Source organism: Neomonachus schauinslandi, chromosome 8 (assembly GCF_002201575.2).
Source record: "Neomonachus schauinslandi chromosome 8, ASM220157v2, whole genome shotgun sequence".
Lineage (NCBI taxonomy): Eukaryota > Metazoa > Chordata > Mammalia > Carnivora > Phocidae > Neomonachus > Neomonachus schauinslandi.
Genome location: NC_058410.1, coordinates 106,094,483 through 106,207,600, shown reverse-complemented (window position 1 = coordinate 106,207,600; position 113,118 = coordinate 106,094,483). Strand labels below are relative to the sequence as shown.

The following is a 113,118-nucleotide window of genomic DNA, read 5'->3' as shown; positions in this document are numbered from 1 at the left end:
CCCCACAGCCGCCTCTACCCCCACCTCCCCCAACCCCCACCCCTGCTGCTGGGCTGTCCTGGGAAATATTCGCGGCACAGGCTCTGGGACCAGGGAGCTGGAAGCCCTTGTGCCCACTAGATGTCGTGATGCACACAGAAATGTCGGTTTGACCAGCCCGGCCTCCCTCCTCACCTGCCCCGGGGGAACTGAATTCACTACACACCCTTTGTCTTTATCTCGCTTTTATTCCCCTTCGGCCCCACCCACAGCCAACCTTTTGTATGCGTTCTTGTAAAACAAGTGTGTGGTTTTTTTTTTAAATTGGTGCTTAGTATGTCATGTATTTCTTACTTCATTCTCTCAGCACCAGGTTTTTAAAACCCATCCATGTTGCTAGTCCCTGGTGGGTACCATTTATTTCCCCGCTCTCGGGGTGCCGGGCATCTGGATTCCCTCCAACTCCTCCCCTCGACAATCCTGCCATGAGCGTCCTTGTACATGACCCTTTGGCCCTGCCTGAAGATTCAGGGAATGGAACTGCCAGGTCACAGGGTTGACCTGATTTGACGACCAGCCAGCTCTCAATTCAACTGATTCATGGATGCTTCATGGGAGAAGACTCCAAGCGTCTACCTCCAGGACTTCCAGGCTTGGAACTGCCCAACTCCCTGTGGGATATGATCCCAGTCCTTTTTCTGGGCATTCAACACACATTTTTCCACATGTGCAGAAATAAGTAATATTGTTGAGTGCTTTTATTTTATGTAAATGATGCGTGTGTGTATATCACTCTTCAACATGCTTTTCCCCACTCAACAATATGTCTTGGAGAGCTACATCTCTTTACGCCTATGTCCTCCTTTCTTGGAACCATTGTGTCTGGATGGGCTTTACTGATCAAACCTGCCCCTCCTGATGGCTGTTCAAATTGTTCCCAGGTTTCATTATTAAAAGCAGGGCCGAAAGGAACATACCTATGCACTGTGGCAGGAGGCCTGCACGGGGCAGGGACACCACCTCTTGTCGGTCACACTGCTCACAAATACACCTGATGGGAGTTCTCAATCTTGGGGCCACTGGAGGCCTCGGGGGCCTCGAACCCCTGAAATCATACCCCAATTTATCTATGTGTGCCTCTGGATGTATGGACTATTTTGCAGAGAGGGGTGGAGAGGGGCCATAACCCTCACGGGTTGTCTGGTTTTCAGAGGGCCTCATAAAAGCTAAGAAGCACCAACCTGTGTGAACTTTGTGTCTTTACAAAGTACCGTGTTATGTCAAAAGGGCAAGGTGGGCAGCATAAAGCCTCTTCCCTCCCGGCGGTTTAGCCAAGGATTCCATCTACAGCTGAGACGACCTTTGCAGCCAGACCTAGTGCAAATCCTGGCTCCACCCCTCACCCTGGGCACCTAATTAACCCGAGCCTCAGTTTCCACTTTACAAAATGAAGTCATCTCTGCCACATAGGATTGCTGTGAAAAGAATGAAGTCACCAGTGCCAAGCGGTAGGCGCTGCTCTGTGTCCCTGCCCTTGGCCTCCTTCCTTCCGGCCAAGATCCTTAGACAACCAGGACCCTCTCAAGGGCAGGGACGAAGGCTCACTCAGAGTCTGCCACCCCCTTGGGCTGGGAGCCTAAATCTGCTGTGGACAAATGAGAAACACCGTGAGCAGAGTCCCTGCCCCGCCTCTGCGGGCCACACCAGGGCGACACTACAGGACAGACCCTGCGCTGGGACCAAAGTAGTGTATAGGTGTGTGTGCACGCATGGGAGTGTGAGTGCGTGTGTATGAACGTGGATGTGTGTGTGTATTAGTGTGTCCACATGTGCAGGAGAGGCAGAGACCGAAGTGGGCAGCCAGGGTTTCCTGAGAGGCAGGAGCCCCGGCCCCTTCCCAGGAGGAGCTTCCAGGCTGAGGAAACAAATATGCAATCCCCCTGTGGGCTGGACAAGGCTCTTGTCCTTGAGGAACTCACAGGGGACAAAAGCAAGATTTCCGGGGCGCCTGGGTGGCTCAGTCGTTAAGCATCTGCCTTTGGCTCAGGTCATGATCACAGGGTCCTGTCATCAAGCCCCGCATCGGGCTCCCTGCTCCGCGGGAAGCCTGCTTCTCCCTCTCCCACTCCCCCTGCTTGTGTTCCCTCTCTCTCTGTGCCTCTCTCTGTCAAATAAATAAATAAAATTAAAAAAAAAAAAAAAAGCAAGATTTCCAGGTGGCAGCACTGTTCCCACCCCCTGGAGGCGGACTCGTAATTCCACAGGCACGGCCGCATGCGTGGCACCCAGGAACAGAAGAGTGTTCAAGACCCAGAGTGGAAGCGGGGGGTCAACTCTGTCCTGGGGCCACACACCCACTGGGAGAGAGGGGGCCCTGCAGACCCTGACCCAGGATGTCCACGGCCACCTTCTCTCCCCACCTCGCACGTGGCCACTGACCCCTGCTGGGCAGACGCCTCTAGGGCACAGACAGGAAACCACAGGGACCCAGCGCCCTAGTACACTGACAACCCATTCTCCATCCTCAGCCCTCTCCCTCCTTCTGGGCAGCTGATCCCCACCTTTCCCACCCCTCACCCCCACTCTCCGGTGGCAGCCTCCCCCTCCCAAGGCTTTCAGGAGGGAACCCTGCAAGGTCCTGCCCGCCCGCCCCTCTACACAAACTGACCTCCCCGAGCGTCCAGCCTGCCAGCAGGCTCAGGGCCCAGGTGCCCTTCGCTTCCTTCCTTCCGGCTCCCCTGCTCTCCCTTCTGTTGGGGCCTCCACCTCCAGCAGCAACCGCAGAGGCCGAGCACCCCAGCTCCACCAGTTCCTGGCCCTGGGACCCGAGACAGTTACTGTACCGCATCAGAACCTCAGTCCCCACATCTGCAGCGCGGGCCCAGCCCAGGAAGACTGACAGAACCCTTACCTCCTAAGGCTTTGGGAAGACAAGATAGTATCAGCACACCGAATGCTTGGGAGAGGGCTGGCAGGCGGAGGGGGCTCATGATCGAAATTGCCTGAAGCCCTAGGCAACACCCACCTGTCCCAAAGGCCACAAAGGCGCCATTCGGTGATCCCTTGCCCCATCACATCACCGTCCGGCCTAAGTCAGAGGGATGGACCCCCAAATCCACTCCTCCTGGGGCCTTAGCCCGCCTCCGCCGAGGGCCCCGGCTCTCCCTCAGGCAGCTCTGTTCTACTTTCCTCCCGGGGCAGGGGGGTCCCCTTCCTTGGGCCTGGGTGTCACCGGAGGGCCTTCAGGGTGAAACGTAGACCGTGCTAATGATGGGTCTTCTCGTGCTGATGATACGGACTCCCTAGCACTTACCAGGTAGCAAAAGTTCCAAAATAACAGAAGTAAAACCAGTGAATCACCCAAGTAGTAAGTAATAAAAGTTTATTGTGCACACACCAAAAAGCCGGTGTGCAAGGCAGCAGTCAGCACTTAAGCCAAAACATGGAATGAGGCTCAAGTATATTGTTTTAAAGCAGTTTATATGGTGAGGAAGCAGTGACTGTTTATTCTGCACAGTGATTGGTTATGATGTCAGAGTTTTCTTAAATGACAGGGAATTAGTCCGTGTTACCTCCTATCAACCTTGGGAAAACTTTCAGTTTTGCTTGTGATTTCCAGAGGCATAAGCAGGAAGTGACCCAGGTCAGGTCAGTCGTGCAAAATAAGCTAACTTAAGCTTGGCTCATATGACTAACCTGGTTTTGTCTGCTCAGGGAATTTTCAAGGCTGGCCTCCGTTTGCTGGTAATTTCTACATATGCTAGCATCTTCTTACCAAAGACCCCCTCCCAGCTAGGAGGAGAACCCACCCGTGTACAAACTGCTCGGATCTCTCCCAGCCTTTCAAAGCGTTCCTCATGCTGCCCTCTCTCGGTCCTCTCTTGTCAGACAAGCTTCTGGAAGAAGTCCTCCCCACTCCTCGTGACCATCGCGCGCCCTCACCCGTCCTCGACCCACTGCGGGCTGCCTGCGCCCTCACTCTCCGCCAGTGACAGCCAGGCAGTCACGCCACCCATCCCTCTGCAGACCTCGCTGCTAAGGGCCCCTGCCCCCTGGGACCGGGGAGACCACCCCCTCCTCACACCGCACCTCTCTCCGGCCCTTCTCCCTCCCTCCCATTTCTTCTTGATCTCCTGCCCAGCCAGCTCTTAAACACCAGAGCTCTCCAGGGCTGTGCCCTGGCTGCTGGCTCCTCTCCCCCTCCTCTCTCCCTGAGTGACCACATGCGTCCTGATGCCTCTGCAACCTTCCGCTCTGTTCTCTCCCCGACCTTGTGTTTAGTGTCCCCCAAACACTTGCAACTCAATAGCCAGAAAAGAGCTCCCTTCCTCCTCTCCTCTCCTCTCCCAGGGTTCCCCCAGCCCCCCAGGCTGCAGACCTCAGAAGGCACCCTCACCTCCTTCCACTTCCAAATGTTCATCGGATCCTGCCCATTCCACGTCTGGGGCAGTTCCACAGTTGGGTGGCCCAGCAGGTTTAAGACTCAAGGTTCAGGATCATGGATGTACTTTATTTCAGGAAAGTGGCTCAGAGGGCAGCCTGGAGCCCCACGCCCCCAGTCACAGGCAGTCAGACTGGCCTCCCGCAGGCCCCAGCTGTATCAGGGATGCTGCAGGCACCTTCCCCTCCCTGCCTTGGCCCAGGTCACCGCCAGTCACCCCCTGAGCTGGCCAGGCTCCCCCCTCTCCACAGGCACAGCCTGCAGCCTGCCCCATGCTCGGCTCCTCCCCTCCCCGCCCACTCTCCTTTACTGTCTCCCACCACACAGTTCCTCTGGAGGCAAAGCTCAGCCCTTGATAACCTATCCGCGTATAGCCCGGTTGTGCCTTCTTGAGTTTCTGGACCCCTGCCCTATCTCCCAACATGACTCCTCTATGCCAAACTGGCTCAAACTGCTAAATACCAATTTTCTCCCAAATACGTCCTAACTCCCATCCTTCATCCTTGCCTTGTCCTACCCTAGTGCTCTTACATCTCTTGAACTGAGTGATTTCCCTGCCGCCTGCCTGGCCCTCCCACCAGCCGTTAGAGGGTCCTCCGCTCAGCAGCCTGGTCCATCTTGACAACCGCAATCTGGGATGAAGAGCCTCGGAGTATTTAAAGCCAGGTGGTGAGAGGGTCGGGTGTAGCCCCGCCAGCCTCTAGGGCCCCCAAACTGTTGGCAGTTCGCAGTCCACCCCACTCAGTGTCACATCTCTGCCTTTGGTTGGGATGAAAGGCGCCTCCCACTTTACAATGTCACTGGACTGACTAATCTTCCAGCTTCCAGGAATCTCCTCGGGAAGTGTTTCTGGGTCTCCCAGGCTAATGGCTGCTGAGGCAGACACTTCCTGACACTTCCCGACACTTCCCATAGAATGAACCGACCCCATCACCTCCCAGGAGCTTCTCCAGGGCAGGGGCCATCGTTTGCCATCTGGGTTCACATGATCCATGTTTGTATCCAGTAGGGTCCTAGCAGGTCACTAGGTGGGCCACTCCATCAAAATCATTTGAAAAGGGTTTAACAAAGGCGTAGGCAGGGGCACCTGTTAAGCGTCAGTTAAGTCAGTTAAGTGTCTGCCTTCGGCTCAGGTCATGATCCTGGGGTCCTGGGATCCAGTCCCACATGGGGCTCCCTGCTCAGTGGGGAGCCTGCTTCTCCCTCTCCCTCTGCCCTGCTTGTGCTCTCTAATAAATAAAATCTTAAAAAAAAAAAAAAAAGGTGTAGGCAGCACAGTGGGCTCCACAGTGGCCCAGGGGCTTGGAAGGGGTGTGGCAGAGCTGTTCCGAGAGGGGCCTGAGGGATGCAGCCAGCCCTGCAGGGGCGGGGGACAGCAAAAAGTACCCCCGTACCCTCTCTTTCCTCCTGTCCTGTGAGCTCCTGCTGGAGCCTCCCCCTGGCCAAACCCAGCTGGAAGTCAGAGGGCCTGGGAGCCCCCGACGCAGTCCCTACAGGTCAGCCTCCGGGACAGAACCAGGCAGAAAGAGGCAAGAGGGACCCTGACAGGCAAATTAGGATGTCTGCGCCCAGGGCTCAATAAATGTCAGTGGATCAGAATTTAATCGATGAGCTGTCCGAGTGGGGCTCCACAGGATGACTACCCGTGTCTCCAGGAGAAGAGGCCGTTCCGAGCCGAACACGCACAAAGGCACAGTCGTGGGCTCAGCCGGCTTCCCTGGGCATAAAGGCAGCAGGAGAGTGCGAGGGGTGGGCCAGCCAAGTACGGGACTCCACACTGGCGGGACCCGGTGAGCAGAGCTGTTCAGCCGGCCTGTACAGGACCTCCTTGGCCTGGCTTTTCCAGGTGGGAATGGGTTAGGAGAGGCAGAGGCCGCCTTTCATGGGGGCGGCGAAAGACCCGCGCTCTTCGTTTGATGAATCACTCAGCAAACACTGAGAACCCACTTGGTACTGGGTGCTGAGAGCTGCGCAGTGAGCCAAGACCAGGCGCCGGCCCCAGGGGGCCCACAGTTGGCTGGGCACGGAGTGCAAGGGGAGGCCCACTTCCTCAGCTGGAGCTGAAGCTCAAGTTGCAGGGGACCGGAGACAGTGCTGATAAATAAGGCAGGGAGCAGGCCTCCAGCAAGAAGCGCTGCCCTTGGCCGGCTGGAAGGAACTGACCTCAGAGAAAACTGGAAGCAACTGTGGGTCTCCGCAGTGGCTATCCATCCAACTGATGCTTCCGGGAGACTTCACCAGCTGAGGGAGGGCACGTTACCAAGAAAGATCCCCAGCACAGGTCAGTGCGGCAGAAGGAACAGGAGCTGTGAGGTCAGACAGACCTGCCTTCGAATCCCGGCCCGTCATCGGCCTGGGTTTGCTCACTCACGTATCAGGCACAGGGGTCACACAGTGTCATAGCAAGGACTAGCTGGGACAGAATGTGTCAAGTGCCTGGCACAAAATCAGCCGTCAGACAGCAGGAGGAAAGCGATGTGATGTCTACACCGAGAGCCGGACTGTCACAGAACCCGGTAGCAGGCTGCAGCATGCTGGCGCCGTGCTGGGCCCCGGCCTGCAGCAAGAGTGCCACTCTACCCTAGGAAAATGGCAGCACCCTGTGGAAACTAAGAATGGGCAGGGAAAGCAGGGCAAACCCAAAGGGACACCACGGCTGTGAGATTTGTAAGTTAAGAAGGCTGCGAGTGCCACCCCTAAGACTGTCGTGGAGAATGGGGGCAGGGGCAGAAGCCAAACCTCAGAGGAGAGTGATTAGCCTCCATGACCGAACCGGTGAGTGATGGCTGAGCCCAACCTACAGCCTTGCCTGCAACCCCAGCGCACGGCTCTCATGCGGTCTGAGACCCTCCGTCCACGCTCTGCGAGCCCAGCGCCTAGTCCTCTGATGGCCTTGACTCTGCTGGTCTATTTCTCCACCCTTCTAAATCCCCCATTAGCTGCTGCCCTACCTTTAGGGCTCAAGCCAGGGTAAAATGGCAGGTAAACAGCGACCAATAGAGAGTTTCACGGATTTCGGTGTTAGAGGGTTTCACACCTCTAATTCAACACCATTATTTAGGGACCGATGGTTGACTGTGACTCCCGGATGTCCCCGGTCCCCTTACACACAACCAGTCTTATCCCAAGGTTTCCTAGCCTTGGCACTATCGGCACTTGGGGCCAGATGTTCTGTGTTGTGGAGGCTGTCCTGTACATCGTGGCATGTCTAGCACTGACCCTGGTCTCTACCTACTAGATGCCACCCCCAGTCGTGACAATCACCAACGCCTCCAGATATTGACAAATGTCCCCAGTTAAGCACCACTGCCTTATCCCTTGCACAACTTTCTTTTCTCCTAAACATGGTAAAGATTTAGAAACTCAACTTTAGTAAGAAGCGTGTTTATTTAGTACCTTTCCGGGTGGGGACGGTGGAGGAATCAAGATGGAGGAAGGTAGAAAAGCTTTGTCAACAAGAAGTAACCAACAGCCTTGGCACTTAATGCTGAAGCCAACTTATGGTGGCACATTGTCACTGTCACATGCGTCTCTTCCTCTTTCTTTTCCACCCTCTTTCTGTCCCCGAGCCTGAGGACTGCTGACTGCTTCCAAGGACATCATGTGAACCCGACGAACCTGCAGCAAGGGGTGAGTCGTTTACCTTCATCTCACTCCTTCCGTCCCCACAGCCTGAAGGGGATTGCTGTCCTCTGAACCCCTGTACAAACAACTGCCCCATAAGCCACCTTGTAACTCTCTTTTATATTGTTGCCTAAACATTTGAAGGGACTAAAATTTTCATATGAACGAAACCAAGTATAGGAGGGGGAAAAGTATTTTATTATTTGGAAAAGAAAGCAAGCAAGTTCCAGTAAAGGGCTCCTTTTTCATCCCGGCTAGTCCTGGCAAGAGATATCAAAAGTATGGCCAAAAGCCACATTCATCATGAGTTCTCTCCAAGAAAGCACATCTTGACACTTTGGACATGAATGTGAACTCTGGTTTCACAGGGTTACCAGTCTACACTCAGCATGGGCAGACGTCCTATGAGCAGGAAGCACTGGGCATCTGTCCTGTGTGGGTGAAGTCCACGGGTAAGGACCTGCACAGAGACATGCAACCCTGTCCAGCACCGGTCCTTGGAAATACTCTGAAAATGTCTTAATTTTGCACACTCCTATACTAAACATCTAAACACAGACTCCTAAATTAAGAATCCAAATTTTGGGGCACCTGGGTGGCTCCACTAGCTAAGCATCCAACTCTTGATTTCAGCTCAGGTCATGATCTCGGGGTCCTGGAATCGAGCCCCACATCAGGCTCCGCGCTCAGCGCCAAGTCTGCTTGAGATTCTCTCCCTCTGCCCCTTCTGTCCCACTTGCTCTCTCTCCCTCTCTCTAAATAAATAAAATCTTAAAGAAAAAAAAAAAAAAGAATCCAGACTTTAATCTTTGAGCTGTCAATATTTTTTGTGTACCTACTGAGCACCAGGGAGACAGCAGAGAACAGGACGGACACTCCCCAGCGCCTGGGGCCTGCCCAATTACAAAGTGGTGTGAAAAGGGCCATGCTAGGGGCATACAAAGCACAGCAGAGGCCCCACAGAGCATAAAAAGAACATTGGGCCCAACTCTACTGCATACTCACTCAGTTTTACTATCTATGAAATAAAGACCTCAACCTGACCTACCACCCAGAGTTGTCACCAAGGCGGGAGTCACAGAATTCAAGGCTGGGACACACCTTAGCAGCAGGCATGAGGTAAGACCACAAAGGTGAGAGCACTTTGCAAAGGGGAAGTGCTCCGAAGAGGCGGAGGTTTGCCAGTGGGGGTGTCCACGACTCAGGCAGACCCCCAGGAGGAAGCGCCCTGCTGCTCAGAGGAAGGAAGAGAAGGCAGCAAGGTGGTCTCTGAAGCCCTGGGACCCAGGAGGGGATGCAGGTCCAGAGGGGAGGCTTCAGCCCACAGCAGCACAAGCACCGTCCCTCCTCCCCAACCAGCCCCACCCGGCCAGCCCAGTCACAGAGGATTCTCCCAGCTCCTCACACCAATGCTGCTTTCTGCCCCGACAGCCTGGGGAGGTGTTACCCCTTCCAAAAGGGTTTTCAGAAAATTCAGATTTCTGAGCTCAGTGGTGAAAGAAGTGCTCAGTGATGCTGAAGTGCAGTGAAAAGAAGTGGGCTGGGAACCAGAAAATCTGAGTTCTCATCCTGAATTTGCTTCCCTCATCTGTGAAATTTGGGGAGCTCCTCAGCCCCCATGTCCACATGGTCATAGTGAAAGGTGCAAACCGTACCAGTTTTGTTTTGAAATAAACTCAAGCCACAGGTGGGTTACATCCGACATGCCCCGTGAGAAAGGTACCCTATGCTCCCAGCCGGATGTCACAGAAGGGAAAACTCAAAAGTACACACCAAACAAACAGTACTTAGGAAGCACAAAGTTCTCCTTTCCTTTAAACACTCACCACGAACCTAAATAGAAGTAATTTATTAATTCAACACTTACTGCATATCTACTATGTGCCGGATGTTAGAACAGAGCTAGAAACACTTCTGCCACGTTCCTGGAGGAAGGAAAGAATACAAACCAAGCCCAGGCCATGAGGACAGGGGAGAGGCAGTGAGAAAGGCCCAGCCAGAAGCTGGAGGGTGGGCAGCAGCGAGTGGACTAAACAGCTCCAGCTGCTGAACTGTCGGGTCCCCATCAGCCAGCCAGAGCCTCAGGCGCAGGGACCCAGGCTGGGCACCGACCAGTGGGAGCACGTTCCCAACACAGGTTTGATCATCAAAATTAAAAAAAAAAAAGAAAAAAAGGCAATAACTCCTTTTTATTTCTTTTATCCCTATCGTTATTTTGAAAACGTCAAACCTAAAATAAATTAAAAGAGGGGCGCCTGGGTGGCTCAGTCAGTTAAGCATCTGCCTTCGGCTCAGGTCATGATCTCGGGGTCCTGGGATCGAGCCCCCCATCGGGCTCTCTGCTCAGCTGGGAGTCTGCTTCTCCCTATCCCTCTCCGTCTGTGCTCTCTTACTCTCTCTCAAATAAATAAAATCTTTTAAAAAAAGAATAGTACAATTGCCATATACTCATTTAGATTCATCAACTGATCATTTTTTGCAGATATCAAGACACTTCACTAAGTACTTCGGCATCGGGCTTTTTAAAAACATAAACACGATCTTACAAATAAAGGGAGTAGTCAGACTAAAATTAACTTTTATATGGAATGAAAGGGAGAAAAAACATGTATACGTAGACTGCCTGTGCAAGAAGTTACCTACCAAAAAGCAACTTAATTAAGTACAAAGGGAAGCCTGTGGGACAGGATATCTGCGGCAAAGTCTGAGGACTGTGTAACTAATTCTCAATTGTTCGCAAATTTTGGGGACGAGACACAAAATCCACAAACCCTAAAACCTCCTTTCAAGCAGGGGTTTCATTCTCCTTCACCAGTAAATCTTTACCCAGAGCTGGCAGCAAACCAGAGCATTACTGTAGTTAAGAACGGGGCCAATGAGGTACAGGAAGGGCACTGGGTTAGCCTGTGGGTGTGGGCTGGCACAGGCCTGGAGCAGCATCCCTGTAAAGGGCCAGCAGGTGGGATAGGTCTCTGTCTCTCCTCTTCCTGTGCTGGTGCCGAGCCCTCCTGCCTTCGGAAGTTGCTACATATCTACAGGAAACCCAGAGCAGGAGTGGGAAGCAGAGAGGATGGCTCTGATCCCACACTGGATCATCAGTCCTGATTGACCAAGAGTTGCTTCTATTTGACAGGTAAACATTTGCCCTAAAATCAACTGCCAATCCTGATTGTTCAAGAGCTCTTGTGAAATTCCCAAAATGTTTAAGGTCACTTTCATTAAAAAAAAAAAAAAAAGCTTGTAGTCTGTCTTATGAGATAGCCTGTCATAATATCAAGCAAATGACAACAGGCATCGCTGTTCCTGAATCTGGCTGGAAACTGCCTTTAAAAAGTCATAAAGACGGGGGCGCCTGGGTGGCTCAGTTGTTAAAGGTCTGCCTTCGGCTCAGGTCATGATCCCAGGGTCCTGGGATCAAGCCCTGCATCGGGCTCCCTGCTCAGCGGGAAGCCTGCTTCTCCCTCTCCCACTCCCCCTGCTTGTGTTCCCTCTCTCTCTGTGTCTCTCTCTGTCAAATAAATAAATAAAATCTTTAAAAAAAAAAAAGTCATAAAGACAAAAAAAAATCATAAAGACATTGGCTTGATGCTGAAAACTGAGAAGCAAACTCATGACCACTGTGAACCCGGGAAGTCCAAATAATTTGGAACATGACTAACATTTGGGAAAACACTTGGGCAAGTGTCCAAAATGCTGAGGGGAACTGAACTGTGATCCATACCCATCCTCCAGGTGGGAGAGAATAAAACAGAGTCCCACAGCTTGTTGTTAAAGACTGGATTACAGAACCAGAGGAGAGAAGCACAGCTGCCAGGACAGATCTGAATTTCAGTTCATCATCTGATTTTAGCAGCATGCAATTTTCATCAAAACCAACAATTCTCAGCAGCTGAGAAAGAACGTGAGAGAGCACGAGAAGGGCCAAGGAAGGCAATGAGGGGACAAAGCAGGGAAGCTAGGGAGGCTGCGCCCAGGTGAGGCCAGAGCCCGTGGGCCCCAGAGGAGGCGCACCCTGGGGCTGAGGGAGGGGCTCCTCCGCTCCCCTCGGACCCAGAAGGCCAGCCTCAGGCGAATTCTGACTCCCGATGGACTGTCTCTCACTGCCCGCCCTCGCTAAAGGCAGGCTGGGCTCGGGTCTCAGAAGGGACCTGCCTGTCACCCAGGAAGAGGCCACCCTGCCACAGATACGTGGCTTCTGTTTTCCAGGAGTGCTGGTGGTGACAGGATGATCTCTGCACATTCTTTGGCCAGGTCCCCACCGGCAGCCAAGGGCACGCCCTTCAAAGTGGCTGGGGCAAGGGCTGCAGAGGCCCCCCCACTGGCTGGGTCCCCTAAGCACCCAGCCCCCGTGCAACTCCCCTGAGGCTCTGGCTTGCCCAACTAGGCAGCAGCACAGGCCCACTGCGCACCCAGGCCTCCCAGCCACAACCACGGATCTACAGTCCCTTGCAGCACATTTCTGCGGCGGAGCCGTAGCAGAGGGAGTAAAACTACGGGTAGAGCCGGACACCGCAGGAGACACCGCGGTGAAGCCTATGAACCAAGAGACACAAGGCTCTCCTCTGACCTGTCAGGGGCAGCTTAAGGGTGCAGAAGGGAAAACAACAAAAGCCAGCTTAGACCCATAGGGAAATATAATCTGTGATTATAAATATTTCATGAGCAAAGAAAGTGGTACTGGTTGAGACACTGGGGTGGGGAGGGCGGACAGCAAATTAGATCCCAGTTTGCAAAGTGACAGGGCAGCTGGAAAAGCAGCAAAGCTGAGGCTATTCTGGGCTGTGCGCTGGGAAGGCCTGCGTCACAAAGAGCAGGCTCTGGCCACTCGGCTTTGTGGAAACCACAGCCTTCCAGTGGTCAGCAGAGAACACCTTGGGAGGTGTGTTTAAGCCCACGGAAGACCAGAGGGGACAGTGAGGATAGTCATTTGAATGACCTGGGTAGGCTGTGGCAGAGCAGCAGGACCCCGCACACTCGTGACAGGATCCATACGCTGTCTGCTCACTAAGGGCACAGGAAGGACTGAGCCTGACCCTAGAAGGCAAGGGGCCCGCAATGCAAGGGGGCAGCTCAGGAAAGAGCAAAGGCCCAGCCCCTAAGCAGGTGGTGCCCGGCTGAGAATCACAACTCTGCCTTCCCTTCCAAGACAGGGGTCTCTTCTCCCTGAATCTTTGAGAAGCAGCCTGGAAAGCAGAGCAATGAGGAGCTTGCTGAGTACCAGTGGCTGCAGCTGGAGAGACACCCACCACTGACAAAGCAGGGCCCGGTCTGGGTGGGAGTCCTCCTCCTGGGCCACGGTCAGCCACGGCAGCAGAGCAGGCCGGCCACAGACTCCAGCAGCCCTTGCGGAGGGCCGGAAGGAAAGGGACGTTAGCTCCGAAAGCACCCAGGGTACCTTGAATCAAGCTTAGTCAGAGGAACCCTGGGGCAGGGGAAGCAGTGCCTGCCTCAACCAGGAGGACAGAAAACTACTAGTCCTCGCTTCCTTGCAGTCAGGACTTAGCAGGCAACAGGCTCTAGGATCACAGCTAGAGAATCAATTCAAGGTGGAGAGGACTCATCAACCCCAAAAGTAAGACCCCATAATGTTGTTAGAAGACCCCTCAGTTGTAAGTCCCAGGAACTGACTTCAAGACCAGCTTTACCACCTATTAGTTTTAAGACCCCATGAAATGACGTTACCTCAGAAACTCAGCGTCCTCATCTAAAACACGGACCCGTGCCTGCCAAACCTAAGGACTAGGAGGGACCCAAGAAGAGACAGATACATAAACACTTTCAAAACAGATACTAAGTGCCGCTCCAATTATGAGATCATTTACATCCAGCTACTTACTTGATACCTCCTGGATGTCTCAAAGGCACCCCCATCCAGAGGCCCCCAACTGCTCCCTCTCCCACCCAGACTGCTCCTAGGGCCCTGCCCCCTCGATGCTTGGTAGGACCAACCATCCAGGCGTGGAAGCCAGGAACCCAGGACCCATTCCTGGCCTTCCCAACGGCGAAATGTACCACCGAGCCCAGTGAACTGAGCCTCCTTGAGGTTTCTACTCCCTTCCTTCACCACCATCCCCACCCAACTTGTCATCATCTTCACAGGGTCTGCTGCAAAGCCTATGCTGGCCATTTTGGCCTCCCTTAGCCTCTGTCCACAGAGCAAATCTAAGCAAATCTCCTCTCCCAGCTCCCCTACCCCACATGCTGAATACTCCCAACAGTATGCTGATGCCCTCAGGACAAGGAAAGCTGCCTGGCGCTTACAAGGCCCTGCACAGCCTGGCCCTGCTTCTCTCCTGCCCTCACCCTACACCACGCTCCAGCCCACTCTCCCTGCTCCAGCCACACTGGCTTTTTCAAGTCCCTGGTGGGTATTCCATTCACCGCTGGCACAGGGTTTTTGCACGTGCTCTTCCCTCTGCCTGGAATATTTTTCCCTCCGCCTAACTAACGCCTATCCATTTATTTCCTTTCCCTCTTCCCCTTTCGAGTCCACACTCCTCCCCAGCCCCAGGTAACCAGTATGCTTCTATCACTTCTAATCATTCCTCGGAAAGCAGCTGATGCAACCCTTTCTCGGGGAAGCTGCCTCCAATCCCTCAGAAAAAAAGTCTACTCCCATTATCACAGGCACTTTCCCACTGGAGGATGTGTATCCGAGTACTTAGGTGATCTGTGTCGATTTTCCCTGGGAACACCGTAAGCTCCGTGAAGGCGAAGACCTCATCTACTTGCACTCTCCGTTGTTCTTCAGGACTGGTGCATGCAGAATAGTAACAGAAATTAGCTAATACCGCCTGAGCGCTTATTATTGCCAGGCACTTAGAGGTACTACGTCACTGAATTCTCCCATCATTCCTACCAAGTAGGTGCCATTATTATATCCCCATTTTACAGAGAAAGAAACTGAGGGACAGAGAAGTTAAAAAACTTGCCCAGGGGTGCCTGGGTGGCTCAGTCGTTAAGCTTCTGCCTTTGGCTCAGGTCATGATCCCAGGGTCCTGGGATCGAGCCCTGCATCGGGCTCCCTGCTCAGCAGGAAGCCTGCTTCTCCCTCTCCCACTCCCCCTGCTTGTATTCCCTCTCTCGCTGTGTCTCTCTCTGTCAAATAAATAAAAATTAAAAAAAATAAAAAATAAAATAAAAAACTTGCCCAAAGTCAGTAAGTAGTAAGTGGTGGAGTCAGGATTCAAACCCAGGCAGTCTGGCTACAGAGCCTGTGTTCTTAATCATTATGCTATTCTACCGCTGAGAGGCCACTGGAATATACAATGAGCGTGTGCAAAGGATATTCTGAATGAATAAATGAAAGGATTTATAAATGAGTTGATGAGATCTCATTAAAGGAACTCAGGGAGCCCCCAAATCTTCCCCCAGATCAACAAATCAGTGGACTCACCCGCACAGGCCCAAGATCAGGTCATCTGCAAAACAGAAAGGCTAATCCATTTCCCCAGCAGTCAAGGGAAGAAGCTTTCTACTGCTGAACACACAGGAGTGTTCTGGTCCCTCACAGAAGGTACCCCCACAGTAAAGAAAGGATCACTGCCTGGGTTCCATTGAAGCCTGAAGGCAATGTTCCACTAGATGGAACAAGTCCCTCTGCCCTTATTCATGCTAACCTGCAATCTTCATAACCATTTAATATCTCGAGCCCTCCAACACAGAAAGAGGATACTCTGAATGACAAAAAAAAATTAAAATAAAAAATAAAAAAGCTTGCCTGGTGAGAAAGTGACAGAGTCCAACTGTACATTACGAATTTGGTTTGTACCTCCATTTTCCAGAGCTTGATAATCCTGGATGAGCTCATAGGCTACCTCATGCCATCGGTGTGACCAGACAAGGCTAGGCCACCTTTTAACTGCTTCGGTGCCACTTACCTCATGACCACATCCCAAAAAGCTCAGGAGGAAACATACATGAAAAGGTTTATTTTTTCACAGGACACTGTTCCCCAGCCATGGGGCCCCAAGTTCCCTCCCATGAGTCCCACCGCAGCCAGCGGCCCGAGCCCTGATCACACAAAGTTCTGAGCAATGGCCAGGACCTTGGAAAATTCACCTTCCCTCTGGCGTAGGCTGGTGGGGATGGGTGTCTTAATTCGGGTCCCCACAGGGTTCCCATTGTCCTCAATGAGGACCACATTGTTGGAGTCAAACCTGGGGGTCATCCGGGGACCGGGCATGCGATGCCCCACAATGAGTGCCTTTTTCTTCTGTCCCTTGATGGCCAGCAGTATCCGGTCGCCCACCTTGCCCACCCCGTTCTTGTTATAGACGTGGATGCAACGAGGAGGGCGATGGTATGGGGTATTCCCCAGGGCACTGTTGTCCACCACACGGACCCGCGTCATCTTCTGAATTGCACTGAGGCTCCCGGTGGTGCTGGGGAAAGAAAAAAAGTCTGAGGTCTGTATCTCTCCTGGTCAGGGTGCAGAGGCCTCTGAGGACAAGGCCTGGGAGACATCACACGTTAGCAACAACGCACCGAACAGAGCAAAACCCAGGGCCCTGACAGAAAGTCAGGTGCTTGCGAAGACTTCTCTGTGCCCAAGACAGTTTCCTCACAGTCAAAAGCTTCTGCTGCTGGGTCAACATCTCGATTTGGAGGGGTTTTAAATAGAACCCAATTTTCTGTTACAACGAACTTCATGGCAGCCTAACTGAAAGCCTTTGGTATGCAAAAGAACTCTGAGAATTAAGGGACTATTTTATGGGCCAGGCCTCACCCACTGCCTAGCCTGTAAAACCTGCTCCCCCAGAATACACTGATTCCCAAACTTCCCGTCTATGTGTTGCTGGGAGCCAGACGATATGAGTGAGTAGGCTTGCTAAGGGAGTCCCCTGACATAAAAGAAGAAACCAGAAATAAGTCAAGGTAACGATCTTTTGTCTCAGTGCATTTTTCCCCACTAGAATGGAATTTTTTTTAAAGTGTACCTATTAAAGGCAGATAAGCTATTATTAAGCGTATGGTAACAGTGGGATTTCTATCTTCCCGATGCCAGCACCTTAAGTGCTACATTCTCCAGGGTAACCCTAGGCTCTCCCCTCGCATTCCACATGCCTACTCTGGGGCAATTTTATTGATTCCCTTTGCTTCCAACTAGTAAATTCCACCTCCAGCCTCACTTCCCTCCTGTATTCTAGCCATGCTCCCCACATGTCCCAATGATACCGCAGACTCACTAGGTCCCACACTGACCTCACCACCCCCCTCGCACACCTCCCCATGCTGCTGCAGTTCTTACTTAGACAACGGCTCCTCCAGCTCCCACACTGCAAGCCTCTCTCCATCAGCACCCCGGCTGCCAAGCCCTATTGACACTAGCCATGAAGCCCCTCTGTCCTCTCCCTCCACCCCCACCAACACTTCCTCAGTTTGGCAGCTTTCTCTCTTACACCAAGACTGTTACATTAGTGTCCGAACTGGTTCCGTGTGCCTCACGTTGCCAGCCAGGGGCTCTCTTTTAGAACATAAAGCTGAGAACACTCCCCGTAGAACTGTTCAGTGGTCCAGCACTGTCTACACTGTCGACAACCTGGCCCCCACTTACCTGCCGTCTGAGGGCCACAATCTCTTACCACTGAGCCCCCACCCCCCGGAGGCCCGGCCGGGGCCTGCTCCCACTTCCCTTCTGCGAAGGCTGCCTCTGCGCCCCCTTCCCCCTCCTCTGTTAGCAGCCCGTCTCAAGCCATCCAAAGCACCCTACAAACCCCTGTTATTATACTGGTCACATCTCCTCTGAGCTATTTGTTTCCAAGCTTGCTCCTGTGGCCAACTGTGAAGACTCTTTGAGGACAGGAAGTGATTCTTATTCATCTATGAGCAACCCCAGGCGCAGTGCTCAGTAAATGCCAGGGAGTGAGTGCACGAATGGGGCCAGGAGGCATGTCTGCCAACAATAACGCACCCCGTGCTCTGTGTCCCGGCTTGGCGTCTAAAAGGAGGGGAGGCTGTCACACTTCTACCACGCCTGAGTTTTGGTAATACACATGTAACATTTTAAAAAGAGATTCTGTTTTTAAAAGAGAAGGTTTTCCCGCACTGGGAGAATGACAGGGTCGAGAGATGTTGGAGTCACTGCAAGAATCCGGCAAGGACTGAAGTTTCCTCTACTGTCGGCCATTCCCTACCCCACCTCCAACAGCAAGGTCACGTCCTTACCAATCCTCTTACCAAACCCCAGCTGCTCTGGCCCGTTTAGCTTTCCCAGATGCCAAGCCCACCTCTGTGAGTTCCAACTCCCTTTCTAGTCTCATAACACCCAGCCCTGATGGGAGGCTCACTCAGAGACACAGCTCTAAGAACCAAATGGGAAAGTTACCTGAAACTGCGCTGGCTGAGCGCTCTGCTTGCATGGGTGAAGGGGCCCCAGAGCCCAGCACAGAAAGCCATGGCAAATCCTGCAGGAAAAGAGGGGGAAAAGGTTTATTTCTAAGTCAGTGTCCTTACTCAGAGCCAGCCTGCCGGGGACTTGTGTGGGAGATGGTACTTCTAGCATAAGATCATTAGTCACTAAATATAAATCTTAGTGGTTAAAAGACACGCAGATGATCAGATGGAACTCCAGCTACAGTTTTGCTGATTCATATTCTAACTGGGGTCAGAGAGCTGGATGGCCCACAGCAGTTCTTGCTATAATACAAGAGCACAGAGATGCCTTCCTGCTTACATCATTTCCACAGGCAGGAAGAAAGCAGGAATCCTCTGGTATACACCCAACCAGTGACCCCTCCCCAAGTCCTCCAGAGAGGAAAGCCTGCACGCTAGTGCCGAGTGCCTCCTGAAACCAGAGCTTCTACCCCCTGCAGGTAGATTACCTGAGCAACTGCCACATTGTCTTGTCACCACGTCACCTTTCCCCAAATATAAGCACCAGAACACCTGGGTAGCTCAGGGCTAGCCAAGTAGAGCCAAAGGATACTCCTGCCAAGCCACTGACCAAAGCCTCTATTTGGGTCAGTCTCCCCAACAACAATATACACAGAAAAACTACCTGCCCCCCACCATAGCTGAAAGCGGAATTTGGGAGAGCAAGTTGAAGATAGAAGAACAAACACCGACCCAACACCAGGGCCTCCAACTTGCAGAACCCCAACCCTGCGGCTGGCTAGCACCAACAAATACAGCAACCCCAGAGGCCCACAACACCCAGGCATCACTTAGGGGCAGGCTGAAGAAAACCCTACAGCCAGGAGGCAATGCCAGCCGCAAGACACGCCTGCTCTAGCCCCGCGTTTGGCTGCAGAGGGCCTCATGGAGAAATCTGCTGAGAAAGACTAGACAAGTACCTTACGGTACCATCTCATTTAAGCCTCACAAAAACCTCTCCGAAACAGGCCTTAGTGTTAGGCTCATTTTACACATGAGGAGTAATTCTCTAACCAGCAAGGTGAAAGAATTCGCCCACGGTCACACAGCCAAGAGCTTCCTGAACCCACGCTCTTACTCAACAGCTAACACGGTTTAACTTTAAATATTAGTATTTTTCCAGGGCGCCTGGGTGGCTCAGTCGTTAAGCGTCTGCCTTCGGCTCAGGTCATGATCCCAGGGTCCTGGGATCGAGCCCCATGTCGGGCTCCCTGCTCCATGGGAAGCCTGCTTCTCCCTCTCCCACTCCCCCTGCTTGTGCTCCCTCTCTTGCTCTCTCTGTCAAAAAATAAAATAAAATCTAAAAAAAAAAAAAAAAAGGGCTCTGAAAAGCAGTCCGTCTGGTCCAGGCTTCAGTGACCTCTGATTTCAGCCAAGCTTTCCCATCTGATGCTGGCAGGCCCTTTTTCTCATTCCTGGGGAGAAAAGAGGCTCCTCAGCTCCTCCACAGAACCCTCAAGATTAGCCCAGCACCACCCACTCACATTCCCTCTCCTGAGAATTGCAACACCCTGCCTCTCCACACTGCACCTCTTCCTCAATAACACTTATGTTAGCCAAGGGCTGCCGAAGTGCTGGGGGCTTCCCAGAACTTTCCCGACTTGGGTACAACAAACCCACGATTCAAGGCACCTCTCTAAAATCTGCTGGGCAGCCTGGGCACAAACCCAAACCTAAACCTCCTCTCCGTGCCTCGTTCACAAGCCACCCCCACAACCTATGCCCGTCTCTGCCTGGCTAAATCTGAGCCAGCGCCCAACACATCTCCCCCAGTAAGCCTCGGGCAAAACTGCAGCATCACTTGCTACCCCCTCCTGCACACTGAGGACATCTGGGGATCCCGTGCCAGAGGAACTCTCACAGCTCCAACGTTCACTATCCAAACTCTGGCAACTGCATGCATTTGGATACTTGTCTTCAGATATGGCTGATAACCTTTCACATTCTAGTTCTAGCTACTCATTCTCCAAAACTCAGGAGCCAGAGGTCTTGGTAACATGGCACTTGAACTCACACCAGAATTCAGAGATCACAGAGACTCAGATCACGAGGATTATGTGTACTGCCCTCAGACACAGGAGTAATACATTCACATCTCCAGGGGGTACTTCCATTTTCACAAGACGAGGTCCAATCCAATCCAGACTTTTCACTAGCTCTTTAGTGGATCTGATGGTGACCTCCACACCCAAAGGACTTCAGACATCAAATGGATAGCAGTAAGCATTCCCATGAACATAAAAGCACAAAAGAATCAAATATATTCACTTACTATATACATGTCCCTTCTTTCTTTTTTTTTTTTTTTAAAGATTTTATTTATTTATTTGAGAGAGAGAATGAGAGAGAAAGCACACGAGAGGGGGGAGGGTCAGAGGGAGAAGCAGACTCCCCGCCGAGCAGGGAGCCCGATGCGGGACTCGATCCCGGGACTCCAGGATCATGACCTGAGCTGAAGGCAGTGGCTTAACCAACTGAGCCACCCAGGCGCCCCTCTTTCTTTTTTTTTTTAAAGATTTTATTTATTTGACAGAGAGAGAGAGCACAGCAGGGGGAGCAGCAGGCTCCCTGCTGAGCAAGGAGCCTGATGCGGGGCTTGATCCCAGGACCCGGGGGTCATGACCTGAGTTGAAGGCAGATGCTTAATCAACTGAGCCACCCAGGCGTCCCATGTCCCTTATTTCTTAAAAAAAAAAAAAAAAACAACTGTGGTCCCCTCCACTCCCATCCCAGCAAAAGACCCCAGCAGCTATTGAAAGAGTAGGAATGCAAAGAATATTTGTTGAATAAAATAAATGAGGTAGCCAACAGAAGAACAGATTCCCCTCACCCATGGCTCTACACAGAAGGAAAGCCAGACGATGCAGAGCTCTTATCTGCGCATCAGGAACCAGGACATCACATGCAAACATGCTTTAGGAGAACCACGGTGCCAGTCATGGGAGGATTAGCCCATGCCAGGTTTACAAGCCCCTGGAATCATCTCTTGGGCCTGGTGCCTACAGTACCCATTGTGGAAAATCACCTCATCCCACCACTAAATAACTGGCTTGGATCAGGCCAGAGTAATGGAGGCAGCAATTTACTTCAAAGCAACTCCGATTGACCTTGATGTTATTTCCCAGCATAAATCCATCAGCAGACACAGGCCCTGATTCACTTTGGAGCAGTCTATATACATAATGCTTTGTTTCACAAGCAATGTCATTCTGAGTCTTGTGTTTGCACAGGAAACTAACCCAAAGATATTTCCTCCTCCACAACACTCTCACTCAGAGGCCAGGTACTCTGGAGACTCCAGTGCCAGAGATGGCTTTTCATGCCACTTCCTGGTCAGCACCAAGTACTGCCCTCCGGGTTTAGAGTATGTATCACAACCTCTCTGGAGAGGGGGAAGGGGAAGCAAGAGAAGGAAGGAGGGGAGGGAGGGAGGGAATGAAAGAAAGAGATTACTTAATACAATCCAAGAATTGTACTCATTTTCCATCCTGGTTTAGCTTTAAGATCTCCCCTTCTGTTCTGAAGGCCCTGTAAGTTTCAGGGACACATAGGTGAGCTTTTTACTTGACATCACTTTATAGGTCCCCTTGGAAATACACTCGGTGAGGGCAGGGACCAGGCCTGCATTGCTCATTGCTGCACACTCAGAGGACTCAGTGCAATGCACATGAATGGAGTTTACTAAGTATCTGTTAAGTGAATACAATTCAATCTGCAATTGCAATTCATGCTCCAGCTCCAAAGAGCCTCCGTGCTGGGGGGTTGGTGGTCTTTCTTGTGTCCTTCATTCAGGCTCCTAGTGACTTGGGAAAGCCTCCTTAGACACAGGGAACTCGTGTTTAATGAATTTTAATGCACAGAGACTGAGCTGGAAAAGCAGACAGAAAGAGTCTATACCTCTGGTGCTTTGTAAAAAGCAGGAATATACCACTACTTGAGCAAGGAACAGCAAAATGGTATACTTAGTATCATATGTATTCATTGTTTCCACCTAAACTATTTCCATCTTAAAGATGCCTGACGCTTTATGTACGTTTTTGGTTTTTTTTAAGATTTTATTTATTTATCTGACACAAAGAGACAGCAAGAGAGGGAACACAAACAGGGGAAGTGGGAGAGGGAGAAGCAGGCTTCCTGCAGAGCAGGGAGCCCGATGTGGGGATTGGAAGGCAGACAACGACTGAGCCACCCAGACGCCCCTGTTATGTACATTTTAAAGGCCTCCCAAAAGGATGGGCTCCAAAGAAACAAACCAAAAAAAAAAAAAAAAAATCAAAAGTTCAGCACAATCACAAAGCCATGTTCAAAGCACATTGTCAGTAACTGAAAAGAAAAGCCGTACAAATGCAGGGCCCAGTCACAAAAAGGAAAAACACCTAGGGTAAGGATAGAAATGTCCTTTTTTTTTTTTTTTAAGACTTTATTTATTTGACAGAGAGAGAGACAGCGAGAGAGAGAACACAAGCAGGGGGAGTGGGAGAGGGAGTAGAAGGCTTCCCGCTGAGCAGGGAGCCCGATGTGGGGCTCGATCCCAGGACCCTGGGATCATGACCTGAGCTGAAGGCAGACACTTAACGACTGAGCCACCCAGGCGTCCCTAGAAATGTCCTTCTTAATTAAAACAGGGAAAAGCAGAAGCCTATCAGCTTCCAGGAATCAAAAAAGGCACTCCCTGGCCCTCTGCCCTATCATGCAGACATAGGCCCTCCCATCTCCTGCAGGTGTCGCCCCAATCTTCCTGTACCTGTAAGTACTCTTATTTGTTGCTTAAAAACTCATTACTGTTTTATTGTACAATTAGTCTCTTTTAGGAAGTTTTGTGGGGTTTTTTTTTAACCTCACACAAGTAGAACATGTTAAAATTCTCGAAGTACTTTCATAGATCATTTTGTTGGATGACTCCCTTTTTTTCTTTTTTAAGACTTTAAGTAATCTCTACACCCAATGTGGGACTTGAACTCACAACTCCGATATCAAGAGTTGCATGTTCTACTGACTGAGCCAACCAGGCACCCCTGGATGATTCCCTTCATGAGCACCCAACAGAAACCTATAGACAAATAATAAACAGCAACAGTCTGCAAAGGGTTGAATCTGCTAAAGGTTTTGAATAGTTCTGGGGGCTCAGTCAAGTACCATTTTGCAGATGAAGAAATGAAGTCCAAAATGCTAAGCAACTTGACTGTCCAAAGTCAGAAGTCTGTTTCTATTGCACCCTAGACAGATAAGATGGCTGCTTTAACCACTAATAAACTTCACAGAAACAAACACACCACACAGAGGGTAAGCACTCTTTCTCCTCTGTCGAATCTTATAAAACTCAGGAATTAAAAAGCTGTCCTTTTTTTTTAAATTAAATTTTACTTAGTTAACATACAGTGCAATATAGGTTTCTGGAGGAGAATTCAATGATTCATCATTTACAACACCCAGTGCTCATCACAAGTGCCCTCTTTAATACCCATCTAGCCAATCCCCCATCCACCTAAAAAGCTTTTTTTTTTTTTAAGATTTATTTATTTATTTAGATTTTTAGAGAGAGAGTGTACATGCGCCAAGTGAGGGGAAGGGGGAGAGGGAGAGAATCTCAAGTAGGACACCCCCGTCCCGCTGAGCACGGAGCCCCATATGGGGCTCAATCCCAGGACCCTGAGATCTTGACCTAGAGCCAAAACCAAGAGTCTGACACTTCACTGACTGAGCCACCCAGGTGCCCCTGTCTTTTCAGTAAATATCTGCACTACACCCAGCCCAGCCTAGGACCAAAGCTGAAGCTGATCGGATTCATGCCAAGGTGTCAGTTTTCACAGCATCACTATCAATAAGCAAAGCTTCCCTCCATGGCACAGTGGGCTCTTTCTACCAAGGCCACCAGCAAGGACCCCATTTCTCAATTTGATTCACAAAGATAAAATGTTTCCAGGGCTCTTGTCCCATGCTTGTTTATTTATTTACCTTATGCTCCACGTTGTTACAAAAGTATTTAAAACAGAGGTTCCTTAATATACATGCCAATTCTCAATTATTCAAATTGGTTTTCCAATGTGTGGATTTTATCTATTCTAGCTTTGCTCCCCCTTCATCCCTACCTCACAGGTGTGCAAACACCTACAGTCCCAGAAATAAGTCTGTAACAATCTAGGTATGGTCAAACTCAGGAAAACCGTACAAGGCAAAGCTAACTTCTACTTAATCACATACACATTTCCTTCCCATTAGTACCTCTACTGGGCCACTGGCAAGGGGCCAGGTTTATGGAGTTGTCAGGTGGGCAGGTGGGCAGTAGAGAAAAGGAAAATCCTACGGGAGCCCCTGCACTCCAAGACAGGATGCTGCTGATGAAAAGCGTCTCTCTTCCACCTCCATTCTCTGGGACCTCAGCAACTCTGTCAAGCAGGCGTCCAAGGGAAGAGCAAAGAGGCATGCAAATGAAAATGCTTTGGCTTCGCATGAAAGGGGTTGTCTTCAAGTGAGGAATCCCTCTCTGAACTAACCAGTAGGGACCAGGTCTGCAGCATAATCAGTTTGTTTCCCAGATGTTGACCAGTGAGAAGAGCCTCACTCCCGGATTCTCAGGGCAGCACCAAGGGTGTGTCTTTAAAGATCCCTCACTCCTGGGGCACCTGGGTGGCTCAGTCAGTTAAGTGTCTGCCTTCGGCTCAGGTCATGATCCCAGGGTCCTGGGATTGAGCCCCACTTCGGGCTCCTTGCTCAGTGGGGAGTCTGCTTCTCCCTCTCCCTCTGTCCCTCCTCCTGCTCATGCTCTCTCTCAAATAAATAAATAAAATCTTTAAAAATAAATAAATAAAAATAAAGATCCCTCACTCCTAAAAGTGTTTTTCACAGGTTAAAGTAGACATGACGAAGTGCTCCTTCTCTTTTCTAAAGACACAAATGATTTTTAGTTTTTGACAGAGGGACTTTCCCACTCTGAGTTGTTTCACTAATAAATAAGCTACCTGGTGCCTTTCTTAACAAGAAAGTGTATTATCTGACCCAGAGCAACACTGCTGGACTCTGAATCAGTCCACTCTTACAAACTGGTTGTCATTGCTAATACACATGTACAGTCGCACCAGGGTGAGCTATAACCCAAAACCAACCATCAGCCTCTAAAATAAAGGCTAACTTGTAATCTGATTTTGGAGACCCTCAAAAAGAGACCTTTGGGGCCCCAAGTCCCCCCATTTCCTTAAGAACTATCCAAGTAACAAAAACAATAGGAAAATCCATTTTATGTGGGTCCCCCAACACAAAAATGGGACAAGATAGGCTTAAAGGGACTCCTACATCGTCTAAGTTTCTAAATGTTGAGGCGAGTCTAAATAATCACATACAGTGCCAAACAGAGTGCCACCTGAAAAATGGACTCCATGCCAAGGTTTTTACCCCTGATATTCGGGAGCAATAATAAAATATTTTGGCCACCATTTCTTCATGGATTTCACAGTGCGTTTGATTCAATTATCATTTTAGGCTTTTTTTTTTTAATATTATTTATTTATTTATTTGACAGAGAGACAGCGAGAGAGGGAATACAAGCAGGGGGAGTGGGAGAGGGAGAAGCAGGCTTCCCGCTGAGCAGGGAGCCCGATGCGGGGCTCGATCCCAGGACCCCGGGACCACGACCCGAGCCAAAGGCAGACGCTCAACGACTGAGCCAGCCAGGCGCCCCCATTTCAGGCTTTTTGAACAGTTCCCTCTTCTTTCTGTCTGTTAACATGTGGTAATCTTTTTTTTTTTTTTAAAGATTTTATTTATTTATTTGACAGAGACAGACACAGCGAGAGAGGGAACACAAGCAGGGGGAGTGGGAGAGGGAGAAGCAGGTTTCCTGATGAGCAGGGAGCCCGATGCGGGGCTCGATCCCAGGACCCTGGGATCATGACCTGAGCTGAAGGCAGTCGCTTAACCGACTGAGCCACCCAGGCGCCCAGCATGTGGTAATCTTAAGCAGGCACAGGCAGAAATAGGCCAGGAATCCCCCAGATGTTCAGACTAAAAAATAGTAATACATAAGAAATACCTTGTAGTGATCCTCAGAGATCCACTTCCATTATAAGTGCTATTGGCAATGGATCACACCAGCTTTACAACCACAAAATCAACACAATATGGGAAAAGTTCCATAGTAAATACACATCCAAGAAGCTCTAAGGGTTGAATGGACAATTCCATCTAAGAAAAATAAAAACAAAAAAACAGGGCAGATCCTTGTTCATCTCAACCGCTTGCTCCTACCCAAAACAACTCCCACAATCCAAATCTACGACGATTCTTCCCACCAGGGAGTCTACCAAAGACAATTTCACTCCATCCTCCTTTCTATCCTTCCTAACTAAGCCAACCCCACTTCCTACTCCAACAAAATGCTTGTTCTTCAATTCCATGTATTTCCATGAGTGAAGAGTAAACTGTCTTTATTCTTGGGCAGTACCTTCCCTAAAAAAAAAAAAAAAGAGACACACTCTGTTCGTTACTGTATGCTCCCAGTGTGCTGAGTCCTTGTACACAATTTTAAATGACTGAACACTCAGACTGAGGAAGGCAAGAAGGCAAACAGGAGGATACGGAAGACCAATGCATTTCGAAGTTTTCTGTGACACACAAAAAACACACATGGTATAACACCTAACACATTCACATACATATGTATACCTAAAGCAAGCATCAAGAAACAATACTTGGTCTTACTAAGTACAATGCACTCTGATTATCTTTTTTTTTTAAATGATGGCCATGATCCACTAAACTGGATTCCAGCTAACCAATGGGACTCTGTTTGAATGGGAGTTCAGTTTGAACTGCAATAAATCAAACCTCACAGTTGCATTCCAAAAACTACTAATGAACCCTTTAAAACGCCAGCAGACAGCAGAGACAATGACCAATCACAAGAACCCGACACAACCAGGTAGGCAGTACCTTCCTCTGTCCAGCAGCCAGGGTTTAAGTAGCTCCCAATATCCCAGCATCCCAGTGTTTCCCAAGTAACCCAGGGGTGCTCCATCCATATGCCTTTTTGTTACCCTCTTTATAAATTCAGTCCATTCAATCTTTTAGGGTGGCAAAATTCATTTACTGCCCACTATGGAAAGCAATACTTCCTTTTTGTCCCCAGACCAACCCTCTTCAAGCCTGAAGGAAGAGAGCCTTCCAGGAACCCAAAATTCAATGAATAGTTGGTACTCTGCGTGCCTTTGTGATCTGTGTGGATGCTATACAGGAGTATGCACACACACGTCTGTCTCTCTCTTTCCCTCCCTTTTCATTTTTCCAGTCTTAGTCCTGGCTGATGCAGCCTCTCGTGAAATGAGAAACCTGGGAACCCCCTGGAGCCAGAGAAGCCACTCATTGGCATGACAGAAAGCAGTGGACGCACTCTCCACACCACAGAAACGCCTGGCAAACGAGTCACAAAGTTATTTGAAGACCCAGGCTGGGAAAGGGAAGGGAAGACGAGAGAAGTAAGACAAACTCGAGGAGCCGCGGAAGGGTGACCGGCTGAGGCCACCTCGCAAAGGCTGGACCGCAGCCCACCGCTCCCCAGACCGGCCCCACATCTCTGGGAAGGCAGGTGAGCGCAGGAGGGGGTCGCGGGGTGCAGAGACCAATGGGGACCCCGCCGCCCTTGGGGACTGGGAGGGGAGGGTCGGGGTCAGGGGCCGCCCCTCTGCCCCCAAGGGGCCCACTAACCTCCCACTCCAGCTTCTCCCCACCCACCCCGGTGAGTGCGCCTTCCCAACTGCAGGGAAGGAAGACAGCGGAGAAAAAGTTAGGAGCTTGACGCCCATTCCCCCCAGCCACCCTGCCATACCGCTCTCGCCGCCCGGGAATATCCCGCTGCCGGCCTCTCTGGCCCAGCGCCGCCTTCTGCCCCCACGCGGCCGCTCCACTGCGCTTGCGCGCCCTACCCAGCCGGGAGAGCGGCGGTCTGAGAGTGCGCGCGCGCCTTGCGTGTGCTGGCGTGGGGGGGGTGGGACCTGCGCGGCCCCGCCCCCTCCTCATCCCCCTCCCTCCTCCCGTTCCCCCTCCCCCAGACTGCCGCGGCCGCCGCAGGAGCCCGGAGCTCGAGCCGCCCAGCGACTCCCCCTCCCCCTCCCCCAGCCCCGCCCCGCCCCAACCCGGGGCTCCGAGCCGGAGCCGAGTCTGCGCCTGGGGGTGAGTACGCGACCCTTCCCCAGCCCCTTCTCTTTTCTTTGAGGATCCTACCACCACCCAAAGGAAAACCCGGACTCAGCTGCGTGTCCCCTCCCTTCAACCTCCTGCGGGACCCAGAGGTGCCCGGGCCCGCGGGACCTAGTGGTGCCGCGCGCTGCTCCCAACCCCGCACCATCTTGAGCCAAATGCGAGTCCTCCGAACCCTGCCGAGGGTCCAGATGTGCCCCGCCGTCTGTCCCCACCCCTGGGGAGATCCCGAGGGGTGGGACCCCCGCCCCCGGCCCCCTAGCGCCACTCTTCTCCCACCTGCCCGGTCCAGGTGCGCGTCCCCCGCGCGTCCCTCCAGGGTTCCAGCTGCGCCCCCATCAGCCCGCCGCCGCTGTGGGGAACCTGCCGCCCCCGCCCCCGAGTTTTGGATTCCAGGGTCGCCAAGTCCAGTGCCCTCGGTCTCTTTTATCTTGTCTCCTGTTTCCGGGGCTGAGTACCCCAGAAGCCGACCCGGGGCAGGGGCTCGGACAAGGGCAGGGTTCGCGGGTGCTGGCATGAAGCCGGCCGCTGCCCCCGGCCCGTCTGGGGACTGGTCGCGGGCCGGGGAGGCGACTGGCCCCAGGAGCGTGTCCTCTCCTTGCGCCCCACACAGTGCAGTTCATTCATGAGCCGCCCGGGCCTGCGTTGGAGGGTGCGGTGGGGAGAGGATTCAGACTCGGAACCAGGAGTGGGGCAAAGGCCCTGTTGGGGGGAGGGGGCGCGCTTTGTCCCTCCTGGCCTCCTTGACTGTCTAGGGAGGACAGTCCCAAAGATTTGGCGCCTTGTTCCTCAGAAGAGAAGGTCGCTTGGGAAGTGGAGAGAGGTCAGAGGGGCCCGCTGCCCTTGGGGCTCTGTGCTGCCACCTGCCTGGGTCCTCTGGGGGGAGGTCTGGCGGCTCAGCACTCCACTTCCCTGGGGGGCAGGAGAGTCCCAGCTTCTCTACCCAGTACCACTCTAGCCCTGGGTCTGCCCAGGAAGAATGAGGCTATGCCCAACCCCTCTTAAGGATGGACCCTTGGTCTTGCCCCCCAGGAGCTTGTGAGGAGAGGAGTGGAGTGTCTACCAGGCTTCCAGCCCTGGTATGCTGGCAGCATGACTGTCCTCCAGGGCACCAGAGGGTCCAGGCCCTGGCTTGCTCCAGGTGGCACATGCTAGGGCCTGCTGTTGGCTCACCCAACTCAGTCTTGGCCTATGGGTGAGTGGGTGGGGATGTGGCAAGGCAGAAGGCAGGTGGTGGGTAGCTAAAGGTAGCTGGGGTGGCTAACCCCCTTTTGGACATCCTACAAGTTCTCTCCAATTATAACAGCATCTTAGAGACCTCAGTTCAAATTCCAGCTCTGCCATTTTTTAGCTGTGTGACCTTGACAAGTTACTTAACCTGTCTGAACCTTAGTTTTAATTGAAAAGTGTGTTTACTACCACCTCCTTACATGATTTATCATGGGGATCAAATAGATAACACAGATAAAGAGCCTGGCACGCTGCCTGGTTGTTGATCAATAATAGGTTCTCTTCTCTGAACTTCTGACCCATCCTGGCATAGCATCACCCTCCCGTACCCGCACCTTTCCGGCCTGCTACAGATGGATTGGGTATGTTTGAAGAGTTTGGGGACACTCCCTGCCACTTAGTGGCAGAGTCCCAAATGCCATATAAGCCCTTGGGTCTAAACAAGAAGCCCATCCTGACTGAGGGGCTCTATCATTAAAGTGTGTTTTCCTTTATTTTTATTTTTACCAGTTTCCTCCACTAAACCAACCCTTTTATGCCAGACTTTATTAATAACAGTAGCTAATTTTTTTAGAATTCATCACGTGCCTTGAACCCTATTAAGAGCTTTACATAAGTCGTCTTGTTTAGTTCTCAAAACAACCACACAACTGAATGATTATTCCCATTTTCAAATGAAGAAACTGAGGCCCAGGGTGGTGAAGTAAATTTGCCCAGGTCAGTAGCCAGATCTGTCTCATCCTAGAGCCTGAGCTTCTAACCCCCAGGCTCTGTCACCTGTCCTCTACACTTCTCCCAGAATCTGAAATCACAAGCCCAGGGTCTGAGTGGAGGGTCTGGCAGCTACAGGCAAGAAGGAGGGCAAACACCAATAGGATGTGGCATTTCTCCAGAGTTGTAGCGGGCAGCCCCCAGCCCCCAACTCCCAGGCCCCCAGTGGAAGCGGTTCCTCTGTGGGCCAGGGCAGCAAAATGCAGTGGTCAAGAGCATATACTTAAGCCAGGCTACTTGGGTCCATATCTGGATTTATGACAGTCTGGCTGTGTGACGTTGGGCAAGTTATGTACCCTCTCTGCACCTCAGTGTCTTCTCAGGGTCTGGATGGCGAGTAAATAAGTTAACATGTGTAAAGCACTTAGAACAGTGCCTGGCACAAAATCAGAGTAAAATGAATATTTGATAATGCATTCTTTTCCTAGTGCTTTTATCCTCACTCGTGGATACTTTTTTGCCTGTCCCTGTGAAGTTGGGAGGGGTGGAGCAAGGATATTAATAACTTTTTGCTACAGTTTGGAAGACTGAGGCCCGGGTTACATAATAGCAGGGCAGGGCTCCATCACATCATCTCCTCTCTTCAGACCACACCGCCTTCCTGGGAGTCCAGACCCTAAACGAAGAAATCTTCCCAAGTGACTCTGGAAGAAAAAAACTTTTTAACTGATAACTCCCCCACCCCTGCCACTTCTTAATGGTAAAATAACAACCTTTAGATAGCTGGAAATAAAATCCTCTGCCACCCTCTACCCATTGGCGGCCGAAGCCTCAGTGTCAGACTAGAGAAATTCCAGGATACAGCTGGCTGAGTGGATGAACTGCCCCCCCCCCAAACACCTCCCCCCAAATATTCTGCCTCAGCCTCTTCCCTCCAACCAGCTGCTCTCACTAAAAACTTTGAGTAGCTACCCTAGGTGAAGTTCAGCGCAGCAACCCCACCCCCACGATTTGGAGCTTAGAGGAACCCAGTCAGCCTAAAGAGCCACCAGCCCTGGCTCCACCCTTTACCTGCCCTGTGACCTCTTGTGAGTTGCTTCTGCTCCCTGGGTCCCTGCTTCCTCCCCTGTAAAGTGGGGATAGTGATCTGATCCAGCAAGTGTGCCCTGCCTTCCTTGGGCTTGGGGGGGGTGCGGGGCGGGGATATGTAAGATCAATGCATTTGTGGAGGGGAGAGTGCTTTGTGACTCGAAAGAGGGAGGCAGCAGATGGACGTGGTAATTTCAGTTACTAAGCATCTACCTGGACCTTCACCCACCCTACAGGGTCCCCTTAATGTAAAAGCTCCCTGAATGTTCCACCTTCCTTCGGTGTGGAGAGGACTGGTGGGGGGGGGCCTCCAGGGGTTTGTACCCGTTACATTCGTTTTGTTTTTTTTTTTAGATTTTTTTTATTTGGGGCAGAGGGGGGGGGCGGGGGGGGGGGGAGAACAGGGGGGGGGGGGGGAGCAGAGGGAGAAGCAGGCTCCCTGCTCAGCAGGGAGCCCGACATGGGAACATAGGACTCGATCTCAGGACCCTGGGATCATGACCTGAGCCAAAGGCAGACGCCCAACCGACTGAACCACCCAGGCTCCCTGTACCCGTTATATTATGGCCTGGTGGAGCCTTAGAGTTAGGGAGAGAGACAGGCTGTCTTGATTGTTGGAGCTCACTGGAGTAGGGAGTTAAGGGGGGAGGTGCTACTGCAGAGGGCCCCCAACTACCACACACCCAAGCCACCTCTGCCTACCTTTAACCTCCCCTTTAACCCTGGTGCCCCAGGGTTCTATGCACCTTATGTTTACATACCCAGGCTCCCAGGCACACCCACACCCACACCCCAACTTAGAGACCAGTCACCTACCTCCCCCTATACACACACACACACACACACACACACACACACATCAACACATGTCTGCACACCTGAACATACATATTCCCACAGTGCTCTGGTGTTTTCTAGCTGGAGAACATTTAATGAGCATGTACAAAACTTTCGTGTTCTGCAGAGTCCTGTTCTAGGCACATCAGAAGATCATGATGTCCTGAACAGTGTTCTAGCTTTAGAAAGAGGTTGACCTAGGTTTGAACCCCATCGTTTTATTAGCAGTGTGACTTAGGAAAAGTTACTTAACCTCTCTGAGCCCCTGTGCCCTTATCTTAAAATGGCAATAATATCCAACTCAGGATTGTCGAGGGTTAAATGAAATCATGTATGTATTATTCTTGAAACAGTGAGCACTTGGTAAGTGGTGCCTGTTGCAATCACTGAATTAATGGGTTTTTTGGTTTGGGGTTTTCTTTTAAGGCAACTTGAGCTGGAACAGAAGAGGGGGGGCATAACACACCAGGCAGGTACTACCTTAGCCTTCCTAACACAGGCTTTTCAGAAACTCCCTGGCACCAAGTGAAACATACAAACAACCACAGCTCCCCCCTCCATCTGAGAGCTGGTGCCTCTTGTCCTGTAATTTAAGTGTTAGGAAGACGCTGGGGAAAACCAGGGATCAGTGGGCAGGAGAAACCCTCTGAGTCCACCCAGGAGGCTGGAGGATGCTTGCTCCCAGAGTTATTGTCACCGGTTCTAGGTTTGTTGTTCTCTCTCTTTGTCTGGTTTCCTCTCTTCCCTGGGGAGCCCCCCCCCCAAGGCAGAGTTTCAGTGTTGTCAGCAGAAGGGGCCCCCAGGGGCCCCCCCAGTAGGACGCAGGTGGGGCAGCAGTGCCACGGCCACACTTCTCCTCCACCCTAGGAGCCTCCCCAGGGCCCTGCTAGGCTTCGTCCCCAGGCACTCCCAGAACCCAGGTATCCGGGCTGGCTGCCCCTTCCCTCCTCCTCCCCCGCCCCATCCTCCAGGTCCACAGAAGGCTGGACAACCCCGCAGTGGTGGGGATCGGGGCTGGAGGGTAGTACCCTGGCTGCAGGGGGCTTGGGCAGGCTGAGAGGCCCCCCGCCCACTCTCTCTCTTCCTTTGCCAATAGAAAAGCTGGAGGGCCTGGCATTCCCAGCCTGCCCTACTCCAGAGGCAGGAGCAGGGCACTCTGGGAGTTGTAGTCCTCACACCACTCAGGTGACCCCTGTGCTGAGATAATTGGAGAGGTGAGGAAGCTGGAGGGAAGGAGGGTGTAGCTGCTTCCAAGGCAGGGGAAAAGGAATAAGAGCAAGCAGTAGTGACTGGGACCAGGCCGATAACACAAACCCGGAAGTCCTACTTTTTAACTGACTTCCCACTCTGACCCCATCCTCAGGTCCCTGCTCTGAGCACAGAGGACCAGCTCTAAAGCTGAACATCTTTTTCTTTTTCTTTTTTTTTTTAAGCCAATTGTATTGAGGTGATTAACAGAGTTGAAAGCTCTAAGCCAATGAAACCACGCCATTTTTCTAAGAGGTAGGGAGAGAAGATCAGGATGAGCTAGCTGGCTCCTGACGCATCCTCCCCTGGCCTCAGACCCCACCTCTCAGCCTTGAATCCTCAGGCCTACGACCTCCCCATCTTCCCTCATACTCAGTTTCCAGAGACAGACAGAGAGAGAGAGAGAGAGAAAGCAAGCATGTGAGTGTGTGTGTGTGTGTGTGTGTGTGTGTGTGTAGAGTGTTTGTGTGTGTATATGGAGGTGGTGGGAGGCAGACGTTAGAGACTCACAACTTCCAGCTTAGAAAAACCAGTCTCCCCAGTCCAGATCTGGGCCAAGTTCCCCAGGCCCAGGGTGGGGTCGCAGCCTTACAGCCAATGAAGGTAAATCCATGTGACTCAACCCTACCCTCCCCAGGCCCTTATCTCAGAAAGCCAGTGCTTCCACCCACCCAGGCTGCCGGATGATCTGCCCTCACTCCCTCTCCCCGTGCTCAGGCTGGGAGCCATGCAGGGCATCAGGAACAAGCCCCGCTGACCACTGTGCTCTCTGCCCAGGAGGACCATGCGGCAGTAGCAGCCATGCTGCCCTTCCTTCTGGCCACTCTGGGCACCACGGCCCTCAACAACAGCAACCCCAAGGACTACTGCTACAGCGCGCGAATCCGCAGCACCGTCCTACAGGGCCTGCCCTTTGGGGGCGTCCCCACCGTACTGGCTCTTGACTTTATGTGCTTCCTTGTGAGTGCCCACACACCACCATCACCCCCACTTGGCATCCACACCCTGTACAGAGCTAGCTGACGCCCACAGCCCTAACCTCTCCTCCACCTGACTCTGACTCCCCAGGCTTATCTGTGGGAGGGGTCTGCATCACCCAGCCCGAGCCTAGCCTCCCACGGTTCACCTGAGCCAAGGTCATCCCGGCCCCTCCGCCCCTGCCCTCCTGGCTAGTCCAGTGTGTGGACAGTCTGTCCACTTGCCAACCATTCCTTCTGCCCTCAGGCACTGCTGTTCTTGTTCTCCATCCTCCGGAAGGTGGCTTGGGACTACGGGCGGCTGGCTTTGGTGACAGATGCAGACAGGTAAGGCTTTGGGACTCTCCCTTACCTGTATACACACACACTCACTCACTCACTCACTCCTTGGGGGCAAGAAAGAGCCAGCCCTCTCTCATCCGCCTTTGTTGGGAGGATGAAGAGGGACCAGTCCCAGAGCAGACGTGGGGGACATGAGGGCATGGGCTTCCGTCCTTTGCCAGTCCCCGGGGACCCCCCCCGCCGCCCCTCCCCCGTTAACCCTGTCTGTTCTCTGTTCCCCAGGCGACGGCGGTGGCAGGAGAGGGAGCGAGTGGAACAGGAATAGTATGTGGGGCACCTGCCCCCTCATCCCCACCAAACCAGCTCTCTCTTTTCTTCTCTCATGCTTCTCTTCTCTTCCTGCCAAGTTACTGGTTTCTCTTTGCAGTTTTCTCCTCTGCAGGCTCATGTTTCGGATTAACGCAGGCGGTGTGCTTTGCAGAGCAGGGGGCTCCCCAACTTGTCTCTGCCTCACCCCTCCATCCCCCACTATGGCTTTCAGCCTGGGAGAAGCCCCTCCCTGTGTGCCCTGCCCTCTTGGTGGCTGGGCTGGAGGGGCCATCCTCCCGGAAACTTAGAGTACGCTCACCTGTTGGTCACAGAGACAAGATTGGGTGTCACCGGTGGCTTGCCATCCCCTAACAACTAGTTCTTCATATTTCAGGGTTCCCTGCTCAGCCCTTTGGGAGGCCTGGGAGGGGGGCCTCCCACGGAGCCCCGAGTCTGGCCTTTGAGGTCACATCATTGGTCTCTGTCTATAGGACTGGCGTTGGAGTTGCGGAAGCTGCTGGGGTCAGGGAAAGGGGAAGGGGGGACCCACCTGGGGGACATCCCTCAGCCCCCGATACCCCCAGCCCTCCTGGGGCTCTCCTAGTCCATCCTTTCCTTCAGCTCCCCGTTGCCCTGTGCATAACATTGGCTCTCTTGCCCCCCATCCCGTCCCCTGCTGGTCAGCTCCAGAACTGCAGGGCCTGCTCACGTTCTTACTTCAGCCTCCAGGGGGTAACGATGAAGACACCCTCCTCCTTTCCCTCACTGCCCTGCACTGGTGCCCCCCAGGCCTCCTGAAGGAAAGAGGCGAGTTTAAGGGAGGCAGGGGGAAGGCAGTCATCCCTCCCCGCTTCAGCCTCTGCGCTTTCTGTGCCTTGCCTAGCCCCTGGAGCTCTGGAGTGGGAGCCCCCCAATTCAACCCTGCTCCCCAGGAGCTCAGACTCACCAGGCTCTCTGATCTCTCACCTCCCCACTCCCAGTGTGGCCTCAGCTATGCACGGGGACAGTCATGACCGGTATGAGCGTCTCACGTCTGTCTCCAGCTCCGTCGACTTTGACCAAAGAGACAACGTGAGTGCCCTCCCCCAGACCTGTTAGCTCGCTGCTCCTCCTCCAGCACAGGGGGCTCAGCAGCCTTAGCCTCCAGTGGTACAGGGTCAGGGACCTATGGAATGTGACCTTCTCCGCAGCAAGGGAACGCCTGTCTAAGAGCCGCAGGAAAGCCACCCTGACCTGGAACTCTTGGCTCTGTACTGCATGCTAACCCCCAAGCTAGCACCAACCTAACTTCACGAATCCCAGACTTTGTCCCACATAGAACTCTGTGCTTGTCTCCACCGATTAATCCCAAGGACCCCTTTTTCCTTAGGCAGGGTTTTAGAAGTAACAACAGGCCTTTCTGGCCCATCGAGCAAAACATAGAATTCGTTGTGTTGCTCAGAGATTGCAGGCTGGTGGCCCCTGGCTGGGTGGGGCCAGTTGCGGATTGGAGCTGAGTGGCAGAGGCCCCTATAGACAAGGCATGTACATGGTGATTCACAGCAGTCCCCAGACCCTCATTCACGTCGGGCCCAGCAGTCTGGCGTTACCTGCCTGGCCCCTGTCGTTCTGCCAGTGTGAGGGTCCCGGACAGAACTCTAATCTTTAGGCCCTGGGATGGCCCTGGTCTGTCCAGCTTGGGCTGGGGGCCCTGGGGACAGCAGCTCTTGTAGCAGCCATAGTAGAAGAAGCCAGTCAGCCTCCTGAGTTGGACTCACTCTGGTAAGTGGCAAAGCAAAGGTATCACCCCTGCCCGCCCAGAGGTGTCCAGATGGTCCCTAGACTCAGGTGATGTTGGCAACAGGTAGCAGTCCTGCATCTTAGCTGGAAGGCACCTCTCTCCCTGATCCTGGGTTAAGCCTGGCCCTTCTGCTAGAAGGAAGGTGGGGGAGGGTTCTCTCTGCCTAGCCCTCCCCCGTATGTCCCCAGCCTGCTGTCAGTGGGGTGAGTCTCTGTCTGAAGGCAGGCCTGGGAGCTTGAGGGTAGGAGATTGCAGCTCACAGGGACCCAGGGTCTGGTCCTTCTGGGGTGTGCTGGAAGGAAGGCGGCAGGAACTCGGGCAGTTTGGCCCGCCCCTCTGCCGTTGGCAGCCATGTTGCAGACTCTTGTTAGCTATAGGTCTGGAGGTTCCCAGTGCCCTTGCTAGAACCCTGAATCCCACCCATCCCTACCCTGACCCACACAGCTTCAGGCCTTCCCCTGGTTGCACTGCCCCGTTGGCTCTTTGCAGGGATCTACAGCTCTGGGCATGAGCATCCACAGATAGCCCAGTTTGGCCTTGGTCCTTTTCTCCTTTGAGGGCTGGCACCTTCCCTCTCCCCCTCTGGGGTGTGCTACTTTCTTTGGGGGGTTGTGGCAGTTGTGCCAAGGTGGGCCACAGCCCAGAGGTGATCACGAGAATGGGGTGGGTAGGATTCAAGGGGGAAGGGAGGTTCGGGTTGGTGGGGTGGGGACTCCCAACTGATGGCCCTCTGTCCCCGCAGGGTTTCTGTTCCTGGCTGACAGCCATCTTCAGGATAAAGTAAGTGAACAGTCTTCAGACTCTAAGGAAAGAGAGAAACAGAGAAGTTTCAGAACCTGTCACTTCCCTACAAAATCCAGAGGCCAGCAGCTCTGAGGGCCTTGGCACTCCCAGCCATGCCAGCAGCCTCCTCCCTACTCCAGGAGGCCAGGCCCTGGGGTTCTGGCCTCTGTTGTCCCCTGAGCTGGGCCTCACCTTACCCCACAGTCTCCCGTGTGCCCGCCTGCCTGGTGGGCCCGCTCTGCCCGCAGCTCTCCAAGCCCCTGTGGCAGGGGCTGGAGCCCCCCACCTCAGAGCCTCGTGCAGCCAGTGGGGCGGGGGGGGCGGCAGGCAGGCAGTGAGTGCTGAGAGAGGCAGGAGGCCCGGACAGGTCAGCACCGCCACTGCCCACGCCCCGGCCCCCCCGGGGGACCCTCCCCCGGCGCACCACGTCTGCGCTTCTCCCGCACCCATAAGGCTACGTCCCCAGCCCCGGTCCTCCCTCCGGCTTCTACCTCTTCCGTCAACTTGCCTCTCTCCCTCCTCACCCTCCCTTTCCATATCCCTTCTGCTCCACCTTTCTCACCCTTTCTTCCTCTCTCTGCGGCCTTCCCCTTGGCCCCTCTGCCCCCTCCTCTCTCTGTCCTCTTTTCCTTTGCCTCCCCTTCCCTCTCCCGTGCTCACCCCTCCCTTCCCAGAAAATAGGGGGCCCAGAGACCCCACCCCACCCCCGTAGTGCTGCCAGACCAGCCAGGGCTAGGGTGGACATGGGGTGGGGGCGGGCGGGCCAGGCAAGCAAGCTGTGCCCCGCCCCCCCACCCCAGTCCTCACTTGCGTGCCCGGCCGCCCCACGCCTGCAGGGATGATGAGATCCGGGACAAATGTGGGGGCGACGCTGTGCACTACCTGTCCTTCCAGCGGCACATCATCGGGCTGCTGGTCGTCGTGGGCGTCCTGTCTGTGGGCATCGTGCTGCCTGTCAACTTCTCAGGGGACCTGCTGGGTCAGTACGGACGAGGATGGGGGGGGCGGCCGGGAGGGGAGGATTGGGGGCGGGAGGACGTAGGTCCTGACCCCAGCACCGTCCTCTCCCTCTCCCTGCCCCCCCACCCAGAGAACAATGCCTACAGCTTCGGGAGAACCACCATTGCCAACCTGAAATCAGGGTAAGGTGGGGAAGCCGGTCAGGGAGGTTAGGGTCTGTACTGGAGTCTATCCGTTTAGCAGGGAGGGGTGCAAGGGGAGCACTGGGGGAGGGGTGGCTGAGACCGCACCAGAGGCTGCGGGGCCCTGAGGACTTGGGCTGGAGACAGAGGAGGTGGATGTCTGCTGGGGATCCCTGGGGATGACCAGATCCAGAAGCAGCTGTGTGACCTCAGGCCAGGGAAAAATGGCAGCAGGCAACTTGGGGGGTGGGGGGCAGTGTAGCCAGTGGGCAGGGCAGGAAGAGATGACCTCTTTTTTTTTTTTTTTAAGATTTTATTTATTTGACAGGGGGAGAGAGAGAGAGAGAGAGAGAGAGTACAAGCAGGGGGAGCGGCAGGCAGAGGGAGAGGGAGAAGCAGGCAGGCTCCCTGCTCAGCAAGGAGACCGATGTGGGGCTCAATCCCAGGACCCTGGAACCATGACCTGAGCCGAAGGCAGACACTTAACGGTCTGAGCCACCCAGGCGCCCCAAGAGATGACCTCTTGGGGACATTTCAGCTGCAGTGGAATAATCTTGGGGCCTGGACAACGTGGAGTGTGGGGCCTGCCCTGCGAAGGGGTCAGTGCCAGAAGACCCGTGGCAGGAGAGAGGCCCTGTACCAGGGGCTGAATTCACAGCGGGAGGTTGGGGGTTATCTGAGTGCGTTCCTGTCCCCAGTGGCTTCACATACCCCTCTGCCCCACCTAGGAACAACCTGCTATGGTTGCACACCTCCTTCGCCTTCCTATACCTGCTGCTCACCGTCTACAGCATGCGTAGACACACCTCCAAGATGCGCTACAAGGAGGACGACCTGGTGAGCAGAGCAGAGCCCCGGCCTACCCCATTCCCAGCCTCTTGCCTTCCCTCCGGGCCTCGCTTGCCTGGGCCCTAAGGGGTGTCCACACCAGGGTGGGGCCACCTGGGTTCCGATCCTGGCCTAGCAGCTCAAGAGCCCCTATCTTGCACGTTAAGTCACCTCCCCAAGCCTCCGCTTCCTCATCTGTAAAATGGGACAACAGAACCTTCCTGAGGTCGGTGGGAAGGTGAGGTGACTCGACCCGTGGAAAGCACCTGTGCTGTGCCTGGCCCTCAGGAAACAGCCGTGATGATGCTGTGGTAGTGACATGCGCTGTCTGCATTCATCACCAGGCCAGCCACTGTGCCGGGCTCTTACGGCCTGAGGGTCAGGGAGTCGTCCCCCCTTCCCCTTGATGGCCCCCTTGGGAGCAAGGGGCCAGGTGGCTCTTTCATTAAGCTCGCTGCCTGATTTCAGTTAGATACCCTCCCCCTGCTTTCCCTCGGACCTGGCTTATCCCTAAAGCCTCCTCCCACCCGTTCAGCTCCCTGTTCCCCACACCCTTCCGGCATATTCTCGAGCCTCCTCCTCCGGAAGGCAGACCCACCCCCCTCTCACCCCAGGTGAAGCGGACTCTCTTCATCAATGGAATCTCCAAATATGCAGAGTCAGAAAAGATCAAGAAGCATTTTGAGTGAGTGGCCATGCCTCCCCCAACCCCAGGTCCTGTGGGCCCTTCTTTGCCATTCAGCCCTCAGACTTCTCACACCTCCCACTGAGGTCTGGGGCTGACGTGGGGGTGGAGGTGAGACCACGGAAGAATGACGTGAGTCCAGGGCATTCCAGCACTTGGGCTGGGTGAGAGGCCCCCACAAGAACAGGGGAAATACAAGAAATACTTGAAAAGTGAGAAAAGTGTGGTCCTATCCCCCCTCCCCCATCCCACCTCCTCCCAGCTTGAACTGGGTCATGCGTTGTTGACCTGGGGTCCATGGGCCCTTTGAGGTGTGTGGCTTCAAACTTTTGTGTGACATCTGGGGTTTGTGTGCAGACTGGCTGTCAGCAGATCTGAGGGAGCCCAGGCACGCATGTTCGCCGAGGCTCTTTTCTAGCTCTGGAGTTCTGTCTTGTGGAGCGGGAGATATACACCTCCAGGAGGGCCAGGTGTGTGTACAGGATTAGGGATCCTGTCACACGTTCATCTGTACACTCAGCAGACTTTCTCGGATGATATTAGGCCGAAGTCACTGAGGTGGGCCTTGGGCCCACAGAAATGAACGAAAGATCATCGAGCTCTCAGGGGTTCGCACGGTGGAAGTGAGCCTTAGGAGCCAGTGAGGGTCTGATCAGAGTTTTGGTCTGAGGTTGGTCTGTGGCCAGAATTAGGAGTTAGCCAGTGGCCCTGATAAGGGACCTTGGTGGTCAGGATCAGGACTTCGCGAGGTCTCGATCCACCGACAGTTGGCCTGGATCAGAAGTCAGTCGTCCTGGGTCAGAACAGGATGGCGAGGCAGCGTCTAGTCAGGGTCAGATTGCAGACCCCTTTGTTGCAGGCCAGTGAGTGGTTTGCGATCAGCGATAGCGGATGGGTACTCATTCAGTCTACATGCGTGTCTTGTCACCTACACTCCAAGCATACACAAATTAGAAACAGGCCCTGCCCTCCCAGAAGTTACAGAACAGCAGTCAAAATTAGATCATCCTCAGTCAGTATGAGAGCGACTTAGGGATCCTATCTGGAGTCCAAGCTGTGATCGGCATTAGGGGGCAGTCTGGGTCAGGATTAAGGACTGTGTGTGCTCAGAATTAGGTGACATCTTAATATTACTGTCCTGTTGGAATCAGCTGTCAGCTTGGACTGGTAAGCCTTTAATAACAAATACTTATTGAGTACCTGCCATGTGCCTGTGCTGGAGAAGGAGCTGGGGTTTCAGCAGTAAACAAACAAACAAAAGAAAAGTAAGAAGCCTCTGCCCTCACCTGCTCCCATTCTGGTGGGCGAGGCAGATAATAAATAAATGAACTAGTAATAGGCACCTTGTCAAGCAGGGGTAGGTGCCGAGAAGAAAACCAAAGCAGGGAGAGGAATGGCGTGAAGGAGTCAGGAAGGGGTGCTGTTTCCAGTAGGGTGGGCCGGGGGACTCTGACAGGGCCCTGCCTGCAGTGAGGACGTGAACCCCGTGAACCAGGCATCCACTCAGCACACGTCTGTTGTACACCTACTGTGTGCTTCATACCAGACCTGACGTGTCCATGGGGAGCTCGTGGTTCAGGTTGTCTGTTTCAGGGGTCAGCCTATGGTTTTGTTTAGGAAGCAGACTGTGATTAAAATTAGTGGTCAGCCTTTAAGCAGGAGTGGGGGAGACTGTGGTCCTAATTGGGGTTTGGGGGATCAAGGAGGTGAGCATGAGGGAATGACTATCTCATGGATCCATTCGTTCAACACGTGTTTATTGAGCACCTACTATGTCTAAGCTGTTGGCCCAGGCCTGATGTATGGTGAGGAGTAGGGTTTGTGATCCAGGTCCGTGGTCTGTCTGGATTAGGGGACTACCCCAGCAGAATTAGGGAATTTCCTGTGTGTAAAATCAGAGAGCCTGTGTGGTGGGGATTAGGGGGTTAGAGATGAGTCGGGTGAGAATGAGGACTTAGCCTGCCACAGGGCTGAAGGCCCTTCCAAGAAAGAGCCCTAAAATAGTTGGAGCAACACGGTGTCTGGGGAAAGGTCTGCAGAACATTTCAAGGACCCCATCCCAGATTTAAGTTTCCAAGTTCTCATGGATTGCACCATCCATCTTGATACTTTAGGCCCAGATCTTGTGCACCTTTAACCCTTGGTGGTTCTTTTTTTTTTTTTTAAAGATTTTATTTATTTATTTCAGAGAGAGAGAATGAGAGAGAGCACATGAGAGGGGGGAGGGGCAGAGGGAGAAGCAGACTCCCCGCCGAGCAGGGAGCCCGATGCGGGACTCGATCCCGGGACTCCAGGATCATGACCTGAGCCGAAGGCAGTCGCTTAACCAACTGAGCCACCCAGGCGCCCTCCTTGGTGGTTCTTCATTAAAAAGTTTTTTGTTTTGTTTTGTTTTTTAAAGATTTTATTTATTTGACAGAGAGAGAGACACAGTGAGAGAGGGAACATAAGCAGGGGGAGTGGGAGAGGGAGAAGCAGGCTTCCTGCTGAGCAGGGAGCCCTGAGCTGAAGGCAGACGCTTAACGACTGAGCCACCCTGGCTCCCCTAAAAAGTTTTTTTAAAAGACGGGGCTCAGTCTAGATTAGGGAGCAGGGAGCAGTGTGTGATGAGAAGTAAGAAAGAACTGCTTCTTCCTCCATGAGCAAGCACCCCTTGAGTGCCCCAGGTACCAGGACTGAGAGTCACAGTCTCTGTCTGCTTAGTTTCAAAGCAAGGTTAGGGTCAATCCCAGGTCAGGGTTAGAAGATCAGTCTTGGATCTGGGTTATGGGTGAGTTTGGATCCCAGTAAAGGGTCACTTTCAGATCAGGGTTCAGGATCCATCTCTGGTCAGTCTCGGGGCGGGGATCGTTCTGTAGACTGGGCTGTGGGTTGGCTGGGGTCAGTTCATGGTCAAGGCTAAGTGTTGAACTGTAACCAGGTATTCTGGAAACAGGATTAAGAGAACAGCCCATGAGTAGAAACAGTTTCTCTCAGCTGCCAGTTCGAGCTCTGGACATGAATCAGGCCACAGCCGTGGCCTCCCTGGCGCCAGCCACGCAGGTATACTCTCACATCCTGGCTCATTGCGGTGTGCACAAGGCCCCCGAGCCTTCATGCTTCCTGCTGCTCACATGAACACGGGGAGGAATTTCAAAGATTTACTCTTATGGAACTCCCATTTTTGTAGACCAGACAGAAGGAGCTTGAATTCGGGGTGTGTTGTCTTAAAGGTGATGGGGTCATGGCTGCAGGGTGGGGGCAGGTGGGCAGGGTCCCCGCAGAAGATCATGGTGGACTGTGTTTCAGGGAGGCCTATCCCAACTGCACGGTTCTTGAAGCTCGCCCGTGTTACAATGTGGCTCGCCTTATGTTCCTCGATGCTGAGAGGTAATGGGGGGGATGACACGGGAGGGGCCCCTGCCTATTGCGGAAGGCATTTGGCTGCCTCATGGGAACCTGGCTCACCTTCCAGATGTTTCCCAGGGCATTTGATTTTAATTCAACCCCTGGAGTGCCTGTCAGTTCAGCTCTGGAAAGAGCAAGGCTTAGAGGTTAGAGTTCGTTGCTAGAGGAAAGGGGTCCACCATCCCCACCCCATCTGAGGACATACCCTTCTTCAGCTGCAGTATAAGAAACTTAGGCCAAACCATAGGAAGAATTTCTGGCCCTCAGGGGGTGGGTGGGAAGACCCTTGAATATCTGAACCATGCTTTCTAAGCAGATCCAAGAGTAAGCTCACGCCTGTCCTTAGGGAGTGGACTTAGATGACCCCTGAGCTGAGCTCCCTACCCACCCTCCCAGCCATTCCTGGCCCCAGCGGGGCCGGCGGGTGACCGGGCACCTGGGTCTCACAGGAAGAAGGCCGAGCGGGGGAAGCTCTATTTCACAAACCTCCAGAGCAAGGAGAATGTCCCCACCATGATCAACCCTAAGCCCTGCGGTCACCTCTGCTGCTGCGTGGTGCGAGGCTGTGAGCAGGTACGAGGTGACGCCAGGCCCCCAGAGCTCCTGCTGGGTATGGGGAAGAGGTGGACAGATCCCGGGAAGACCCGTCACAGTAGAGATGGACACATTCCAGGCCCGGGTCCCGTGACCCTGGGAACACGCACACAAATGGGTCTTGCACATAACTAACCAAAGGTAAACAGACTCCCAGAGCAGGCAAGGCCATGCCAGAATGGGGGGGGGGCAGCCAGGACTGGGAGCAGGGTGCATCCCCGCCCTCAGGTCCCCAGCTGGTCCTACAGTCCTCGAAGCCCCAGTTCCCCTCTTGGGTTCGTCCCCATCCCTGCAGTAACCAAGTTTGCAAAGCCCAAATCAGTAGGGGTCAGCCAAGAGAACAGCATTGTGCTGTATTTACTGGCTCTGTGGCTTTCAGAGAGTTTCCCGCCTGCTCTGTGCCTCAGTTTCCTCCTTTATAAGATGGAGCTAATGGTACCTACCTCAGGACTGTCATGAGGCTTACACAAGTTAACACGTAGAAAGCCTACAGCAGCGCCCAGCCTGGAGTAAGCCCCAGGTCCGTGCCGCTGGGTGTGCTGGGGAGCAGCCGGGCTCTCTGACCAGAGCCCTGCCCTGCCACTCACTTGCCCTCTGCAGGTGGAGGCCATTGAGTACTACACGAAGCTGGAGCAGAAGCTGAAGGAGGACTATAAGCGGGAGAAGGAGAAGGTGAACGAGAAGCCTCTTGGCATGGCCTTTGTCACCTTCCACAATGAGACCATCACTGCCATGTGAGCCCCTGCCCTGCCTGCCCATCCCCATCCTTGTCCCCCAGGGACCAGCGGGAGCTCCCGGGTCCCCGCGCTCATGGCCGGCCAGTGTCAGTAACCAGTGCCCCTCCCCCAGCATCCTGAAGGACTTCAATGTGTGTAAGTGCCAGGGCTGCACCTGCCGCGGGGAGCCACGCGCCTCGTCCTGCAGCGAGTCCCTGCACATCTCCAACTGGACCGTGTCTTACGCCCCCGACCCCCAGAACATCTACTGGTGAGCACAGCGCGGCGGCCGGGGCAGGCTTCGCAGGGCCTGGTGGCTCCAGTGGGGGACGGGAGGAGAGGGAGGTCCGGGATGTCCCCAGAACGACCCTCTCCCCTGCCTTCCCAGGGAGCACCTCTCCATCCGAGGCTTCATCTGGTGGCTGCGCTGCCTGGTCATCAATGTTGTCCTCTTCATCCTCCTCTTCTTCCTCACCACCCCGGCCATCATCATCACCACTATGGACAAGTTCAACGTCACCAAGCCTGTGGAGTACCTCAATGTGAGGCCCGGGCCCCACCCCGCCCCCTCCATGCTGAGTTGTGAGACACAGATACCAGGCCTCGAGTCCCTCTTGGGGGGGGGGCCAAACCGCCCTCTGGCGCGGCTAACTCCGGTTCTGCTTTCCCAGGCCAGCCCTACCAACAACTCCCCCACGACTAAGGGCTGCAGAGCCCTCTGGGAATGTCTCTTGGGCTCCCTGCCACCTTCCCCCTCGCGACACCACCCCTGGGGTTGCATACACCTAGAGAGACACCAGGGAAGAGAGCGAGCCCACGGCCAGTTTTAACTGACCGTGTGACCTCAGACAAGCCCCCTTCTCCTCATCCCCCCATCTCGCCAACAGAAGAACAGAGGTTCGGACTAGAGCACTGGCTTCCGAACTTGGATTCGGATGCCTTTATCGAAAGGACTCTTACGTGAACCCCCGTGTGGAAAAGCAAGGCTGCTCAGATGGCCATAGAGTGAGGGGTCATTTTCACCAGCTCCTCCCTCGCCCAGCTCCTTGGAGCCTCAAAGTCCCAAGTTAGACAGTTTGAAAATTCCTGAGTGATAAGAGCAAAGTACACCAGACCCAGTCGGCCTGGGTTCACATCAGTGCTTGACCAGCTGGGTAACCTGCTGACACTCTTTTTGCCTTAGTTTGCTCATCTGTAAAATGGGCTAATAGCATTGTTGGGAGGATCCATACATGTATAGCCCATGATCAGTGCCTGGCACTTAGGAGGTACTCCGCAAATGCTAACTATTAGAGTAACTCACCCTGCAGTGGTACTCATGAGCCCGGCCCCCACCCTCGCCCTGGCCCTGCACATCTGGACTTCTGCCTGGGGCTCAGCAGGGGAGGGGGCAGGTAAGCAAAGCAAGCTAGGCGGGGGCCCGCCAGACGGCCCCCACCTGAAACGTCCCTCTGTGCCCCGCTGCAGAACCCCATCATCACTCAGTTCTTCCCCACCCTGCTGCTGTGGTGCTTCTCGGCCCTGCTCCCCACCATCGTCTACTACTCAGCTTTCTTCGAAGCTCACTGGACACGGTGAGACGCCTCACGCGCCCTGCACTCTGGCCCTCCTAGGTGTATGGCCGTCCCTACTGGGCAGCCCTTTCCCCTTCGGCCTCCCTGCCCCGGGCAGTCCCAGAGCTGCCAGGGAAGGGAGGCTGGCCAGCATCCTCACACTGGGAGGCCCCCGTCCCGGCAGATACCATCCTGGCTGGGGGAGCAGGCCTGGGGGCTGGTTCACCTGACCCCAGCCCCTGTGCCCCCCGTCCCAGCTCTGGGGAGAACAGGACCACCATGCACAAGTGCTACACCTTCCTCATCTTCATGGTGCTGCTCCTGCCCTCGCTGGGACTGAGCAGGTGGGTTACAGAAGATGGGACGGGAGCCAGGGTGGGGGGTGGGGGGCTAGGATGGATGAGGGGAGCAGTTTAGGCTCCCACTTCCCTTACAGAGGTGCTGGGGGGCGTCCCCAGAGGCTCATGGACTAGACTCCTCCTCCCCTGGTGTTCTGGGCCATTCTAGCCCCCCACCACACCTCTCCGCTCCTCCTCTCCAGCCTGGACCTCTTCTTCCGCTGGCTCTTCGACAAGAAATTCTTGGCTGAGGCAGCTATTCGGTTTGAGTGAGTGACCTGGGCCCCCAGGGAAAGAGCCCAGAGGGCGGGGGTGGGTATGTCTGGGACACACTGGAGGTGGTGGGGGGGGGGAGCTCACATGGCGTGGCAGGGTCATCCCCAAGATTACACCACAGGGCTCAGGTATAGACATGGGAGATGTCCCTGGGGTGTGTGTTGGGGCTCATTCTCTGGGAACCCATGTAGAGGTCACCGTCAAGGTATATTTGGGGCTTTGGGACCCACACTGGGGCATTTCTGTGACAGCCTGTAGAGCTTGTGTCTGGGATGAACTCTCGGAGTCAAGTTGTACTCAGGAGGTTTGGAGAGACGTCTCTAGTAGGATCTTGGTCATACTTTGGGAGTGATTTGGGGGTACCCCTGAAGGTCCCTGGAGCCCACACTTTTAAGTATCTATGGAAATCTCGGGCTCACAACTCTGGACTACTTATGGGGAACTCTGGAGCTCACACTTGGGGTGTTTATGGGGCACAAGTCATGGGAAGACCTCTGCAGTTTCAGGCTCTTATCCAGAGGAGTGACCGTGGAGTTCCTTACAGGGTACCTTTTATAGGAGGCCCTATGAGGCTGTTCGGGGGTGGGGGGATGGAGGGCCATGTACCGTGGCTATGTATGTGGGCACAAGCTCTAGGGGTCTTGCTCTAAGCCATCTGTAAAAATCTTGGGCTCACACTTGGCGTGTCACGGGCATTGACAAAGGTTCTTGGGTTCCCCACCCCGAAGAATTCCAAAGGTTCTTGGATGCCCCACTTCCTCTTTGAGGAAGGGTCTGTGAAGCTTGCGTTCTGGAGGTGTCTGAGGCTCACACTCTGGGGGTAACTGTGGCTTAAGGTGTAAGGGGGTCCTTTCTGGGTAATCCTAGGGTGCACACTCTTAGGGGTCTTCGAGGGTCTCACGGGCTTTGTGGGGATCTCAGGCAGTCATCCCCTGAACACTGGTGGCCTTAGGGGTTTGGAGCGCCCTCCATGGGTCTTTATAGGGCACAAGTTCTCGGGGCACCTCTGGGCTCACACTCTCAGGTGGGATCCACTCACACTGACGGTGTTGGAGGTGTCTGTGGACACCCTGGCATCTGCCCTGGGGGTTCACGCTCCGGGGGCACTGGGGCACGGGTGCTTGCGAGCCGAGCTGGGGTGTCCGCATGAAGGAAGGCGCGTCGGGGGTCGAGGTGGTGCTGGCAGTGGGCAGGCAGCCGCGGGGCCGCCCGAGGGGGGCAGCGCTGGAGCACTTGGTGCCCGCAGGTGCGTGTTCCTGCCCGACAACGGCGCTTTCTTCGTGAACTACGTCATTGCCTCAGCCTTTATCGGCAACGCCATGGACCTGCTGCGCATCCCAGGCCTGCTCATGTACATGATCCGGCTCTGCCTGGCGCGCTCTGCCGCCGAGAGGCGCAACGTGAAGCGGGTACGGCCGCCTGGGGCCGCAGCGGCCCGCGCAGCGCCCCCTGGTGGGCCCAGCCTGAAACAGCGGCAGCCGTGCTAGGGTGTGGGGGCACAGGGGTGCTGGAACTCGGGGGACCCAGTTCCGTGGCCCTGGGCTATCCCCTTCCTATCTGGAGCCTCAGTTTTCCCATATGTGCGGCGATGGATCAACATAGATAACCCTGCCAGTCCTGACAGTCTAGTGTTCCGATGGGAGTTGGGGGAGGTCCGGGTCCCTAGACCTAGGGTCTCTGTGCCCTGACCCCACACGAGGGCTCTGGGCATCCCACCCCCAGGCCTACCCACCTGCCAGCCCCTGATCTCTCAAAGGTCCTCCCCAACCCATGGCCCATCACTGTACCCACCCTGATCTCCATCTCAGCCACAGCCCCTCTTTCCGTCTGCTTTGCCCTGCCCCACCCTGGATATTGGGTTTCTTTTCCCTGTGGCTTCGTTCCTGGCCCCCTACCCCCTCCCACCTGCCCTGCGCCCTTCTAGCCTGTCCCTCCCCTCCCTGAGCCACCCTCCTGCCCATCTCCCCCCCAGCATCAGGCCTACGAGTTCCAGTTTGGCGCAGCCTACGCCTGGATGATGTGCGTCTTCACGGTGGTCATGACCTACAGTATCACCTGCCCCATCATCGTGCCCTTCGGTAGGCACCGCCGCGCCGGGACCTGGGCCCTGCTCGGGGGGACCCAGGACCTCACCCGCTTCACTCTAGTAAGGCAGGCCGCCCTGAGTGGACAGGGCCCCGGCTGGGAGACCGGCCCCTCGGGCCTCCCGCCCGGTCCCTGCCTCAGTCTGGGGCCCGGCCTGCGGGGGAGGAGGGGGAAAGCCATCTCAGCTCAGGCTGGCCCCAGCTGGTGTGCTGGGCCCCTGGGCAAAGTCACCCCAACATGGCCATACTCATCCACACCAAGTGCCTTCGCTCAGCTGATGCACTTGGACACACATCGCATATCCACAGCCGTGTTCGTGCACACGCACGCGCACACACACTCACACTCCTACACAGGGTCCGCCGGTACACTTGAAGACAGTCCCATAAGCTCAGGAAAGACCTTTGGATTCCAGGGTGGGGTTGGGCTCTCGCCACGCACAGAGATACCCCACTGTAGCTGAGCTCTGCGCCTTGGACACGTCCCGCTTCCTTCTGAAATTTAGCAAAGTTTCTCCACAGCTGTCACCCTGCTAGTTCCCTCCGCTTTCCCCCTCGTTACATCCTAACCCCTTAACCACCATTCCCGGTTATTGAAGACTCCAAACTCCCAAACTAACCTCCTTGTCCTTTCAAAAGCTCCCATTCCCTCAGCCCCCAGGAAAACAGAACTTCCCACCTGATTTATACTCATCTGTGTAGGGACAGGGTAGAAAAAAACACTAAGGGTTTCAAGAAGAAGCTCACTGACTCAAACGAACGGACTTCTAACAGTAGGATTTTCAGTGAGGGGCCGCGGAGTGAGGTGGGGAAGCTGAGGAAGCTGACACTGTGATCCTGTGATGGGCCCGGGGCTCTGTCCTGTCCTGGGGGGCTCAGGCAGGAGGAGGGAGGCCAGCCCTTCAGCCATCTTGGAAGGACTAGGACAAGCTGTGACGGACACACAGAGGTCCAGTGCCACTGGTTCCGAGGTCAGGCCCATGTGGCTTCCCCCAGGGCTCATGTACATGCTGCTGAAGCACCTGGTAGACAGGTACAATCTCTACTACGCCTACCTGCCGGCCAAGCTGGACAAGAAGATCCACTCAGGGGCTGTGAACCAGGTGGTGGCTGCACCCATCCTCTGCCTCTTCTGGCTGCTCTTCTTCTCCACCATGCGCACGGGTGAGGGCCACCTCCACACACACCTCAGGGAGTGGCAAGGTCGGCGGGGGGAGGGCCTCCACCCGGAGTCGAGGCAGAGCAGGCCATGGGAGGGTCCGTGACGGCCAAGGGCCACAGGCAAGGAGCCTGGGCGAAGCCAGGTCAGGCCACAGCACATAGGAGAGTGCAGGACTGCATTCAGAAGGTAGCCAGAGTCGGGTGGTGGGCCCCTGGGAGGGGGTGCCCAGAGGAGAGGTAGCAGCCCCATCCTTTGCCCCCCCCACCAGGGTTCCTAGCCCCCACGTCCATGTTCACATTCGTGGTCCTGGTCATCACCATCGTCATCTGTCTCTGCCACGTCTGCTTCGGACACTTCAAATACCTCAGTGCCCACAACTACAAGGTGTGGGGCAAGGGGGGCAGGGGATGGCTGAGGGCGAAGCTCAAGGGGGTGCAGGGGAGCAGGGGATGGATGGGAGCTGAGGGCAGGGGCAGCAAGGGTGTCGAGAAGGAGTGGGGCGTGATGGTGGCTGAGGGCAAAGACATCCCCCCACTCCCTGACTCATTCTGGACCCCTCAAGATTGAGCACACGGAGACCGATGTCGTGGACCCCAGAAGCAATGGACGGCCCCCCACTGCTGCCGCTGTCCCCAAATCTGCGGTGAGTACGCTGATTCATGGCCAGGGGTGGGGAGGAGCCTCTGATGGAGGCTCTGTCGAAAGCCAGGGATCCCGGTAGTCCTCCAGAGAGTGAAGCCCAGTCCAGCTCCCGGGGCAGGGAGAGATCTGGCTTCACTGAGGGGACTGCCCACCTCTCCCGGGGGGAGGGTCACCGTCCCGCTCCCTGGAGACTCTGAGATTGCCTAGTCAGCCCCTCGCCATGAGGAACGGCTGTCCACCCTCACCCTCTACTCCTTTCCCCTTCAGAAATACATCGCTCAGGTGCTGCAGGACTCAGAGGTGGACGGGGACGGGGATGGGGGTCCTGGGAGCTCAGGGGACGAGCCCCCGTTGTCCTCGTCCCAAGATGAGGAGCTGCTGATGCCGCCTGATGGCCTCACGGACACAGACTTCCAGTCTTACGAGGACAGCCTCATAGAGAATGAGATTCACCAGTAAGGGGAGGGGGGGCCCTGGAGGCCACGCCCTGCCCCCAGCCCACCCGCACCCCCATGGACACTAAAAAAAAAAAAACGCTAATAATTTATTAGGTCTAAAGCCCCTTCCTCCCCCATCCCCTGCTTTCATTAAGGTATTTAAACCTGGGGATCTCACCACTCTCCCCCACCGTGGAGGGAGGGAGGGAAACCCCAACCTCAGTGAGGAGAGCCCCGAGCCGGACCCGGGGCAAAGAGGGGTGCGGACAGGGTTCCCCCAGATCAGTGCCCCCCACGCTAGTAGTGTGGTCAGGAAAGGGTTATTGAGAGCCAAGAGGGGTACCTGGTGCCGAGGCTGGAGACCTGGGGGGGGGGGCGCAGGCAGATCAGGGGCTGCCCCCCCATTCTTTCCTCCCCCCAAGGCCCCCTGGGACCTGGCACTCCAGGAAGTGGCGCCTCCAGCCCCTGTGGGTTGCATGAGGGGGAGGGGCTGCAGAGTGGGAGGAAGCGACAGGCCCCCAGCCAGGGAGGTGACCTAGGGGTGGGGGGTGGGCATGGCTGACACTGGAACCATGGGTTTTGCACTGTTGTTGTTTTTTTTTTTTTTTCCTTTAAAATAAAAACGAAAAGAAAAGCTCTGAGACAGGTGTCTGATTTGCGCTGCTGCCCTGGCTGGGCACATGGGCTGGGGACCGAGGAGCACCCCGCTCTGGATCTGGAGGGCCTTTTAGGTGCCTGGGCAAGAGACTTCTGGTGTGGGAGCTCGGTTTCTCCAGGGAGAGGAGAGAATGGGCCCAGGAGACTTGAGGGGAGTCTCAGGCAGGAGGGGCCTGCTGCGGTCACACTGGCACCCCCCTCAGCTCCGTTCTACCCCTGCCCTGAGGAAATGGTGGGACCGCTCAGTCTGAGGGACGGCAGGGGGACACACACCCACTTCCTGAATCCCCAAGAGCCACACAAATGGGATGGAGATTCAGGGAGAAAGGCCGAGCAAAACTACAGGTTCTCCACTGGTCCAGGAAGAAGGCTCCCTGGAGGAGGAAGATCCCAGGAGAGATCCTTCTAGAACACTCAGCAGGTGGTTCTGGAGGGGAGAGGCAAGAAAACAGGGCCACAGTAGTCCACCAAATAATATCATTATTTGTTGTCATTGTTGCTACAACTTCTTGAGCAATTGTTACGTGCCTGGAATTGTGCCAAGTGACTGTATTATGTGTGGGGTTTTTTATTTTAAAGATTTTATTTACTGGGCGCCTGGGTGGCTCAGTTGGTTAAGCGACTGCCTTCGGCTCAGGTCATGATCCTGGAGTCCCTGGATCGAGTCCCGCATCGGGCTCCCTGCTCGGCGAGGAGACTGCTTCTCCCTCTAACCCTCCCCCCTCTCATGTGCTCTCTCTCTCTCTCATTCTCGCTCTCTCAAATAAATCTTAAAAAAAAAAAAGATTTTATTTACTTATTTGAGAGAGTAAAAGAGAGCACAAGAAGGGGGGGTAGGGTCAGAGGAAGAAGCAGACTCCCCACTGAGCAGGGAGCCCTATGCAGGACTCGATCCCGGGACTCCAGGATCATGACCCAAGCCGAAGGCGGTAGCCTAACCAGACGTCCCTGTATTATGTGTTTTAAGGCATTTACTCCTTAGAGAGCTTACTCTAGGGTCAGGCATGGGTCTACTGTGAGGATTACATGAGATAAGATATGCCAAGTGCCCACTTGGCCCAGCGCCTGGCCGTGGAAAACACCCAATAAATGTCAACTATAATTAATGCTGTGATCATTAATAGTACCTACAAAGCGGGTGTGGTTTCCTTCTTCTTATGGAGGCTCGGGGAGCCTATGGGGTTTGTCTAAGGTTACCGGCCCGGAAGGAGTCTTGGAAAAGTCCTTCTGAGTATCTCAGTGAGCCAGGCTCCCCACTCATCTGTCCCTTCCCCCTCAGGGGTGCCTGAGGCCCCAAAAAGCCTCCTGCCAGACAAGTCTCCTGCCAGCCAAATCTTACCCATCCCCAGACCCAACCGTAATCCACCTTCTGTAAGAGATTTCCTGTGGCCACTCTAGCCCACCCTCCAGAGGCCCTCCCAGCCACGTGGCCACATGCAGTGTGTCCTGCATGTACAATGGGTCTCCTGAGAGCCAGGAACTCCAGTCCTGGCTCTGTCACTAATGCGCTGTGCAACCCGGGGAAGGCCACCTCTCCCCTCTGCACATATCTGCTCATCAATAAAACCAAGGAGTAAGACCAGGTGGCCCGAAAGGCCCTGAAGCATCCTGCCCACCCATTACCCACCACCCATCAGCAGGACCCAGAGAAGAAAGTGAGTCAAGGAACTCCCAGAGGAGAAAAGAGGAGAGACCCGGGGGTGGGGGGGGCGAGCGTGCAGGAGGGCGAAGAGAAAAAACAGGTATCGCGAAGGCTGGCAGACAGGCAACCAGAAATGACCAAGAGCAGGGACAGCAAACACAGCACAAAGCCTGTCGAAGATCGCCCAGGCACTGGCAAGGGGCAGGAGGCACACGGTGTGTGGGGTTCGCCGACCCCCCAGGTTGCGGAGAGATGCCCCCTGCCTGACGCACGTGGCTTGGAAGGCCCATGTTCCCTTGTGGCCAGCCGTGGGCAGCTTGGTCCAGGCGTCAGCCTTCACGTGTATGACAGATCCAGAGTCTTTTTTTTTTTTTTAAGATTTTATTTATTCATTTGAGACAGAGAGAGAGAGCGCAGGGGGTGGGACAGAGGGAGAGAGAAAAGCAGACTCCCCACTGAGCCAGGAGCCCTGATGAAGCGGGGCTCGAGCCCAGGAGCTGGAGGCAGATGCTTAACCATCTGAGCCACCCAGGCGCCCCACGACAGACCCACAGTCTTGTGAGATGTGGCCCTCCAGGCGGAGTCCCCAAGGTCTCAGGGCTGGGGAGCAGAGTGCCAGCCGGTGGGTGGGCAGAAACTGGCTGTGAATTTGGACCAGGGAACACACACAGCAGGCCCCGGAGCTGCAAACAGCAGTCTGGCCCTTGATCCTTCCATGAAACCCATTCAAACTTTTGTGAGGTTTTTTTTTGTTTTTTTTTGTTTTTGTTTTTTTTTATAAAGATTTTTATTTATTTATTTAACAGAGATAGAGAGCACAAGTAGGCAGAGCGGCAGACAGAGGGAGAGGGAGAAGCAGGCTCTCCGCCGAGCAGGGAGCCCGATGTGGGGCTCGATCCCAGGACCCTGGGATCATGACCTGAGCTGAAGGCAGCCGCTTAACCAACTGAGCCACTCAGGCGCCCCCCATTCAAACTTTTGACTGTTCAGGGGCGTCTGGGTGGCTCAGTCGGTTAAGCGTCTGCCTTCGGCTCAGGTCATGATCCCAGGGTCCTGGGATCAAGTCCCGCATCGGGCTCCTTGCTCGACAGGGAGTCTGCTTCTCCCTCTCCCTCTGCCTGCCCCTCCCCCTGCTTGTGCTCTCTCTTTCTCTCTCTGTACGTGTCAAATAAATAAATAAAACCTAAAAAAAAAAAAAAAACTTTCGACTGTTCAACCAAGAAAGTTGACATCCAAAGAGGAGGAATGACAAGACCCCACAATTATTAAGGCCAAAATGGCCAGCATGGTGCCAAACGCCTTCCCCAGGTTCATTGGATTAAACCAGAAACACTCCATCACCTGCTCTGAGGCTGGGAATAGGGGGTGGGCAGTGAAGTGATCCTTCGTCAGGTCAGATGGAAAAGTCCAGAAGGCCAAGTAAAACTGGGGACCTGGCTTAAGGGGCAGTGAACAGACAGGGAGGGGTGGGGGCCCAGGTAAGGACTAGCTGGCCCAGGAGGAACCCAGGTCAGAAAGGGGGAGTTGCAGTACGCGCATTTGACGCACACTTCCTGGACCAGGATTGAGTGTCCAGCTCCACACTGAGTGCTGGGAAGGATCTCGAGGTGTAACGGTGGAATCGTGGAAGGAGGAGGGAGGCCACAGGGAACCCCAAAGTCCATTTCTCTTCCTCCCTTTATAGCTGGGGCCAACAGAAGATAATGGACAAGAGCTGAGGGTTTAGGTTCAAATCCCAGCTCCGCCACTTACCAGCTGGGAGACGTTGGGCAAGTTGCATCGTACCTCCTGAACAGGAAAACTGTTGTCCTCACACACTTTTCCCACACCAACCAGTTCTCCAGCTCTCCAGGCACCAGCTGGGTGTGCTACGGTTCCAGTCAGTTCTGACACTGGCTACCTGGAGTCAGCATCAGATCTCACAAGGGCTCCGTCCCACAAGACTGCCCCCGCTGCGGACACCCATCAGGAGTCGCAGGCTGTCACCTGTGCTTCTGATAGACCAGCTCTAAATCAGGGCTCTCACGACCCCCCGTCAGGTTTTGCAATGTGCTATGACAGCTCACAGAACTCAGGGAAACACATCTATCAGTTTCTTGGAAAAGGATATGTTAAAGGATACCGATGAATAGCCAGATGAGGAAGGACATAGGGTGAGATCAGAAGGGTCCCAAGCTTTGGCGCTTCCGTCCCTGTGAAGTTGGGGCGCACCACCCTCCCAGCAGGTAAATGTGTTCACCAACTCAGAAGCTCTCAACCCAGACCCCATATTTAAGGATGTTTATGGAGGCTTCCTCATAGAGGCGTGATTGCTTATTAACTCAATCTCCAGCCCCTCTCCCCTCCCTGGAGAATGAGTGGGGCTAAAAGTTCTAGGCTTTTAATCATGGCTTGGTCTTCCTGGCCACCAGCCCCCATCCTGAGGCTATCCCGAAGTCCTCCAGGAATGACCTCATTAGAACAAAAGACGAGGTTATTGGGCGCCTGGGTGGCTCAGTCCGTTCAGCGTCTGCCTTCGGCTCAGGTCATGATCCCAGGGTCCTGGGATCGAGCCCCACATCAGGCTCCCTGCTCAGCGGAGAGTTTGCTTCTCCCTCTCCCACTGCCCCTGCTTGTGTTCCCTCTCTCGCTGTGTCTCTCTCTGTCAAATAAATAAAATCTTAAAAAAAAAAAAAAAAAAGACGCGGTTATCACTCACAAGATTCCAAGGGTTTAGGAGCTCTGTTTCAGGAACCAGGAGCAGAGACCAAGGATATATTTCATACCGTATCACCTCTGGCCCTCACCTTTCTCCTTTATAACATGCGGATAACGATACCATGTCCTTGAGCTGTTTTAAGGATTAAACAAGCGGAAAGTTCTTAGCCCAGTGCTTGGCACATAATAAGAACTTAATTAACTGTAATTAATGTTCTTACAGATGAGGAAGTTGAGACTCAGAGAGGGGGGTGGGGAGAACTTGTCCAAAGTCGGCTTGGGACAAGACTCTGTGATTCCATTCAGTGACCTGAGCATCTGCTCTGTGGCCAACGCTCCGCCAGGCTGGGCAGAAGGTCACCGGGATGACCTCGACAGTCCCCGTCCTCAACGGCCATACACTATACTATAGGGCGGGTTTCTCAGGTCAAAGAGTTCATGCTTTCCCCTGGAGAGACATGACAGCCAAGCCAGTGGCCTAACCATGACAAGGAGAGTGTTAGGGGTTGAACTGTGTCCCCCCACTCCAAAGATATGTTGAAATCCTAAACCCCAGTATCTCAGCATGTGACCTTATTTGGAAATGCGGTCATGGCCGAAGTAAATAGTTAAGAGGAAGTCATGCTAGAATAGGGTGGGTCCCTAATCCAATACAACTGGTGTCTGTATGCGGAGAGACACAGAGAAGGGCATGTGAAGACACCATGCCATGTCAGTGGGAAGGTGCCTTTTGAAAAGGAAGAGGCTTTCAGGATAAAAGGGTCAAGTTGGGGTGTCAGGGACAATCCTTTCCTAGAAGCGTCGGGCTTAAGGAGGGGGCCTCAGACTTGTCCTGATTGGACAGTACAATGAGGACAGCCAGCCTGGTAGAGGTGTCCCAGGTAGGGGTGCTGGGACTCCCATCCCCGCAGGGAGATGGCCCTTGGGCTGGTGGGTGGGGACCAGACAGATCAAAAGGGGCTAGGTTACTGACCGTGCCAGCCTGGGGGGGGGGGGGGGGGGGGTGGGCAGTGCGTAGGAAGACAGAAGAGGAAGGCAGCTATTAAAATGTGCCACTGCCCCAGGTCTCCCACTGCAACTGGAGAGTTCTGGGTGGGGGTGGGGGTGGGGGCTCTCCTCCCCCTCCCCCCAGAACCTTCAACTGTCAAGCACCACGCTAGCCACCAACATGCTGTACTCCCCAGGTAGGCGCTGATGGGCCTTGTACCTCCGCAGACTAGGGCCTCCCCGCAGGGAAGTGCCTGAGCCCCCTGGAGAGTGACCCCTCCATCAGACTGGATGCTCCCTTCCTGACACAGTCCACTGATGGCCAGACCCCCAGGAGCCCTTCCTCCTGCCTCCACTGACAGTAGGGGAGTCGGGAAGAGGAGAGGGACCAGTCACCCCGCTCTCACAGCTGCCTGGGAGGAAGGCTTGTATGAGGGAAGCCCCAGCAGCCATTAGAGAAATAAAACTCAGGGAACGGAGAGAACGTCTCCCCAGCCCAGAAAAGTGGGCCTCTTGGTCCAAAAAAGACCAGACCCTAAGAGAACCACAGGAACAGGACTCTGGAGGCAGGCCTGGGGACGTGACCTCAGGGCCTGAGGGAGACAGCACCGGGGAGAGGAGCGCTCAGCAGAGTTGACCTGTTCTGTGGGGTGGGGGCTAAATGGTGGGGGGCAGCCAGTCCCACCAGCAGAAGGGCTCAGCCCTGTCCCTCCCACTATAAAGGGCACCCCAGATCCTGGCTTCTCGGGCCCGCACCATCTGCCTGGGCCCTGGAAGCGTAGGCCTCGCCCTAAGAGAAGACCTAACCCAGTCCTCACTCTTCAGAAGTCCCCTGAGGAGTCTAGACAACGTCTTTGTTTCCTGCCAGCTTTGGAAACTCAGCTGTCCCCAGATCTGCAGGCCTCCGTCTGGTGGGGAGGTTGCACCGCCCTCCGCGACGACTCCCCGCCTGCAGGGGAGACAGGATACACACCTGGGACAGAGAGCTTCCTAGCCACTCGTGGCCACCTGTCTGTCCTTCCCACAGCCAGCCTTGTCTGTCTGTCTCAGCTTGCCCACGCCCCTAGCCCACCTGACAGGGCCCTGGTCTGTCACCCTCTCTGGAGACATTTTTGGTGATGACTGTGGTGGAGCGTGTGTGTGTGTGTGTGTGTGTGTGTGTGCATGTGTGCGTGTGTGTGCGTGCGTGCGTGTCCCGGCCAGCCAGCTGAGTAATGCGCTCAGACCCAGCACTCCAGAGGGATGAGGAAGCTGAGATTTAACTTCCCAGCCTTGGTCTGCCCTCTGAGGTTCTCCAGTTTTCCTGGACCCCAGCCCCTCCTCTGGTCCTCCCAGACCCCGAGGACAGACCGGCACAGTCACTCCCGGAGGCAGCCAAGTCAGAGGCCTCTGAAGGCGACCCCGTGGTGGAAGGGCAGAGTGGTTCGCCTCACTGCGTGGGTGCCCTTGGGCCCCTCACTTAACCCAGGTCTCTCAACCCGGACACTTGACATTTGGGACTGGATAACTCTTTGTCATGGGGCTGTCCTGAGCACTGTAGGATGTTTAGTGGCCTCTCCAGCCTCTACCCACCGGATACCAGGAGCACCCCCTGCTCCCCAGTTATGCCAACCAAAGATGTCTCTAGACATTGCCGACATTGCCGAGTGTCCCCTGGAGGGGGGATCTCCCAGGTGGAAGACCTTTAGCCCTAATGCCTCCGGGTGGGCCCTGGGATAGGCGTAGGTCATGTGGGACAGTCATCCCTGCCCTGCTGGTGACCAGGGCCAGGGGTGAGGACCAGGTGATGAAACAAGACCAGTTCTGATTCTCATCCCTCCTCGGGATGTTCTGCAGCCTGCCTCTCTGGACCCTCTTCACCTGAAGGGGGCTCCAAGGTTTGTCCCCCACAGGCCTCCCTCCAAGTCTTTCCCTTGCTCTTTGAGCAAAGAAATAAGCCACTTACTCGCCTGCTGCCGCAACACGCCCCTTTATTCATTTTCCCCTGGCCTGAGGGAGTGAGAAGGAGTTCCTCTACTATTTCTAAGAGAAAGCCAGAGGGCCTGGGTGGGAAGAGAGAGGGTGGGGGCAAAGGGAGAGGAAGGGGGAAGAATGCCCAGATTCCCACTGCACACACCCTCTTCCCTGCCCCCAACCCTGATCCTTCCAGAACCAGGAAGTTCTGGTGCACCCACCCTCAGGGGCCCCTCAGGAAGAAGGGGGCAGTCACTCCCCCCCCCCACAAGAACCTCCCAATTATCCCACCCGATCTGGGTAGCCTCTCTCCCCAGCCCCTCCTCCCTGCCTCTATGGCCCATGAAGCTGAAGAGGGATAGTTGAGAGGGTCCTCTCAGAGCTCCCCGCAGGCGAGTGCTCACTTCTGACTCCTCGATGCCCAGCACAGACTGAATGTCCCATGAAGGTGGCTGAGATGAGTTACGGTTTGCTCTAAGGAGCTCACACCGAGACAGACAGACACACCGAGATCCCAACATGCTCCTGCATCCTTAGGATCATTGAGTCCTAGGAGGGAGGAGGGCTGCTCTATGATCCCAGTAGGAACTCAAGAAATACCATTTACTCAGCCAGGTCAGTAGGGGAAAGGCCACCATCATCTTCTGAGCACCTACTGAATGCCAATTCATGTACGTTGCATCATTTCATCCGGAAACACCCTTCAAGGTAGGATATAGCAGCCTCTTTATGCAGATAAGGAAATCAAGGCTCAGAGACATAAAGCAACTTGCCCGTGGTCACACAGCTACCCACTCTGGTTCAGTGTAGCCCAGCCCCTCTGCTAAAGAGAAATCAGCTGCCTTCTTGACCCCTCTTCCAACACCTTGTCCAGACTCTGCCCCTGCACCGTGGCTCCCTCCTCGTGAAGCCACGAGTGATGGGTAGGAGTTCGGACCAGCCCGCCCCTGCCTGACTGCTCCCCACCAGGTGTGCAGCCTTGAAGAAGCTCAACCTCTCTGGGCCTTGGTTCTTCCGTCTGTAGCAGGGAGACAGAACAATAATAAAGCTAGCCATCAGGGTTGTTGGTGTGAGGCTCCCCGGAGCTAATGCACGGAAAGCATTTAGAACCAGGCGAAGCTTTGCGCCAGGTCCTCGAACACCGTTAACTAGTATTTTTATAACTGCTTTGTAAGTGCTAGTCCCTTTTACAACTGGGGGAGATTCCTGATATCTTCTCATCACAAACCGTAGGCTCCGTGGAAGAAGCCAAGGACAGGATCTCCCGAGTCTGTCCAGCAAACTCACCCTAATCCTTACGGCCAATGAACTTTTCTCAGTGGGGGCCAGCAGACTCCAGGCCCCAGGGACCCCAAGGTTACTCCAGAGAAGCCTTTATGCGGTGGCCAGGGCCTTTGCTCATGGCCTGCACCAACGCTCTGGCTTCCCTGGGCTGAGGTGAGCTCTTTTTGGTCCCCAGCCCAGGCATGGCCGATGGGCAGTGCTGGATTGGAGTCTGTAGGGTGCACCATTTACCAGGCATCTGGGGAGAACTCTCCCTAATGGAATGGAGGGTCCCAGGGATGAGCCACATGCCCATCTATCCCTTCACAGGGAGAAACTAACATGCATGACCCTCCTCCCTTCTAGGAGCACTGGGGCACATCATTCAAAGCATCTATTAAGCACCTACTATGTGCTCAATGCAGCAAAAAAAAAAACAGACAAAAATTCCTGCCCTCATAGGCTTTCATTCTAGTGAGGGAGACAAATAAAAAAATAATAATAAATATACGTCTGGCCCCTGACGGATAGTCTGTCAGGGACGAGAGTGGGACAGGGAGCTGGGGGGCAGGGCAGGAGACAGAAAACAGATTTGCAAACGTAGATGAAAAATCCCTACAGTGCAATGCAAGGCATTCATTCTTTCATTCATTCATTCATTCATTCATCCCCTGAAAGCATTTCTGAGCCCCTGCTGGGGCCAGGTGCTATGTGAGACAGAGGGAACCCAGTGGTGGTCAGAGAAGCCCCCACCTCCACCCTTGAGAGCTCACAGACAAGCCAACTCAGAACCGGCAGGCAGCGATGGGTGTCCCAACAAAGGAAAGTGCTGGGGGTAGGGGCTGCCCCAAACCCTGCCTGGGCACATTAGGGGAGGGTTTCCCCAAGGAGGTGGCATTGAACAGGGCCTAGAAGTCTGAGCAGGACTTTCCCCAGTGGACAAGGTGTGTGTGTGGGAGCAGGAATGATTCCAGTTGGAGGCACCGAGGCAGGAGCGGTCCAGTGCGGCTGAGAAAAGGCTCCCTGTGCTGGAAGGTGCTGGGCCTCTCGGTGGCAGCCTGGTTTGGGTTTGTCAGGCTGACAAGGGGAGACCATAGGGGCATTCCTGGGCCTAGGGAAGTCCCAAGGAGACACCGCTGTGGGACAGGAGAATGGGTGTGCTTGGTTGGGGTAGTGGGAAGAGTCAAGGGGCATCAGAGAAGTTTCGCCACAAATGGCCCATAATCCCCTTAGTTGATGAAGATGGGGAGATGGTGCTATTCCACAGGACTTCCCGCTGCGGAGAGGCACCTCCCTCCAGGGGGACTGTCAGGGTAAGGTCACGGGCCTTGTCTGGGGTCTGCAGTCAGACTCCGTCCCATGCCCACCCCTCACCTGTGACCTTGGGCATGCTCCTTGACCTCGGGACCTCTGCTTCCTCTTCGGGTAATTGAGAATATTGCATGGATCTTTCTGGAGGCTGGTGTGCCTGGCGCAGAGCAGGCACTCAGTGCTGTTAGCTTTGCTACTGTAACCCCTCTCCTTGTCTGCCAACTCGAGGGAGGACGAATCACTGAGACCCCCTGCTCTCGCCTCGGTGGAACTCAGCCTTCTGTGGGCTCAACCTGGGTCTCAACCTCTAGACAGCCTAGACCCCTCCTGCCCCTCCCCGTAGCTGCCCCTTCTTTTCCCCACTCTGGTTCCTCCCACACCTCGGCACCAACTGGGCTCTGCTTAACTCAGACCACACCCTTCTACTACTCTCTGTCTCTACGTAGATTGGCCTATTTGGGGCATTTTATATAAATAGAATCATGCAGTCTGTGGTTCTTTGTGACTGCCTTCTTTCACTTAGCATCATGTTTCTGAGGCTCATCCATGTTGTAGCATGGGTCAGTACTTCATTTCTTTTTTTTTTTTTTGAGAGAGAGAGCGAACACGCGCGCGTGCACACACATACACGTTCACGAGCATGCACAAGTGGGGGAGGGGCAGAGGGAGAGGGAGAGAGAGAATCTCAAGCAGGCTCAACGCTCAGTGCAGAGCCCTCACGACCCAAGACCATGACCTGAGCCAAAATCAAGAGTCAGATGCTTAACGGACTGAGCCACCCAGGTACCCCCAACACTTCATTTCTTTTTGAATGATATTCTTGTATGAATGATATTCCAGTATGAATGATATTCCATTGTATGTATGTTTCTCGTCTTACTGGTTCTTTTATCAGCTGATGGAACTTGGCGTTTCTTCCCACTTTTTGGCTATTGTGACTAATGCCACGAACATTTGTGTACAAGTTTTTTATAGGGATATACGTTCTCCTTTCTCTTGGGTATATACCTAGAGGTGGAATGGCTGGATCAAATGGTAATGATTCTATGTTTAACTGTTTGAGGGATGGCCAGGCTCTTTTTCAAAGTGGCTGCACCCTTTTATATTCCCACCAGCAGTGGATGAAGGTTCCAATTTCTCCACATCCTCTCTGACCCTTGTTATTAACAGTCTTTTTTATTATAGCCATCCTAGTGGTGGATCATTGTGGTGGGTTTGCATTTGCCTAGTGACTGATGGTGTTGAGCATCTTTGTGTATCTTCTTCAGAAAAACTATCTATCCAGATCCCGTGTCCATTTTTTTTAACTGGGTTATCTGTCTTTTCATTGTTAAGCAGAGTCCATTTTCACGGATCGAGGAATGGCGGCTCACGTAAGCCAGAACCGCCTCAGAGCCAAGGGCGTGGGCCAACACCACAATGCCCAGAACTACAATAACCAGAACTATGAGGACCTGCAAGCAGCCTGTCTGAGGAGGGGAGAACTGTTCGAGGACTCCTTTTTCCCTGCCGAACCCAGTTCCCTGGGCTTCAAGGATCTGGGCCCCAGCTCCAAAAACGTGCAGAACATCTCCTGGCAGCGGCCTGGTGTGGGTATTGGGAGGGGAGGCGTGGATCCCTTGTCGGAGTGGGAGGACTGTTCGTCATGAGGCCCCTGTCACTTTGAAATCTCCCATCCCCCGACCCTCTATCCTGACCCTGGATCAGGCCTGGGGACAGTTCTGGCCATGCTTACGCCAAACCTCTCAGAGAACCCCTGGGAAAATCCCTCACTGACCTTGGCTGTCCCATCGTACAACTCTGCCGAGCCGGTCCGGTGACCTTCTCCTTCCGGTGCCATGTTTTCCCCTAGAACTTGGAGGTGGACGTCATTCCCCAGAAATGATGAGAGGGAGGTTAGGAGGGGGATGTCTGGGCACCCTAAAATCCTTATTCCTTCTCTGCAGCAAATCACAAGCAATCCTCACTTCATTGTGAACGGGATCAGTCCGACAGACATCTGCCAAGGCGTACTTGGTGAGTGGGGAGCAAGAAAGCTGGTGTGGAAGGAGGGGGTGAATCGCGGAAGAAGGCTGAGGTAGGGGGAGTGCCAGGGTGTCTTTTGAGGCTGGGGAGCTGGGACCCCCTAGGTTCAGACAATCTCTCTTCTTTCCCTGCCCCTCCCCTTCTGAGGAGAGGGTAGTGAGGCTGCCAGGTATATTCTCCTTGCTCCACCCCCACCAGTGTGATTCCAGCCCCGCCGGCCGCTCTGGGTCTGGAAGTAAGCTGGGTGGTCTATCAGTTACCCATCGCCACATAATCAATTGTCCCCAAGACTTAGTGATTTAAAGCAATGACAAACATCTATCATCTCAGTTTCTGTGGGTCAATAATTCGTAAGGAACAGAGCAGGTGGGGTCTGACTCAGTCTCTCATGAGGCTGCCATCAAGATATCAGGGGGAGCCCTGTTCATCTGAGGGTTTCACAGGAGCTGCAGGATCCGCTCCCAAGATGGCACGCTCACGGGCCAGGAGACCTCCGTTCCCTGCTTCGTAGGCTTCCCCGTAGGACCGCCTGAGTGTCCACACAACCTGCTAGCTGGCTCCCCCAGACAGGGTGATCCAAGAGAGAGAACAAAGAGGAAACTGTCATGCCTTTTACCGCCTCAGGAGAACACACACACGGTCCCCTCCACCACATTCCATTTGGTTGAAGCAAGCCTGGAATCTGGCCCATGTTCAAGGGGAAGGAGTTAGGCTCTGCCTCCCGAGCGGGGGAGAGTCAAAGAGCTTGAGGACCTATTTTTTAAGCACCTGCAGAAAAAAAAAAAAAAAAAAAGCGCCTGCAGGTGCCAGAACTTGCTCCGTCTCACGTATCAAATAAAGGAGCACTAAGTTCCTCGGCCCACTCTCCCACGGGCTCCTGTGACAGCCCCAAGGGATAGCTTCCTCCCTGAGGAAGGGCTCCTCCAAACCCTTCATTGCATCTTCAGGGGTAAGACCAGGGCGGCCTTCCTCTGGGGCTGAGTTCTGTCGTATCTGTGGCAGAGAAAAGCGCAGGTTGTGGGCAGGGCGGAAGCCAAGGACACCTCAGGCCTCACGTCTGCCGCTGTGGCTCACTGCGCTGCAGGAGGAGAGCTGGCTTCCTCCTGGTTAGGTGTCCTTTTGGCAATGGAGGATTGGAGTGTCCTTAACCCCCCCCACCCTCTGCCTCCCCCCCAAGGGTATCCCAGACGCTTTCCCGGTGCCCTCAGCCTGAGCCTGGCCTGGAACACACTCAGGGTACCACCCTGCGCTCGGCCCCACCCAGCAAGGTCCGAGGTACCCAGGAGAGAGATTTCGATGGATGACCTTGGCCTAGGGATACTGCCCCTAGGCCCCATCAATGCCTAGCCCCAGGGACCCAGCCGGGGTACGGACTAAACTCTTTGGGTCTCCAGTATGATGTGGGTGGCATCAGGGAGAGATGTCTTGATTGCTACACCGATGTAATCATAGAGTAGAAGTAGAAGGCAGGGGGCATGGGGAGAGGTGACTGGATTTGTTCAAGGGATGGGAGAAAACCGGCTCTCTCCACAAAGCAGATCTCAGGGTAAGGAGCAAGACGAAGGCCAAATACTTCCTCCCCAAATCCAAAAACCAAAGCATCTGGCTCTAATTTGTGAATCTCTTACCTAATAGAAAAGATAAAGAGGCTCACCCCCAGAGCCTGTTCCTTCAGCCCTGTTTCTCCCTACTAGACTCCTTCCTGAACAATCCTTAGTGGGACGGCCAGAGGAGGCGCAGCTCTGTGGGGGAGGGGCCACAGAGCCCGTTCCTGCTCCTTTAGGGCTTGGATTCTGGGACCCAGGCTCACAAAATGGGAGGGAGAGGCAACCCCTTTCCTGTCTTTCCAGGGGACTGCTGGCTGCTGGCTGCCATTGGCTCCCTTACCACGTGCCCCAAACTGCTGTACCGTGTGGTACCCAGGGGGCAGAGCTTCAGGAAGAACTACGCTGGCATTTTCCATTTTCAGGTGAAGGCTGATTTGGAAGCCGGAGTTGTTTTGTGGTGTGTGTGTGTGTGTGTATGTGTGTGTGAGAGAGAGAGAGACAGAGACAGAGAGAAAGAGGGGAGGGAGAAAGAAGAAGAATTATATGTGCTTTGAAGTTACCTTTTTTCTTTTCTTTTTGAAAAATGACTTTTATTAGGGTGGGCTTTTGTCTAATTATCAGAGAAATATCTGCTCACTAAAGAAATCATGTAAGCTAATTTTTTAAAGCCCCAAAAGAAAATAATCGTTATCAGTTCGCGGCTCTCCTCCTGCTTCTGTCTCTCTCTCTCTCCCTCTCTGTCTCTCTGTCTCTTTCTCTTGGTAGAAATGTGTGCATGTGTGTGTGTGTGTGTGTTTATGTGTGTATATGACATTAGGTGTCAACAGTCAGTCAGGGTCACATAATTTTTGTAATCTGCTCTTTAAGTTTAGTGCCATGAACAAATTCCCCACATCACAAAACTATTTCTTAGAATCACAAGAGTTTTTTAAAACCTCAGAAATCCTAAAGCCCAGCCAAGGTCAAAAGTGGGTGGTGTCCCTCCGGAGGCCCTGGCAGAAACTGGAGTTGAGGCTGGGGGCGAGGTTCAGGCTTTTCATTGCCTCTCACCCACGCCTCGGCCGTTCTGGGGAGTGGGCGCTCTGCCGCGGGCGTGTGGCTGATCCTGGCCACTAGGAGGTGCTCGCATAACACAGCTCTTACACAAGGAGTGTGTGTGCGCATGCGGGGGTGGGTGGGTGTGCTCGTGGGAGGGGGTGTGGCGCATGTGTGCACGCATGTGCTTGGACGAAGGCCTGCGCCACACAGATGCCCTAAGCCCCACTGAGGTCCACCTTGCCGCCCACAGATGTGGCAGTTTGGGCAGTGGGTGGACGTGGTGGTGGACGACCGGCTGCCCACCAAGAACGGCAAGCTGGTGTTCGTGCATTCCGCTGAGCGCACTGAGTTCTGGAGTGCCCTGCTGGAGAAGGCATATGCCAAGTGAGTGCCCCAAGCTGGGCTTGCCTCCAAGCCTGCCCTGACAGCTAGGGGGGCAGCTGGAATTAGGGGAAAAGGCAGAGGGAGGTCAGGGCATCCCTTCCTTCCCTCCTCACGCCCTCCCATGTCCAAGCTGAACTGTCTATCCCAGGGCGCAAAAGTGCCCTCTCTGTGCCCACAGGCTGAACGGGTCCTATGAAGCACTGTCGGGGGGCAACACCGTGGAGGGCTTTGAGGACTTCACGGGGGGCGTGACCTATAGCCTCCAACTCCAGAAGCCCCCTCGGAACCTGCTGAGGATGCTTAGGAAGGCCGTCGGGCGATCCTCCCTCATGGGCTGCTCCATCGAAGTAAGCCATACTTGGTCCTGCCTCAGGGCCTTTGTACCTGCTGTGGCTTTCACCTAGAAGGTTCTTTCCCCAGAGAGCTGCATGACTAGCTCCTCCTCATTCACATCTCAGTTCAAATGCCCCTTCCTCAGGCTTCTCTTCTCTACCTCCCAATCTAAATCAGTTGCTCCTAACCTCATTTGCTCTTTACTTTTTTATTTTCCCTTCAGCATTCATGGTGCTCAGTCATGGTCTTACTTATCAGTATTGTTATTCACAGCCTGTCTTCTCCCGGCTGTTTCAGTCAGTGAGGGCAGTGACTTCTCTCATTCACTGCTGGATCCCAGGACTTAGGGTGCTGCTTGGCATGAAGTAGACGCCCAGCAAATAAATATTTATTCAAATAAATAAATGAACCCGGAGAGCAACCATATGACCCTGCAGTTGCATTCTTGGGCTTTTATCCCAGAGAAATGAAGACTTATGTCCACACAAAAGCCCGCACACAAATGTTCACAGGGGCTTTATTCATAGTAGCCAAAAACTGGGAACAGTCTAGATGTCTTCAGTGAGTGAATCATTAAACTGTGGTGCATATATGCCGTGGGACATGACTCCGCAATAAAAGGAAATGAACTATTGATACACGCAACTACTTGGATGAATCCCAAGGGAATTAAGCTGAATGAAAAAACCAAAGAGTTCCATTTCCCTGACAGTCTTGAAATGATAAAATTATTTTAAGATTTTATTTTATTTTGTATTTTTTTTTAAGAGATACACAAATAGAGAGAGAGAGAGCGCGTGTGCGAGTGGGGGCTGGGGATGGGGGTGGAGGGGCAGAGAGAGAGGGAGAGAGAGAATCCCAAGCGGGCTCCGCACTCATCACAGAGCCCGACTGGAGCTCGATCTCACCACCCTGAGATCATGACCTGAGCCAAAGTCAAGAGACGCTTAATCGGCTGAGCCACCCAGGTGCCCCTTTTAAGATTTTATTTTTAAGTAATCTCTGCACCCAACATAGGGTTCAAACTCACAACCCTGAGATCAAGAGTGGCACACTCCACCATCTGAGCCGGCCAGGTGCCCCGAAATGACAAACTTTTTTAAAAATGGAGAACAGGGGCGCCTGGGTGACTCCATCGGCTGAGTGTCTGACTCTTAACTTCAGCTCAGGTCAAGATCTCAGATCCTGGGATCTGTCTGCCTCAGGCTCCGCACTCGGCGGGGGTGGGGGGTCTACCTGAAGACTCTCTCCCTCTGCCCCCTTCCCCACCCCCAGTTACAAACGCGTTCTCTGGCTCTGGCGTGAATAAATAAAATCTTAAAAAAAAATAAAATAAAAATAAAATGAAAGTGGAGCACTGATTAGCAGTTGTGAGAGGTCAGGGAAGACGACAGCAAGAGGAGGCGGGCCTGGTTATCAGAGGGTAGCCCGGGGGATGCCTGCGGTGCTGGGGACCGTTCTGTGGTGGTGGTGCAGAGAGCACACACGGGGTACAATTGCACAAAACATACATAAAGGACTACTGGCAAAAGTGGGGACATTTGTAGAAGCCTGACAGATTGCATCAACATCATGACAATCTTGCTATTGCTATTGTACTACAGTTTTGCGAGATGTTACCACTGGGGGAAACGATACGGGATGCATTGGATCTTTCTGGATTTTTTCTTGTTTTCCGTAGGCCCCATGCCCAATGCAGGGCTTGAACTCATGACCCCAAGACCAAGAGTTGCCCACCCTACTGGCCGAGCCAGCCAGGTGCCCCTCCCTGGATTATTTCTTATAACTGCATGGGAATCTACAATTATTTGCAAATACCAGGTTTAATTTAAAAAACAAAAAACAAAAGTGAACCCCAGGGCGCCTGGGTGGCTCAGCTGGTTAAGCATCTGCCTTCGGCTCAGGTCATGATCCCGGGGTCCTGGGATCCAGCCCTGCACCACACTACCTGCTCAGCGGGGAGTCTGCTTCTCCCTCTCCCTCTGCCCCTCCCCTCTGCTCATGCTCTCTCTCTATATATATCTCTGTGTCTCAAATGAATAAATAAACTCTTTTAAAAAAATAAAAATAAAAAAAAGTGAACCCCGAGAGTGCTCACATCTCTTTGAGGGCCCCAATGCCTCTGACCAGATCCTGAATTCCTCTCCTTCTCTGTTCTGTAGGTCACCAGCGATACCGAGTTGGAGACCTTGACCCAGAAGATGCTGGTGAGGGGGCATGCTTACTCCGTGACCGGCCTCCAGGACGTGAGTCTGCCAACCGCATGCTATCCTGAGCAAAGGAGCCCCGGGGAATCCCTCCTGCCTGAGGCCCCTGACCTTTGGCCACACCCCTCCCACCAGGTCTCCTACCAAGGCAGGACAGAGACCCTGATTCGGGTCCGGAATCCCTGGGGCCGGATCGAGTGGAACGGAGCCTGGAGTGACAAGTAAGCGCCCCTGACCAGCACTGTCCGGTGAGGGGCAGAGCGCCCAGCAGACCCATGAGCGAGGCAGTGCCACCCACCAGAGTCTCCATCTAACTCAGGACCCTCACAGGCAGGGGTGGGGGAATCCCTTGGGGAGGACCAAAATGCCTCCTGAGCCCCGCCCCTCTCCCTCCACCGCCTGTCTCTGCTCCAGCGCCAGGGAGTGGGAAAACGTGGCACCCGACGTCCAGAAGCAGCTCCTGCTCAGGAAGGAGGACGGGGAGTTCTGGTCAGTGCAGCTCGGGGCAGGGAGGGGGGCGGGGGGCTTCCTCTGCCCCCATGCCCCGTCCCTTCCTTTCCTCGCCACCCTCGCACCTGCGCCTTTGATGGAGAGGCTCCTCGGGGGGCGGGGGGGGGAGCTATGGGTGTGGGGATGCCGCCGGCTCCAGCCGTCACCCCGCCCCCGCACCGCAGGATGTCCTACGAGGACTTCCTGGACAACTTCACGCTGCTGGAGATCTGCAACCTGACGCCCGATGCCCTCGCTGGGGACCACAAGAGCTACTGGCACACCACCTTCTATGAGGGCAGCTGGCGGCGCGGCAGCACTGCGGGGGGCTGCAGGAACCACCTTGGTGGGTGACGAGACCCAGGGCCCACCGTGCAGGACGTCGGGGGCCCCCCCAGATCCCGCCGGCCCCGTCGAGGAGGCAGGCCCCGGGGCTGGGAAGCCCGTCCACCCCGGGGAAGGGCAGAGCCCTGCTGACCTGCTTCCTCCACAGACACGTTCTGGAGCAACCCCCAGTTTAGGATCTCTCTCCCCGAGGAGGACGACGACGATGACCCAGAGGACGACCAAGCCGTCTGCACCTGCCTGGTGGCCCTGATGCAGAAGAACTGGCGACGGGCGCGGCCCCAAGGAGCCCAGCTGCAGACCATTGGCTTTGTCATCTACATGGTGGGCACTCCAGCAGGTCCCCGAGCCAGTCTCTTGCTCCCTTGCCTGGCCTCACCCCTGCAACACCCTTCCGAAGGCCTTACGAATAGGAAGGCCTTCCAGTAAGAGGAAGGAGATGGAGCACCAGGGAGGTGGGGTTACTTGCCCAAGTTCACACACCCAAGGCTCAGAAACAGAGCCTGTGTCCTGATTCCCAGATGCTCTGAGACTTCTCCACACCATCCCCAAGTCTCCCCGCCCAGATACCCCCACACAGAGCATTGACTCCAGCAGCCAAGAGAAATCCCTGGCAATGTTTCCAAAATCGTGCTTTGCAAAATCTTATAAATGACCATTTGTTCAAATAGTTATGGAGCCCCTGCTGTGTGCCAGGCCCCAGTCCACTCTCCACTGGGTCAGTAGTGAACAAACATAGACACAAGTCTTGCCCTCCTTCTAGGCTGTGAGCCCACCAGGTTAACAGACACCAGACATGCCTCAAGATATTTCCAAGGTTAGATGTGGTCCTTCAGGAAAGGTTATATTCTCTACTTCCCACCCTGAGCTCTGCAGGGCATCAACGTGTTAAAGGCTCTGGTTATCTCTATAGGAGAACAACATATTTATCTTGGTCTACCCCACCTTTTTACAGAACTAATGGGTCTAACCCACTTGGTCTAACCCACCTTTTTTTTTTTTTTTTTAAGAATTTATTTATTTATTTGACAGAGAGAGACACAGCGAGGGAGGGAACACAAGCAGGGGGAGTGGGAGAGGGAGAAGCAGGCCTCCCACAGAGCAGGGAGCCCAATGCGGGGCTCGATCCCAGGACTCCGGGATCATGACCTGAGCCGAAGGCAGCCGCTTAACGACCGAGCCACCCAGGCGCCCCTCTAACCCACCTTTTTACAGAACTATTTTACAGAACTATGTTTAACGCTCCATTTCGGTAATCACCTATTACCTTCCTGCAGGATAGGAATGTTCCATGGAAAATGCTCACGTTCAGGAAAATGCTCTCCTAGATTTTCATCCCAGCTGATTTTTAGCAGTGTGACGTTGAGCACGTTACCTCACCTCTTGGGATTCGGTTTCTTGTCCTTAACCTGCCGTGGTAGAAATGTGCCCCCACTGGCAAAACTTTGTATAAACTGTACTTTGCTCTCCCAAACTTAGGGACTATCAGTATTAATGCTAGGACTTTTAGCTATTCGAGCCCATGCCCCACCCTGCCACCAGTGTCCCAGGGCCCTTAACACCCCCCAACACACACACACACACACACACACACAGTACCTGGCTTGTACAGGCCTGAGCCCCTTCACCATCCTGGGGCTCTGACTTCCCTCTCTCTTCTCTTCCTAGGTCCCAAAAGAGGTACAGAAGATGTGGGGCTTGATTCTGGGCAGGCGCTACCCCACCTCTGGCTGCATGTGGATGGGCAAAGGGTGGAATTCAGCCAAGGGCTCTCAGGGCCGCTGAGTTAGGATTCCAGTGCCCTAGGGCCCCAGGTGGGAGTTGGGGCAGGAGATCATACTGGGGTTACCTGCCAGGTGGGTGGTGTCCAGGACTGGTCAGTTTGTGGTGACACCTCCCGCAACCCTTGCCCAGCCAGGCTTCACTTTCGGGGTCCCTCTCGCCTTACCCTCCCATGCCAGCCCTGTACCCACCTCCAAGGCACATATAGTTTCAGAACATCCAGGATATTCGCTTGAAGAAGGACTTCTTCATAAAGTATCAGGACCATGGCTTCTCAGAGATCTTTACTAACTCACGTGAGGTGAGCAGCCATCTCCGGCTGCCTCCGGGGGAATATGTCATCATTCCCTCCACCTTTGAGCCACACAGGGATGCTGACTTCCTGCTTCGGGTCTTCACAGAGAAGCACAGTGAGTCCTGGTGAGAAGCCCTGCCTCGCTGCTCCAAGGCCACCTGCCCAAGAGCTATAGGATGACACGCTTAGGGAGCAGTCATCGGGTCCTCCCCAAATCTACCCCTATTTTAAGTCAGGGAAACTGAGGCACAAGGACGGGGAGTCCCAGTTGGGAGCAAACCAGAATCAGAACCCAGATCCCATGCAGCCTGTTCCACGTTGCTTCAGATACATGACATGATCTCACAACCACCCCACTAAAATCCCTGTCTCCCTGATCCCGGATAACTCCCAAGACTTCCTCCACTTTTGCTCAGGGAACTGGATGAAGCCAACTACGCTGAGCTACTCCAAGAGGTGAGGGGAGGCTGTGGGGTGGAGGGATCAGAGGAAGCATCTGGGGAGTGAGAAGGAACTTTCGGGACTGGGTCCCCTTCTCACTCCTTTCCCTGCAGGAGAAATTCTCTGAGAAGGACATAGATCAGGACTTCATACACTTGTTTGAGATAGTGGCAGGAGGAGAGGTGAGAGGCTGAGGGTTGGGTGCCCAAAGGAGGTGGCCAGGGTGAAGGCGCCAGAGAAGAGATTGACGGTCCCCCTTCCTAGGGCAAGGAGATCGGCATGTATGAGCTACAGAAGTTGCTCAACAAGGTGGTCACCAAACGTGAGTCTCCCAACCCTCCCCCTGCCCCCTGCCACTCACAACCTTTCCCCTACAGCTTCTGCCCCACCTCGACCATTCCCTGCATCCCCCACAATGCCCCACTCACTCCTTCTGTCTTCCCGCCCCTTCCCTCCCTCACAGTCAGAAACTTCAGGACCACGGGCTTCGGCCTAGACGTGTGCCGCTGTATGGTCAACCTCATGGATGTATCTTCTTGTCCAGCGCTCTCCCACCTCTGACCCCCACCCCAAGCCTGGCCCCCAGAGGTGGCCACCTCTCTGGCCAGCCATGCCCTCCTTCCTGCTGGGGATTAGACTCTAAGGTAGCAAAAGATGCCATTCTGGCTGTTAACATAGTGACCACACAGGAACCCCTGGTCTCACACAGCCCCCCACTCAGTGAGCCCCTCTGCTTCCCTGACCCCAGGATACCCTCTTCACGCTCCCTCCTCTGACATCCTTGACCACCCCCCAGAAAGATGGCTCTGGCAAGCTGGGGCTTCCCGAGTTCCAGATCCTGTGGAAAAAAATCAAGAAATGGACGGTAAAAAAAAAAAAAAAAAAATTGAAAGGACAGTTTATGGTGGGCAGAGAGGGCGGTCCTCAAGAGTGATGGGGATTAGTAAGGATGATGCTAGAACGGGAGCCCCCGACTAGACACACACATACACAGGACAGGACAGGATCTGTGGAAGTGTTTGTGTATTAGCTGGCCAAAATAGTTAACAATCAGTACAGTCCAGGCATCAGCCCGCTTAAAGGGTACATGCGGAAGGCCCAGTTGGGAATGGGTCTTTCCGACTACTGACTCAGTTTCCAACCCGCTCCCTTGCCAGACGTCCCCTACAGTCACTAGATGACAGGAATACTGGGCACTCAGAGAGTGGGCCAGGGTAGGCAGCCCTGGGTCTTGGGTAGCCCTTGTAGGTTAACTGTACGAAAGCATTTCATTATTTCAACCACCACCCTATGCACACGGCCCTGCCTCATCTGTCTGTCCCTTCAGGACATCTTCCGAGAGTGTGACGAGGACCACTCAGGCAGCTTGAACTCCTATGAGATGCGCTTGGCAATCGAAAAAGCAGGTTAGCAGGGGGTCAGGAGAGGGTTTGGGGGCAGGGAGGGAGGAAGCAGCGGCCAGAGGGCTGGACTCCCCGTCCGCACTCCTCTCTCTCCCAGGCATCAAGCTGAATAACAAGGTGTCGCAGGTGCTGGTGGCCAGGTACGCAAACGACGACATGATCGTGGATTTTGACAGCTTCATCAGCTGCTTCCTGAGGCTGAAGGCCATGTTCAGTGAGTCAGTCATCTGCCCACTCCCCACCCTGGGCTAAGGACCAGGGCAGCCTCCCACACACCCACATGAGGAGCACTCTGCTCCCAAACCACGCCCCCTTAAGAGCACAGATGATCTGGGTTCAAATCCCAGCTCCACCACTTGTTGGCTCTGTGCCTTGAGCAAGTCATTTATCTCTCTGTGGCTCTGTCCTCTGTTCTCATCTATAAAATGTGGGCAACAGGGGCGCCTGGGTGGCTCCGTCGTTAAGCGTCTGCCTTTGGCTCGGGTCATGGTCCCAGGGTCCTGGGATCGAGCCCCGCATCGGGCTCCCTGCTTGGCGGGAAGCCTGCTTCACCCTCTCCCACTCCCCCTGCTTGTGTTCCCTCTCTCGCTGTGTCTCTCTCTGTCAAATAAATAAATAAAATCTTTAAAAAAAATAAAAATAAAAAATAAAATGTGGACAACAGTATTGGCCTCCTAGGATGGGGGTCCAGAACACAGGGGTTCGCATATGGCGACACTTAGCATATGGCTCCTAGCAAGACCATGAGGTGTTATCCTTAAGTCTTTCCGTGGCTGAGGGTGAGCTGAGAAGCAGCAAGGGACAGCTTCTTACGCCCTTTCTGACATCCTGCCTCTTTGGGAGTGGGTCTTGCAGACCACAGACTCAGCTCCCAAACAGCTCCCCTTGCCTCCTCTCCGAAACAGCTTACTTTCTGTCCATGGACCCCAAGAATACTGGCTATATTCACCTGAATCTGAACCAGGTACATGGAAGGGATTTTCTGGCACTCCCACTCACGGCTCCCCCAGCCATCCTGCCCACCCCCCCCATCCTTGGATCTGCTTCTTTTCTCCCCACAGTGGCTGCAGACAACCATGTGGGGATAGAGGAGCTCCAGGAGCCTGGCTCCCATCACCACCACCACCAGTGTGGGGCTTCTGGCCCCAGAGCAGGGCCTTCCTTGCTGCGCTCGGCTCTGCAGTCTCTGCTGATGGAATGGGCTCCAGCTAGTAGCACCCGGGCCCCGGATGCTGAGTTTCCTCCATCGCCACCCTCCCATCGCCACCCTCCCATCACCACCCTCCCAGCCCAACGTGTTTCTCTTTTTCCCCAGCCTGCTTCTGGTGGCTGGATTCCCCCGTGTCTCTCTCTCTCTCTCTCTCTCTCTCTGAGTATATTTTCCCGAGATTAAGTGTCACTTCCGCAGTGGCTGTGGAGGCTCTCCACACTTTCCTGCTCACACCCGCCCGCTCACTGGCCTCCTGGCCCAGCCCCTCTCTTCTCTGCCTCACTTGGGAGCGTTATTATAATAAACAGCCCATGCCGCTGGCTTCCATGTCCCGTGTTTCTATGCCAAGAAAATTCTGGCGGGGGTGGAAATCACTTCCCCAGCCCCAAAGAAGGGCCCCAGGAGCTCTCAGGGTGTCACCCTACTTCCAGGGAAGAATGTGTGACTGTCACAAAGACTAGAGGGTGCTGTTGACATTTATGTGCGGCACAAGGGATGCTAAAGGCACAGCAGTCCCTCCCCGCGGACTGTACTGAGCAGGGTACCAAGGAGCAGCATGGGGGGAGACCGCACTGGGCAAAGTTAGGGGCCCACAGGGCCCTAGCCTCCTCTCTCCTCCCCTGGGGTCTCCAAAGGTGACAATGCAGGCGTCTCAAAGGTCAAAAATCCATCACCCCCACCAGCTAGCAGATCATAGAAATGAACGGACGCTCCTGGGTGTGAGGCCAGGAGGGCTGAGGACTGTGCCAACAGGTGAGTTCCTGCCTGCCTGGAAGGCGTTCTGGTTCAAATCATTTTTATTGTTAGAGACTTGCTGCCTGCCAAACTACTGCCCTCCCAGAAAGGATCAAGGGACCCTCGGTCCCCCAGTTCTGGACCTTGGAGTCTCTACCCCCAGATCCCCCTCCCCCAGCCTCTCGCTGCAGTGAGAAGCCCAGACCACCTACGGCAGCCCCTCAACTGCATATCGCCTATCCTTCCAGATCTTTCCATGGCTTCCCCTCTGGTCTCTCCGGCCTGTACAATGGGTCCTGTGCGTGCAAGCTTTTTAGCCTCTTGGCCAGAGACAGCCTCCAAATCCTCTTAGCTTAGGGACCTGTTGACCTTAAATACATCTAGATCCTTCCTGCGTGTGTGTGCACTTTTGTCCTGGGGAGGGGAAGGGAGGGGCAGGGCGGGGCGAGGCAGGGCTGGCTTCGAGTTCCTCCTGCAGCCTTGCTCCGAGGTTTCCTTCCATTTGCAGGACACCAACCCACCCCTCTTATGCTTAGCTGGGGGCTGGGATTCCAATCCACCCCCCCCCCAGTCTGGTGACTGATTCTCTGCACCATCCCTGCCCCCTGCCTCCTTTGTGGCCTCAAAGATGAAACTGAGTCAGCCAGCCTCTCCCTCCCCTGCCGCTCCCACTACCTCCCAGAAATCATCTCCGCCGGCCACCTCCCTCTTCCTTCCTCTGCCCTCTACAAATTCTGTCTGAGAGGTCACACTCTCTTCAGGAGCCTCTTAAAGAGTGGTTCCTCCGCCCCACCTTCTGCCACCTTTTCCCCACAGAGCTGCTCTCTAAGGAGCAAAGAAATGTTCCCTGGGGGCAGGGCAGGGATCATCTGGGGAGGCCCAGAAACTAGCAGGTCCTTTGAACTTTTGAGAGGTCCTGGGCAGTCCCACTGGGTTCTGGGAAGCCCAGCAAGATGCTGACCCCACCTCTTGTTCCTTGCCCTAGCGCAAGATGCTGCCAACTTCTGTCTGGGTTGTTTTGGGCAAGTTATTTTACTTCTCTGACAGTCTCCTTTTTCTCACCTGTGGACTGGCGATGTTAAACAATAAAAATTTTACTGAGTAATTTAAAAAATCAAATTAGCGGGGGGCGCCTGGGTGGCTCAGTTGGTTAAGCGACTGCCTTCGGCTCAGGTCATGATCCTGGAGTCCCGGGATCGAGTCCCGCATCGGGCTCCCTGCTCAGCAGGGAGTCTGCTTCTCCCTCTGACCCTCCTCCCTCTCATGCTGTCTCTCATTCTCGCTCTCAAATAAATAAAATCTTTAAATAAATAAATAAAAATCAAATTAGCGGGCACCTGGGTGGCTCAGGCAGTTAAGCATTTGCCTGGTTAAGCATCTGCCTTCGGCTCAGGTCATAATCCCCGCATCAGGCTCCCTCCTCAGCGGGAAACCTGCTTCTTCCTCTATCCCTCCCCCCCACTTGTGCTCTCTCTCTCTCTCAATTAAATAAATAAAATCTTTAAAAAAAATCAAATTGGCTTTATTGAACAGTTCCTGCATTGGGCAGCATCCCACCTAGCAAACAGAAAGGTTTGTAGAAAAAGAAAAAGAAGGATTTGTAAATGCAGAGAGGAGGGGGAGGGGAGGGGATTATCAGCAAAGAGGGTGTTGTTTTAGGTAAGGTCTCCCTCCTAAGGGGCACAGGAGGGGTCTATCTGTAAATTTCCTAGTGCTGCCCAGGGACTTCCAGGTTGACTGGTTAGAGGTCACATTTCTGGGGGGATTGAAACAACAATTAGGTTAGGTATTAAGTCTTGGTTTGCTGATGTGGGGCCTTAATAAGTGACTCTACGTGGGGCCTGTGGTTTTCTTTTCAGCAACATCTCCCTTTTGATTAGATTCTAAGCTTAACTGAGACAGGTGATCAAAGTGTAAGGCATTCTACGACTATGGTTAGTCACAGGTTACAACTTCAGGTTCACAATTGTTTTTAAGTAATCCCTACACCCAACACGGGGCTTGAACTCACAACCCAGACATCAAGAGTCGCATGCTTAAAAAAAAAAAAAAAAAAAAAGTTGCATACTCTACCGACTGAGTCAACCAGGGGTCCCAAAGTTCCTAATTTTTAAGTCAGTTGTCCTCTTCATTCTTTTTCTGACAGTCCAGTCTTCAGGAGATCACATGCCTGGTGGTTAGCAGCAGTGAACATGCATTTAAAGCTTTTGAGGGAGGAAAATGCACCAGGGAGATTATTGTGCCTATTATAAACAGGATAGTCCCTGACCTCTGGAGTGCACTTCAGAGCCCTTGTCTCCAAGACCCAAACCAATCAGAATCAAGTAAGACAAAGCTAGACCCCGCTGAAAGAGTCACCGTTTTAAGCCCAGTGGCTTGCTCAGTGATCCTGTACGGTTGAGTTCCAACTTCCCCAGAAGGGTTAATCCATGTGCAGCAGGTGGTGTCGCAGACACCTCTTTGCTCAGCTAAAAGATAATCAGAGCCTATCCGATTATAAAGAACAATTTTGGCTGGAGAGCTGGAAGGATCTTTGTTGGGCAGCTATTCTCTTAGTGACAGAGTCTGTGGGTATCTTTAAGAGTTAAGGAAAGGGGGCGCCTGGGTGGCTCAGTTGGTTAAGCGACTGCCTTCGGCTCAGGTCATGATCCTGGAGTCCCGGGATCGAGTCCCGCATCGGGCTCCCTGCTCAGCAGGGGGTCTGCTTCTCCCCTGCTCAGCAGGGGGTCTGCTTCTCCCTCTGACCCGCTTCCCTCTCGTGCTGTCTCTCATTCTCTCTCTCTCAAATAAATAAATAAAATCTTTAAAAAAAGAAAAAAAGAAAAAAAAAGAGTTAAGGAAAGGTTTCTGATCATATTCTCCTTTTTTAAGATTTTATTTATTTATTTGAGAGAGAGAGTAAGAGAGAGCATGAGCAGGGGGAGGGGCAGAGGGAGAGGGAGAAGCAGGCTTCCCGCCCGAGCAGGGAGCCCGATGTGGGGCTCGATCCCAGGACCCCGAGATCATGACCTGAGCCGAAGACAGACGCTTAACAGACTGAGCCACCCAGATGCCCTTGATCATATTCTTATTTATATTTCCTCCTAACCAGGGAAGTATGGCTCTGCCAAAGGAAGCAAATCCTGAGTTGTGAATGCCTCCTAGTAGGTCTTTTCTAACTCGAAGATGTAAATCCAGGGGGGTCAACCAATCAGATGCCTGATTTCACTTATAAAAAGCTGGGGGCACAGTGAGGTGAGATACCCTAAGAGGCATTGCCTGGCTATGTCCCAGCCATCGAAACATTCACAGGCCCAAGGAGAGTGCTAACCACAAAGACAAAGGACAAGCCTGGTCAGGGCACAAACCTCTTCCACCAAGGGGGCACGGTGAATGGACAGATAGGAGTTTTGGATGACAAGTCCAGCAGTCTGAAAGGCCAAGTTTACCTCCCTCCACAATGGCCTGAGAGACACCGATGATGTCATCTTTCCAGGCCAGTGCCAAAGTGAAAAAAAGAAAGGTTTCCTATTCAGTTAAAGTGTGAGGCCTCTGACCCAGCAATTGCCACTACTGAGTATTTACCCCAAAGATACAGATGTAGTGAAAAGAAGGGGCACATGCACCCCAAGGTTCATAGCAGCAATGTCCACAATAGCCAAACTGTGGAAAGAGCCGAGATGCCCTTCAATAGACGAATGGATAAAGAAGATGCGGTCCATATATACAATGGAATATTATTCAACCATCAGAAAACATGAATACCCACCATTTGCATCGACATGGATGAAACTGGAGGAGATTATGCTAAGTGAAATAAGTCAAGCGGAGAAAGACAATTATCATATGGTTTCACTCATATGTGGGACATGAGGAATAACATGGAGGACGTTCGGAGAAGGAAGGGAAAAATGAAGGTAATGAATGGACAGATGAAATGAAGGGAAATCAGAGGGGGAGACAAAGCAATGAAAGACTCTGGACTCCGGGAAACAAACTGAGGGTTTCAGAGGGGTGGGGGGGATGGGTGAGCCCGGTGATGGGTATTAAAGAGGGCACGTATTGTAATGAGCACTGGGTATTATACACAAGTAATGAATCATGGAACACTACATAAATAAATAAATAAATAAATAAATAATCCATGCTTGGGGAAAAAAAAAGTGTGAGCTCTCGACTGGGCATCTTGGAGGAAGCAATCTACCTCGATGTGGGCTACTTCTCTTCCTCGTCACTTGGATGGGAGGTCTCCAGCACTGTGTAGGACCAGATGTCAGGTGGAGCCTTCTCCAGCTCCAACATGCACATCCAAGGTTTAAGCCCCTGAAGTTTGTCTGGCTGGTGAGGAGGACCTGCCCTTAGTCCCTTCCAAGGACGTTCAAGGGCAGTCTTTGTTCTTACCAGTTCAGTTGTATGATCCGAAATTTATCCATAATCTGTATTCGAGAGTACTTGTCAGATTCCTTTCCAGGAATTCCTCTGAAGATAAGGCACAGTTGTAGGAAACTTTTGTAGAAGTCTCAGAGTACAGCAATAACTACTGATAAATGATTAAAGACTTAAAAATGACCTGGGTAAAGATCTGATGAGAGTTCATTATAATTGACAAAGACATTTGGTTATTTTTGTGACATACATTTTAAGATAGTGATGAGAATTACAAGCACTGCCATTATACTAGGACACATCAGATTTCCAGGAATTTTACATAATTTCTGGAACATGTATACAGACATATATAAAGAAGGCTTAGTATTACTTCTTATTTGGCAATGCTCCCCATGTAATTTAATATATCAAATAAACCTAATTAGTTTAATATCGCCCTTTTTAAAAGGAGAGAGAACAAAACACCTCAAGGTGTGTTTGAAATAACCCAAAGTTAGGTCAAGGCCAAAAAGACAATTTATTTTATTTATTTATTTTTAAGATTTTATTTATTTATTCATAAGAGACAGAGAGAGAGAGAGAGAGGCAGAGGGAGAAGCAGGCTTCCCGCTGAGCAGGGAGCCCAACACGGGGCTCGATCCCAGGACCCTGGGATCATGACCTGAGCCAAAGGCAGACGCTTAACTGACTGAGCCACCCAGGTGCCCCCAAAAAGACTATTTAGGATTTGATTTGGGGGAAGTTCATCAAAAAATATCAAAAAGGTTTTAAATCACTTGATCAAATAGAATCATAGGTCACTTTCACAATACTTAGTTATCTATTTTATCAAAGTGACAAGACTTTGCAGGCAAATACAGAAAGTTAAATACTTATAAAAAGGGGCGCCTGGGTGGCTCAGTTGTTAAGCGTCTGCCTTCGGCTCAGGTTATGTGGGATTGAGCCCCACATCGAGCCCCACATCGGGCTCCCTGCTCAGAGGGAAGCCTGCTTCTCCCTTTCCCACTCCCCCTGCTTGTGTTCCATCTCTCTCTGTCAAATAAATAAATAAATAAGTTATTTAAAAAACTGTGGTTCTTTTAACATTAAAAAGATTCAGGTTTTTTTCATTTTTTGTAATAAAAAACCCAGTAAAGGCAAAAAGAACCTTTGTGTTTCTAGGCACATTACATTAAAGGTAAAGAAAACCTTTATTTACAATGTCTTATTAAGAGCAGATCAGTAATCAAAAAAAAAAAAAAAAGAGCAGATCAACAATCTAGAAAAGTGTCCCTTTTTAAGTTTTGTTTTTTTTTTTTTTGTAATCTCTAAACCCAGCATGGGGCTCAAACCCATCACCCTGAGATCTTGAACTCATAGCCCTGAGATCAAGAATCACATGCTCTTTCCACTGAACCCCCAGGTGCCCTGAGAAAACTTTTGACAGAGAGAAAAGCCAACTTCTAATTTTCCAGCAGTGTATTTTTGATATTAAAACTCATTTTTATTTTATTTTTTTATTTTTTTAAGAGAAAGAGAGAGAGTGTGTGTGGGTGGGGGCAGAGGGAGAGGGAGAGAGAATTTTAAGCAGGCTCCATGCTCAATGTGGAGCTGGAGGCGGGGTTCGATCTCAAAACCCTGAGATCATGACCTGAGCTGAAATCAAGAGTCAGATGCTCAACTGACTGAGCCTCCCAGGCGCCCCTAAAACTCATTTTAAATAAGTTCATCTTAATCTTAGCCAGCTTGATCACACATTAAAATTCCTTTTCAAAAATTCCTTTTCCACAAATCCTCTACAACTTTCTTTTTCTTTCTGTTTTACATTCAGATTTTGTCCTATATTTTCCCTCTTTAAATACCCTCATTTTGGGACAAAATTGCTATAATTTCCATCTACAAAAATGCATTTCCATTCCTTGTAACCTCTTTTACTGAAAGCACATATCCTGCTTTTCTTGCATACAGAGATACTCATTATATCTAGTAGCTGTAATCACATGTATTAATTAGAATTCTTAACTAAGTTAAGAACCTTAACTAAGAAGTAAATAATTGTGAACTGTCTTTTACATTAACATACTCTGAACTGTCGGGTGCTTGGGTGGCTCAGTCAGTTAAGCATCTAGATCGGGTCATGATCCTAGGGTTCTGGGATTGAGTCCCAAGTCAGCTCCTTGCTCAGTGGGAAGCCTTTCTCCCTCTGCCTGCCAATCCCCCTGCTTGTGCACTCTCTCTCTCTCTGACAAATAAATAAAATCCTTTTAAAAAATACTGTGAATTTTCAGACTTATAAATACTTATTATGATTTCTAGAAACATGCTTTAAAAAAAAATTTAAGATGTATTCATTTATTTTAGAGAGAGATAGAGCAGAGCGGAAGGGCAGAGAGAGTCCCAAGCAGACTCCGCCCTGAGTGTGGAGCCCATGGGGGGCTTGATTCCACGGCCCCAAGATCATGACCTGAGCTGAAACCAAGAGTCGGATGCTTGACCAACTGTGCCACCAAGGGGCCCCTAGAAACATGTTTTTTTTTTTAATAGAAAATTTCTCAACATGGCATAAAACATGTTTACTAATAGATGCAATTATCTTTAGTTCCTCTGTAAAAGGAAGCAAAAAGAGGATAAGCCTATGTTCAATAATTAATGTATTTGGAAATGATCTAGATATTCTATGAATTTAACTTAACTCATCACTTAATTTAGCAAAACTTTAAGATTTCAGATTACCAAAAAGACCTGAGGAAGGGGTGCCTGGCAGGCTCAGTCAGTAGGGCACGCGACTCTTGTTCTCAGGGTCATGAGTTCTAGCCCCATGTTGGGTGTGGAGCCTAATTAAAAACAAGACAAAGAAGATGTTTAAAAGATTTGAGGAAACTTTTTTTTTTTTTTTAATTTAAGTAATCTCTACTCCGGGTGTGGGGCTTGAACTCACGACCCTGAGATCAAGAGTCACATGCTCTTCCCACTGAGCCAGCCTGGCGCCCCATGAGGAAACTATTTTAAAAGTTTATTTAAAGGGGCGCCTGGGTGGCTCAGTCATTAAGCGTCTGCCTTTGGCTCAGGTCATGATCTCAGGGTCCTGGGATCGAGCCCCATGTTGGGCTCCCTGCTCAGTGGGAAGCCTGCATCTTCCTCTCCCACTCTCCCTGCTTGTGTTCCCTCTCTCACTGTGTCTCTCGCTGTTAAAAAATAAATAAAATCTTAAAAAAAGAAAAAAAAGTTTATTTAAAAAATTTTTATCTTATTTACATCTATCCAATTTGTTTTTTTGTAACAATTATGTTTAGATTACCCACAAAAACTTCATGAAACATTAGATAAAATCAACCATTGTCCCAAGTTATTCTTCTTGTTGACAAATTTTGTAACAGAGATAACATGACCTTACTTGATTAGTAAACCCGGGTAGGATAAAAGTAATATATTTAATGCTAATAACTTTAAAGATATGTCTATTTTAATTAAACTAACACCCTTAATCTAGCTTTAATACCAAATATCTTCCCAGATTGCATGAACCTGAAAAGCATTTGGGTTAGTTTCTATTATATTTCTGAGATTTAGAAATATTTAATTTATAAGTGCTTATTTTTAAGCCAGTTAAATAGAAGTCTTTACAGGGGCACCTGGGTGGCTCAGTTGTTAAGCGTCTGCCTTCGGTTCAGGTCATGATCCCAGGGTTCTGGGATTGAGCCCCGCATAGAGACCTTATAGTTAATTTTTTTAGCCATGATACGGGTATGAAAATGCAAAGCCCTAGTTTATAAAAGAACAGTTGGATCCAAACTGTTTTTCTGGCAGATGGAATAAGTTAAGGTCACCTGCTCAGATGGCTAAAGATTATTCTACCAATATTTGTGGAGAAAACGCATGACTTTTCATTCATCTAAATTTCAAATGGCCTTTCTCCCTTTTGTTCTACTTCCGGTAAGAATTACCTCGGGTGAAATAGGCAAAGGGAATTAAGACTACAGACTTCCAAAGAATAAAAACAAAAAAGAAAAGAAAAGACTACAGACTTCCAGTTATAAATTTTAAAAAGAGGGGGGGAAAGAAAAAGAATTACCTCCCTGAGGTTTCTACTTTTAATATATTTTTTAAAGATTTTATTTATTTATTTGATAGAGAGAGACACAGCGGAGAGAGGGAACACAAGCAGGGGGAGTGGGAGAGGGAGAGCAGGGAGCCCGACGCGGGGCTCGATCCCAAGACCCTGGGATCATGACCTGAGCCGAAGGCAGACGCTTAACCACTGAGCCACCCAGGCGCCCCTACTTTTAATATTTTTATCTCAAAGTCCCAGGGAGAGAATTCAAATCCCTCCAAGAAGGACTTTGGTTTTTGCAAAGTCAATAATTTACAAGCCTCTTGAGACAAATAGGGGAGGTTTGGGAATTAGTAAAGAAAAAAATGAACTTTGAATTGCCTCTAGGGCTACATGTCTAGTTTTATAAAGATTTGTAAGATGCGGACAGTTGCCTTTACTCCCTCTTCTTTAGAAGGTTGTAGCCTGGGTGTGGAGGGCTGACCTAGCCATCCACCTACATTGGAATGTTTGTTTGTTTGTTTCTGGGTACATTTAGCTGAGAGAAAACAGCTTCCATCAGTTTTTCCAGGATCCCACCTGAAGGTTCTGAGCGGGTTTTTGTTTTTTCTTTTTTAATTCAATTAATTAACATATACTGTATGATTAGTTTCAGAGGTAGAGTTTAGTGATTCTTCAGTTGCAGGTAACACCCAGTCTGAGCAGGGTTTGAAGAGGAAAGAGTGTAACTGATATTTACTAGAATTTGGCAAGGTTTGGTTTTGTTTTGCTTTTTAGATTTCCCTTGGCTGTCTAAAAGAATAATGTAGCAGTTCACCAGAAAATCCCTGAGTCCCATCAGCTCTGGGAGGGGCTCACGGGCGGGGGTGGCATGCGGGGGATGGGGGGGCTCCTTTGGAGGTAGATATGGGGCTCTCTGTAAGGTCATTAACTTGGCGGATTTTTGTCTACAGTCATGTAAAGACAATTCAGACAGAGGGTAACTAGAATGAGTATTTGAGTAAAGGATAGAGGGAGGCAGTAAGAATTATGACAGTCTTCCAGTCGTTTGTAGGACTTCTGGGTCTTTTTAATTTTTTATCAGCTTTTTTGCGATGAAACTTTCAATAAAGCTATTTTTGCAATTTTGAGCCCTTTGTTTTTATGTGCACTTCTCATAGGATCTTATCTGCTTGGAACGTTCTTCACAATGGCCACTGTAATTCTAGGTTGTAATTCCCTTGAGGGCTGCTAGCAGTTTGGTAAGGCCCACATTTCTGTCCAGCCATATCCAAGCGGTAAATGGGGTGCAGCTCACATTTCCATCTGGCCTTACTTTGGGGACTCCCACCTGATGGTTACAAAGCCAAGTTCTTCAGGACACAGATCATGCTTAGTAAGAGTCTGACATTTTTATAGATATTTACAGCTTCTGGAACGGCAGTTCTTAGACATAAAATAAGCAGATGCCCTGGAAGGTGGTACACTTGACTCTCTAGAAATGAAGGATCCCACCTTCATTATTTATTTACTTATTTTTATTGTGTTGTTTGTTTTGTTTTCCAGTTTAGCCTTTGGATTTCTCAAAGCCAGATTAGTCCCTGAGAGAGATGCACCGTGGAGTTGGGGTTCCGTGGTGTTTCACGCTGTGTCACCTCATTGCACGGAAACTCTCTTGAGTTCGGCAGGTGACTTAGTGTTGATCTAACCCATTCTGTGACCAACTTGTCCTAACACAGGGATCTTTGGGTCAGGGGCACGTGCTCTAACAACTCTGAAGCGTTTGCCCCACGCCCACCAATTCCTGTGGCTTGTTGGCCTCCAAGATCCCCATTAGCAATTAGCCTTTACCTCAGGAGAACATTAACAGAAGCCAAGAGAAACCGAGGAAACAGACTGTGGACACCAGCAGTACCCAAAGAACTAGGGACTGGAAAGAGGACTGAACCAGCAGACCTCAAACAATGGGAATGCAGACTGATTCCAAACAAATGGACAACAGCTGCCAAAAGCAGCTCCCAGCATGGCATCTGAGGATAGAACCGAGGGCTGCGGTTTAGATGTCACCGCACCCCGGCCCATAGCAAGGCCCTGTGCACCACCAGCAACTCCATAGGCAGACTTGGGGACCTCAGATTGGACTTGGGGCAAGAAGTTCCAAACAACTGGGGACCTGCAGACTGAACCAAGGGCTAGGCCCTCAGGTTTCAGATGGAGCCATCTGCCAACTCAAGCTGACCCACTAAGCTCTGGACTAGAAACCAGTTGGATCCGGAGCTCATCGAAAAGAGAGCCTAGCTCCCAACTGAGAGAGACTTACCCACGGTCCTCAGAAATGGTGAGAAAGACAGTGAACTCAAAAAGGGGTTCGCAAGCACCATGCCCATCAGCGGTCTTCTTCAATCTGCAACTGCCACCAAATCTGTTAAACAACAAAAATTCAACTCCAGCAATTTAAATGATCAAATTGGCTTTATTGAACAATTCATGAATCGGGCAGCATCCCACCTAGCAAACAGAAAAAAAGCCCCGTCCAGCTATAGAAAATGAAAAGTTTGCAAAGGCAGAGAGGAAGCAGGAAAAGGAAATAATTAGCAGGGTGTATTGTTTTAGGCAAGGGAAACAGAATGGGTCTATCTGTAAATTTCCTAGTGCTGCCCAGGAAATACTAGGTTGACTGCTTAGAGGTCACATTCTTGGGAGGGGTCGAAACTGCAGTTAAGTTAGGTACTGAGTCTGGGTTTGCTGATGTGGGGCCTTAACCTAAGTAACTCCATTTTAGACCTCTGGTTTTCTTTTTAACAGGGGTGGCAGTGGCTCTCAGGGGTGCTGTGCGGACAACTGAGACGAAAGTGTGCTCAGTGCTTGGCACACAGTAAACTCATCATCATCACCACTCAGATTCCAAGGAGCCCCATCTGCAGTCTATGTGCTGAACAACTAAAGGGAGGGTCATTCACCTAGATTGTGACGTGAGCCCCCCCCCCCAACTCAGAGTTCTACCACTGGGCAGCTGCCCAGTATTCAAGAAGTGAGATGAATGCGCAAACATTTAATAAATATATCTAATGAACACAAGCATCCAACACGTATGCCAGCATGCATACATCGTAGACCTCCACATCCACAATCTACGCAGAAGTGCCCCCCACTCCCACCCCAGCCACACGGGGTCTGCCTGCTCCCTCCTCCTGCCTGCCAAATCTGCATCAGCCCTCACCTTTTCTTCAGCCCCTTTAGACTCCATCTTCATCTGCCTCCTCCTTCAGCCTAACACCCCGGAATGCCATTCCCGCCTTGTCCTCGCTGTCTCCTGTGGATCTGTCACCACGCTTTCTGCTCTTCTCTTCTGGTCTTCAGTGTGGGTAGCTTCAGTAGGGTCCTGCTGGGGAAGCCTTCGCCCCTGCTGCCTGCAACCCGCACAGCTCATGCTGGGTGGTCTTGATTGAGGCTGTGGGGCAATTTAGACCACATCTTGATGACTAACGGCCATTCTCCACAGCTGCTGCCCCGATTTCCTTCGGAACCCCCTCCCTGGCCTCCCATTTTTCTGCAAAGATGAGGCCACATCAGAAGAACACCCTCAGCCCGACTTCTCCAGTCCCTTAGAATATTGCCATAGCTTCGTCCTCTGGTTTCTGAAACAGTGGGGTCTCAAGTGTACCAGAAATCTTGCCATGTGCAACAACATGGATGGACTTTGAGGGCATTATGCTAAGTGAGATAAGTCAGACAAAGACAGACAAATACTGTATGATCTCACTTATATGTAGAATCTAAAAAAACAAGGGCGCCTGGGTGGCTCAGTTGGTTAAGCGACTGCCTTCGGCTCAGGTCATGATCCTGGAGTCCCGGGATCGAGTCCCACATCGGGCTCCCTGCTCAGCAGGGAGTCTGCTTCTCCCTCTGACCCTCCCCCCTCTCATGCTCTCTCTATCTCATTCTCTCTCTCAAATAAATAAATAAAATCTTAAAAAAAAAAAGAATCTAAAAAAACAAAAAAACCCCACAATACAAAAAAGCAAAAAACCTACCTCAAAGATATAAAGAACAGATTGGTGGTTATCACAGGTGGGGATGAGGGGTGGGCAAAATGGATGAAGGGGGTCTAAAAGGTATAAACTTCCAGTTATAAAATAAATACGTCATGGGGATGTTATATACGGCATCATGACTATAGTTAATAATACTGTATCACAGGTTTGAAAGTTGCTAGGAGAATAGCTCTTTTTTTTGTTTAAGATTTTATTTTTAAGTAATCTCTACACCCAACGTGGGGCTCGAACTCACAGCCCCAAGATCAAGGGTCGCACGCTCCACAGACTGAGCCCACCAGGTGCCCTGCAAGGAGACCAGTTCTTGAAAGGTCTCAACACAAGAAGAAAACTGTTTAACTATGTATGGTGATGGATGTTAAGTAGATTTATTGTGGTGACCATTTTGTAATATATGCAAACATGAAATCATTATGTTGTACACCTAAAACTAATATAATGTTATATGTCAATGATTTCTCAATTAAAAAAATAAAATGTGTGGGGTGCCTGGGTGGCTCAGTCGGTTAAGTGTCTGCCTTCAGCTCAGAGTCATGACCCCAGGACCCTGGGATTGAGCCCTGCATCAGGCTCCCTGCTCATCAGGGATCCTGCTTCTCCCTCTCCCTCTGCCCCTCCCCCACTCGTGCTCTCTCTCTCTCTCTCTCTCTCTCTCTCTCTCTGTCAAATAAATAAATAAAATCGTTAAAAATTTTTATTTATTGGGGCACCTGGGTGGCTCAGTGGTTAACCATCTGCCTTCGGTTCAGGTCATGATCCCAGGGTCCTGGGATCGAGCCCCGCATCAGGCTCCTGCTTAGCGGGCAGACTGCTTCTCCCTCTCCCACTCCCCCTGCTTGTGTTCCCTCTCTCGCTATGTCTCTTTCTGTCAAATAAATGAATAAAATCTTTAAAATTTTTTTATTTTTTTAAAGATTTTATTTCTTTATTTGACAGAGAGAGTGAGAGAGCACAAGCAAGGGGAGAAGCAGGCTTCCCGCTGAGCAGGAAGCCCAATGTGGGGCTCAATCCCAGGACCCTGGGATCATGACCTGAGCTGAAGGCAGACGCTTAACGGACTGAGCCATCCAGGTGCCCCCCAATTTTTTTTAATTAAAAAAAATATGCTAGAAACACCATGGAATATCATGCAGCAGTTAGAAGCAGTGGACAGGATGCCACACAGCAACAGCTCTAAGATCCTGAAAACATGCTGAGGGGAAAATAGTAAGGCAAAATGAACACAATCGCTTTTTTGTACATTTTTTTTAAATGATGGGTTTTTCTTTTTTTTTTTTTAAGATTTTATTTATTTATTTGACAGAGAGAGACACAGTGAGAGAGGGAACACAAGCAGGAGGAGTGGGAGAGGGAGAAGCAGGCTCTTCGCTGAGCAGGGAGCCCAATGCGGCGCTTGATCTCAGGACCCTGAGATCATGACCTGAGCCGAAGGCAGACGCTTAACTGACTGAGCCACCCAGGCGCCCCCAGTACTTGGTTTCTAATACCATGCTCCAGTAAATAGAACCGTGGCTTGTTGGAGAAATGTCTGATTCTAGGGCTGCTGCAGGAAAGGTACAAGATAAGTCCTCAGCATCTTGTGCCAGAAAGTAAGGAAATGCTCTAAACAAGAGCAAAAACAAAAAACACAATGATGAGAGTATGTCAAAGGTGAAGCATAATTCCCCACACCTCAAGTGGGTTGCACCTAGTGACTTCCTTCCAAAGAGGACAGTTTGGGGGTGCCTGGCTGGCTCAGTAGAGCATATGATGCTCGATCTTGGGGTCATGAGTTTGAGCCCCATGTTGGGTATAGAGATTACTTAAAAATAAAATCTTTAGGGGCGCCTGAGTGGCTCAGTCAGTTAAGCATCTGACTCTTGATTTAGGCACAGATCATGTTCTCGGGGGTCATGAGATCGAGTCCCACATCAGGTTCCGCGCTGGGTGTGAAGCCTGCTTGGGATTCCCTCCCTCCCTCTCCCTCTGCCCCTCCCCCACCGCCACCCTTTATCTCTCTCTCTCTCTCAAATAAATAAAATCTTTTTTAAAAAAGGACAGTATGAAAAGTGGGAGAAAAGAGTAACTTTATGGTAAAGAAACATGCCAAACACTACTTCAGGCAGCTGATCAAGGTCAACATCAACAGTAATAAGTCATGTTGATAGAATGTACCCTTGATGTGATGTAATGAGAATGGCATTTTATCTCTGTGGTTTCCTTCCCCAAAACCCAGGAACTCTAGTCTAATTATGAGAAAAACCTCATACAAATTCCACTTGCAGGACATTGTACAAAACACCTGCCCAGTAGTCCTCAGAATGATCAAGGTCATCAAAAATGAGGAAAGTCTGAGAAAGGGTCACAGCCAAGGGGAGCCTAAGGAAAAAAGACAGCTAAGCATAATGTGGTATCCTGGATGGGATCCTGGCACAGAAAAGGGACATTTGGTAAAAACTAAGGAAATCTGAACAAAGTATGGGTTTTAGTCAATACTAATGTATCAATATTGGCCCTTAATTGTAATAAACATACTGTATTAAGGTAAGATGTTACTTATAGGGGAAATTGGGTGTGGGGGATACAGAAATTCTCTGTACTATCTCCACAACTTTTCTGTCAATCTAAAATTATTCTAAAATAGTTTATTTTTTAAAGTATTTAAAATAGATACCTTGGAGATATTTTTCTATTGGTGCACAGAGAGCTTCTTTATGATTTTTTAAAAGATTTTATTTATTTATTTGAGAGAGAGAGAGAGTGCATGAGGAGGGGCAGGGGGGCAGGAGAGGGAGAGAATCCCAAGTTGACTCCCCACTGAGTGAGGAGCCAGATGCAGGGCTCCATCCCACAACCCTGAGATCATGACCTGAGCCAAAACCAAGAGTTGGATGCTTAACTAACTCAGCCACCCAGGTGCCCCTTCCGGATGTTTTTTCTATAGGTGCATAGGATTTCACTGTAGTGAAGTCTCATCACTGACTTATCAGCTCTTTACTGAGGGTTGTTCCCAGTCTTTGACTATTATAACCAATAGTATAATGAATGACACTACACATATGTCATTTTATGTAATGCAGCTATTTCTATAGGATAAATATCTAAAAGCGGGATATATTTTCATAAGATTTTTATTTATTTGAGAGAGAGAGAGCGAGTGAGCCCAAGCTAGGGGGAGAGGCAGAGGGAGAGGGAGAAACAGACTCACTGCTGAGCAAGGAGCCCAACTCTTAATCCCAGGACCCTGGAATCATGATCTGAGCAGAAAGCAGACACTTAACTGACTGAGCCACCCAGGCGCCCCTAAAAGTGGAATATTGAGTTAAAGAGTATATACATCAGTAATTCAGAATATACATTAAACTCCCCTCCATATAGGGGGAGTTTATACTGCAGTAAAAGAGAGTACATATTTCCCCACAGCCTCGTCAATGCGGTCTGTGGTCAAACTCTTGCATATTTCTTTTTTTTTTTTTTTAAAGATTTTATTTATTTATTTGACAGAGAAAGACACAGCGAGAGAGGGAACACAAACGGGGAGTGGGAGAGGGAGAAGCAGACTCCCTGCCGAGCAGGGAGCCCGATGCGGGACTCGATCCCGGGACTCCAGGATCATGACCTGAGCCGAAGGCAGTCGCTTAACCAACTGAGCCACCCAGGCGCCCAAACTCTTGCATATTTCTAATGTGATAGGAGAAAAATGGCTTCTCGGTGTTCTTGTACTTTGCATTTTTCTTATTGCAAGTGAAACTGAGCAAATTGTTTTGCTTGCATGTCCTTTCATTTTCTGTGAGCCGTCTCTGTATATTCTTCGTCCATTTTTATACTGGGCTTTCGCGTTTTTCCTTATAAAATTTTAGGAGCTATTTCTATTTTAGGAAGATTTGCCTTTGTCTGCCATAAGGGCTGCAAATATTCCCCTTTCCGTGTCATTTGTCTAATGCCTGCGCCACGGGCCCCACTCCTCCCCTTCCCTCTGGCAGAACGGCTTTCCTCAGGCCACCTGTCCCCTTTCAGAGCCCCAGCCCAAAGCCCTAGTTCCTCATTCTTCCTGGTGACCTCTGACTCTTGGTGACATCTGGCTCTATACTGAAGACTCTTCTTGTGTGTAAATAACTTTTACTGTGTCCTTTGTCTGGCTAGAGGGACGCCTGGGTGGCTCAGTCGTTAAGCGTCTGCCTTCAGCTCAGGCCATGATCCCAGGGTCCTGGGATGGAGTCCTGCACGGGGCTCCTTGCTCAGCGGGGAGCCTGCCTCTCCCTCTGCCTCTCCCCCTGCTTGTGCTCTCAATCTCTCTTTTTCTCTGACAAATAAATAAATAAAATCTTAAAAAAAAAAAAAAAAAAAGAACATGGAAAATAGAGAAAAGCATTCAGAGGAAAACCAACATTCACCTGCGAGTCCACCTCCCAGGATAACCACCTCCTGCTTCTCAAGGCCTCTGTGTGTGTATTTATTTATAAAGAAACTTCTTGAATCTATCCAGTCCCTTTGGGAACTGATGATCACTACGCTTACACACCTCTCGGATTTCTTCATGTGCTTATTTTGTCTCCACTGGCAGGTAAACTGGAGGCACCGGGTAGGAACTGCCCCTCCTGCCCATCCCCACCTCAGCGACCTTCTCTCCCCTGGACTCCCCCCGCCCCACATTTCCCTGCCCTGCCCAAGCCTAACCGCTGCCCGCACGCCTGCCAGAGACGTCAGGCTCTACGTCTCATGGGTCTTCAGAAGCACCTTCACCTTGTTGGAAACTTGGGCTCATCAACCCAAACCCCGGAAAGATCCCGCTTTCCAGTCAGAACAGCCAAGCCTCGGGGCGCCTGGGTGGCTCAGTCGGTTAAGCGACTGCCTTCGGCTCGGGTCATGATCCTGGAGTCCCGGGATCGAGTCCCGCATTGGGCTCCCTGCTCCGCGGGGAGTCTGCTTCTCCCTCTGACCCTCTCCCTCTCATGCTCTCTGTCTCTCATTCTCTCTCTCTCAAAAAAAAAAAAAAATACATGGTGGGGTGGGGCGCCTGGGTGGCTCAGTTGGTTGGGCGACTGCCTTCGGCTCAGGTCATGATCCTGGAGTCCCGGGATCGAGTCCCGCATTGGGCTCCCTGCTCGGCGGGGAGTCTGCTTCTCCCTCTGACCCTCCCCCCTCTCATGTGCTCTCTCTCTCTCTCTCTCAAATAAATAAGTAAAATCTTTAAAAAAAAAAAAAAGAAAGAAAGAACAGCCAAGCCTCGCCCAAGCATTGTTTCCAGCCCACGCCCTGCAAGCACCAAAGGGTTCCTGAAGTCACCCCACTGTTTGGCCTCACCTGGACTTTGCTCCCCCTCTCTCTCCTGCAGGTCTCCCACGAGACTGTCTGTCACACTCTGCCCATCCTCTGGCCCCAGAGCACCGTCCCCCTCAGCCTTTTCCTCGCCATCCATCCTTCTCTGAAGCCCCATCCCCCACCCCCCTACACACACACACACACACACACACACACACACACACCCTACACCACCCCTGCCACTCCTTCTCCAGGTCGGTCCTGACGGAGGCCGCCTCTGAGAAGTTCCACACACACCCCACCCCCAGGCCCTGTGCTGGCCGGTGCCGCTGACCCCCAGGGTACCAGGCACTTTCCCTTGCAGAACAATCCATCCTCTCTCCCTATTGTGATTTCCTGTTTACTCCTCTGTCTCCCCTACAGATACGCCGCGGCAGGGCTGTCTTTCACTGACGTATTTCAAGTGCAGGCGCTGGAACACTAACTATGTTTGTTGACTAGGGAAAGAACGGGTTTCCCAGCTAACGTGATCACTCCCCATTTTAAGCGTTGAAAGCTTTCCACCGAGGGTGCCTCCTGTAGGGCCAAGCTGGGCCCGTTGGAATTGAAACCCTCTTGGGTCTGATGTGCAAACTCCTCTCCCTCCACTGTCTAACTACCACTCTTTTCGGACTCTTACAGAGGTCCTCTCTGAACCTCAGTTTTTTCATCTGTCTAGAGAAGAGAACACTAAGGGGAAAATTATAAGGACCACATACATGAATCATAATACTTTGTAAATGGCAATGGGATAAATGAAGTTGAAATGTGGGTACGTTATTAAAAAAAACAGTGCTACCTTTCACTGAGCATGTTTTCTATACCAGGCACCGTTCTAATATCTCACTGGTATTAATGCCTTTTCATCCTAAATCAGCTCCATTTCAAAGAAAGGTAAACTGAGGCACAGAGCAGTTAATGATTCATTTGCCTAAGATTCCACATTGGAGGTAGAAGAGCTGGGATTTGAACCCCGGGCAGAGCCTACTTGCTTAACCACCACCCCATGTTGCGTCTCTATTAAATAATATATAATATATTAGTATTATTTGGTCAGAGAGCTGCCCTCTTCAAATAAAACTGATCCAATCACACAACCGCCCTCTCCTGGGATGATTCTCACTCTAATGGTAATTCTGTAGGTAGAGTTTTTTGTTCATACTTATTTATCTATCCCAAGAATGGAAACATGTTTAAAATGTAGAAAAGAGGGGGCGCCTGGGTGGCTCAGTTGGTTAAGCGACTACCTTCAGCTCAGGTCATGATCCTGGAGTCCCGGGATCGAGTCCCGCATCGGGCTCCCGGCTCGGCGGGGAGTCTGCTTCTCCCTCTGACCCTCCCCCCTCTCATGTGCTCTCTCTCTCTCTCTCTCAAATAAATAAATAAAATCTTTAAAAATAAATAAAAAAAATAAATAAATAAAATGTAGAAAAGAACCATGCCCATATTTTCTGTTCTTCGACATTTGCGTAATGAGCGTCAAAGAGAATAAATAGCCCTCAGCTGAACTGCACAGAGTTTACCGGCATCTGTTTTGCCATGACTTACATGGAGTTACCTTCAGTGGTACTGAAGATGATATCCCCCAAACCCACCGCTGCACGTCTTCCAAGCACCTTTAGGTTGAGTTTCCAGTCCCTTCCCTCATATTTTCAGAATTTCCTCACCAAGAGAGGGATGGGGACAAGGGAGGGGAAGGAAGAGGCCAGCCTGGGTGGGGGCTCTCCACTTGGATTCACAAGGGGCAGGAGAAGAGAGATAAAGGTTTGGTGGCCACTGATAGTCCTTCTGGGTCTGTGGCTCAGGGCACAGGCTGTGCTCCCCTGGATTGCCATGGGGGTGACGTGGCAAGGTCACCTCCACATAGGTTTCCCCTAGTCTCCCTCCTTTGCCTGTCCCATTGCCACTCCCCTGATGTCGGCCTTATCCCTGGCACAAAGCCCCAACTCCTGCCTATGGTTGCCACGGAACGGAGGGAGGGCAGAAAGGGACCATTTCTGGATACCCAAGGAGAAACAGAGCGTAGAAAAGAGGACGCCTCCCCTCCCCCCACCAAAGAACAGCTGGAAGCAAGAGGCCTGCCTCCTAGCGCCTGTTCCCTAACTGCCAGCCCACACTGCCTTTACTTCTGAGGATCCAGAAATTTGTGGGAGGCAGGGAGGGAAAGAGAAAGAAAAAGGTGAAGAGAGTTAGGGAGATCCAGAGAAAAAGGGTAAGAGGTTAGAGAGACCAACACAGGCATATCTTAGAGATACTGTTGGTTCAGTTCCAGACCACTAGAACAAAGCACATATTGCAATAAAGTGAGTCAGATTAATTTTTTGGCTTCCCAGTGCGTATAAAAGTTATGTTTGCACTATACTGTAGTCTCGTGAGAGTGCAAGAGCATTATGTCTAAAAAACCAATGTGCATATCTTCATTAAAAATTACTTAATTTTTTTAAGATTTTATATATTTGAGAGAGAGAGCCTGAGCATGGGCGGGGCGGGGGGCAGAGGGAGAGGGAGAAGGAAGCCCCATGGGGGCTTGATCCCAGGACCCTGGGATCATGACCTTAGCCAAAGGCAGCCGCTTAACCGACTGAGCCACCCAGGCGCCCCTAAAACTACTTTATTGCCAAAAAGTGCTAACCAGGGACGCCTGGGTGGCTCAGTCATTAAGTGTCTGCCTTCCACTGGGGTCATGATCCCAGGGTCCTGGGATTGAGCCCCGCATAGGGCTCCCTGCTCAGCGGGAAGCCTGCTTTTCCCTCTCCCACTCCCCCTGCTTGTGTTCCCTCTCTCGCTGTGTCTCTCTCTGTCAGATAAATAAATAAAATCTTTAAAAATATATATATAAGAATTTCTAAAAAAAAAAAAAAAACCTAAAAAAGTGCTAACCATCATCTGAGCTTTCAGTGAGTCGTAATGTTTTTGCTGGAGGAGGGTCCTGCCTCCATGTTGTGGGCTGCTGACTGATGGGGTGGGGGTGGCTGAGGGTTGGGGTGGCTGTGGCAGTTTCTTTTCTTTTCTTTTCTCTTCTCTTCAAGATTTTATTTATTTATTTGAGAGAGAGCGAACATGAGCAAGGGGAGGGGCAGAGGCAGAGGGAGAAGCAGGCTCCCCGCTGAGTGCAGAGCCCCTCAATCCCAGGACCCAGAAATCAGACACTTAACCCACTGAGCCACCCAGGTGCCCCTGAGGCAGTTTCTTAAAAGAAGACAACAGTATGGTGATGGGTATTAAAGAGGGCACGTTTTGCATGGAGCACTGGGTATTATGCACAAACAATGAATCATGGAACACTACATCTAAAACTAATGATGTAATGTATGGTGATTAACATAACAATAAAAAATAATTTAAAAAAAGAAGACAGTAAAGGGGCGCCTGGGTGGCTCAGTGGTTAAGCGTCTGCTTTTGGCTCAGGTCATGATCCCAGGGTCCTGGGATCGAGCCCCGCATCGGGCTCCCTGCTCTGCGGGAAGCCTGCTTCTCCTTCTCCCACTCCGCCTGCTTGTGTTCCTGCTCTCGCTGTGTCTGTCTCTGTCAAATAAATAAATAAAATCTTAAAAAAAAAAACTTAAAAAAAAAAGGGAGACAACGGTAAAAATTGCCACATCGAGTGAGTCTTCCTTCCACGAATGATTTCTCTGCAGCACGTGATAGCATTTTACCCACAACGGAACTTCTTTCTGGAGTCACTCCTCTCACATCCTGTTGCTGCTTTCTCAACTATGTTTTTGGAATATTCTAAATCCTTTGTGGTCATTTCCACAATCTGCACAGCATCTTTACCAGGAGCAGTTTCCATCTCAAGAAACCACTTTCTGTGCTCATCCATAAGAAGCAACTGCTCATTTGTTCAAGTTTGGTCATGAGAGAGCAGCAAGTCCCATCTTCAGGCTCCACTTCTGATTCTAGTTCTCTTGCTGTTTCCACCCCGTCTGCTGTTACTTCCTCCCTTGAAATCTTGAACCCCTCAAAGTCATCCATGAGGGTTGGAATCAAATTCTTCCAAACTCCTATTAATGTTGATTTTTTTTTAAAGATTTTATTTATTTATTTGACAGAGAGAGACACAGCGAGAGAGGGAACACAAGCAGGGGGAGTGGGAGAGGGAGAAGCAGGCCTCCCACAGAGCAGGGAGCCCAATGCGGGGCTCGATCCCAGGACCCCGGGATCATGACCTGAGCCGAAGGCAGATGCTTAACAACTGAGCCACCCAGGCGCCCCTAATGTTGATTTTTTAAAAGATTTTATTTATTTATTTGAGAGAGAGAACACGAGAGAGAGAGAGGGAGAGAGAGAGCGTGCAGGAGTTGTGGGGAAGGGCAGAAGGAGAGGGAGAAGCAGACTCCCTGCTGAGCAGGGAACCTGATGCGGGCCTCGATTCCAGGACCCTGGGACCATGACCTGAGCCGAAGGCAGATGCTTAACCGACTAGCCACCCAGTTGCCCCTGATTTCTTTTTTCGTTCATGAATTTGCATGTCCTCCTTGCTCAGGGGCCATGCTAATCTCTGTATCGTTCCAATTTTAGTGTATGTGCTGTTGAAACAAGCACCTGTTTATGTTGCTATTTGACCTCTTCCCATGAATCACAGATGTTCTTAATGGCATCTAGAATGGTGAGTCCAGGGGGCACCTGGATGGATCAGTTGGTAGAGCATGTGATCTCAGGATTGTGAGTTCAAGCCCCATGTTGGGTATAGAGATTACTTAAGGAATTGAAAGAAAGAAAAAAAAGAAAGAAAGAAAGAAAGAAAGAAAGAAAGAAAGAAAGAAAGAAAGAAAGGAAGGAAGGAAGCAGGGAAGGAAGGAAGAAAGAAAGGTGAATGCTTACCAGAGATTTTCAACTTACTCTGTCCAGATCCATCAGAGGAATCACAATCCATGACAACTATAGCTTTGTGAAATGTATTTCTTAAATACTAAGACTTGAAAGTTAGAGTGACTCTTTGATCCAGGGGCTTCAGAGTGGATGTTGTGTTAGCAAGCATGAAGACATTAACTTTGTCCATCTCTATCAGAGCTCCTGAGTGACCAGGTGCCTTGGCAATGAGCAGTACCATTTTAAAAGGAATCTTTTTTCCTGAGCGGTAGGTCTCAACAGTGGGCTTAAAATATTCACAATATTAAACTGTATTTAAACAGATGTGCTGTCATCCAGGCTTTGTTCCATTTATAGAGCAGAGCCAGCAGAATTCTGAAGGGTCCTAGAATTTTCGGAAGAGTAAATAAGCATTGGCTTCACCCTGAAGTCACCAGCTGCATTAGCCCCTAACAAGGGAGTCAACCTGTCCTTTGGAGCTTTGAAGCCAGGCATGGACTTCGCCTCTCTAGTTATGAAAGTCCTAGATGGCATCTTCTTCCAATAAAAGGCTGTTTCGTCTACACTGAAAATCTCTTGGGGCACCTGGGTAGCTCAGTCAGTGGGGCACCTAGCTCTTGGTTTCAGCCCAGGTCATGATCTCGGGTTTGTGGGATTGAGCCCCGTGTCGGGTTCCCCACTTGGCTCAGTCTGCTTGGGATTCTCTCTCTCCCTCTCCCTTTGCCCCTCCTGCTCCTGCTCTCTCAAATAAATAAATAAAACCTTAAAAAGGGGGGTGCCTGGGTGGCTCAGTTGTTAAGCGGCTGCCTTCGGCTCAGGTCATGATCCCAGAGTCCTGGGATCGAGCCCCACTTCGGCCTCCCTGCTCAGTGGGAAGCCTGCTTCTCCCTCTCCCACTCCCCCTGCTTGTGTTCCCTCTCTCACCGAGTCTCTCTCTGTCAAATAAATAAATAAAACCTTAAAAAAAAAAAAACGCAAAGTGGTTTAAAAAAAATTTTTTTAAAAAAGTACTTTATTTATTTATTATTATTTTTTTAAGATTTTATTTATTCATTTGAGAGAGAGGATGAAAGGAGAGAGAGAGAGCACATGAGAGGGGGGAGGGTCAGAGGGAGAAGCAGATCCCCCGCTGAGCAGGGAACCCGATGTGGGACTCGATCCCGGGACTCCAGGATCATGACCTGAGCCAAAGGCAGTCACTTAACCAACTGAGCCACCCAGGTGCCCTAAAAGTACTTTATTTATGATTGATACTAAATCTTTTTCAGTTATGTGGATTGCAAAAGTCCTCCCCAGTCTGTGAGGGACTGCCTTCTCACTTTGTTTTTAGTGTCTTTTGTTAATTGAAAGTTTTTGAATTAGCTGGGTGATTGAAGCCCGGTGATTGATACATGGGGGTTTGTTACACTATTATCTCTACTTTTATGTAATTTTGAAAATGACCATAACAAAAAGTTTATAAAAATCCATGAAACAGATAATCCTCTACTATCTCAAATTCCTAAAGATCAGCTCCTATATTGTATAGTTTTGCTTTCAGATCTCTAATGCCACTGGAATATATTTGTTTGTTTGTTTTTAAAGATTTTATTTTTGAGTAATCTCTACACCCAGTGTGGGGCTTGAACTCACCATCCTGAGATCAAGAGTTACATGCTCTACCAACTGAGCCAGCCAGGCGCCCCATACATTTATAGTTGGTACGCCAGAGGATCAAAATTTACCTTCCCTCTCATGGATGGCCAACTGTCCCAGCCCCATTTCCGACCCTGTATTCTGAACCTGTCCCTCCTCTTCTGACCAGAAACTCCCTCTTCTGCCCTATATATTCTTGGGTCTGTTTCTAAATTCTCTATTCTGAAAAAAAATTTTAAATAAAAATGAGTTCTCTATTTTGTTCCTTAGTCACTGTGTCTATTTTTGCATTTTGCCACACCATTGTAATTCTCATATTAATAGATTGGCCACACTTGGTATTATCTCTTCTTTTTCTTCTCAGATTGACTTGGCTGGGGCACCTGGGTGGCTCAGTAGGTTAAGTGTCTGCTTTCTCGGGTACTGAGATTGAACCCCATATGGGGCTCCCTGCCCAGCAGGGAGCCTGCTTTTCCCTCTGCCCCTCCCCCCTGCTTGTGTGTACGTGCACGCTCTCTCTCTCTCTGTCAAATAAATATTTATTTGACAGAGAGAGAGAGAGCACAGAGAGAGGGAAGGAGAAGCAGTTTCCCCACCGGGCAGGGAGCCCAATGCGGGACTTGATCCCAGGACCCCGAGATCGTGACCTGAGCTGAAGGCAGACGTTTAACCAACTGAGGCACCCAGGCACCCCAAATAAATAAAATCTTAAAATCTTAAAAAAAAAAAAAAAAGATTGACTTGGCTATTCTTGGTCTTTTTTTCTTCCATATAAATTTTTTGATCACCTTACTCGATTCCAGAAAGGGAAAAATCAATACTGTTGGGATCTTAATTGGAGTCACATTGAATTCCCAGATTAATTTGAGGGAGAACTAACATTTGTATAACATGATGTTTTCCTGACCATTATTACCTTGGCACATTAATCCATATATTTAGGTCTTCTTTTTTGGTCTCTTGGTAAAAACTGTGTTTGCTTTCGCCACTAGGGTCTTGCTCAGTCCTTGTTAGATTTACTCCTGCGGTTTGCGGGTTTTGCCCCTCTCCCTCCCCGTGTCAGATATGCCAGGCATGTCCTTCCTCACCTCCTGCTCCTGCCTCTTGGTCCACACCCCTCCTTCCCACTGTCCAGAAAGCAGCTGCCCTGCCCCAACAGCTGACTTTCCTGTGAGGCCAGTGTGAGTAGAGCTCACACTTCCCCCCTCAGGTCCTACCAGCTGAGTCTGAGGAGAGCGACAGTTGTTTTGGTGGGGACAATGGGCTGCATTCTGTACCAGCTCCTCTCTGGGCCCCCTTCTCCCTGGCCACAGCAACTGTTCTTGGAGATAGGGTAGGGCCCCACCTGTCAGCTCTAATTACTCTCCAGACGACACCCAACTCCCTGGCTCATTTCTTCATGCTTGGTTGACAAGTCTAGTATGTGTTCTCCTACCCAGTTGCCTGTTTATCATTGCCTGGAATTGGTGGGCAGAGGAACGGTGGTCATGGGTATGGGACTGTTCCTCCCAAGGCCATGATCTCTCACCTCGGAGGAGCCGCAAGTTCCCAAAATGTTCTCTGAGTTGTCACCACATCCAGGCCTCGAATCCTCACGACAGCTCCACTCAGATAGTTGAGCCAAGAGGAGCTGTGATAGGGAACAGGGCTGAACTCCCGATTCCAGGCTAGTGTTCTGCCCTTCCCCACCAACACTTCCTACCCCTGGCTGGCCTCCACACCTGCCCCTCAGCACCCGCGCCCTTTTTTATTTTTTAAAGATTTTATTTATTTATTTGACAGAGAGAGAGAGACAGCGAGAGAGGGAACACAAGCAGGGGGAGTGGGAGAGGGACAAGCAGGCTTCCCGCCGAGCAGGGAGCCCGATGCGGGGCTCTATCCCAGGACCCTGGGACCATGACCTGAGCTGAAGGCAGACGCCTAACCATCTGAGCCACCCAGACACCCCAGCACCCCTACCCTTGATGAGGCCTCCCTGGCTTCTTTTGAGAACTTTGTTCAGGGATCAGCACTGGCCTGGAGCCCTTCCCATTTGTGGGAAGTTGAGGGCAGTGTTGATCCCTGAGAGGGGACAACAGGACAGTGAAACCTGACAGAGCCAGCAGCCGCAAGGGGACCCAGGCCTCCAACGATTTTTCCAGCTTTCGCTGAGGCCCCGCATCCACTTGCAAGGGCTGGTCATGAGCATCAGGGTGCCTCACAGCAGGCCTTCGAGGAGCAGCCAATCGGGCTGGCCTCAGACATAGGGTGTACTGAGAGGTAAAACCCAAACGATGAAAGGAGGGAGACTCTTTGTCTACTGGACACCTTCTAGGAGCTAGCCCTGGACCTAGTATTCTCCCATGTCTTGATCCTGTTAGAGGCAGGAGTTATGGTAATTCCCACGTTAGAGAAGAGGGCCACCAGACAGCACAGCTCCTAGAAGGTGTTACTCCTTTTTTTTTTTTTTTAAAGATTTTATTTATTTATTTATTTGACAGAGAGAGAGACACAGGGAGAGAGGGAACACAAGCAGGGGGAGTGGGAGAGGGAGAAGCAGCCTTCCCGCTGAGCAGGGAGCCCCATGCAGGGCTCCATCCCAGGACCCCAGGATCATGACCTGAGCTGAAGGCAGATGCTCAACAACTGGGCCACCCAGCGCCCCTAGAAGGTGTTATTCCTATCCCCACTTGTGCAGTGAACAGTCTGCTTATGGGGCGCCTGGGTGGCTCAGTCGGTTAAGCATCTGCCTTCGGCTCTGGTCGTGGTCCCAGGGTCCTGGGATCGAGCCCTGCATTGCATCATGTCCTGCCGGGGGGGGCTGCTTCTCCCTCTCCCTCTGCTCCTCTCCCCCCAGCTCATGCTCTGTCTCTTAAATAAATAAAATCTTTAAAAAACCCAATCTGCTCAAGGCATCCCTAGAGCCCTGACAGAGGGGCCCAAAGCCAGCCTGTGAACCCATTCTTTACCTCGTGGCCGGGGAAGACATGCAGCTGAGTGTTGTGGACCCCTGGATGGGGACAAGCAGAAAGGGGTGGGAGAAGCAGGAGGCCCAGTGCTCCAGGGTCCCGCAAGAACCCATTGGCTATACGGAGTGCCTGGCTGGTTCAGTGGGTGGAGCACGACTTAATCTTGGGCCTGTGAGTTTAAGTCCCACATTGGGTGTAGAGATTGCTTGGGGAAAAAAAAAAAAGCCCGCAACAAAACCATTAGCTATATTGCAACTCTCACCCCCAGGCCTGGTCTCCCCAGCTGCCTTTCTGGCACCCTATCTGCTGACTCTGGTCTTATCTGTTCCTCCGTGCCTTGCACAGGCCTGGCACACGCTTGCTTGCGCTCCAAGGCTTGTTGTTGACATGAATGGCCCAATTAATGGAAGCCTAATTAGGGGGGCGGGGGGGGGCTCTCCAGAATGCTCCTGGACGGCCCTGAGGGTCTGGGAAGAGGACCAGGGAGGAGGATTGCAGGGGTGACTTACTGTCCAGTTCACAGGCCTCAACTTCACGAGTTGGCACTGAGATCCCTTTTTTTTTTTTTAATTGACTTTAAGGAACAGGAGGTTTGGCGGATTTCCTCAAAGTTGCTGGCCTCTCCCCAGCAGCAGGGGGTGGGGGGTAGAGGTCAGGGTGGTGCAGGCAGGATCCATTACACAGGCTAAATCAGGAACTAGAAGGAATTGCTCTGTGGTAGCTCTCTTGCCAGAGAGGATGATTATCTTTCCAGGAAAGGCTGAGGAAATCCTTAGCAGAGCCCTTGGTTTTCTACCTTGGAGAAAATGTCTGGGGCAGGCTGATGGGTGTGGGGAAGGATTAACCCAGGTGAGGGTGGGGAGGAGGTGGACAGGGGCGTTGCAGGGTAGAGAGTAAGCTACGACCAGCCCGAGGTTGTGGCAGTTAGCTCCCCCCCCCACCCCGCACCTCTACCCGCACCCCCTGCCCGGGTTTCCCCATTGTTACCAGAGACAACATCCTGTTTCTCTTACTTGCCTCACTGGCCCAGGCCCTGGATCCCCTCACTCTGCTGGGGTGGGGGTGAGGGGATGGGGGATGGGGCTGGCTCCAGGTCTAGGGTCCAAGGACCTTACAGCTGGGGAAACTGAGGTTGGGGGGGGGTGACTTGAGGTCGCAGCAGTGGCTTATGTGGGCCAGTGCTTGGTTGGGACCCCAGGGTTCCCTCAAAATTACACACTTCAGAGGGGCCCAGAGGGAACCATCGAGTCTGACTTCTTCTCCCTTGGGTTCATGAGGTCGGTTCCCCCCTGTCCAAAAGGCTCTCTCAGCAGTGGGATTCTCACATCCGAGGAGTGTATTCAGATCGATGGAGCTCTGGGGTTCTCCAGCACAGGGTGTGGACGAGCAGGCCTGAGGTTGGGTCCCATCACAGAGCCTCTAGTGATTTAGTCTTTTTTAAGATTTTATTTATTTATCTATTTGTCAGAGAGAGGGAGCGCACAAGCAGGGGGAGCGGCAGGCAGAAGGAGAAGCAGGCTCCCCGCTGAGCAGGGAGCCCGATGTGTGGGACTTGATCCCAGGACCTGGGGATCATGACCTGAGCCGAAGGCAGACGCTGAACCCACTGAGCCACCCAGGTGTCCCCTCTACTGATTTATTCTTACATTGTTTATTGCCGAGCACTGAGGACACAGCAGCAGATAAAAGAGAGGTGAATTCCTACATTCTTGTGGGGGAGCAGATAATCAACAAGATAAGGAAGTAAAATAAAATATATAGCATTACGGATAATGATTCGCTGTGGAGAGAAGTAAAACAGAGGTTTGGATAGAGAGGAGACAGAGGGGATGGGGTGGAGGAGTGTACTTTTATTTTATTTTTTATTTTTTTAATTTTTTTTTAAAGATTTTTATTTATTTATTTGAGAGAGAGAGAATGAGAGACAGAGAGCACGAGAAGGAAGAGCGCAGAGGGAGAAGCAGACCCCCTGCCGAGCAGGAAGCCCGATGCGGGACTCGATCCCGGGACTCCAGGATCATGACCTGAGCCGAAGGCAGTCGCTCAACCAACTGAGCCACCCAGGCGCCCAGGAGTGTACTTTTAAATAGAATGGATAGGGACGCCTGGGTGGCTCAGCCGGTTAACCGTCTGCCTTCGGCTCAGGTCATGATCCCAGGATCCTGGGATCGAGTCCCGCATCGGGCTCCTTGCTCAGCGGGGAGCCTGCTTCTCCCTCTCCCACTCCCCCTGCTTGTGCTCTCTCTCTCTCTCTGACAAATAAATAAAATCTTTAAAAATAAATAAATAAATAAATAGAATGGATAGGTAGCATATGGGCAAAAACTTGGAGGTGAGAGATAGAGCGAGATAGATACCTGGAGAAAGAGCCTTGTGCAAAGGAGCAACAATAGGTGCAAAGGCCCTGAGGTAGAAAATACATCTGGCACAGTTAAGGAAAAGCAAGGAAGCCAGTGTGGCTGGAGCAGAACGACAGAGACAAGGATAGAAGTTGAGTCAGAAAGCTAGGGGAGGTCAGACCACCCAAGGCCTTGTAGGTCACAATGAAAGCCTCTGGCTTTAACTCTGAGGGAGGTGGGAGCCCCTGGACAGTTTGTGCAGAAAGAAGACAGGATCTGATTCATGTTTTAGAAAGATCATTCTGGTCTCTGTATGGAAAAGAGAAACAGGAACACCAGTTAGCAGGCTACTACAATAATTCAGGTGAGAAATGATGAATGCTCAGACAAAGGGTAGTCATGACGACATCAGTGAGGTGGTGAGATTCTGAATATTTTGAAAGTAGAGCTACCAGGATTTACTAATACGGGTAGTGAACTGTGATGGGAAGAGAGAAGTCAAGATAACGTCCAAGATTTTGGCCAGAGGAACTAGAAAGTGGCAGTTGCCACTTACAGAGGTGGGAAGGCCTGAGGGAAGGGCAGGTCTGGGGGGAGATCAGGCCATTTATCTGCTGTATGACTTTGGGTAAGTTGCTTAAACACTCTGAACCTCAGTTTCCTCATCTTTACAATGGTTATAATAATGGCAATCCTGCAGAGTGGAGGTAAGAGCTGAGTGAGATCATGAATTCACAGGATTGGCCCATATGTGGACTCAGTATATGTCCCACCCATGGCCTGGGGATGGCCCTGCGGCCAACACGTGGGCTGGGGAAGCACCCCGAAGGAGAGGAGCACTATGTCAGTAAATCTGTGCTCTAGCTCCTCTCCCCTGCGTCCTCCAGGCACAAGTGGGCCGGGCATTTTTGATATTTACGTTTTCTTTCTTCAAGGTCTTTGACAGTTTTAGAGATGGTGATGGTACTGATGGAGGCTGGTGGTGGAATGAGGATCACTGATACTCCCGAGGCTGTGAAGCTTACAAAATACTTTCATGGCCATTATCTCTTCTGAGTCCAGAAAGGCAAAAAGTAGACCCATTTTAGGAAGTAGGAGGATGAGGTATTTAAAAACAAAACAAACCCAGGCTGTCTCTGTATCAGGCTATCTCATGGAACTTCACTTAATCTTGGGGGGAAAGTGGGCAACGAGGGTCCTTAAGTGGGTCTCCCTCTTCCTGTCCTGAGTGGGAGTGCCACCCCACTGTGTCCAACTCAGCCCAGCTACCTGATGGACTGTGACCCCACTCCTCTACCCGCCGGAGACAGCCCACAAGTGCTTGCCCACGTCCTATTCTCCCTGTGTGGGTCACTCTCTGCTGGTGTGTCTAGGCCGCAGTCTTCCTGCTTCTGAGATTTGGGCAAGTGGGTCTCTCACATTGTTCCATTCCCGTTACCCCTGCCAGTTAACTCCCAGTTACTGAGTTAACAGAGGATGGGACTGGAGACCAGAGGAATCAATGTGCCTGAGTCACACCATTAGAAAGTGCAGCCTGGGTTCTACAACCAGCAGAAAGAATTCCTGCATCTGTTCCTTCCACTTCTTCTAGCCCAGGAGCCTCCTCCCCTCAATATACCAGGTGCCAGAACACAGCTGTCTCTTCGTGGCTCCCCCCACCCAGGCAAGCTGTCCTAGGGTGGGGCTGAGCTTGGTGGGGCAGCCGGGTAGGGGCCAGTGAGGCTGTGCCCCTGCAGGCAAATCCAGCCAGAGATTCACTCCGAGCAACAGTTCTGACTGGTGAGAGCGGCTGCTGACCGGTGGGTGTGGGGGATTGGGAGGGTCGGAAGTGTCAGGTCAGGGTGGATCAAGGGGCCTCAGAAGAAAACTTAGAATTGCCTGGGGAAGAACTCCTGCTGGATTGAGAGGAGTTGGGGAATGCCAGGGAGCCTGAGGGTGTGAATGGGGTGAGGTGGGGGGGGGAGATCTAGGGAACAGTAGGAGCCCCTGGAGGCTGGGAAGGGCAAACCGTAAGTCCTAGCCCCAGCTTTATTTTTGCCTTGGCGTCTTCATCTGCGCTACGGTAAGAACCCTCCTGCCCCAGCTACCTTGCCAAGAGAAAGGGCTTCTGGAAAGCAAAAATGACCCATAAACTGAGGTGTGGGGGGGGGAGCATAAGGGTAGAAACTGAGGCGGAGGGGGGAAGCCTGCCCACCCCGAGTGTTTGCCAGGTGAGGATGGAGCAGGAAAGGGGCAAGCCTAGAGCCTGGATTGCCTCCACAGTCCCGGACCCAGCCATGCCGGTCCCACTGCTCCCGTTACTGCTGCGAACGCTGGCGGGCCGCCTGCTTCTGCCTGCCGCCCGCCTGGCCCGCCGGCACCTCCTGCCCCTGCTGCGCCGACTGGCCCGCCGCCTAGGCTCGCAGGATGTTCGAGACGCTTTGCTGGGCTGTGTGTTGTTCGTCCTCAGCCAGAGACGCCCGCCCGACGCTGAGGAGGCCTCCAGAGCGGCCGGCCAGGAGAGGAGGGAGAGGCTAGCTCCCCCCAAATGAGGCCGCGGTCCCTGATATTGGCTGTGTCATCGAAAGCCTTTCTTCTGGACTATGACAGTCCTGGCACCATCACTGAGCGCAGCCTACCCAGTGTGCGGAAGACACGGTGGGGGACTGAACACAAGAAGGGTCTGACCAGGACGCCTCCCCTCTCCCAACAGGAAGACTGGAAGGATGCCCAGCATCGAGCAGAAAACTGATCATTACCCCTGCCTGAATTCCTCCTCCCAAGACCCCTTTTTCCTAATCACATCTGGCTCCAGGGAAGGGAGGAAGTGACTCTCCTCCCCTACCCCCAAACGGTGACATGAGGTCCAGTGAGGGACATTGCTTACCCAGGGACAACTGACAATTTACCTGAGAGGCGAGATTTTAACCCAGACGGTCTGTCTTCCAGACTCAGGATTTACCTTAAAAGAATAGGACCTTGGTTCCCTAGGGAGTCAGTCTTGCCCCAAAGCCCAGCATGCTGCAGGTGCTCAATAAACATTTGTTGATTTGAGTTCTTGGGACGCCATTTAAAGTCGTGTCACCCACGCAGCTCCTACGCTCCTACGCAGAGAGAGAGAGCCTAATGTGGCCAGGGGGTGGGGGTGGGGGTGCGGGTGGGGTGGGGACGGGGGTGGGGAAACCACTCAAGGGTTCCTTTTGCTTCCTATCCCATTGTCCCGCAGTCCTCATCTCCTGGAGGTTGTTTCCCTTGTGTAACTTCAGTCAGTATGTCAAACTGTGACCCAGCAGTCTTGGGTCCGATTTGGAGGTCTGGCTGGCCAGCTCAAGGTAAGGAGGAAAACGTCACGTCCTTGAGCCAGGTTGGAGACTCTTCTCACCTAGTGGTGTGGGAAGAGGGAGATTTGTTTGCCAAGGGACCCCGCGGGCAGCCACCGAGGGGAGCAGTGTAGAAATGCTTCCCCTGAGGGGCCCCGTGTCCCTGAAGAGATCTAGACGGGGTGCGGGTGGGGGAGTGACCAGAGGCACTCACCTCATTATTTCCGCCTCCCCAAAGAGCAGCTCCTAAGAGGTCAAATAAGAGCTGTCAGATTCATTTGCATTCAGCCTCCGGGTAATTTGCTTATTGTTCCCAAATAATAGTCCTCCCTCCCTCCAGGAGTCTTGGGCTGTGGGTTCAGAGGGGGGAAATGAGGGATGCGGGCCCCTTTCCGGACCCCCATCTGGTCCCCACACCTTCGTTCCGAAGCTCGGCCCCGGGGGAAGAAGCGAGGCCCGAGCTGCGCGCCCCCACCCCAGCCCCGCGGGGCTTTCCGCCAGACCCCGGCCTGGCCACCCCTCGGCACCATCTGCTTCCCCCTGGCGTCCTCCAAAGCCAGTGCACGTGCTCACCCCTCTCGGGAAGGCGTCCTGGGGGAAGGGGCGGAGTGAAGGGAGTTCCAGCTCGTGGTCCCCTAACCCCGTTCCCCTCCGGGGTCACGGGCACCTTTTCTTCCGTCTGATCCCGGCCTCCCATGCCGCCGGCCTCCCAAAGCGCTCCTCGCTCCCGGGCGGCGCGGGGCGGGACAGGGCAGGTCGCCGAGCGCGGGCCGGGCGCCGGCGTGGCCGGTTGCAACCCCTCTCCCGCCGGCAGCGGAGACCGGTCAGACCCGGCGCGGGCTGCGAGCTCCGGCCATGGCCCCAGCCCCGAGGTGAGGAGGCCAGGACGGGGAACCAGAGGGGGATTTTCGTCCTCCTCCTCCAAATCCGGCGGGTGCTCGGGGAGCTGAGGCGGGCCGCTGGGCGGTGGGGCGGGGGCTGCGCGGTTCCCACGCGCCTCGCGGGGCCGGGCGGAGAGAGGTGGGGTGGGGGCCCTAGTGGGGCTGGGGTGGGGGGCTATACGTGGGGTCGGGCTCTGCGATTTCCGGCGGAGGGGTTGCTTTTCTCGGACTTTGAAGGTCACCCCGCCCCACTCCTCCACCCCCGCTGCGCCACCCCAACCATATCCAGATTCCCCCAAAGTCGGAGACCTGCCCAGGGTAAAGGGTAGGGGCAGAGTTCTGGGAAATTAGGCTGGGAAGACCAAGCCCAGACGTAGTGAACCTCAAGTCTTGAACTCTGACCCTCATTCTCACCCTTAAGTACACACCCACTAAGAAAGTGAGGGAAGTGAGATGAGTCTGGCCCGGAGAGGGCTGGATCCTGTCTTTATTTTAAATGTGGATGTTTTGTTCATTATATCATTTTGTGCATTAACTTTGATTTTTTAAAAAATATCTCAGTCAAATATTATTTATCTTGATTTCTAAATTTTTTGGCACCCCCATAAAATTTGCACCTCAGGCAAGTAAATGCCTCATTGGCCTCTCCCTAGTCCCACCCAGCCCGGCCACAGACAGGGCCATGGACACAGAGTTGGGAACAAAATGAGAGCGCACAGTCATGAGATAGGTGCTGGTGACAAACAGCCAAGCCAAGCAAACACACTTCCAGCACACACAGATGGACACAGGCTGGGGAGAGTGGACCGGTGTGTGAGGTGGTGGGCAGGCTTGGGGCCTGGAACACGAAGGAGGGAGTCTGGGGCAAGCGACAGTCTCAGAGTGGGAGATGGGGTGGGATCAGCCCTTTGCACCCTACTCCTGTGCCAGGGACCTGAGGGAGAAAGACGTAAGACAGGGCAGAGGGTGACAGGACTGGCTGGGCCTACCCAGAAAACCTCCCGGCACAGGCTGGTGTGAGTTGAGGCCCTGAGGCTGTCCAGCAGAGGGCCCTGGCACCCAGCAACCATCTCTGGTCAGGGAAGGGCTCCGAAGGGGCGTGGATGTTGGCTGGGGGCCCAGGCAGGGTGACCGCCAGATGGGCTTCTCTCCAGCAATAACAGTCCTGGCTGTTGCCATCTAGTGAGCAGGCCAGGCCTCAGCGGGGGGGGGGGGGGGGGGAGCCAGCCTCTCCCCTGTCTGGCCTGGGACCCTCACCACTTCCCTCCAGTTGCTTTCCCCTTCCAGCCCACTCTGCACACAACCTCACCCACTGGCCACCAGCCTGGCCATGCCAGGCACGTCTGTCTGACCACTAAGTCCTGCCACCCCCACGGGCCCAAAGATGGAAAATGAAGGTGGGGAGAGAGACCCGGGCCAAGGAAGAGGGGAGAGGAGGGCTGGGAGAAGAAGAGCGAGAGACTGGACAAACACAGAATGGGAATGGGGGTGGGTAGACCCAGACATGAAGCAGCCCTCAAGTCGTGGGGCATTGCCTAAAAAAATACCACCCTACCCCTCTTCCTGCCCTCTGTTTGCTTAAGGCTGGGGGGGTGATGGTGTGTCATGTCTCCGTGGGAAGCGCCGGAAGGCTGAGAACACCCCTTCTGGAGTAGCTTGGGGACAGTCCACTGACCCTAAGTAGAAAAACTACATCTCCCTTCAGGGCCCAGTCTGTTTCCTGGCAAGAGGGTATGACCCTGCCTCATCCTTGATGTTAGTAATGCTAATTGGTTTGGTTTTTTAAAAATATATATTTAGGGCGCCTGGGTGGCTCAGATGGTTAAGCGTCTGCCTTCGGCTCAGGTCATGGTCCCCGGGTCCTGGGATCGAGTCCCGCATCGGGCTCCCTGCTCCTTGGGAGCCTGCTTCTCCCTCTGCCTCTCTCTCTCTCTCTCTCTCTCTCTGTCTCTCACGAATAAATAAATAAAATCTTTAAATATATATATATATATATATTTATTTGAGAGGGAGAAGGAGAAGCAGACACCCTGCTGAGCAGCGAGCCCGATGTGGGACTCGGACCTCTGGATTATGACCTGAGCTGAAGGCAGGCGCTTACCGATTGAGCCACCAAGGCGCCCCCTGCTAATTGTTAATTAGTGTCCATGGCTTCTCCAGGGGACAGGTTTCTTGGGTAGTTGGGGTGTGGGTGTTGGATTGGACTTTGTGTCTTCAAACCTCACCAGGAGACGGATTATCCTCCAGCACTGAGGGCTGCTACAGGGGCCCTGATTCTCCCCTCCCCCCAATTTACTGGCCAATCAAAAGCAGGGGAATCATTCCCCCTCCCGTGGAGGTGCAGGAAGGGCAGACCACTCCTCAGCATGCCCACCCCCTTCCTCCTCAGCCAGTGGCGGATGTGGGGACTCAGCAAGGCTTGGCATTTGCCTCTGGGGACAATAGGATTCACTCAGGATGTAAGGCTGTTTGGGGCTTTTTTTTCTTACCATCTCTGTTTCTCAGCTTTTCCAAAGTTCTGGATTTAGAAAGAGTGAATCTTGAGGGGTCTACAGACCTGTGCCTCTACCCCATCCACTACCCTCCCCCCAGACACGCATCCCCCTCCAAATCCCAGTTGAGGTTGGTGTGGTGTTTGCGTGTGGGTGTGCGGGTCTGTGTGTGTTAGAGGTGGGAAAATCAGGTCACTGATTATACTGACGATGCAGAGGGGTCCCTGGGCATGGGGGTTGGGGGAGCAGAGGATAAGTGCGAATGGCAGAAGGTGGCCCTGAAAAGGGAGTGGGCGCAGGAAAAGGAAAAGGTGCACTGGAGAAAGTGGCGTGGGAGGGGGTTGGGGGGAGTGATATCGGAATATCTGGGAGGGGACTCCGCACCGCTCTGGGCAGAGGGTTGGCTGCAGGGACAGTAGGAGTTTCTGGACCCCCAGCGCGAAACAGACTAGGGATGATACCCCTCCAGCCCCGGGTGCTCGTTAACGCGGCCGCGTTTGGTGTGGCACGGCCCAGAGGTCCTGTCTTAAGAAATAACGCGAGGGGTGGGCCCGGCAGCC

General features: G+C 52.3%; 5 protein-coding genes, 1 long non-coding RNA gene and 1 other non-coding gene across 10 annotated transcripts in view; 4 read left to right on the top strand and 3 right to left on the bottom strand.

Moving 5' to 3' along the window:
* Nucleotides 1-15,962: 15,962 nt before the first annotated feature.
* MRPL14 (mitochondrial ribosomal protein L14) lies at nt 15,963-28,339 on the bottom strand. 2 transcript variants are annotated; one of them, XM_021692124.1, is made up of 3 exons: nt 28,236-28,339; nt 18,372-18,450; nt 15,963-16,428 (listed from the first exon to the last, which is right to left on the bottom strand). In XM_021692124.1, the coding sequence occupies exons 2-3, from the start codon at nt 18,440-18,442 to the stop codon at nt 16,062-16,064; spliced, it is 438 nt and encodes a 145-aa protein (XP_021547799.1). In that variant the 5' UTR covers nt 18,443-18,450; nt 28,236-28,339; the 3' UTR covers nt 15,963-16,061. The 2 variants fall into 2 exon arrangements, with proteins under 2 accessions (XP_021547799.1, XP_044773561.1); XM_044917626.1 differs by lacking the exon at nt 28,236-28,339 and adding an exon at nt 26,445-26,607.
* A 109-nt stretch (nt 28,340-28,448) lies between these two features.
* TMEM63B (transmembrane protein 63B) lies at nt 28,449-52,305 on the top strand. Of its 2 annotated transcripts, XM_021691951.2 has the most exons (24): nt 28,449-28,579; nt 34,499-34,681; nt 34,946-35,025; nt 35,263-35,304; nt 36,270-36,360; nt 37,812-37,849; nt 38,689-38,831; nt 38,943-38,994; nt 39,723-39,831; nt 40,437-40,507; nt 43,796-43,876; nt 44,344-44,467; nt 45,089-45,222; nt 45,338-45,475; nt 45,593-45,746; nt 46,672-46,778; nt 47,015-47,101; nt 47,299-47,364; nt 48,618-48,780; nt 49,344-49,449; nt 50,452-50,619; nt 50,886-51,001; nt 51,180-51,260; nt 51,527-52,304. In XM_021691951.2, the coding sequence occupies exons 2-24, from the start codon at nt 34,523-34,525 to the stop codon at nt 51,716-51,718; spliced, it is 2,502 nt and encodes an 833-aa protein (XP_021547626.1). In that variant the 5' UTR covers nt 28,449-28,579; nt 34,499-34,522; the 3' UTR covers nt 51,719-52,304. The 2 variants fall into 2 exon arrangements, with proteins under 2 accessions (XP_021547626.1, XP_021547627.1); XM_021691952.2 differs by lacking the exon at nt 47,015-47,101 and having other exon boundaries at nt 51,527-52,305.
* Nucleotides 52,306-63,558: 11,253 nt separating this feature from the next.
* On the top strand, nt 63,559-75,838 carry CAPN11 (calpain 11). Its single transcript, XM_021692053.1, has 21 exons — nt 63,559-63,795; nt 64,153-64,222; nt 66,082-66,200; nt 67,067-67,200; nt 67,379-67,547; nt 69,696-69,779; nt 69,876-69,961; nt 70,155-70,229; nt 70,415-70,575; nt 70,723-70,898; nt 72,243-72,254; nt 72,565-72,776; nt 73,068-73,107; nt 73,206-73,274; nt 73,357-73,414; nt 73,556-73,620; nt 73,889-73,957; nt 74,420-74,498; nt 74,593-74,709; nt 75,401-75,459; nt 75,557-75,838. The coding sequence occupies exons 1-21, from the start codon at nt 63,568-63,570 to the stop codon at nt 75,581-75,583; spliced, it is 2,109 nt and encodes a 702-aa protein (XP_021547728.1). The 5' UTR covers nt 63,559-63,567; the 3' UTR covers nt 75,584-75,838.
* A 22,755-nt stretch (nt 75,839-98,593) lies between these two features.
* LOC123325598 lies at nt 98,594-98,697 on the bottom strand. The gene has a single exon (XR_006540533.1). It is a non-coding gene; the product is annotated as a U6 spliceosomal RNA (small nuclear RNA).
* Nucleotides 98,698-108,162: 9,465 nt separating this feature from the next.
* On the top strand, nt 108,163-108,417 carry MYMX (myomixer, myoblast fusion factor). The gene has a single exon (XM_021691988.1). It carries the CDS (start codon nt 108,163-108,165, stop codon nt 108,415-108,417), a length of 255 nt encoding a protein of 84 aa, XP_021547663.1.
* A 599-nt stretch (nt 108,418-109,016) lies between these two features.
* LOC110582060 lies at nt 109,017-109,772 on the bottom strand. The gene is made up of 3 exons (XR_002480423.1): nt 109,759-109,772; nt 109,400-109,431; nt 109,017-109,247 (listed from the first exon to the last, which is right to left on the bottom strand). It is a non-coding gene; the product is annotated as an uncharacterized LOC110582060 (long non-coding RNA).
* Nucleotides 109,773-109,888: 116 nt separating this feature from the next.
* SLC29A1 (solute carrier family 29 member 1 (Augustine blood group)) overlaps nt 109,889-113,118 on the top strand; it is a 13,780-nt gene continuing 10,550 nt past the window's right edge. For both annotated transcript variants that reach the window (XM_021691986.1, XM_021691987.1), the window contains exon 1: nt 109,889-110,057. The gene's annotated coding sequence lies outside the window, so the exon portion shown is untranslated. The remainder of the gene's footprint in view (nt 110,058-113,118) is intronic.

Coding starts and splice junctions, on each gene's coding strand:
- MRPL14 (XM_021692124.1), bottom strand. CDS start 18,442: ATGGCTTTCTGTGCTGGGCTCTGGGGCCCCTTCACCCATGCAAGCAGA. Junction 16,429..18,371: donor CTCAGCCAGCGCAGTTTCAG/GTAACTTTCCCA, acceptor TTCTTTCCCCAG/CACCACCGGGAGCCTCAGTG.
- CAPN11 (XM_021692053.1), top strand. CDS start 63,568: ATGGCGGCTCACGTAAGCCAGAACCGCCTCAGAGCCAAGGGCGTGGGC. Junction 70,230..70,414: donor AAGGAGGACGGGGAGTTCTG/GTCAGTGCAGCT, acceptor CCCGCACCGCAG/GATGTCCTACGAGGACTTCC. Junction 73,958..74,419: donor AAAAAATCAAGAAATGGACG/GTAAAAAAAAAA, acceptor CTGTCCCTTCAG/GACATCTTCCGAGAGTGTGA.
- MYMX (XM_021691988.1), top strand. CDS start 108,163: ATGCCGGTCCCACTGCTCCCGTTACTGCTGCGAACGCTGGCGGGCCGC.
- TMEM63B (XM_021691951.2), top strand. CDS start 34,523: ATGCTGCCCTTCCTTCTGGCCACTCTGGGCACCACGGCCCTCAACAAC. Junction 39,832..40,436: donor GCTACAAGGAGGACGACCTG/GTGAGCAGAGCA, acceptor CTCTCACCCCAG/GTGAAGCGGACTCTCTTCAT. Junction 46,779..47,014: donor TTCGAAGCTCACTGGACACG/GTGAGACGCCTC, acceptor CCCCCGTCCCAG/CTCTGGGGAGAACAGGACCA.